Source organism: Acomys minous (assembly GCF_964271855.1).
Source record: "Acomys minous genome assembly, chromosome: 2".
Lineage (NCBI taxonomy): Eukaryota > Metazoa > Chordata > Mammalia > Rodentia > Muridae > Acomys > Acomys minous.
Genome location: NC_140484.1, coordinates 21191760 through 21310898, shown reverse-complemented (window position 1 = coordinate 21310898; position 119139 = coordinate 21191760). Strand labels below are relative to the sequence as shown.

Here is a 119139-nt window from a genome sequence, read left to right as displayed (position 1 = left end):
AGAATTTTATTGAGTATTTTTGTGTCAATGTTCATAAGAGAAATTGGTTTGAAGTTCTCTTTTTTTCGTTGGGTCTTTGTGGGGCTTAGGTATCAATGTGACTATGGCCTCATAGCATGATTTTGGTGAAGTTCCATCTAGTTTTATCTTTTGGAGTAGCTTGAAGAGCATTGGTATTAACTCTTCCTTGAAGGTCTGGTAGAATTCTGTGCTGAAACCATCTGGCTCTGGGCTTTTTTTGTTTGGCAGACTAACAATGATTGCTTCTATTTCTATAAGAGAAATAGGACTATTTAATTTGTTTATCTGATCTTGATTCAATTTTGTCAAATGGAATCGATCAAGAAAATTGTCCATTTCCCTTAAGTTTTCAATTTTGTGGCACATATGCCTTTAAAGTAGGATCATATGATTCTTTGTATTTCTTCAGGGTCTGCTGCTATGTTTCCCTTCTCATTTCTGATTTTGTTGATTTGCATAGTGTCTCTCTGCCTTTTAGTTAGTTTGGCTATTGGTTTGTCTATCTTGTTGATTTTCTCAAAGAACCAGCTCCTGGTTTTGTTGGTTCCTTGGATTGTTCTCCTTGTTTCTAATTTATTGATTTCAGCTTTGAGTTTGATTATTTCCAGATGTCTACTCCTCTTTGGTGTTTCTGCTTCTTCTTTTTCTAGGGCATCTAGTTGTGTTGTTAAGTTGCTTACATGGGATGTTTCCATTTTCTTTTTAAAGGCACTTTGTGCTATGAATTTTCCTCTTAGCACTGCCTTCAATGTGTCCCACAAATTTGGGTATGTTGTTCCTTCATTTTCATTGAATTGCAGGAAGTCTTCTATTTCTTTCTTTATTTCTTCTCTGACCCTGGTGCCATTAAGAGAGAGTTGTTTAGTTTCCATGTGTGTGTAGCCTTTTTGTTGTTTCTGTTGTTGTTCAAGTCCAGACTTAGACCATGGTGATCTGATAGGACACATGGTATTATTTCAATCTTCTTGTATCTGTTGAGGCTTGCTTTGTGACCTACTATGTGATCAGTTTTGGAGACAGTTCCATGGGGTGCTGAGCAGAAAGTATAATCCTTTGTGGTTGGATGAAAAGTTCTGTAGATATCTGCTAGATTCATTTGATTCATGACATTGGTTAATGTTGTTTTTCTCGGTTTAGTTTTTGTTTCAATGACCTATCCTTCAGTGAAAGTGGGGTGTTGAAGTCTCCCACTATTAATGTGTAGGGATCAATGTGTGGTTTAAACATTTTAAATAGTTCTTTTGAAATGTGAGTGCCCTTATATTTGGATCATAGATATTCAGAATTGTGACATCATATTGGTTGATTTTACCTTTGTTAAGTATGAAGTGTCCTTCCTTATCCCTTTTGATTAGTTTTGGTTGAAAGTCTATTTTATTAGATATTAAAATGGCTACACAAGATTTTTTCTTGTGGCCATTTGCTTGGAATATTTTTCCAGCCTTTTACCTTGAGGTAATATCTGTCTTTGTGGGTGAGATGTGTTTCTTGAATGCAGAAGAATGTTGGATCTTGTTTATGCATCCATTCAGTTAGTCTGTGTCTTTTTATTGGAAAGGTGAGACCATTGATGTTGAGAGATATTAATGACATGTGACTTTTAAGTCTCTTAAGTTTTGATGTTGGGTACAGTACAGAGCTTCTGTGGTTGTGTTTTTGTGATGGTGTAGTTATCTACTTCCTGTGTAGTTTTGATTGTTACTTGACCCTTTGGGATTGAGGTTTCCATTTAGTAACTTCTGTAAAGCCAGGTTTGCAGATAGGTATTGTTTGCATTTGTTTTAATCATAGAATATTTTGTTTTCTCCATCAATGGTTATTGATAGCTTCACTGTATATAGTAGTCTGGATTGGCATCTGTGGTCTTTTAGGGATTGCACGACCTCTGTCCAGGCCCTTCTGGCTTTTATGGTCTCTGCTGAGAAGTCAGATGTAATTCTGATAATTTTGCCATTGTATGTTATTTTGCCTTTTTCTCTTGCTGCTTTTAATATTTTTCTTTGTTCTGTATATTTTGTGCTTTTATTATTATGTGTTGAGAAGATTTTCTTTTCTGGTATATTCTATATGGTGTTCTGTAGGCCTCTTGTATGTTTATATGCGTCTCCTTCTTTAAATTGGGGAAATTTTTCTTCTATGATTTTGTTGAAGATATTTTCTGGGCCTCGGAGTCGGGTCTCTTTTCTTTCCTAGATGCCTGTTATTCTTAAGTTTCATCTTTTCATGGTGTCTTGATTTCTTGGATATTTTATGTCATGAATTTTTCAGATTTAGCATTTTCTTTGATGGTTGCTTTGAGTTCTACAATTGTATCTTCTAGTCCCTAGATTCGTTCCTCCATTTCTTGGATTCTGTTAGAGAAGCTCACTTCTGTGTTGCTTACTTTCTTCTCTAAGGTCTCTCATTCTCGTTTTTCTTCTGTCTGTGATTTTATCACTGTTTTCATTTTCATCTTCAGATCTTGAATTATTTTATTGATTTCCTTCATCTGGTTGTTTGTATTTTTCTGAAAAATTTCCAGAGCCTCTCTATAGGCCTTTTTAAATATCTTCCACCTGTTTGGCTGCATCTTCCTGCATTTGAGTATGGATTGTATTCATTTACTCCATTATCAGCTTCATTACTAAGGATTTGAGGTCATTTTCTTGTGTTTTGATTGTGTTTGAGTTCTCAGGGTTGCTTTCTTTGGGATAGCTGGGATTTGGGGATGCCGAGTTGTTTTGGTTTTTGTTGTTTGCATTCTTACTCTGTCCTTTAGTCATATTGCTATCTCTGATGTTGGGTGGTAAGTTCTGGTGTCCTTCACTGGTTGTTGAGAGTGAGTAGTTGGTAAGTGATTATAGGTCACATACCCTTGCCTTTAGGGATCAGGGAGTCTTCTCTGGAACTGGCAGGTGACCTGGCTTCTGCCCCAGGAGACTTTGCTCCACACCTTAAGCTCCTAACTGGGTCAGCAGAGGTAGGCTTTGGCCTGATGTCATCCACGTACTGAGGGGATTGAGACCAGCTGTGTTGGGGGCCACTGTTTAGTTTTCTGTCCTGACCCTTCAGAGCAGTCTAGCCCTTCTTAAGTCTGTAGGAGAACCACCTGGGCCATGGGGACTGTGGCTTTATCTGCCCAATTGTCCAGGCCTCGACCACTCTTCCTGCCCGGATCAGTCTAGAGAGTGGATCAGTCTAGATTGCACACCTTTGGCTGCTCAGTCCACCAAGGTGCAGCAGCAACTCAGACTTCCCTCCAGATACCCCGGGCAATCCAGCTTCTCCCACAAGCATGAGATTCCCTGCCACGCCATGTGGACCATGGCTTTATCTGCCCAACTGTCCAGGCCCGGACCACGTAGTCCATAGACAGGCTCCTGCCTGGATCATTCTAGATAGCAGAGCAGTCTAGATTGAGCACCTTTGGCAGCTCAGTCCCACTGAGCTGTGGCCACAATTCAGACCCTGCTCCAGATCCTCAGGTCAGTCCAGCTTCTCCCACAAGTGTGGGGGTCCCTGCTGGGCAATGGGGCCTGTCCTTACTGGGTTCTATCAGCCCAATTTTGCAGGCTTGGTCCACTGAGGCCTGCTGCCTGGCTCTGGCCGGACCTGCCCAGACCTTGCAGGCTGTTGCTGGGCACTGTGGGCTTCACTGCAGCCTCCAGGGCTCCCTGTGGACTGAGATGGGGCAGGTAGGGTGTCCGGGGACAGATTCACTTGTTTCCCTGAGACTTCCCCAGGCTCCAGTGTTCCACCATTGCACATACTGCACCTGGGCTATAGAGGGCAGCTGCAGTCCACTGGTGGGTTCTGTTCCAAAGCCTGGAGAGTGGGTTCAAGTCCTTCATGGGCTGTTGTTTGACCTGGGACCAAGGACGCCTGTGGTCTGCACTGTGCAGGACCCACTCACCTAGTGTCTTCCAGTTCTTGTAGTCTGTGGCTCCCAATCTGGTTCCTGGGCTACTCAGATCAGATACAGTGTGTGATAGGCACCACTATCTTGGAACTCCCACAATCAGGAATTATATAACTGTTGCATTCATAGTATTTTAGCTATCAGTATTTGCCAACTTTGAAGAAATTTTTTTTCTATCTTGGTGAGTCTAAACTTCTTAATGTAAGTCAATATCTATCATATCTATTCTCTATCAACTTAAAACACCTATTATACCTAAAGGCATTTTAACCCCTACACAACTAAGCTTAATTGTAAAACTAAACTATCTGGTCTTCCACCCCCATCAGAGACTTGGGAAGGAATAAAATTAATTACATGAATAGACAGAAAGTTCAGGTTGACAGCTCATAAAATGAAAATAAAAAATGACAGAGACAGTTTGCTGCCTAAACAGTCACCCAAAATTTTTTTTTATAACATTGGAGCATCATCTTGAGCCTTCTAGCCCAGTGTGTATGACAGAGATATTTGTGTGGAAGGAACTATTGAAGACTTGCTTACCCTGGCTTAGCAGAGTTTGGCTGTCAACTCTGCCTACATCAAAGCTTGACCATTTTTAGGCAAAATTCTGTTTGTGGTAGAAACATGGACATTTTTAATAGTGGCTTGTTGGCCACATTTGTAGCCACCTCCATGAGGAGATCATTTGATGCTCATTATCTTCTTTGAGGTAGGCTGGGTGTTGCCAGGAGTTAACCTGTCTTATTTTCAAAGAAATTTAAAAATAATAACCTCATCTTTAAATGCCATATTATGTATGTATTGAGGTTTTTGAAGTCCCTAGCTATCTATTTTTATTTTAGCTGACTATAGAAACATCTGTTAAACCTAGGATTTATATACTTGTGATAAAAATAGACTAGTAATTAACATGACCATGATTTGACCAACTAACAATTTACTTGTTTTACTTAATTATCCTAAATCTCCTTGCTATAGCACTTTCAAAGTATTGGAAGTAAAACTTGTATTATAGTTGAGTTGAATGAGTATAATACCACATATTAATGTAGAAATATACATGTATATATGCATGTATATATATAGTGTGTGAAAAATAATCTTAAATTTGAATTTTATATCAATGTTTCCAAATTAAACATATTTTGCCTCAATATAGAAAATTCTATACCAGCGAATTAAAAATAACCTTGTGAATAACAATTAAATCCATAAGTTTGAGGAGTAGATTCAATAATCTACATTTTTATTATCATCTCTATATATTCTATATTCCTCCATTCTTTCCTTTCAACTCCTATCTCCATACCTAAGAAAGAAAGGTAAAGCAAAAGAGAGACATCCCTGAAACCAGCCTTGATTTCACTCTGAAGAAGACCAATAATAACTTATAACGTACTCCTGATGCAAATAAACGTCTATAGCCCAAGACAGCCACCAAAACCTATCCAATCCTCCTTAAGGGAAATGGACATCATTATCTTAAGGTTCCTTCTAGCTGATTCAAGATGAATAATACTTTTATAGGGGTCCAAGTAAAATTGGGGAGAATGGTTAAACAAACCAGGAATAGCATTTGTGGTCCAGTTTCTAAATATTGAGAAATTCCAGACTTAATATAAGTCCTGTGTAGCACAATCTGAAATGATGAGCCAATTGAGCTTGGAAGCTTTCTTTGAAGCTGTCCTGGGAGCTGTCTTGTTATGATGAGGAACAGCAACTGAAGCACTTGTTGCTGGAACATGAAGGATGCAGGATGTCAGCATCCAGCATCCTGAAAGGAATGAATCCTGTCACTTCTGATCCAGCAGTGTCTGGTTCTTTTGTTCTGAAACCATATACTTTCTCAGAAGCATTATACAGTTCTAAAATCACAAATGTATGATGGCCAAGATAAAAAATTCAAGTGACACCACATGCTGGAGAAAGAGGAACACTCCTTCATTGCTGGTGGGAATGCAGTCTAGTGCAACCACTTTGCAATGCTATCTGGTGCTATCTCAGAAAACTGGAGATAGGGCTTCCTCAAGACCCAGCTATTTCACTCCTTGGAATATACCCAGAAGATGCTCCAGCATACAATAGGGACATATGCTCAGTCATGTTCATAGCAGCCTTATTCATAATAGCCAGAACATGGAAACAGCCTAAATGTCCCTCAGTAGAAGAATGGATAAAGAAACTGTGGTACATTTACACTATGGAATACTACTCAGCTATTAAAAACAAGGAATTCATGAAATTTGTGGACAAATGGATTGAACTAGAAATGATCATAATGAGTGAGCTAACCCAGAAGCAGAGAGACTCAAATAGTATATACTTACTTATATTTGGACACTAGGCCAAGGGGTATGTCTCATGAAAGTCTTCATTTACCAGGAAAATGAGATAGTGGTGAGGACATCCTAAGGTGGGAGAAATATAGGAGAAAGGAAATAGATGGATCCAGAGGGTCCTAGACACCTACAAGAAGAACACTATGATGGGCAGATCTGGGCCCAGGGGTTCTGCTCGATCTATGCCGCCAACCAAGGACAATATGTGCAGTCATCATCAAACCCTTACCCAGACCTAGCTAAGCGACAGAATATTCGCCACAGTTAAGTGGAGACTGGGGACTGACTTTCACATGAACTCTGGTGCCCCTTATTAGGCCATGTCCCCTTGATGGGGAGGCCTGATGGCACTCAGAAGAAGGATAGCAGACTACCAAGAAGAAACTTGATAACCTACCATCATATTCAAGGGGAGGAGGGCCCCCTCAGTCATAGTCATAGGGAAGGGGAATGGGGTGAAAGTGGGAGCGAGGGAGGAATGGGAGGATGCATGGGATGGGATAGCAATTGAGATGTAATATGAACGATTTTATTTTTCAATAAAAATTAATAAAATAAATAAATAAAAAAGAAAAAATAAATAAATTAAAAACAAAACAAAACAACAACAACAGCAGCAAAACCAAAGACACCATGAAGTTTGTAGGGAAATGGATGGAACTAGAAAAGATCCTCCTGAGTGAAGTAACTCAGACCTAGAAAGACACCCTTGCTATGTACTCACTTGTAAGTGGATATTAGCCTTTAAGTACAGGATAATCGTGCTACAACCCACAGACCCACAGCCAAGGAGGGCCCCTGGGAAGATATTTGAATCTCTCTTAGAAAGGGAACCAAAATGGATATGTGAATTTGATGGAGTGAGGAAACTGGGTGGGAGAAAAAAATGTGGGTAGGTTAACAGAATTGGGGACCAGTTGTGGGAAGAGCAATGGAGGAAAAAAGGACTGGGAGAGAGAATGGAAATCAGTGGCTGGGCATCTCAGGGACAGGGTAGGCTCTAGGGAGTCTTTGAATGTGACCCTAGCTGACACTTCTAGCAGCCAAGGATATGAATCCTGAAGTGACCACCTCCTGTAGCCAGGTGGGACTTCCAGTGGAGGGAAGGGGACACAAAACCACCTATAAAACCTTTGACTCAAAATGTCTTGCCTACAAGAAATGTAGGGATATAAATGGATCAGAGATTGAGAGAATGGCCAACCAATGACTGGTCCACTTGAGACCCACTCCTTAGGAGAGAGCCAAACCCTGACACTACCAATGATACTCTGTTATGCTTGCAGGCAGGAGTCTAGTATAACTGTCTTTTGACAGACTTCATCCAGAAGCTGATGGAAACAGATGAATAATAGGCAGAGCTCGGGGAGTCTTGTGGAAGAGTTGGAGGGAATCTTGAGGGAGCCAGAGGGGTCAAGAGCATCACAAGAACACCTACAGAGTCAACTAACCTGGGCTCTTGGAGGCTCAGAGAAACTGAACCACCAACCAAAGAGCATGCATGGGATGCTCAGCTTGACTGCAGGTGAGAATAAAAGCCTGTCATTTTTGAGCAATTATATATATTGTGGTCAATTAAAAAATCAGAATGACCATCCTACTTAAAGCTGGGTAGGATATGAGAGATGGAGGTATTGACATCAATACAAGGCCAGAATTGCTTTTAGCTGGCTATTGTTTTCAAAGTTCTTTTCAATAAACTGTTTTATTTAAAATATTAAAACAATAATAACCTGGAAATTATAACATCAACATTTTAAAAATACTTAAAATTTTGAGATTAGACTTGATACCCTATGAACATATACAGGGGGAGGTAATCCCCCTCAGGAACAGTCATAGGGGAGGGGAATAAGGGGAAAATGGGAGGGAGGGAAGAATGGGAGGATACAAGGGATGGGATAACCATTGAGATGTAACAAGAATAAATTAATAAAGTAAAAAAAATAAAATAATGTAATATTAAAAAATATATAATTACATCATTTTTCTTTACATTTCTCCTGTGTCAACCATCATGTGTATGTCCTGGCCTAAACACGTGCTCTTCTTCAAATTTAAATGACATATTCCACAGTAAAGTAGATGTAACACTTGGTTTTCATGCCTGCCTTCCTCCCTTCTGCTTAACTCTTTACACTTCCACTCACAGAACAAATGAGATTAAATTTGAATTCTAGCACAGCACTCTATCATATGCATGCAACATATTTCTTTCATCTATCAGTTGTAGAGGCACACCAGTCTCTTCCATTCCTGGTCTATAGTGAATGAGGCACAGTACATACAGGTGTGCACAGTCTCATCCATGCACTGATGCTGTTGTCTGTGGGTACAACATTGGAATTCCTTACCAACTAGTTGTTCTGGTTTTAATTTTTGAGGAATTTACAGTCTGCTTTCTATTTGATTGTGCTAATTAACATTGATCTAATAGTGTATCCTTATTCTCCATATCCTCACTGGCATTTATCTGCTGTCATCTTTTAAATAATAGACAACAGTACTATGAGGAGGTAACAGATCATCATGGTTTGGTTATCTCTTCCTGAAGAGAAGTTCACCATCTACTCCCTCAGAATGACATGATATGCATCTTCTAGATTCATCTTCTAGATATGCATGTCTAGATTTTCTGACAGTCCTTTATTTTGTGTCTTTGCTATCTTACTAGTAGAGAGTAACTTAAGCCCAGGTATGTCTGAGTCCATAGCCAGTGTGTGATTAAATGTGACCTGGGAGAGAACGTGTAGAGGAGGGTTTATCTGCTATGGTGTGGTATCCACACACATATTTTCTACATCTACCAGCTTGTGGTCAGGCACTGCAGGTAGTGCCTGATTATTTGTGACTCGTGGCATAATAACTACAAAGCGATCAGTGCCTGACTTTTATAATAAAACTTGTCATCTTCTATTTCTTTCTCCACAAAGGACAGTAGTTGTGATAAATTGTGCTTCCTGGCTTTGGAGGCTGAATGGTGTGGGAAGTCCTGTGAGGAGTCTGTTCTACACACAGACACAGTTCAGGCATTTTTGTGGTTTTATAGCCACAAGTACTACCGAAGCAGTTAATGATGCAAGGGGTGTCTATTCTATGAATGTACAGGTTCCCACCTGACCTTGTGCCAGTTCTAAAAGCTTCATTTAAAAAGCACAGGCCACATCATTTCCTGGCTATTGTGCCTCACTGAATTGTAGCAAACACTGAGATAAAGGCAAGATTCTATGCTAGTTCCACCCAACAGGTGCAGTCTAACCTTCTCCCTTCATGTCACAGGGGACAGGAGATATTTCATGTTTGGCAGGCTTACATCATTGCAGAGGTCTACATGCAGGCACTCCAAGGGAATGGGGCGATGGAGCAGTGCCACTGCTGACTCTGTGCTGGCTTAGAGTATGATGAATTGGCTTCCCTCATCTTTTGAATGTATCCCCTACTCCTGGCCAACTATAGACAAGCAGACGTGATAGAGACAGCCTTGATTCTTACATTCTTGAATTGACTCTCATGTTTGGTGACAGAATAATTATTTCTTTTCATTTCATTGAGCCTTTTATTTACTAAATAGTGTGTGTTATGATATGGAAGAGGGACGGACTATTTCAGAAGGAGAAGATAATAGTAGTCATAATGTAGAGGAACCAGCATTGTATAGAATGGGTGATTATAATGTGAGAGTCTTGACATACTTAAATAAAATGACACTATACAATCTATTCAAGTGTGCAGTGAATATGCATTAGTAATTTTTTTCAGAAAAATATCAAAATATTTTTAATTATTATGTCATGATGAGAGAAGATACAAGCTAATAAAGGAAATAAAATAAAGTGTCAAGAAAAAGTTTTCACAAGCATCAGTTCATGTTTGATAGATTTACCGTGATTTGGTGATGTTTCATGTACCACCAACAGCTTGTTCCTTAAACAGCAAAGCAAAGTGTAGATTGCTTGAGCTCAGAGGCCTGTCTTTCTTTAAGTGTTCTATAATTCTTATATCCTAGAAAGGAAAAATTGATGCAAAGCACACACTGACTTATAAATCATTGAAATTATACATAAGCAAATATCTCTCCAGGCATAGAAAGAAATTTACTGAGACCATTTTATCCAAATCTGTTCTTTGAAATTTCAGTAGAATATGGTCTTAAAGCAACAAATTACTGCTTACTTTGCTATAAATAAGAATAATCATGGCACTGGGTCACTGAATTTCTAAAGAACACAAAACAAGCAAACTTTTCCTAATTCTTTGTTAAAATGATAATTATTAACCAGATCCATGTTAGTGATTAAGATCAATATAGTGCATAATACAGAGAAAAAATTCTGCTGGATGTAATGGTACTGAATGCTTCCATGCAGAGAAAGGGGCAAGATGCAAGAGGTGTGGGCTAAGTTAGAAATATTATTGATATTGTTTGTTTCTGTCCACAATTGGGCTTGGCCAGTTTTACATCTGCACTGATGGAGAGAGGAGAATTCTAAGATTTTTTTTGAGAATCTACAGCAAAGCCAGTGTTGTAAGTGTGCCCATTATATAGTCACAGTGAGTTCTATATTCTTCCAGCCATGCGCTATGATACACTGACAGTTCTTTTTGACCCACCAACTATAGAAAAAATATTAACAGCCTTCATAGTTGCACTACATAATAGTGAAAGATAAAAAGTTTTCTTTAGTAAGAACTACTATGTAGTTTCTTATTCAATGTGTGACTGATAGGCATGTTCTATTATTTTAGTTTTATAGTAGCTAAATATAGGCTTACATTATTGAACAAAATATGTTCAAATGTTTAATATGGCATAGAAATACTTTAAGTGCACATCACAATAAATATACTTTTAGGCACTGGTTCAATGTAGTAGAAGAGTTGTCAGTTTGAGGGCAACCTAAGTTACATAGTAAGTCTTTGTTGAAAAAATTTATAAAAATATACAAAGAGTCTCATGTCATAAATTCCTACCTGGTCACTAAGCTAAGAATATAAATGTTGAGAGCAGTTTTCTTGCATCTCAAAATTACTTTATTACTTCTCAGGATAACTGAACATTAGAAGTATGTTTGTTTACTTTTTCTAACAATATTTGGACACCAATCAGTCCTGTTACACCAGAAATTCAATTAGGCACTCTGTAATGAAGGACAATAGTAAAGACCATTTTATTTATATCTCTATCAAAGAGACAAAGTCTATGAGAGAGATAGATAGAGATAGATAGGCAGATAGATAGATAGATAGATAGATAGATACAGAGAGAGAGAGAGAGAGAGAGAGAGAGAGAGAGAGAGAGAGAGAGAGAATGAGAGAGAATAAAGCTTGTTTGATTGATTAATCAATGATGCTCAAAATGGAATATGTTTATTCAGCAGGCAGTGTTATAAAAGCTCCATTCTTCCCAGCTGCAGCTGTGTCACTCAGAAGGGTCTCCATGGATCCAGTCTTGGTCCTGGTGCTCACTCTGTCCTGTTTGCTTCTCATCTCACTCTGGAAACAGAGCTCAGGGAGAAAGAAGCTCCCTCCTTGCCCCACTCCTCTCCCAATTATTGGCAATTTCCTCCAGATAGATGTGAAGAACATCAGCCAATCCTTAACCAGGGTAAGTGTTCTTTGTGCTCCTCCAACACCTTGGTAAAAGAGATAAGTAGAAAATTGCTTTAAATGAAAACCTAGTACCAGAGACAATATTGCTATAAATAATATAATGTCAAAACTCCCGCAAAGCATGGTGTGCCTTCTGCCTTTTACAGCTGGCACTCATCAGGAATTCAGTAATGAGCAAGGTTTCAGATGGAAGAATATTTAGGTCTTCACATTAAAAGAAAGAAAGGAAAAATTCCAGAAAACTGCAACATTTGTGAATATTTCTTATTTTAAGCAAAACAGCTTTCTAGCTATTTTTGGTTTCAGGTCAAGGGTGATAATATTTTATTCAATAAGTCAGGTAGAATTTTAGAAAAACATGTTTACTGAGGTTAGCTATTAGATGCTGGACTGTACAGAACTAACAGATGCCTAATTTAACCAAGTACCAATGGGGACGGACTAACATAAGAAATACAAAAAAGAAGCAAAGCTTTCAGCAAATTTGGTGATATCCATATCCATTTTAATTTATGCAAAAACTAAGTCTGGGGATTAGAATGCTGCCATATAAGGAACTGTTTTGCCAGGAAATACTGTTTACCATTGGTTCGGTTTCTGCGGTGCCCACTCTGTGTTTGAGGTAGCAATATGCCAAGTCTGGACTGTCCAATATAATTATTTCAAGTCTTCAGTGTGTCTACTCTTCCTGTTTTATTTATGCATCATTTCTCATACTCCATTGGTTTACTTGATAATTTACTTGAGTCCCATACTGCTTATAGTACTATATTACTATATACAACTTTATAGTATAATTTGAGGTCAGGTATTGTTATAGCACCAAAGGTTTTTTTACTCTGTAGAAAGTTTTTTGTTGTGTTTTGTTTTTACTCTATTTTGTCCTTTAGATCCCACATGAAGTTTTCTGTTGTTTTTCTAAACCTGTTAATATGGTATCAATAGTTTGATGTATGACATTTTAATTCAGTAAATTAAATTTAGTAATAAAAGTGTTTTGTACCTTGGTTTCTATTTCTTCTTTGGCCTTCTGGCCTGAGTGGCCTGAGGTTGAGTGGAGTTCTCCCCCTGAGTAGTGCGTTGGACTTCCGTAGGTGGGTGGCCTGTGGTGGAGCAGGGCCTTTCTGCCCAAGTTAGGGGCAGGGCCAGGCAGAGTGGATGAGAGGAGTCACTGTGAGGCAGGTTCGTAGGCACTGAGAGAATGGGCACAGTTTACTCTGTGTGTGTGTGTGTGTGTGTGTGTGTGTGTGTGTGTGTGTGTGTGTGTGTGCATGTCTGCGTGTGTGTGTGTGTGTGTGTGTGCGTGTCTGCGTGTGTGTGCGTGTGTGTGCGTGCGTGTTTGTGTGTGTGTGTGCGTGTGCTTGTGTGTGTGTGCATGTGTGCATGTGTGTGTGTGTCCTACTGAATGTTTTGATGTGAAAATTTATTGTAATCTTTGTGTAATAACTGTCTGAGCCCTGATCTAGTACATTGTTCACTGAGGTGATTAATAACTGATAATCACCATAATGTGATATAAATGGTCTTCAGAACCATTTGAAGTTGAGTTTGCCTGAAGAAAACATGTTAGGACACAGTGATAATATTGGTTTGAATGAGGTTTACACTATGGAGATTGAGTTGACATTTTTTTGCTAGTATTTGCATTTTTCCCTATTTCCAGTTTCAAAATCCTATGGCCCTGTGTTCACTCTGTATTTGAGTAGGCAGCCCACTGTGGTGTTGTATGGGTATGAAGCAGTTAAGGAAGCTCTGCTTGACTACGGAGGGGGCAGTTTTCTGGAAAGAGAAGTTACCCAGTGGTTGAAAGAGTTGTTAAAGGCTGTGGAGAGTAAGTTTGTATGCCCATGCCCGTGATTCACAGTTTTTACAGTGAGATAGAGGATTGAAAGGAGGAGCCTAACATCCTCTTTAGTACAGTGGGATTTCTCTATGGTTTCCACCCATCAGATCTCTCATCTGTACCTAGCATCCATTTCTAGTATCTTTCCATTTTTATAGGAATTGTTTTTAGCCATGGAACCAGATGGAAACAGATACGGCACTTCTCACTCATGACCCTGCAGAATTTGTGCATGGGGAAAAGGAACACTGAGGTACATGTTCAGGAGGAAGCACAGTGCCTTGTGGAGGAACTGAGGGAAACAAATGGTAAAGTGTGTATTTATATATTTACATCTTAGTCTGAGTATGCTTATATATATATTATCTAGATCAGATACTACCAAAAATTTTCTTTTGTTTAGGTTTTATGTTAATTTTCTGCTAAGATTCAGAACTATGCATTCCTATTAGCACAAATGTCATTTCCCTACTGTGGATCATTTCACCAGAGAATAAATTCTTCTAGGCCCATATTTACAGTTCTGTGTATCAATTATATAATCAATTCTTGTGTTTGTTATAGCATGATATCAAAATTGCATTGTTGTTTATTTTAAAGAATCGTTACAACTTTGAGAATCTTGTACAATGTGTTTTGATTATGATCACCTCCATTTTCTTATCTACCAAAGTTTATGTTCTCTATTTAGTATCCATGAAATCCAATTTGTGCTTGACATATATAATTTCTTAGCAAAATTTTAGTAGTGCTTTCAGAATTTTGTATGTGTTTTAAAAGAAAAAATTACATAATTCATCATTTTTCCTCCCTTTATTTCTTCCCAGATGACCTTTTTTCCTTGTCCCTTTCACACACATCTTCTACTCTTATGTTGAAAGCCTCTTATTCTTTGATTATTATTGCATACATGTTTGTGTATACATGCACAGACAAAACACAAACAAAACTTCTTGAGCATGTCTTATTTATTTATTTATTATTTATACAGTATTCTTCCTGAATGTGTGTCTGCACACCAGAGGAGGACTCCTTTTGCCAACAATTCAATTAGATGTACCCTAACCCTGGTAGCGAAAATTTCATTCAATAACAAGAGATGTTTTTCAGTTGGGTCTCACTTTCTTAAATGTTTCATGTATATTAAGAAAGTTTCTACTGTATTAAGATTCCATAATATCCCTCAAATGGCTGTTAACTTTAACTGTCTTGTCTGTCTCTGTATTCCCTTTCCACTTGGGTTCTCAGTTCCAACCCCCTTTACCCATCTATAAGTATATATTCTATCTCCTTTTTCTAACTATATCTATCTGCATCCTTCAGTTCCTTACTTTTTACCTAATCTCTGTGGTTCTACAGATTGTAGCTTAGTTAACATTGATTTAATATGTGATATTCATATATAACCAAAACATACCATATTTGTCTTTCTGGCTCTGGATTAAATGGTTATTCTTTCCTAGTTCCATATATTTACCTGAGAATTTTATTATTATTATTATTTTTTAAATTAATTTATTCATATTACATCTTGATTGTTAGCCCTTCCCCTGTTTCCTCCCATTCCTCTCTCCCTCCCACTTCCCCCCTTCTCCCCTCCCCTATGTCTGTGATTGAGGGAGACTTCTTCCCCCTATGTATGCTCTAAGATTATTGAGTCTCTTCTTGGTAACTTGCTATCCTTCTTCTGAGTGCCACCAGGCCTCCCCATCCAGGGGACATGGTCAGAAAAAAAGGCACCAGAGTTCACGTGAGAATCAGATCTCACTCTCCACTCAACAGTGGAGAATATCGTGTTCGTCGGCTAGGTCTTGGTAGGGGTTCGAAGTTTACTGCCTATTTCTCCTTGGCTGGTGCCTTAGTTTGAGGAGGACCCCAGGACCCAGATCTGCCTGTCATAAAGTTCTTCTTGTAGGTTTCCAGGACCCTGTGGGTCCTGTTATTTCCCCATTCTTCCATGCTACTCTCGCCTAAAGTCTCAATAGGATGTCCTCTCCTCTGACCCACTTTCTTGGTAAGTAAGGTTTTTCATGGGACGTATCCCTTGGACTAGTGTTTTGATATAAGTGAGTATATACCATTTGTCTCTTTTTGCTTCTGGGTGAACTCACTCATTATGATAATTTCTAGGTCAATCCATTTGTCCACAAATTTCGGGAATTCCTCGTTTTTAATAGCTGAGTAATACTCCATAGTGTAAATGTACCATAGTTTCTTAGTCCATTCTTCTACTGAGGGACACTTAGGCTGTTTCCATGTTCTGGCTATTGTGTATAAAGCAGCTATGAACATGGTTGAGCATATGTCCCTGTTGTGTGTTCGAGCATTTTCTGGGTATATTCCAAGGAGTGGGATAGCTGGGTCTTGAGGAAGCCCTATTCCCATTTTTCTGAGAAAACGCCAGATAGCTTTCCAGAGTGGTTGTACTAGTTTGCATTCCCACCAGCAGTGAAGGAGTGTTCCTCTCTCTCCACATCCTCGCCAACATGTGGTGTCATTTGAGTTTTTGATCTTAGCCATTCTGATGGGTGTAAGATGGAATCTCAGTGTCGTTTTGATTTGCATTTCTCTGATGCCTAACGAGGATGAGCATTTCTTTAAGTGTTTCTCAGCCATTTGATATTCCTCTGTTGAGAATTCTCTGTTTAGTTCTAAGCCCCATTTTGCAATTGGGTTGTTTGGTTTTGTGGTGTTTAATTTCTTGAGTTCTTTATATATTTTGGATATTAAACCTTTGTCAGATGAAGGGTTGGTGAAGATCTTTTCCCAGTCAGTAGGCTGTCGCTTTGTTCTCTTGACAGTGTCTGCTGCCTTACAGAAGCTTCTCAGCCTCATAAGGTCCCATTTATTAATTGTTGACATTAAGGCCTGGGCTGTGGGTGTACTGTTCAGGAAGTTGTTTCCTGCGCCTATGTGTCCCAGGCTCTTCCCCACTTTTTCCTCTAACTGAGTTAATGTCTCTGGTTTTAAGTTGAGGTCTTTAATCCACTTGGACTTGAGTTTTGTGCATGGTGACAAATAAGGGTCTAATTGCATTTTTCTACATGTAGACATCCAGTTAGACCAGCACCATTTGTTGAAGATGCTATCATTTTTCCATTGAATAGATTTGGCTTCTTTGTCAAAAATCAAGTGAGCAAATGTGTGTGGGTTCATCTCCGGGTCTTCAATTCGATTCCATTGATCCACCAGCCTATTACTTTGCCAGTACCATGCTGTTTTAATTACTGTTGCTCTGTAGTACAGCTTGAGATCAGGTATGGAGATTCCTCCGGAGGATCTTTTATTGTATAGGATTGTTTTTGCTATTCTGGGTTTTTTATTTCTCCATATGAATTTGAGAATTAATCTTTCAATATCTTCAAAATATTTTGTAGGTATTTTGATAGGGATTGCATTGAATTTGTAAATTGCTTTTGGTAAGATGGCCATTTTTACTATGTTAATTCTCCCGATCCATGAACAAGGTAAATCCCTCCATCTTCTGATGTCATTTTCAATCTCTTTCTTCAAAGGTTTGAAGTTTTTTTCAAATAAGTCCTTCACTTGCTTGGTTAAAGTTATTCCTAGATATTTTATATTGTTTGTGGCTATCGTGAAGGGAGTAGTTTTCCTAATTTCTTCCTCTGCCTGTTTGTCATTTGTATACAGAAAGGCTACTGACTTTTTCGAGTTTATTTTGTATCCTGCCAATTTGCTGAAGGTGTTTATCAGCTGCAGGAGTTCTCTGGTGGAATTTTGGGGATCGCTTATGTACACTATCATATCATCTGCAAATAGGGATAATTTGACTTCTTCCTTTCCCATTTGGATCCCCATGATCTCCTTTTGATGTCTTATTGCTCTGGCTAGAACTTCAAGAACTATATTGAAGAGATATGGGGACAGAGGGCAGCCTTGTCTGGTTCCCGATTTTAGAGGGATTTCCTTGAGTATCTCTCCATTTAATTTAATGTTGGCTGTTGGTTTGCTGTAAATAGCCTTTATTATGTTTAGATAAGTGCCTTGTACTCCCGATCTCTCCAGAACTTTAAACATAAATGGGTGTTGGATTTTGTCAAATGCTTTTTCTGCATCAAGAGAGATGATCATGTGGTTTTTCTCTTTCAGTTTGTTTATATGATGGATTACATTGATGGATTTCCGTATGTTAAACCATCCCTGCATGCCTGGAATGAATCCTACCTGGTCATGGTGGATAATGTCTTTGATATGCTGTTGTAATCGCTTTGCGAGTATTTTGTTGAGTAATTTTGCATCAATGTTCATAAGAGAAATTGGTCTGAAATTCTCTTTTTTTGTTGGGTCTTTGTGAGGTTTAGGTATCAATGTAATTGTGGCCTCATAGAAGGAATTTGGTAATGTTCCGTCCATTTCTATCTTTCGGAATAGCTTGACTAGTATCGGTATTAACTCCTCTTTGAAGGACTGGTAGAATTCTGCGCTGAAGCCATCTGGCCCTGGGCTTTTTTTGGTTGGAAGACTATCAATGGTTGCTTCTATTTCTATAGGCGAAATAGGGCTATTTAATTTGTTTATCTGGTCTTGGTTCAATTTTGGCAAATGGAATCGGTCGAGAAATTTGTCCATTTCCCTTAAATTTTCGAATTTTGTGGCATAAATGCCTTTAAAGTAGGTTCTTACGATTCTTTGTATTTCTTCAGTATCTGTTGTTATGTCTCCCTTTTCATTTCTGATTTTGTTAATTTGGATAGTGTTTCTCTGTCTTTTCGTTAGGTTGGCTAACGGTTTGTCTATCTTGTTAATTTTCTCAAAGAACCAGCTCTTGGTTTTGTTGATTCTTTGGATTGTTCTCTTTGTTTCTAATTTATTGATTTCAGCCCTGAGTTTGATTATTTCTAGGCGTCTACTCCTCTTGGGTGTTTCTGCTTCTTTTTTTTCGAGAGCTTCCAGATGTGTTGTTAAGTTGTTTATGTGGGATGATTCCATTTTCTTTTTAAAGGCACTTAGTGCTATGAATTTTCCTCTTAGCACTGCTTTCAGTGTGTCCCACAAATTTGAATATGTTGTTCCATCATTTTCATTGAGTTTCAGGAAGTCTTTAATTTCTTCCCTTATTTCTTCCATGACCCATGTGTCATTAAGTAGAAAGTTGTTTAGTTTCCACGTGTTAGTATGCTTTTTGTTATTTCTGTTGTTGTTGAAGTCCAGCCTTAGACCATGGTGATCTGATAAGATACAAGGTATTATTTCAATCTTCTTGTATCTGTTGAGGTTTGCTTCGTGACCAACTATGTGATCAATTTTAGAGAATGTTCCATGGGGTGCTGAGAAAAAGGTATACTCCTTTGCGTTTGGGTGGAAAGTTCTGTAGATATCTGTTAGATCCATTTGATTCATGACATTGGTTAATGAGGTTATTTCCTGGCTTAGTTTTTGAATCAAAGACCTATCCTTGAGTGAAAGTGGGGTATTGAAGTCGCCCACTATTAATGTGTGGGTATCAATAAGTGGGGCAAGCTTTGTTAATAACTCTTTTACAAATGTGGGAGCCCTTGTATTTGGAGCATAGATGCTCAAAATCGTGATGTCTTCTTGGTTGACTTTACCTTTGACGAGTACGAAGTGTCCATCCTCATCCCTTTTGATTAATTTTGGTTGAAAGTCTATTTTATTAGATATTAGAATGGCTACCCCAGCTTGTTTCTTGTGACCATTTGCTTGGAATATTTTCCCCCAACCCTTTACTCTGAGGCATTGTCTGTCCTTGTGGTTGAGATGTGTTTCTTGAATGCAGAAGAATGTTGGGTCGTGTTTATGCAACCACTCCATTAGTCTGTGTCTTTTTATTGGAGAATTGAGACCATTGACATTGAGAGATATTAATGACCAGTGATTGGTAAGTCCCTTCATTTTTGGTATTTGTAAGAGTCAAGATTTTGTGAGGTTGTGATTTTGCAATGGTATAGTTACCCATTTCCTATGTAGTTTTGGTTGTAGACCAGTTGGGGTAGAGTTTTCCTTCTAGTAACTTCTGTAAAGTCGGATTTGTGGCTAGGTACTGTTTGAATTTGTTTTTGTCATGGAATATCTTGTTTTCACCATCAATGGTTATTGATAATTTTGCTGGATATAGTAGTCTTGCCTGGTATCTGTGTTCTCTTAGGGTTTGCAGAACCCCTGTCCAGGCCCTTCTGGCTTTCATGGTCTCTGCTGAGAAGTCAGGAGTAATTCTGATAGGTTTGCCTTCATACGTTACTCGGCCTTTTTCTCTTGCCGCTTTTAATATTTTTTCCTTGTTCTGTATATTTTGCGTTGTTATTATTATGTGACGGGAAGATTTTCTTTTCAAGTCTATTCTGTTTGGTGTTCTGTAGGCCTCTTGTATGCTCGTATGCATCTCCTTCTTCAAATTGGGGAAATTTTCTTCTATTATTCGATTAAAGATATTTTCTGGACTGTGGAGTCGGTTGCCTTCTCTTTCCTCTATCCCTATTATTCTCAAGTTTCGTCTTTTCATGTTATCTTTTATTTCATGAATGCTTTGTGTCAGGAGCTTTTCAGATTTAGCATTTTCCTGGATGGTTGATTCCAGTTCTGCGATTGTATCTTCAAGTCCCGATATTCGTTCTTCCATCTCTTGCAATCTGTTAGATAATGCCACCTCTGAGATCTTTGTTTTCTTCTTTGATGCCTCTTGATCACGTTTTTCTTCTGTGTGTTGAGAATTTTATTATTTTTAAAAGATGAGTAATACTCCATTGTGTAAATTTACCACTTTAAAAAGATCTGTTCTTTGTTCAGTGACATCTACTTTGTTCCCAATTTCTTGTTATTATGACTAAAGCATCAATGAACATTCTCCACCATTGAGTGGAGAGGGAGGTCTGACTTTTATACAAACTCTGATGCCCCATTTCTGACCATGTCCCCTGGATGGGGAGATCTGGTGTCTCCTGGGTGGGGAAGCCTGGAGCCACTCAGAGGAAGGCTAGCAGGCTACCAAGAAGAGACTTGATACCCTATGAACATATTCAGGGGGAAGAAGTCCCCCTCAGTCACAATCATAGGGGAAGGGAGTAAGAGGAAAATGGGAGGGAGGGAGGAATGGGAGGATACAAGGGATGGAATAACAATTGAGATGTAATATGAATAAATTAATAAAATATATTTAAAAAATAAAATATATAAAAAAATATATATATATTTATATATATAAAATATAAAAAAAATAAAATAAAAGTTAACTCAAGTATTTGTGTCTTTAGGAATATGTATGTGCATGCAAATATGTATATAATACTCATGAGACAGAAAAGAGGTCATGGATTAGAAAAAACAGGAAGTTACAAATATGGGAGATTTCAGATAAGGCACACCAGAGTTTGTGTGAATCTTACCAACAATCTACTTCTCCTAATTATAAGGATGGTGGTCATAAGAAAGATGTGAAGACTGAAAGGAAAACAAGCAGAGCGATGCTCCATAACAGCATGAAGTCCTCAGGACGTGTATTCCTTGGGTGCTCTGCCCTTCTCTGAGCCATATCCATAATGGTTCTGAGCCCCATTCCATGAGTTCTAAAGCTGCTTTGCTGTTTCCACTGCATGTGTAGTTGGTAAAAATATTTTCCCATTCTGTAGCTTGCTGTTTTGTCCTAATGATGGTGTCTTTTGGCATGAATAAGCTTTGCAGTTTCATGAGTTTTCAAAATGCTATTGTTAATGAAGTGAGGGGAAGGGGGAAGTGTTTGTGTGTGTGTATGTGTTTAGTATATATTTGTTCATATATGTTCATATAGATGATATATATGTAATGAAATTTTCATTGCACATATCTGAAAGTCATAAATATTGTTCATATATGAGCATATAAGAAGCAGTCATTTTACAAATATGAATATATTCTCAGAAAAAGATGAAGAGGTTGAACTTGCAACACACACATACTCATGAGTACAAATACCTTGGAATGTGACTGTAAAAGAATATTATATTTTGATACAGACTTAGTATCTGACTTTCAATGACCATTACCAAAGATTAAAAAATGTTGACTAATAATATTCTATTTTATTTGATACTTTCAGTTACTTATACATTATTTGTTGTAATAGCTACTAAATAATAAGTATATGCTGATCTAACTTCCTTATCTATGTAGAATAGTGATTTAACCCATAACACATCATTTATTTATAAATAAATGTATATATACTTTTATCTCTGAATATTAAAATTGCATTTATAATTGTTTTGCAACACTTACATTGTGCTGTGTATGGTCTGACATTGTGATAAACATGTCACTTTTCCCATATCCTTTCTCCCTTTTCTCACTGTGACCAACCAGCTAAAGTCCAGGAAGAGACTGACCTTGTGGTTGGCAGACACTGCAGCAGCGCCTGCATGCAGGACAGGAGCCACATGCCCTACACGGATGCCATGATTCATGAGGTTCAGAGAGTCAATGACCTCCTTCCCACCAGCTTGCCCCGTGCAGTGACCTGTGACATTAAATTCAGGAACTACCTCATCCCTAAGGTAAGCTTGTTCCTTTTCTGTACTTCTGTGCTCTTGATGATCCCAGGTTCACAGGGTGGCTCCAGTGCTCCGAGTCATACTGAGCTACAGGCAGTTTATGCTGCCTCATGATGTGCAGGGACATCCTACTGCAGGCAGAAATATATCTGCTGATAACAACTCCACATTTGTTCAGCCTTCAAAATACCAAGAATGCTTAGGTATTTCTATTTTATCAATATTCAAAAGTCTTTTTTGGAATTTTTAACATTGTGAGAAAAAAAATCTCCATATTGGAAGGAATTGATATCCTGAAATTTTCAATTCATTAATAAGGTTATGCCATTCATTCATTTATTGGTGATTTTTACTTTCTCTTTGTCATGTTTCTTTTAAATGATGCAGCTTATAAATATCCTAGAGATTTTTCTGAATGGTGCCTATCGTTATGTTATTATTTCTCTAGTGTCTCTGCCATTTTTATATCTGCTTAATGAAAACAATTTATGTAATCATTCTGTTGATCTTATTTTTTCTTCTTTATTAATTAAACATTTTTCATTTTACATATACATTTATATTATTACACATATATACAACAAACTACCTATAACAAGAAGAACTACGATACAATCAAGAATTATATAAATGTTACATCCTAGGTGTTTGGGATAATATGTATTTGACAGCCTTGAAGAAAGCTTCTATCTTGCTGGATCTAAAATTCAGAATGCAAATCAATCTCCCTCACATCTTGTATTTATCTAAATGTGAGTTCTATTGCTTCTACTGACATGTACGTAAATGTATGTGGAATTTGAAGTTGTTGTGTGGGCTAATACTTTTCTATGTACTTTTTGTATTCCTATGTTCTTATTTTCTTTTCAGTGTGATGAATTGCAGGGCAGTGATGAGCAGACTTGTTTGCAATGGCCATGAATTGTCTCATTTCTGATTAGGATGAAGGATAATAACTTTAATGTCTCCCTATCAAATCTGATGTTTTAGAAATACACAGCCATGCTGATCAGATGAAAAAAAAACTGGGTGTGATTTATTTAAGGATATAAGAGACACTTTACTCTGAAGCCAGTTATTCATGAGTATGAACCTGGAATGCAGATTTTTACTTTTGGTTCAGAAAAAATTTGTATATTATTTTCAGTGTTGTTCTCTGCACTCATTTTTATGGTTCTATGTACTGTTTACCCTTTTATCACTGACTGTGTATGTTATAAACACATATGTAACTGGATCTTTTCTGCCACACATATCTTATGACTTCTGTGTTAAGATGTTTCTAACCATATTTGTTCTTCCTCAATCTTGTTAGAATTTTTATTACTAAAACTAAACTGTATGCTTAAACCTGTTGAAAATGTTCCATGATGTAGTTTGTTTTTATTTATTCATTTTTTTGTGACCATTTAGTGTTACTCTCAAGACAGTGAAAAACTTTTGACTGAGTACCAGATAGTACAGATGAAAAATGCCAAAATTTTATAGTGACAGCTTCATTCAGGAAGGGTTTATATTACTCTTTCCTGTGCAATCTAGTAGTTTTCAGAACTGGGTGCAAAAATTTGTTGGTAGAGTTCCAGTTACTAACACCATATGCGGATGATGGAACTAACTCTGCCAGGTGCAACGAGTCATGCTCTGTAATAACAGGCTTGGTATAAGGAGTGAGATACCAATCTGCTCTGTTTAGCCAAAGGATACCATGGAGATGACCTTTTAAGGAACCAGTGTTCTTTACCATAATTGCCTTAATATGTTTCAGACTTTCTAGGCCATGAGAATTGTGTCTCCCCTTCAGACACTCTGTCGTGTGTAGCAGAGAAGCAGTCACAGGCAGCACACAAGCAAATGATTCTGCATGCAATAAGTCCAACTCTCACAGAGACTAGAGCTTAATTTTCACATAATACGCATGTCAGTAATATTCTTTTCAGTTGGGAGGGAGGGAAGAATGGGAGGATACAAGGGATGGGATAACCATTGAGATGTAACAAGAATAAATTAATAAAGTAAAAAAAATTTTAAAACATATTTAGTTAAGCTGCATTCTAATACATGTGACATGCTTCTTAAAGCTTTGATGAGAACAATTTTACAAAGTTTAAATGATATGAGGTTAGTATATGTACTAGTTAAGACAATTTCCCAGTACCAGCTAGCTTCCAATGATTCTGCCTATCTTCAGAAGTTGTATGCATTTAGCTGTCACCAGATCATGACACCACAACTTACCTTTCATTATATTTTGTTTCCTCCATATCCTGCTCTTTTCATTCCTTTCTTTTCTCCTCCCAAATAGTTCTCATCCTGACTTTTTGACACATACACACGTGTGCATTTCTCTGTGTGTTTCTACACTTGTATAGATATATAGATTACATGTACAACAGCATAGCTCTACTCTGGCATATAGCTCTGCATTTACTTTCTTAGCGTATAAATAGAGATATTTGCATAAAAGTATATACAGATGCACACACACACACACATACACACATTCTAAAAAAGAAAAATAGTAAGTGTATTTGTCTTTCCAAAACTTTCCTATAGTCTCCTCTTCTATTCAAATTGCTCAATGGATTATTCCATTTGGGACCTGATTCATGAGAGAACGATAAAGTCAGATTTGGTGACTAGAGCAGCTGGACATAAAAGAAACATGAGTCCAATCTTAAAAAGAGGAAGAAGAGATTCAGAAATTTTAGTTGAAGTACTCATGTGAAGTGCCACTAGATGGCATTTTCGTCACATCACTGGGACTGTCTTTAACTTCCTTCCTGCCCCACACATATTTTGTGCATTCTAATGCCACTGCTTTTCTTTGTACACAGCTCCTTCTATGGAGCAGAAGGAGAACTAGTTTATTTTCCTAATGTTCTTTAACTCTCTGATCTGTTTGTAACTTGGTTTCTCTCTTTGTTTTGTTCCAGGGAACAACAGTAGTAACATCTCTCTCATCAGTGCTGCAAGACAACAAGGAATTTCCAAATCCAGAGACATTTGACCCTGGACACTTTCTAGCCGGGAATGGAAACTTTAAGAGAAGTGGCTACTTCATGCCTTTCTCAATAGGTAATAGAAGCTCAATTCCATGGCTCCAGTGGCAGGAGGATCTGTTGGAACTTACAGAGTGGCTCTGAAATGGCTAGTAGACTTGCAGTTTGTGCATACTGAGGAGCGTGTTTCAGTGTCCATGCATTGTCCTTGATTTAAAAAAGGCTTCTTTCCTGTCAGGCTATTAAAGTGAGTCTTCTGATTGCTCATCCATTGTTTAAAACAGAAAAAGCAAGGGTACAGGGCATTTGTGTTCTTCCTTTACATACATCACAGGGACACCAAAGATACCTTCCTGGGAAGCAAACATCATTTATACTTTCCGATGGAAAAGAGGACACCATAAATCAAATTCATGTGTTTTTTTTCCTGTGATTTTGATAATGAACACAGACTCCTTTTTCCTCAGTCTTCCAGATTGTCAGATTCTAGGTGCAAACAACCATACCTGGCTAAAAAGTACTTTTGAACAATGTATTTCTTAGGATTCTATGCTAGTTGGAAAATAAATTTATTCTTTCTTTGTCTGTTTGCTCAGTCACTGAGCCATTCACGGAACTACCTACCCAGTAATTCTTCATTCATTCATAATCTCTTGCGTCAGTTACAAGAACAGCGACCCTCACATGCATGAATAAAACATACTAATTTGTTTTGAATTTTCTCCCCAGGAAAACGCATGTGTCTAGGAGAGGAGGCCTGGCCCACATGGAGCTGTTTCTAGTCCATTTTACAGAACTTTAAACTGAAATCTCTGTTTCCCCTAAAGGACATTGATATAACCCCAGTGGCAAATGGATTTGTCTCTCTGCCACCTCCTTACAAGCTCTGCTTCATTCCTCTCTAAAGTGATCAGATTTTCTGGCCCCAGCTGTGTTGTCTTCTGTGATCCCATTCAAGTCTTCATTCACCTCCTTCTCTGTTAGGAACAATGTGTGCTTCCTTCTTTCTCACATAACCCCATTCTCTCAAGACCTAGAATACACCCTTCAACCACTTTGTGATTTCTAAAGTCACTGCACAAATGCACTGGTGTTTTCTATATAACAATTTGGCTATCCCTTATGCTTATGTGTATCCATTCCTGAGTAGAAATAAAGCTTCATTGTAAAATAGTACTTACTGTATGATATCTCAAGGTCATTTTTCTTCTGCATGCTTTAAGTAATAAATATATTTTTTGTGTACTTTTTCTCAGACTCGTTTACAATTTAGGTAAGAAATGAACAGAAATAGTGTCCCATCACATCATTCTGGTCCACAAAATGAGAAGCATAGACAATGCATGTGGGGGTGCTAGGGACAGTCAGTAAAGTGCTTACCATACAAACAGTCTCTAACATTTATCTAAAAGACCAGGCAATGTGATTTGTGCTTGTTATACAAACATTGATGAGAAAGAAACAGAAGATCCCTGGAGCTTGCTTAACACCCAGCTTACCACTTGCTTGACTTCTACATATGTGTATAATACATGTACATGAATTCTTTCACACACATGCCCCTGACTATGCACACACATCTACAAACCCAAATATATACATGTAAAACATAATGTGAAGAAGAAGGTGGCATCAAAGCTCTCTGGCTTAGCAACTCTTACAGTCACTGGAAGTACTTGTATTTGAAATAAATAGTGTCTAGAAACAGCTCCACTCTGTAGAGAACACATTGCAGGGAGGAATACATATGAAGACTAGAGGTCAAGTCCTGCTTTGCTGTTATTGCCAGCAAAAGGTAAATTATTAAATGTTCTTTTGACGCAATTTTCACAGCTTTGTACTGAGTATGCAGTTTGCTTTTCTACTGATGACCTTATGCTCTCTGAGCCTATGTTCTTTCCCAACAAGTGCAGTGGTCACAGGAACAGTCATATTTCTATTATTTATAGTTGATACATTTCCTTATCACTGCATTAAAATTATAGAATGAGCATTGACATCTGTATTGGAAGTTTCGGTTTCTTTAAAAAACTCAGGTATGTTATATAAACAGGTTTTTCTTTAATCCCAAGTGTGGATTTGCTTTTAGTTTGTCCACAGATGATAACTGGTTTGTGCAGGGTGTGGCCGATGGGACAGGTGTGTGGTCTTTGTCATTTCAAGTTAAAGTAATTCTGAGGACTTGGGGAGAGTATAAATATCAGAGCCAGAGAGAGGAAGAGGCTTCAAGGAGATGGATGGAGGAGGAAGTAGGCTTCTTGTTCATCCTGCCATTTGCTGTTCCTGGACTACTGGGATAGCCTGCTGACTGGTAATGATATTTTCCAAAGAACCCTATAACCTTAACCAGCTAGAACTAAGTCTAAGACTAAACTACAGTTCTCTTTCTCTTCTAACATTCTTTCTTTCCTACCTAGGCTTGGGAGCTTGGAAGGGAGGTAGAGGCTTAAGGAGCCCCAAATAAAATAGAGTTTAAAAACTATTGCCTACAGGTGGTGCCTAGACCTGGCTAGGAATAATGGGAAACTTCTTTTCTAATGCCACAGAGGACACAGCAGGTTAGGAAGGAATGAATATACTGTTTCCAGATGTCAGTAAAAAAAAAAATTATAGCAGCTGCTGCTTCTGGCTTCTGTCCCATTTTAATCCCAGAGTGGATTTTCTATTTCTTTTTTTATCTTCTTCCTTCATTCTGTTTTTAAGAGAGTTGGGAAGATAGCTGAAAAAAATAAGAAGGTTTACTCAATTCTCTCATTTTGGAAAGGATTGCAGAGTTGGCTGTGCATCAAGAGAGTTTTTTGGGTAAAAGTTGAAACACTTGGGAAGCAAATAGTTCCTCTGGTAAAGGGAGAAGAAAAGTGTTCACACCTGGTAACTGAGAGCCAGAATTCCCACCTCTTGCCACCCAACCCTGCTCCACACACTGTTGCTGCCAGGTGTCTGGTACTTCCGTGTGAGACAAAGGGACAGGAAGACCAGAAGGCCTTACAGAGCAAGAGGGTTAATCTTGAGCAAACTGATTTGCCAGAGCAGCAGCCTTAGATTTACAAGATCACTACCATTAGCTTTCCCAGTAGCCCTAGAAAAGCTTTAGATATCAAAATGCTCCCAGCTTCAATTGTGGTAAATTTGGTCAAGTGAAAATAAATTGTGACCAAGCTGCTAGAAGCCCAAGAGTTCAAACTGGACAGTGTGTTAACTCTGAGTAACGTGGCTTTAGATCTGGCCAGAGATAAACTTCTTACTCTATCCCCAAAAGTTGACCTGGTGGCACTCAGAGGAAGGACAGCAGGTTACCAAGAAGAGACTTGATACCCTATGAACATATACAGGGGGAGGTAATCCCCCTCAGGAACAGTCATAGGGGAGGGGAATAAGGGGAAAATGGGAGGGAGGGAAGAATGAGAGGATACAAGGGATGGGATAACCATTGAGATGTAACAAGAATAAATTAATAAAGGAGAAAAAAAAAACCAAAATGACCACAGATGTTTGTGGTTATCTGTCTTAAGGAACAGTAGGGATGTCTGGGGAAGAAGTTAACTAACTTCTCAAGGATTTATTGTGCATCCAGGTATGATAGATGGGGAATATAAGGAAGAAATTAAAGTCATGGCATATGTGAAAAAAAAGGAGATACAAATTAATTTCATGTATAGAATTGCTGACCTGTATTGCTTCCCTACCTCAAGGGCAAAGCCACTACATTAGAAAGAACAGGGACATTTGGGAGTACTTAAAAATGTGTGTTCTGGCAAACAGTGGTTAGAGACTAGTATTACAGATGAATGGTATTTAAATGTTTCATTAATATAGAATCTGACATCAATATCCTTTCTTAAAAGTCTTGGAATCCACATATATTTTCATGTATTTCTGGTGAGAAGATAAATTGCAACACCTGCTCATATATTCTAAAGCTCAACTATGCTTACTCCAGGACCCAGTTACTTTAATCACAGGTATATGTCCTACAGAACTATGCCAATGTAAGCAAAGGTCAAAGTATAGGCAAAAGGAAAAAAGATATTCACAACAACTCTTTTTTTCTCTTTTTAATGCACCCAAACAAAAACTATTTAATTTCCATTCATTTTTACATAGAGTATATACATTTGCTGGGACAAGTTACCTAATAAAAGCACCTTAAAAAGAGAAAAACAGTTTATGGTGGTGTGAATGAAAATGGCCCTACATAAGCCCACAAGGAGTAGCACTATTAGGACATATGGCCTTCTTGGGATAGGTGTGGTTTTGTATAAATAAGTATGTCACAGTTGGGGGTGGCTTTGAGGTCCAAGATGCCCAAGCCAGGCCCAGTGTATCACTCTTTTTTTTTCTGCCTGCCCATATGGATGTAGAACTCTCCATACCTAACCTAACCTATCACCGTATCAGTCTATGTACCAAAATGCTTCCTGACATGGCAATAATGAACTAAACATCTGACCTGTAAGCCAGCTCCAACTATGCTTTTAAAATAAGTGTTACCATGGTCATGGTGCCTCTTTACAGCAAGAGAAATCCTAACTAAGGGGCTGGAGAGATGACATGGTGGTTAGGAGCACTGTCTGCTTTTCGAGAGGTCCTGAGTTCAACTTCTAACAACCACATGGTGGCTCAAACCATCTATCTTGAGATCTGATGCCTGCTTCTGGTATGCAGCTGTACATGCAGATAGAGCACTCATATACATAAAATAAATAAATAAGTAAATAAATAAATAAATAGATAAATCTGCTAAAAAAGAAATCCTAACTAAGTCACAGTCACAGTTGACATAGACTATTGACAAGGAAGGATGGTGGTAAGATCAGAAAGTCCCTTTACCCACTGGGTCCACAGTCAGGAAGCAGAGCATGAAGAATGACAGTGCTTAGTTTGCTTTCTTCCAGTACTACACATGTTTAGAGAAGGCCTTTTTATATTAGTTACTTTATCAAGACAACCTCCCAGGGATGTCTATACAGATTTATTTTTATGGTGACTCTAAATCTCATCAAACTATCAGTTGAGACTGAGTCACATGGAGAATGAACCTACCATGTCATGTTCATGCAATGAATATTACTGTGAGTAGAAAGAATCCTTTTAAGATCATTTGCAAGAGGCTGAATATTTTAAACAAATGGATTGTGTAAGATTGTTTCCATAGACTGACAGAGCATGCAAAAGAAGTATTACTCAGAAGGTCAGGATAAAGGCTTATTCTTAAAAGAGGGTGGGATCCGGTGTGGGAAAGTAGGGCTGGGAGACAGATGGGATTCCAATGTGGGGACTCTTTGGGACAAGCTGGAGACCTGAATCAGGATAGGCTCCTGGGAAATATGGGGTGACTCTAGCTGAGATTTCTAGCAGTGGGGGATATGTGTGACAGAAGTAGTCACCCCCAATAGCCAGGCAGGAGTTCCAGTGGAGGGAGGGGGCACAACAACCAGCCCACAAATCTTTTTAAAAATATATTTTAATAATTTATTCTTATTACATCTCAATTGTTATCCCATCCCTTGTATCCTCCCATTCCTCCCTCCCTCCCATTTTCCCTTACTCCCTTCCCTTATGACTGTGACTGAGGGGGACTTCCTCCCTTTGTATATGCTCATAGGGTATCAAGTCTTTCCTTGGTAGCCTGCTATCCTTCCTCTGAGTGCCACCAGGTCTCCTCATCCAGGGGACGTGGTCAAATATGGGGCACCAGAGTTTGTGTGAAAGTTAGTGAGTTAAGCCAGAAACAGAAAGAGTCAAATGGTATATACTCACTTATATCTGCACACTAGCCCAAGGGGCATGTCCCATGAAAGTCTTCACTTACCAGGAAAGTGGGACAGAAGGGAGGACATCCTGTTGGGACTCTAGGTGAGAGAAGCATGAGAGAAGGATCCAGAGGGTCCTAGAAACCTACAAGAAGAACATTATGATAGACAGATTTGGGCCCAGGGGTCCTGCTCAAACTATGGCACCAGCCAAGGACAATACATGTAGTACACTTCAAACCCCTACCCAGATCTAGCCACAAATCTTTTTACCCAAAATTTAATCTTCCTAGAAGATGGGTAGGGATAAAGGTGTAGCAGAATTTGAGAAAATGGTCAATGAGCACCTGGCTCAACTTGAGACCAACAGAGAGAGAGAGAGAGAGAGAGAGAGAGAGAGAGAGAGAGAGAGAGAGAGAGAGAGAGAGAGAGCGCACCAATCCCTGTTACTATTAATGATACTCTGCTATACTTGCAAACATTAATCTAGCTAACTGTCCTCAGTAAGGCTCTACCTAGAAGCTAAGACCAGTAGCCAAACAGGAGTTGAAGATATGGGAATTTTGTGGAAGAGTTAGGAGAAGGATATAGGGACCTTAAGGGAACAAAAACTCCAAAGGTCAACTACCCTGGGCCTGTGGGGGCTCACAGAGTCAGAACTACAAACCTAAGTGCATGCACGGACTAGATCTAGGAACACTACACTTATGTAGCTGATAGATAGCCCCATCTTCATGTGCATCCCTTAGCCACTGAAGTTGAGGTTGTCCTTGACATGGACTCTGTTGCCTACCTTGTCTTGACTCAGTTTATGAGAATGGGCTTAGTCCTGATGCAACATGAAATGCCTGCATGGCATGGCATGGGGATGAACTCCATTTGAAAAGAAGGGGAAGAAGAATGGGAGAAAATGGTGGAACAGTAGTCCTGGGGGTAGAGGAGGGAGGGGCTGTGATTGGGATGTAAAGTGAATAAATATATAATTTAAAGAGAAAAAAAAAGGCTTATTCTTAGGTGAGTAGACTGGCACAGAGCATGAGAGATGTACCAGGGTGGAAGAAATATTCTCCCTTAGGAGGTTGTGTATGTGTGTAAAATTTCTTTTCTTTTTTTTCTTGTTTGCTTATTTTTCATTTATTTGATATTTTATTTTATTTATTTTTTTAAATACATTTTTATTAATTTATACATATTACATCTCAGTTGTTAGCCCATCCCATGTATCCTCCCATTCCTCCCTTCCTCCCACTTCCCCCCTACTCCCCTCCCCTCCCCTAAGTCTGTGTCTGAGGGGGACCTCCTCCCCCTGAATATGCTCATACGGTATCAAGTCTCTCCTTGGTGACCTATTATCTTTCCTCTGAGTGCCACCAGGCATCTCCATCCAAGGGACATGTTCAAATATTGGGCACCAGAGTTTGTGTGAAAGTTAGATCTCCTTCTCCACTCAACAGTGGAGAATGTCCATCGGCTAGTCCGGGTAGGGGTTCAAGGTTTTTACTGCCTATTTTTTCCTTGGCTGTTGCCACAGTTTGTGGAGGACCCCAGGGCCCAGACTCGCCTGTAGTTTTCCAGGACCCGCTGGATCCTTCCATTTCCTCTTTCTCCCAGGCTTCTCACACCTAAAGTTTCAATAGGATGTCCTCCCCTCTTACCCACTATTCTGGTAGGTACAGTTTTTCATGGGGACGTACACCTTGGACTAGTGTCTCGATATAAGTGAGTATATACCATTTAGCTCTTTTTGCTTCTGTGTGAACTCACTCATTATGACAATTTCTAGTTCAATCCATTTGTCCACAAATTTTGGAAATTCCTTGTTTTTAATAGCTGAGTAGTATTCCATAGTGTAAATGTACCACAGTTTCTTTATCCATTCTTCTATAGAGGGACACGTAGGTTGTTTCCAAGTTCTGGCTATTATGAATAAGGCAGCTATGAACATGGTTGAGCATATGTCCCTGTTGCGTAGTAGTACATCCTCTGGGTATATTCCAAGGAGTGGAATAGCTGGGTCTTGAGGAAGCCCTATTCCCATTTTTCTGAGAAAGCACCAGATAGCTTTCCAAAGTGGTTGTACTAGTTTGCATTCCCACCAGCAATGCAGGAGTGTTCCTCTTTCTCCACACCCTCGCCAGCATGAGGTGTCAGTTGAGTTATTGATCTTAGCCATTCTGATGGGTGTAAGATGGAATCTCAGTGTCGTTTTGATTTGCATTTCTCTGATGACTAAGGAGGTCGAGCATTTCTTTAAGTGTTTCTCAGCCATTTGATATTCCTCTGTTGAGAATTCTCTGTTTAGCTCTGCGCCCCGTTTCTCTATTGGGTTATTTGGTTTGGTGGTGTTTAATTTCTTAAGTTCTTTATATATTTTGGATATTAGACCTTTGTCAGATGAAGAGTCGGTGAAGATCTTTTCCCAGTCTGTAGGCTGTCGCTTTGTTCTCTTGACAGTGTCACCTGCCTTACAGAAGCTGAGAAATGACTCAGAGGTTAAGAGCACTGACTGTTATTCCAAAGGTCCTGAGTTCAATCCCCAGCAACCACATGGTGGCTCACAACTATCTGTAGTGTGTAAAATTTCATTTGTTTATATACTTGATATTAATGTCCATAGAGCACTGTTTACATGTTATCAGAACAAACAACAACAACAACAACAAGACCCAAAGAACTAGACATGAAAACTAAGACACATACAAATGTATTTGCATAAAAGTGGACATTAGAAAAAAAAGGACATGAGTCTCAAATTTGGGGTTCTTCCAGAGAAGCTAAGGTCACATTGGGGTAAGGCACTTCATCTGGCAACTAGGACTGTACAAACAGTCCACAACATGGTGTCTGTTTCTGAGCTCACCTGCATCATTCTTCACAATGATGAGGTAACAGTCATGAAGGATAAAATCAATGTCCTCGTTAAAGTAGCCAGTGTCAATGTTGAACATTTCTGGCATGGCTTGTTTGCAAAGACCTTGGCCAAGGTCAACATGGGAGCCTCATCTGCAATGTGGAGACTGGTAAGCCACCTCCAGCAGCTGGAGCTGTGCCAAGAGGAGGTTCTGCCACAGCCACCACACCACTGCCCAAGCTGAAGAGAAGAAAGTAAAAGCAAAAAAAGAAGAATCCAAGGAATCTGATGATGACAGGAGCTTTGGTCTTTTTGACTAAACCTCTTTTGGTAGCATGTTCAATAAAAAGCTCAACCTGTTTTTATTTTTTAAAGAATTATCTGGAAATCATTTATAAAAACTGATAAAAATCATATAGAAATATAAAATGTTAATAATACATATGTATAATGCACATATTTAAAATATTTAATTGCTGCTTTGGAACTAAAAAAAATCATGTAAGCAGTGCAAAATTTGGGTGGACTACAGAAGCTGCATCCTAAGTATAACCTAGGGAGGCCTAGTGAAGAGTCTCCAGTTCTGTGAGGCAGTAACTGACCCAGCATGACAGATTAGGTATGGAGTCCCTTTTTTTCCTTTTTAAAAAAATTAATTTATTCATATTACATCTCAATGGTTATCCCATCCCTTGTATCCTCCCATTCCTCCCTCCCTCCCATTTTCCCCTTACTCCCTTCCTCTTTGTCTGTGACTGAGGGGGACTTCCTCTCCTTTTATATGCTCATAGGGTGTCAAGTCTCTTTTTGGTAGCCTGCTATCCTTCCCCTGAGTGCCACCAGGTCTCCCCATCCATGGGACGTGGTCAAATATGAGGAACAGAGTACGTGTAAAAGTCGGACCCCACTCTCCACTCAACTGTGGAGAATGTCCTGTCCATTGGCTAGATCAGGGTAGGGGTGGAGTCACTTTTGTAATTCCCATGACCCAGTGAGTCTTGGACACTGAAAACCTATCGTTTGAGATGAACTGACCTATAAGTCTTATGTCAAGGGAGCCGTCTTTGTTATCGCTTCTGTTTCACTCTGGGTTATAGGTCTGTTTAAATGTTCATTTGAAACTTGATTAAACTTTGGTATCCTTTAAAAAAGATTTTCCAATTTATTTAAGTACAGATTTTTATAGTATGCCCTTATGAGTCTCTGGATTTCCTCAGTGTCTGTGGTTATATTCTGTTTTAATCTCTAATTTTATTAATTTAGATTTTTCTCTTCATTTTTTAGTTAATTTGGATTAGAGTTTCTCAATCTTATTGTTTTTCTTAAAGAACCCAGTCTTCATTTCATTTTTGTCGTGTTTATTTTGTTGATTTGGCCCTGAGTTTGATTATTTATGGTCATATACTACTTTTGATTGTTATTTAATCTTTTTTTTTGTTGTAAAGAGCTATCAATTTCTTCCCAGTAGGGACTTAGTGCTGTGACTTTGCTTCCTAAGAGTGACAACATTGTGTCCCATAGTTCTGGATATTCTGTGTTTTTCTTTTCATTCAATTCTAAAATGGTTTAATTTCTGCCTTGACTCATTTTTTTTATTTGCTTCTCAATGAGAATGTCTCATTCTCTGAGACCATTCTCTGAGACCATTCACTGAATCAGAACAAATTTGGTTCATTTACACACATGGAAACATGCCACTTAAGTTAATGATTAAAAGAATTGGTCCTTAAACTTTCAACCTTGACAGCTCTATTATGCCTAAGCCAGGCCTCAGTATGGGACAATGTTATTTGGGTACCAGAAAATCTTGAATTATTATGTCCTTAAGTCATTAGAATCTATCTAAGGGTCTTGTTCCTTTTTAGGGCTCTTGCTCCCTCTTTTAAAAAGTAGCTATTTTATTTTTTATATAAATTTATATTATTATACATATATACAATAGGTTACCTATAGCAAGAAGAACCATGACACAATCAGGAATTATATAAATGTTACATTCTTAGTGTTTTGGCTATTTGTATTTGACAGCCTTGAAGAAGACACTTTTCCTATCTTGGTGCATCTAAATTTCTGAATGTAAATCAATCTCCATCACATATTGTCATTATCAATGTAGAAAACCTATCTAGACCTAAAAACATCTTAACCCCTAAGCAATTAAGCTTCATTGTAAAACTAAGCTACCTGGTCTTCAACTCCCTCAGAGACTTGAGAAGGAATAAACTTGATTACCTGAGTATGCCAAGAGTGTAGGCTAGTAGCTTTCCAAATGAAAAGATGACAGAGACAATTTTCTACCTGAATAGTCTAGTAGATTAAATCACAGTCATGTCAATTGCTAGTCTATTTTTATCACAAGAATATACATCTTAGGTGCAGCAAATAGATATGACTATATAGAAAGAAAAAGGTCTTCAAAAATCCCAGACATGCAGAATATGGCATTTAAAAATGGTTTTATTGCCTTAAAGATTCCTTGAGAATGAGACAAGTTAATTCCTGGCAACACCAGCCTACCTCAAAGAGGATGATGAACATCAAAAACCTCCTTATGTAGATGGCTTCAAATGTGGCAAACCAGCCACTGGGCAAAGGCCCTCATTTCTAGCAAGACAGACTTCTGCCTGAAAAAAAAGGCAAGCTTGGATGCATGCAGAGTCCATTGCCAAACTCTGACAAAACAGAGTAAGCAATCCTCAGTAGTTCCTGCCTCACAAATATGTCTGTCAGATATATTGGGCCAGAAGGCTAAAGAAGATGATCCTGTTGAATCTTGATTTAGGACAATCTTGAGGCCTCTCATTGGAGAGGACACATGTCCTATTTGTTTTGCCCTTCCATCCTCTCTATTAAGACAATATATAAGGACAAATTAATACAGCCCATCCAGGGACACATTAGGCTTTATCAGGGAAACAGATTACACTCCAAAGTCCTTATAAGGTCAAAGAATTTACTCTCATAACAAGGGGAATATAGATCTGAATCTGAAGATACTGAAGTAAAGAGAAGAAAATAAAAAGGTTAGGCCAACATGATAACATAGACATATTGAGTTAGTGTGACTCTTGGGATAGTGGAAAGGAGAATAGAGCAGATTGCATGAGACAGGATAATGTCAGATTTGACATGGCAGAAATAGAAGCAGAGATTACACCTTTGACAGAGTAGGCATGCTGAATTGTTTGGGTTAGATAAGACTGGAAAACTCACCAATAAATGTTCTGTGGATGGTCCTGATGTGTCACTTACCAATATGGCATACTGTTCCAATATCATATCAGGGCATGTGTTTTAGTTAGGTTTTTCATTATTTTCCTGACATCCAAATATACTTGGCATAGAATTCTTGGTCATTGACACACAGTAACTACTTAGTTCTTTGCCCTAATGTGGAATGTGGCTGACTACTTTGAGAGAAAGATGCATAAGATGCTCAGATTTGACCTTCCTCTGATGGTCTGGGTTGATGGTTTAAGCTGCAAATACAGAAGCAGGGGCACCCATGTGAAACAAGATATGTGCTGGGAAATGGCAGAGAACTCCCAAGAGCTCCACCATCCGCTTCACCGGGTGTTGTGTTCCTGAAGACACCTGATAAAGGTGATCTCAAGTCCATAATTATGTGAGCACTTGCTTTAAGATATGAAGAGAGTCGACAAAGGGTAAATAATTGCATATTATTGCATCTTATCACAGGGAAGGACTCACTGGGCTATCGGCATGATATATTCCATTCGCAGAACACTCTCTCAAAATCCGTACTCTGAGATGACACAAAAACTGCCCCCTTGGATGTGGCCCAATGTGGGAAAGTATGCGGAGGAAAGTTCAATCTGTGCTGCAATTGCCTTTCTGCTTATGCAACATGCCCACAAGTACTCTCTGACCTCAGAGCTTTCAGGACAGTGTACCAATGGTAAAATCAAAATGTAGCTTTTTTTGGGTTTCTGACCAGAGACATTAAAAGAATTCCATACTTTTCGTGAGATAGTTTCTGGCATACCTCTACATAGTGGCTGAAGACACAGACCCTGACTGAGATACAAGTAGCAGAAGGGTCAATTATGACCAGGATTCTCTTATCTTATTAATGACTTCAGGATTCTGGTCTATCAATCATCTATGGGGTTGAAAGGCTGAGGGTATGTGTGAGCTGCTTTAGCCTGAGCTCTTCTGTCACCTACTTCTGCTGAATCTGTGCCTCTTCCTTGGCTCTCTCCTGACTGATGATCACCCCTTGTGACTGTATGGAGGTGGAGGAATCAGCCCAAAGTTGATTCATGATTGAGTTACTTTGGCATTTGGAATTGTGTTCTAGTTTTTGATGCTTACAGTATAGTTACTTTGGTCATGTAAGAGCAAATAATCCCACTGTTTATACCTAATCTGAATGCTGTACCTTGTTTGGGGTGAGGAACAAGTTTATGTATGCCTAGAGTTGTAGACACAGGCAAATACATTGTCTATTAAAGGTCTGAAAATTAAAAATATTAAAAGGAATATGGAATTGAGGCGTTTAAGAAGACATGTGGCACTACTCATTTGTGAGGGAATAAATGAACAAGCAAATTGAATGACCAGAATGACCAAATGACCCCAAGACCAACTTTATACACAGTGACAAATAACCTGCAATGTTGAAATTCTGATAGATAAAAGTTTCTGGGATCCAAAATCATGGACAGCACAATGTTAGTTCTCAAGTGTTGAAATACTAAAAGTCCAAATCCTCAAAGCTAGAACTTGCAAGTGGATCAAAGGCCATTTGAAAGGGACAGGCAGCTGAGTTTTAAAGAATAGATTAGCCAATGACAGCAATTAAAATTTTAGTTTCATAGGGCTGGAGAGAAGGCTCAGTGGTGGAGAACTCTTGTTCTTTAGAGAATTTTGGTTAAGTTCTTGACAACCATATCCTGGCACCCATATGAAGGCTAATAACCATTTAACTGCAGTTCCAAAGCACCTTTTGACTTTCATCAGCACTGGATGCATGTGGTACAGAGCCATGCATGCAGACAAAAGCCATACACATAAAAAAATAATAGTCTTTTAAAGAAGAAGAAGAACAACAAAAAAACATGATTTCTGTTTCAAAATATTTAATTTGCCTTAACATTTCATCTAACTGATGAAACTCCAAGAAGCTTCTAATAAGTTAAATATATGTGTTTGTGAGAAGAGGCCAGCAAGGTTATTGACTGCTTTGAAACTAGTATGAAATAGACATTGTATGATGAGCAAGGAAGTGATAGTGTTGCTGTGAAATCATCACTTATGCCTGTCCTGTCTACTGTAAATTTAGAATGAATACATGTATAATGGGTTACCATGTGTCCCAATCCCCTATTTGCTTTCTTTTTCATTTTACAGTATTTTTTTGCAATTTTTTAGTGTGTATTTAATTTTCACAAATTTCTAGCCATACTTGCAGCACTAATGGTCTAGCTGTTATTTGCCTGGGCAAGGACCAAGATTCACACAATGCTCTGGATGTTGTCTTTTTCTGTCAACTTTCTTTTCACCTTATTTTATGTTTTCTTTTTAATACAAAAAGGGATGAGAAAAAAGGCTGAAAAATTGATTGTCAACTTTACCTTTATACACCTAATGTATAGAGGCACCTACTTCAAAAAACCCTTGTTATTCTTTATTTTTTCATTTGTAAAATACAAGGATCAAGTTACATTATGGTCAGACTTGACATGTAGGTGAGGCCATTGCTCTGGGTTAGCAATGTACTTACATTCCACCAGATGCTTTGTGTTTCCTATTACACGGAGTTTGAGGGTGAATGTCTGTGGCTTCTTAGAAAGCAGATCTGCTTTGTGCTTCACTGAATCAAGAAAACAAGACCAATTCCCCTGTGTTTTTTACCCACGTGTGTAATTCATAATATGTTGGGGGACATGAAAGAGGAATGAAAAATAGCTTTAGATTTCACTGATCATGTCCTACAGGTGAGAACTACCATGTTGAGTGTGCCCTGGAATGTCAGAGCTTCATGTCCTGGAGACTTCATGGTGTTGTGGATTTTCTCCTTCCTTGTTTCCTTCATGGTCACCACATCATTTATAATCTGCGAGTTGCTTGAAAACTATAAAGGGTCATTGGCACTTAAAATTGGCACTTGATCTTTTTCAAGTACTGTTACTGGAAGAGATTAATGATTCAACCACTAGCCTCAGAAACAACTTAGAGATGCAGGTTGTTAGGAAAGTTAGGTTATGATGGTTAGTGGTTTTGATACAAAAATCTTGGGGGAATGATTTGAAGTTCAGAAAGGCAGACTTTCAATAATTGAGTCAGGAAACAAGAACAGTGGCAGCCTGGCTAGGACTAGCTGATGTGCCTTCCTTGCTAAAGCTGGACTGGTGATCAAGGTGATGATTAATTTCTTGTATCCATTTTTATCCTTGGCTTCCAGATATAATTTAATGAAAAAAATTGTTAATGGGAGATGCTCACCTTGAAAATTTAAAGAAGAAATGACTGATTCTCTTATATATGTAATAGTTTCGATTTGTGATTCCTTTAAAAAATTTGTTTATTCAATTTACATCTTGGCGGTGGCCTCATACCTCATCTCCTCCCAGTCCCACAGTCCCCTACTCCCTTTCCCACTCTCATATTACCTCAGAAAAAGGGAGCCCTGCCATCCCATCCACCCCGGCTCATCAAGTCTCATCAGGACTGACCATGTAGTGAGTTGGTGTTACCGTCCTCTCCTAGTAGTCTTCTGTAGTTGGGGCAAGTTCTCTTCAGTTTCTATGGACCCCACTTGTAGGAGTCGCTGCTAGATTCCCCCTCATATCCTACCAAGAGCCTACCCTGACTTAGATCTCCATCTTGTCACAGACGTGCGCCTGCCCAGTTTTTCTTTTCTCTATAGGCCTTTTGTCTTCCTATCCTCATTCTCTCAAGATCTGATCTCCACCCTCATATCTCTCCATGCTCTCTCCCCTATCTTGTTCCCTCTTTTCAACAACTACCTGCATCTATTATATTTTTCCCTTTCAGTGAGATTTAAGTGTCTTCCCTTGGATCCTCCTTGTTACTTATCTTCTTTGGGTCCATGCATTGTGGTATGTTAATCCTGTACTATTTAGCTAAAATTGACTTAGAAGTGAGTACATACCATGTATGTCTTTCTAAGCCTGGGTCACCTCACTCAGGATGATCTTTTCTAGTCCTATACATTTGCTGCAAATTTCATGATTTCTTTGTTTTTAATAGCTCAGTCATATTCCATTGCGTGGATGTACCACAGATTCTTTATCTATTCTTTGGTTGAAGGATATCTAGGTTGTTTCCAGGTCATGGCTATTATGAATAAAGCTGTATAAACATAGAGAAGCAAGTATCCTTCTTGTATGGTGAGGTATATTTTGGATATATACCCAGCAGTGGTACATCTGGGTCTAGAGGTAGAGCTATGATAAATTTTTGAGAAAACATGAGATTTATTTCCAAAGTGGCTGTGAAAGTTTTCTATCCTAGAAGCAATATATGTGTCACACTTTTTTCACATCCTCACCAGCATGTGCTATAACTTAAGTTTTTGATCTTAGGTATTCTGACAGATGTAACATGGAATCTCAGAGTCTTTTTAGTTTGCATTTCCCTAATGACTAAGGACTTTGATCATTTCTTTAAGTGCTTCTCACCATTCAATATTCTTTTATTGAAAATTCTCTGTTTAGGTGTACTTCCCCAAGAAAAACTGTACTTGCCAGGATAGTGGGTAAGAGGGGAGGACATCCTATTGAAACTTTAGGTGTGAGAAGCCTGGGAGAAAGAGGAAATAGAAGGATCCAGCGGGTCCTGGAAAACTACAGGCGAGTCTGGGCCCTGGGGTCCTCCGCAAACTGTGGCAACAGCCAAGGAAAAAATAGGCAGGAAACCTTGAACCCCTACCCGGACTAGCCGATGGACATTCTCCACTGTTGAGTGGAGAAGGAGATCTAACTTTCACACAAACTCTGGTGCCCCATATTTGAACATGTCCCTTGGATAGAGATGCCTGGTGGCACTCAGAGGAAAGATAATAGGTCACCAAGGAGAGACTTGATACCGTATGAGCATATTCAGGGGGAGGAGGTCCCCCTCAGACACAGACTTAGGGGAGGGGAAGGGAGTAGGGGGGAAGTGGGAGGAAGGGAGGAATGGGAGGATACATGGGATGGGCTAACAACTGAGATGTAATATGAATAAATTAATAAAAATGTATAAAATAAAAAATAAATAAATAAATATTTGAAAGACTAAAAAATAAAAAGAAAATTCTCTGTTTAGCTCTGTGCTCCATTTTTAATTGAGTTATTTTGTTTGTTAATGTTTAATTTTTAAGTTCTTTATATATACTGGTTATTAGTCATTTGTCAAATGTAGGGTTGGTGAAGATATTTTCACAATATGTAGACTGCTGTTTTGTTATATTGACAGTGTCCTTTGTCATACAGAAGATTTTCAGCCCCAAGAGGTCCCATTTATTAATTATTAATCTTAGGGCCTGAGCTATTGGTGTTCTGTTCAAGAAGTTATTTCCTGTGACAATGAGTTCAAGGGTCTTCTCTGCTTTCTCTTCTAACAGATTCAGTGTATTTGGTCTGATGTTGATGTTGAGGTCTTTGATCCATTTGGACTTGAATTTTGTGCAAGGTGATAAATATGGGTCTATTTGCATCTTCCAAATTTAGACATCCAGTTAGAACAGCACCATTAGAACAGCAACTTTTTTCTCCATCATATGGTTTTGGATTCTTTGTCAAAAATCAAGTGTCCATAGGTATGTAGGTTTATTTCTGGGCCTTTGATTCAATTTCATTGATTCATCAGTTGATTTCTATGCCAGTACCATGCAGTTTTTAATACTATTTTTGTGTAGTATAGCTTGAAGTCAGAGAATGATCACCTGATACTTTTTCTTTCAGTTTGTTTAAATGGTTGATTACATTGATGTAATTTCATATGTTGAACCATCCCTGAATGCCTGGGATGAAGTGTACTTGGTCATGGTGGGTGATGAATTTGATGTGTTCTTGGATTTTTTGCATCAATGTTAATGAGTGGAATTTGTCTGAAATTATCTTTCTTGTTGAGTCTTTGTGTGTTTTGGGTATCAGCATGACTATGGCCTCACAGAAAGAGTTTGGCAATGTTGTTTCTTCTTCTATTTTGTGGAATAGTTTGAGGAGTGTTGGAACTAGGTCTTCTTCAAAAGTCTGGTGAAATTTTGAGCTAGGACAATATAGCCCTGAGCCTTTCTTTGTTGGGAGACTTTTGATGACTGCTTCAATTTCCTTAGGAGGCTTATAGGACTGTTTAGGCTGTTTACTTGGTCTTGATTTAACTTTCGTAGGCAAAATATATCAAGAAAATTGTCCATTGTCTTTATATTTTTCAATATTGTGGAATAAAGGCTTTGAGTAAGACTTAATGATTCTTTGGATTTCCTCAATGTCTGTTGTTATGTCATCCTTTTCCTTTCTGATTAACTTAGTTTGGCTATTCTCCCTCTGCTTTTTAGTAAGTTTGGCAAGGAGTTTGTAAATCTTATTGATTTTATCCAAGAACCACCGTGTGTGTGTGTGTGTGTGTGTGTGTGTGTGTGTGTGTTTTATTCTTGGACTGTTCTATTTGTTTGTAATTTATTGATTTCAGCCCTAAGTTTGATTATTTCCTGCAGTCTAATGCTCTTGGGTATGCTTGATTCTTTTTTTCCCCTAAAGCTTTCAGGTGAGCTATTAAGTTACTAGCAGGAGATTTCTCAATTTCTTTATGAAGTAACTTAGTGCTATGAATTTTATTTTTAACACTGCTTTCATGGTGTCCCATAAGTTTGGGTATTCTATGCTTCATTTCTGTTGAATGTTAGAAAGTCTTTAATTTCTTTCTTATTTCTTCCCTGACTCAGTGGTCATTGAATAGGGAGTTGTTCAGGTCCAATATGTGTAGGTTTTTGGTTCTTTCTGTTATTGTTGATATATAGCCTTAATTCTTGGTGATCTGTTAAATAACAATGGGTTAATTCAATTTTTTGTATCAGTTGAGACCAATTATATGGTTGATTTTGGAGAATGTTCCATGTGGTGCTGAGAAGAAGGTGTATTCTTTTATGTTTGGGTGAAAATTTCTGTAGACATTGATTAGGTCCATTTGATTCATGACCTCTGTTAGTTTCATTATTACTCTATTTAGTTTCTGTTTTGATGATTAGTTCATTTATGAGAGTGGGGTGTTGGAGTCTTCCCCTATTAATGTGTGGGGACCTATGTGTGATTTAATCTTTAATAATGTTTCTTTTATAGATGTGGGTACCCTTGTATTTAGAGCATAGATATTCAGGATTGAGATGTCTTCTTGGGGGAATTTTCCTTTGATGAGAATGAAGTGTCCTTCCTCATCTCTTTTGATTAGTTTTGATTGAAAGCCTATTTTATTAGATGTTAGGATGGTAACTCCAGCTTGCTTTTTGGGTCCATGTTAGAGGTTGGTCTGATGTATTTTGATACTAATTACTGCTTGCTGTCTCTGTGCCCCACCTATACCTTGCATAAGAGCCTAACCTATTTGACCAATAAAAGAGAAAATTGGATAGGCATGGATTAGGTTCTGTGGCTAGGGGAGACAGAGGGAATCTTGGGAAGAAGGGAGACTGGAGGAGAATGGAGAAGAAGGAGGCCATCATGGGTTAGATGGGGAAGAAGCACGTTGCCAGCATGAATGTAGACTTGGCCCAGATAAAGAACATTAGCAAGTATATGGGATTATGGATGGGAGGTAGCTTGATGGAAATTATTAGAACCAGATGGCATAGGATTGGGACAGGTATTCTGTACCTTCCCCACTATGGGAAGTAGTTTAGGGGATTAATATCTGCCCTGCCCCAGGTTAACTAAGGATATTTTAAAATATAACAGGTGTCTGTGTCTTGATTGATTGCTAGTGGGTTAGAAATTACTGATGTAATAATAATTATAGGCCTGATAATAAACATTATTGAGCCTAGCTAGTCATTTAACTGCAACAAATTGGCACCCATTAATATTGATAGATATTAATGACCAATGGTTGTTAGTTCCATTTATTGCGGTGTTGATGATAATGTGTTTGTGTGATTTTTTTTCTGTTATGAAGTTATCTATATCCTGTGTTTTCTTGTGTGTAGTTGACCTCGTTGGGTTTGGAGTTTTTTTTTTCTAGAAACTTTTGAAAGGCCGAGATGGTGCATAGATATTATATAAATTTGGTTTTGTCTTACAACACCTTGTTTTCTCCCTCTATGTTGACTGAAATATTTCCTGGGTATAATAGTCTGGGCACCTGTGGTCTCTCAGTGTCTGCATGACCTCTGCCCAGGCCCTTCTGGCTTTCATAATCTCTGCTGAGAACTCAAGTGTGATTATGATAGGTCTGCCATTGTAAGTTACTTGGACTTTTCCCCTTGCTGATTTTAATATTTTTCTTTGTTCTGTAGATGTAGTGTTTTGATTATTATGTGGCATGAGGGATTTCTTTTCTAGTCCAGTCTATTCAGTGTTCTGTAGCTCTCTCATATATTTAAATACATCTTTTTCTTTAAGTTGAGGAAACTTTCTTTGTTTTGGTTGAAAATATTTTCTGGTCCTCAGAGCCTGGAATCTTCTTTTTCTTCTATTCCCACTATTCTTAGATTTTGTTTTTTTTTGTTTTTTTCTTGATTTCTTGGATTGGCAGGATTTTTCTGTTTTTATATTTTCTTTGACAGATGTGTCAATCGTGTCAATTTCTTCTATTGTATCTTCTGTGCCTGAGATTCTCTCCCCTATCTCTTGTCCTCTGTTAGTGATGGTTATTAATATGATTCTTCTTTAAGTTTTCCATCTCTAGGATTTTCTTGGTTTGTGTTTTCTGTATTGATTTTATTTCCATTTTCAAGTCTTGACCCATTTATTCATTTCCTTCACCTGTTTGATTGTATTTTCCTGTTTGTCATTGATGGCCTCTGGATTGTATTTTCCTGCATTTCTTTAAAAAGTTTTGTTTCCTCTTTAAAGGCCTCTACTTGCTTAATTGTATTTTCCTGCATTACTTTGAGGGATTTATTTGTTTCCTCTTTAAATGCCTCAAATATCTTCATAAGCAGTGATTTAATGTCATTTTCCTATATTTCCATTGCATTGGAATATCAGTGGTTTTTGGTTTCTGGTGGAGCCATATTGCCCTGGTTTTTGTTGATTGTGTTCATATGCTAGCCTTTAGCCATCTGTTTGTCGCCAATGCTTCCTCCTTGTTCTTGGAAACCTACTGGGTTTCTCAGTCTTTGTGATCCAATGAGGTTCTGCTGATCTCCTCAAAGCAGCTAGTAGATCTGTGCTGAAGCCTGGATTTGCATGTCTCTGGAGTCCAGAATTAGGAGTCTTCTTTAGGGTGGCAGCAAAAGATCAAAGGAACATGAACAGAGGCATTTTAGAGCCAGGTGTTTCTAGCATAGCAAACACTGTGCTCCTGAGAGAAAGATTCAGTTGGTCTCTGCCCTTAGGCCAGCAGGAGGAATCCGATGTCTGATTACTGGAGATGAGGACCCCTGGATCTCTGGACCCATGTTCAAGTGAGCTGAAAGTGCTGCACAGGCAGGAGGCACCAGGCAGACATCCACAGGGAGTGCTATGCAAACTGGAGGTCTCTGGCAGGCTGGAGGTGACAGCTAGGCAGGAAGTACAAGGCGAGTGCTGCCAACTGTACAGACTCTTGGACCCAGGATATGGTGGCCAGAGGGCCTGAGTGGTGTTTCCCTAGCTCCAGGGATGTCCCCTCCTGTCTGGGAAACACTAAAGTTGGTGTTTTAGAGTCAGCTGTCAGATAACTCCCTGGATAGGTAGTCTCTGATTTTTTACTACTGAGCCACGGTTTGCCCTTGCTGCCATCATTTTGGAAGCTTCAGTTTTGTGATTATTTAAAGTTTTTTTTATAAGATCACTTTTTAAGATAACAAAATGAAGCCAGGCATGGTGGCACATACCTTTAATCCCAGCACTCGAGAGGCAGAGGCAGGCAGTTCACTGTGAGTTCCAGGCCAGCCTGGTCTACAAAGTGAGGCCAGAACAGCCAAGGCTGCACAGAGAAACTCTGTCTTGAAAAAAAATTAGTGATCCTTTCTTCATAACTGCAAAGTGCAGCCTACTAGTATGATAAAATGGCTGAGAAAAATATCTTGTTTTTTTATTAATCTATAACAAGTTACTTATACACAAGTGTACATGGGTTCTTGGGATTAATTTGTTTTTTCACTTGTAATATATAAAATATTTATTCATGTAAGGATATTGGGGAACTCATTGTAACCATTTACATAATTAATCCTAGCCATTTGGGAAACAAAGCCAGGCAGATAGCTGTGAGTTTGAGGCCAGCCTGGTCTACAAAGCAAGTCAAAGACAGCCAATGCTACACAGAGATACCTTGTCTTGAGAACAAACAAACAAACAAACGAACAAACTAAAATGGAATGCAACCACACTGGAATTTCCATATTACTTGAAAGATTTTTCTGGAATATATAAGCTGTGGGAAAAGAAATAAAACTGTTGAATCCTTGCTTCATCCACCAAAAGTGTGTGTGTGTGTGTGTGTGTGTGTGTGTGTGTGTGTGTGTGTGTGTGAGCATGTGTTCACCTCCCCCCCCCAAATAAAGAACCTGTTTAACCGAATAGGAAGACTTCTATGTCTTCATGCTCTGCCAGTTCCATACCTCCTCCTTCAAACACTGACTTGTTGAAGCTAAAGGTACAAAATTTTATTTTACTTTTTTCTCATGCAAAGAAGTGAAACAAAGAAAGAAAGAAAGAAAGAAAGAAACATAAACCCCTTACTTTTAATAAATTCTATTACTTTAACATCAGGATGGGCAAGTTTGGACCCAGGGGGTCTGTTCAAATTACCTCACCAACCAAGACAATACATGCAGTAAATATTGAACTACTCCTTAGATCTATCCAAGGGACAGGACATTATCCAGTTGTGAGGAGAGTGGGGACTGACTCTGACATGAACTCTCGTGGCCCATATTTGACCACTTCCCCTTGGTACAGAGGCCTGATGCCACTCAGAGAAAGAATAGACAGGCTACCAAGATGAGACTTGACAGGCTGAGAACATATGGTGGGGGAGGAGATCCTTTTATGTCACAGACCTAGGGGAATGGAATAAAGTGAAAGAGCGAAGGAGGGAAGAATGGGAGGAGATAAGCCGTGGATAACAACTGAGATGTAATCTGAACAAGTTAAAAAAAATAAAAGCAAAAAAAAAAATTAAAAAGACTTTTTCTTTCTTTTTATTTTATTTTATTAATTCATTCAGATTACAACTCAATTGTTTTTTTAAAATTTTTTTATTGAAAAATAAAATCATTCATATTACATCTCAATTGCTATCCCATCCCATGCATCCTCCCACTCCTCCCTCCCTCCTGTTTTCATCCCATTCCCCTTCCCTATGACTGTGACTAATGGGGACCTCTTCCCCTTGAATATGTTGCTAGGTATCAAGTTTCTTCTTGGTAGTCTTCTATCCTTTCTCCGAGTGCCATTGGGCCTCCCCATCCAGGGGACATGGCCAAATAAGGGGCACCAGAGCTCATGTGAAAGCCAGTCCCCAGTCTCCACTTAACTGTGGAGAATATTCTGTCACTTGGCTAGGTCTGGGTAGGGGTTTGATGATGACTGCACATATTGTCCTTGGTTGGTGCCATAGATCGAGCATAAGCCCTGGGCTCAGAACTGCTCATGATAGTGTTCTTCTTGTAGGTTTCTAGGTCCCTCTGGATCCATCTATTTCCCTATATCCTATATTTCTCCCACCTTAAGATGTCCTCACCACTATCCCATTTTCCTGGTAAGAGAAGACTTTCATGAGACATACTCTTTGGCCTAGTGTCCAGATGTAAGTAAGCATATACTGTTTGAGTCTCTCTACTTCTGGGTTAGCTCACTCATTACAATCATTTCTAGTTCAATCCATTTGTCCACAAATTTCGGAAATTCCTTGTTTTTAATAGCTGAGTAGTATTCCATAGTGGTACCACAGTTTCTTTATCCATTCTTCTACTGAGGGATACTTAGGCTGTTTCCATGTTCTGGCTATTATGAACAAGGCTGCTATGAACCTGGTTGAGCATATGTCCTTGTTGTATGTTGGAGCATCTTCTGGGTATATTCCAAGGAGTGGAATAGCTGGGTCTTGAGGAAGCCCTATTCCCAGTTTTCTGAGATAGCACCAGATAGATTTCCAAAGTGGCTGCATTAGACTGCATTCCCACCAGCAATGAAGGAGTGTTCCTCTTTCTCCACATCCTCACCAGCATGTGGTGTCACTTGAATTTTTGATCTTGGCCATTCTGATGGGAGTAGGATGGAATCTCAGAGTTGTTTTGATTTGCATTTTTCTGATGACTAAAGACTTTGAGCATTTCTTTAAGTGTTTCTCAGCCACTTGATATTCCTCTGTTAAGAATTCTCTGTTTAATTCTGAGCCCCATTTCTCAATTGGGTTATTTGGTTTGGTGGTGCTTAATTTCTTGACTTCTTTATAAAGTTTGGATATTAGACCTTTGTCAGATGTAGGGTTGGTGAAGATCTTTTCCCAGTCTGTAGGCTGTCACTTTGTTCTCTTGACAGTGTCTCCTCCCTTACAGAAGCTTCTCAGCCTCATGAGGTCCCATTTATTAATTGTTGAGCTTAAGGCCTGGGCTGTTGGTGTTCTGTTCAGGAAGTTGTCTCCTGTGCCAATGTTTTCCAGGTTCTTCCACACATTTTCTTCTGACTGATTTAGTGTTTCTGGTTTTATGTTGAGGTCTTTAATCCACTTGGACTTGAGTTTTGTACATGGTGACAAACATGGGTCCAATTGCATTTTTCTACATGTAGACATCCAGCTGGACCAGCACCATTTGTTGAAGATGCTATCCTTTTTCCATTGAATAGATTTGGTGTCTTTGTCAAAAATCAAGTGACCATATGTATGTGGATTCTTTTCTGGGTCTTTGATTCAACTCCATTGATCCACCTGCCTATTGTTTTGCAAGTATATTATGCCATTTTAATTACTTTTGCTCTATAGTACAGCTTGAGATCAGGAATGGAGATTCATCCAGAGGATCTTTTATTGTATAGGGTTGTTTTTGCTATTCTGGGTTTCTTGTTTTTCCATATGAAGTGAGAATTGATCTTTCAATGTCTTTAAAATATTGTGTAGTGTAGACATTTTTATAGGGAGTGCATTGAATCTGAAAATTGCTTTTGGTAAGATGAACATTTTTACTATGTTAATTCTCCCGATTCACAAACAAGGGACATCCTTCCATCTTCTGATGTCATTTTCAATCTCTTTCTTCAGAGATTAAAAGTTATTTTCAAACAAGTCCTTCACTTACTTCGTTAGAGTTACTCCTAGATATTTTATATTGCTTGTGGCTATCGTGAAGGGTGTAGCTTTCTTAATTTCTTCCTCTGCATGTTTGTCATTTGTATATAAGAAGGCTACTGACTTTTTTGAGTTAATTTTGTATCCAGCCAATTTTCTGAATGTGTTTATCAGCTGTAGAAGTTCTCTGGTGGAATTTTGGGGGTCACTTATGTACATTATCATATCGTCAGCAAATAGGGATAGTTTGACTTCCTCCTTTCCCACTTGGATCCCATTGATGTCCTTTTGTTGTCTTATTGCTCTGGCTAGAACTTCAAGAGCTGTGTTGAAGAGATATCGAGAAAGTGGGAAGCCTTGTCTGGTCCTCGATTTTAGAGGGATTTCCTTGAGTTTCTCTCCATTTCATTTGATGTTGGCTATTGGCTTGCTGTATATAGCCTTTATTATGTTTAGATAAGTGCCTTGTATTCCCAATCTCTCCAAAACTTTAAACATTAAAAGGTGTTGAATTTTGTCAAATGCTTTTTCTGCATCTAAGGAAATGATCATGTGGTTTTTGTTCTTTCAGTTTGTTTATATAGTGGATTACATTGAGGGATTTCTAAATATTAAACCAATCTTGCATGCCAGGAATGAAGCCTACCTGGTTATAGTGAATGATATCTTTGATATGTTGTTGTATTCATTTTGCAAGTATTTTATTGAGTATTTTTGCATCAATGTTCATAAGAGAAATTGGTCTGACGTTTTGTTTTTTGTTGAGTCTTTGTTGGGCTTAGGTATCAACATGACTGTGGCCTCATAGAATGAATTTGGTAGAGTTCCATCCATTTCTATCTTTTGGGTAACCTCTATTACTCATCTAGCCTAATTTTCTTCTGGTACACCAAGGATATATCTAATTTTTTAAACAATTAACTTACAAAATTAAAATTTATGTTTCATTTTTATTGTTTTTGTAATCAATATAATCTATCAAATATCACATTACCATTTGGACCAATATTTAGTTACTTAATTTTTTTTAGCATATAAGAGCATTTTGTGAGTTTAAAATCCCTTATAATATAATGTGTATTATCTATTTTGTTTTATTGAAACAGGGTTTCTCTCTGTAATCTAGTTGTTGGAGGCAGAAGGATGGATAGTTCAAGGCCAAATTCAAAATTCCCCAAAACAAACAAGGAAAAAAATTAAGCAAGTAAACCATTAGGATGATAACTGTTGTTCATTAACTGACAATGCTCCAGATAATCATAACATAAAATACAAATAGGGTGGATAGATATGTGCTACAACTTTGTCTGCAAAACATTTTCATTTAGATTATATATAAAAATATCTGTTTAATTAAGGGACCATCATGTTGCTGTTAATATAAAGGTAGGTTCTAATAAATTTTATTATTAGTCCTATAATAATTATTATGGTATTTTGTAACCCATTATCAATCAATAAAAACACAGGCCTCTGTCATATTTTAAAACAGCCTCGCTTTAGCTGGGACAGGGAAGATATTAATTCCCTAAGTTACCTTCTTTATCTTCCTGTTCCTAACCCATGCCATCTGCTTCTAATAGTTTCTATCAATCTACCTCCCATCCATAATTCAAAATACTTTCTAATGTTCTTATTCTGGGCCAAATTTTCTATCCATGTTGGCCGTAAAATTCTTTCTCTACCCAACCCATAAGGGTTGCCTCCTGCCTTCTCTTCTTCCTCTCTTGTCTCTTCCTAAGATCCACCAAGTCCTCAAAACCTGAGAACATTAGTCACATCTATCCCATTTGCCTTGCTCAGGTATGCTGGCTTTTTATTTGTCAAATAGGAATAAGTTTTTAGGCAAGGTTATAAACATCATTTTGGGTTTGTGAGTCTGCTTATTTGGGCAGCAATCAGACCAACCCCCCAATACCCTTATCTATTTTAAATGGGGATGAGTTAGAGCATGTGCATTACAGAAGATATCCAGGTGATAAACACTTAAACACATATGGAATTATCATTCCGTATCCTTCATAATGGGGAACAAAAGAAAAAACCCAAAGTCTGAAATGGGGTTTCATGAAAATGATCCACATATAATTTCATGTATTTCTGGTGAGAAGATAAATTTCAACATTGGCTAATATTTTTTAAAATTCAACTTATGCTTCTGCAGGTGCTCATGTACTTTAATCAGAGATACATATCCTAAAAAACTATGCCAATTTAAGAAAAATTTAAATAGGCAAAAGAAAAAACAAATATTCACAACTTTCTTCACAAGACACCTAAACAAAAACTATTTAATATCCATTCATTTTTACATTAGAACATTATTATTTTTTGTTGCTGAGGCAAATAATCTAATAAAAGTGACTTATAGAATTGGCATTGTTTGAGTATTGAGTTTTCCTGGTATTAGAGCTTGGGCAATCCATGAAAGTGTGGGGGTTGCTGAGTGTGGCATAGCATGGGTGTAAAGCATCAGATCAACCAGAATATGCAGAGCTATTGGGTTGACATGGGCAAGGCTTCTAGAATTGTGAGTTTTACCATTTACTATCAGAACCTGTTGTAAGGCCTTGGGAGGAGCCTCTGGCCAAAGCTGAGGAAGGACTAGAAAGGACCCTCCTGTCATTAATGGAGTCCCGTTCTCTTTCCTTCCTACAGTGGTGTGTTTGTGAAGCTGAGGGACCATCACAGCCACCTTGAATGTTATGTGTGCACTGACTGTGGCACCAACCTGAAATGGAAGGGTCATTTCATTGTAGAGGATCAGATTTACTGTGAAAAGCAAGCCCAGGAGCATGTCACACTACCTTAGGGCTATGATTTAGTCACTGTGGTCCCCAAGTGATTGAGAGCACTTGTGCTGCCTGCTTCCTTCCAGCCAGCCTTCTTTCTGTACCTGGTTTACCAAGCACTCTTGACCTCTATTCCCTGAAATCACTGTGGTTTAAGCTGCAAATACAGAAGCAGAGGCACCCACGTGAAATAAGCACATGCTGGGAAATGACAGAGAATGCCCAAGAACTCAACCATCTGTATCACTAGGTGTATCTCTGCAGACACGTGATCAAGGTGATCTCAAGTCCATAATTATGTGAGCACTTTGTTTAAGAAATGAAGAGACTCAGTAAAGGGTACATGATTGCATCTTGTAATTATCACATCTTATCACAGGAAAGGGCTCACTGGGCTGTTGGTGTGGAATATTCAATTCATAGAACACTCTGTTAAAATCTGTACTCTGGGATGACACAAAGACTGCCAGCTTGGATGTGGCCCAATGTGGAAAAGTATGTGGAGGAAGGTTCAATCTGTGCTGCAACTGCCTTTCTGCTTATGCAACATGCCCTTGCATACCCTGTGACCTCAGAGCTTTCAGGATAGGGCACCAGTGCAAGAATGAAAAGGCAATTTACTTCAATTCCTGACCAGAACTATTCAAAAAATTCTACTTTCCACAAGACAGTTTCTGGCATGTTTCTATATATGCTTCTATAAAAAACCTGACTGTTATACATGTTGATTATTTTGATTTAACCATAGAGCACAGCCAGTAAATGTTGGTGGATTAAATTGAATGGAATGTTTCAATGCAAGGAGAAAGGAAATAAGCTGCTTTCTGGTGCCAAGCTCAAATCTATCACCTCAAGTCTCTGGTTCCTGTCAAGGTTCTGAATCTCCAAGGGCCATCTTCTTATCCCCAAATGAGAATAATTTCACTCTGACAAAGAAAGTGGAAAAATGGTTAAACAAGCCAAATACAAATAGCAAAAACATGACAAGGAGGTCCAAGATGACAATGGTAGTGACACACTGATCTACAGGAAGGAAACTAAGGACCCTACTAGGAGCCACATACTGGAAGACCTGGACAATACTAGGTGAGTGGGATCTGCACAGTGAAGACCACAGATGGATCTGGCCTCGAGGCATCCAAAGGCCCAAGGATCTGGATTATAGAATCTGCCTACAAACTGGGAACTGCAGCCATATTCTAAGAACTTGGTATATGGGACTGAACTCTGGGCAGTGAAACACTAGAGCTCTGGGACTGGGGAAATTCCAGGGAAACTGGTGGATTGGTCCTAAGCCCTCCAACCTGCACCACCCCAGTACACAGCTTGCCTCCCCTGCACTCTCTGTCTCCCTTAACTGATCTGTGGGCCCACTAGCCCAGAGGTACTGAAGAGGAAGGATAGGGCCCTGCCAGTCCAAAGAGGGACCCACACAGGTGCCCACCCAGCTGTGGACATGCCCTCCAGCCACAACTCTAAAACTGCACACTCGGGTTGACTGATCTAAAAACACAGAGGAAGGGTGCATGCTTCCCAGCAGCTAGACAGGTTTCTGCCAGTGATACTGGGAGCTTGGTATCTGAGACTGAACTGTGGGTAGTTTAACTCCAGCATGGAGCTGTTGGCCCAGGAAAATTCAGGAAAATGGGAGGTTCTGACCTCAGACCTACTGGCAAATCCTGAGAAAGCCCCAGGGGCTGGTGACCAGCAAACACAAACCAAAACCCAGAGCCAAGCAAGTGTGTTTGCCTCACCTGCACCCCTCATGTTCCTCTCTGACTATCTGTGTGCCCACAAGCCCAGGGGAAACAGAAAGCATGGATCTGGCCTGCCAGTCCACAGAGAGACCCAGGGTCAACACAAGGGCCCAGGCAGCTTTGGACAAACCCTCTAGCCACGGTGCTAAAGCTGCTAACTTGGGTTTACTGATCTAAGAACTTGGAGGAAGAGTGCACACTTCCGAGGGGCTGGACAGATTCCTGCCAGTGATAATCGGGATCATAGTATCTGAGACTGAACTCTAGGTAGTGTAACACCAGGCTGGAGCTTCTGGCCCAGGAAAAACACAGAAAAATGGGTGGTTCTGACTTTAGACTGACCCACAAGTCCTGAGAAAGCCCGAGGGGCCAGTGACAATGTGAGCATGAGCATAAAACCAAACCCTAGAGCGGAGGGTGTTTGCCTCAACTGTGCCTTCTGTCCCCTTCTCTGACCATTTGTGAGCCTGCTGGTAAAGGGGGAACATAGAGTGTGGATTGGGCCCATCATTCCACAGATAGACAAAGGGCCCACACAGGGACCAAGGCAGCTATTGACACACCCTCCAGCCACAGCTTTAAAGCTTCACACCACCAACCATGCATATATGCATGTCTGCCACAACTGGCCACCCCTCTCTCTCTCTCTCTCTCTCTCTCTCTCTCTCTCTCTCTCTCTGACCAATCTTTGGGACTGCTGGCCCAGGGGGAATGGGGAGGGTGGTTCGGGGTCCCAATATCAGAGACAGCAAGATGACTAGAGGTCAGTGTAAAACCATGAACAACAAAACCCAAAACAATATGGCATCTCCAAATCCCAACTGTCCCGAAGAAAGAAACCCTGGAAACTGAAATACAATTGAAACAAAAGAAAATGACCTCAAATCCATAGTACTAAAAATGATAATGGAGGAAACGAATAAAGTCTGAAAACAAATGCAGGAAGATGCAGCCAAACAGGTAGTAGACATGAAAGAAGCCTATAGAAAAGCACTGGAAGAAATCCAGGAAAAAACAAACAGTCAGATAAAGGAACTCAATAAAATAGTTGAAGATCATAAAGCCCATAGAAAGACACTGGAATAAATTCAGGAAAATACAAACACTCAGATGAAGGAAATCAATAAAACAGTTTAATATCTGAAGATGAAAATGGAAACAATGATAAAAGCACAGACAGAAGAGAGCCAGGAACAATAGAGCTCAGAGAAGCAAGCAGGTAACGCAGATCTAAGCTTCTTTAACAGAATTCAGGACATAGAGGAACAAATCTTGGCAGTAAAGATACTATGGTAGAACTTGAAACAATCTTTAAAGAAAATGTTAAATCTGAAAATTTCCTGACACAAAACATCTAAGAAATCAAGGACACCATGAAAAGATCAAATCTGAGGATAATAGGAAGTGAGGAAAGAGACGATGCCCAGCCCAAGGCCCAGAAAATATCTTCAATGAAATCATAGAAGAAAAGTTCCCCAATTTAAGGAAGGAGATGCATATAAACATACAAGAGGCCTACAGAACACCAAATAAAATAGACCAGAAAAGAAAATATTTCTATCATATGATAATCAAAACACAAAATATACAGAATAAAGAAAAATTATTAAAAGAGGCAAGGGAAAAATCCATGTAACATATTATTATAGTAAACCTATCAGAATTACACCCAACTTCTCAGCAGAGACCATAAAAGCCAGAAGGGCCTGAACAGAGATCCTGCAAGCCCTAAGAGACCAGAGTTGTCAGGTAAGACTACTCTATCCAGCAAAACTTTCAGTAACAATTGATGGAGAAAACAAGCTATTCCATGATAAAAACAAATTCAAACAGTACCTAACCACTAATCTGGCCTTACAGAAGTTAATAGAAGGAAAACTCCAACCCAAAGTGACAAACTACAACTGTAACTACATGGGAAACAGAAAACTACATCATTGCAAAAACATAACCACACAAGCACTCTACTACAACTAACATAAAAATCAAGGGATGTAACAGTCACTGTTCACCAATATCTCTCAATATCAATGGTCTCAATTCTCCAATAAAAAGACACAGACTAACCGAATGGATGCATAAACAAGATCCAACATTCTTCTACATCCAAGAAACACATCTCAGCCACAAGGACAGACATTATGTCAGGTTAAAAGGCTGGGAAAAAGTATTCCAAGCAAATGAACCCAGGAAGCAAGCTGGTGCAGCCATTTTAATATCTAATAAAACAGACTTTACACCAAAACTAATAAAAAGAGATGAGGAAGGACACTTTATACTCAACAAAGCTAAAGTCAAGGAAGGTGACATCACAATTCTGAACATCTATGCTCCCAATACAAGGGCACCCACATTTGTCAAAGAAATATTAACAAAGCTTACTCCACATATGGACCCCCTCAAATTGATAGCGGGAGGTTTCAATACCCCACTTTCACCAAACGATAGGTCAATGAAACAGAAACTAAATTGAGAAACAATGATGTGAATCATGAATCAAATGGATCTAACAGATATCTATAGAACTTTTCACCCAAATACAAAAGATTATATGTTCTTCTCAGCATCTCATGGAACCTACTCCAAAATTGATCATATAGTAGGTAAAAAACAAGCCTCAACAGATACAAGAAGATTGAAATAATACTTTGTATTCTATCAAATCACTATGGACTAAAGCTGGACTTCAACAACAACAAAAACAACAAAAGCCTACATGCACATGGGAACAAGTCTCTACTTAATGACAACTGAGTCAGGGAAGAAATAAAGAAATTAAGGACTTCCTAAAATTCAATGAAAATGAAGGAACAACATACCCAAATTTATCGGACTTAATAATACATCTGGAAGCCCTAGGGAAAAAAAAAAGAAGCAGAAACACCCAAAAGGAGCAGACAGCTGGAAATAACTAAACTCAGGCTTGAAATCAATAAATTAGAAACAAACCGAACAATTCAAACAATCAACAAAACCAGGAGCTGGTTCTTTGAGAAAATAAAAAAGATCCATAAACCATTAGCAAACTAACTAAAAGGCAGAGAGACACTATGTGAATCAACAAAATCAGAAATAAAAAGGGAGACTTAACAACTGACACTAAAGATATACAAAGAATCATAAAGTCCTACTTCAAAGCCTTGTATGCCACATTTGAATATCTAAGAAAAATGGACAACTTTATTAATCATTTCCACTTGCCAAAGTTGAATCAAGATCAGATAAACATTTTAAATAGTCCTATTTCTCCTATAGAAATAGAAATGGTAATAAATAGTCTTTCAACCAAAAGAAAAAAGCCGAGGGCCAGATGGTTTCAGTGCAGAATTCTATCATACCTTCAATGAAGAGCTAATACTGATACTCTTCAAGCTACTCCACAAAATAGAAAAGGATGGAACATTACCAACCCCCTTCTATAAGGCCACAGGCACCTTGATACCTAAACCTCACAAAAACCAATAAAGAAAGAGAATTTCAGATCAATTTCTTTTTTGAACATAGAGGCAAAAATACTCAACAGAATACTCACAAACCGAATGCAAGAACACATCAAAGACATCACTCATCATGACCAGGTAGGCTTCATTCCAGGTATGCTGGGATGGTTCAATATATAGAAATCCATTTATGTAATCCACCATACAAACAAACCAAAATAAAAAAATCACATGATCATTTTTGTAGATGCCAAAAAAGCATTTGACAAAAATCCAGCACCCATTCTTGTTTAAAGTTTTGTAAAGATCAGGAATACAAGGCACATATCTAAACATAATAAAGGCTGTATACAGCAAGCCAATAGCTAACATCAAATTAAATGGAGAGAAACTCAAGGAAATTCCTCTAAAATGAGGGAGAAGACAAGGCTGACCACTTTCCCCATATCTCTTCAATATAGTTCTTGAAGTTCTAGCCAGAGCAATAAGACAACAAAAGGAGATCAAAGGGATACAAATGGGAAAGGAGGAAGTCAAATTATCCTTATTTGCAGATGATATGATAGTGTACATAAGTGACCCCTAAAATTCCACTAGAGAACTCCTACAGCTGATAAGCAGTTTCAGCAAAGTGGCTAGATATAAAATTAAGTTAAATATCATAGTATCCTTCCTGTATACAAATGACAAATGTGCTGAGAAAGAAATTAAGGAAACTACACCCTTCATGATACTCACAAGCAATATAAGGTATCTAGGAATAACTTTAACCAAGGAAGTGAAAGAGTTGTTTGAAAAAAAAACTTCAAATCTCTGAAGAAGGAGATTAAAGAAGACATCAGGGCCCAATAAGTGAAGGCTTTCGTGGGACATGCCCCTTGGGTTAATATGCAGATATAAGTGAGTATATACCATTTGAGTCTTTCTGCTTCTGGGTTAACTCACTCATTATGATCATTTCCAGCTCAATCCATTTATCCACAAATTTCGAGAATTCCTTGTTTTTAATAGCTTAATAGTATTCCATAGTGTATATGTACCACAGTTTCTTTACCCATTCTTCTATTGAGGGACACTTAGGCTGTTTCCATGTTCTGGCTATTATGAATAAGGCTGCTATGAACATGGTTGAGCAAATTTTCTTGTTGTGTGCTGGAGCATCTTCTGGGTATATTCCAAGGAGTGGAATAGCTGGGTTTTGAGGAAGCCCTATTCTCATTTTTCTGAGATAGCACCAGATAGATTTCCAAAGTGGTTGTACTAGTTTGCATTCCCACCAGCAATGAAGGAGTGTTCCTCTCTCCCCACATCCTCGCCAGCATGTGGTGTCGCTTGAATTTTTGATCTTAGCCATTCTGATGGGTGTAAGATGGAATCTCAGAGTTGTTTTGATTTGCATTTCCCTGATGATTAAGGAGGTTGAGCATTTCTTTAAGTGTTTCTCAGCCCTTTGATATTCCTGTGTTGAGAATTCTCTGTTTAGTTCCAAGCCCCATTTCTCAATTGGGTTATTTGGTTTGGTGGTGTTTAATTTCTTGAGTTCTTTATATATTTTGGATATTAGACCTTTGTCAGATGAAGGGTTGGTGAAGATCTTTTTCCAGTCTGTAGGCTGTCACTTTGTTCTCTTGACAGTGTCTCCTGCCTTACAGAAGCTTTGAGATTCCATCTTACACCCATCAGAATGGCTAAGACCAAAAACTCAATGACACCATATTCTGGCAAGAATGTGACAAGGAAGGGGAACACTCCGTCATTGCTGATGGGAATGCAAACTTGGTCAACTACTTTGGAAATCAATCTGGTGCTTTCTCAGAAAATTGGGAACAGGGCTACCTCAAGATCCAGCTATTCCACTCCTTGGAATATACCCAGAAGATGCTTCACCATGCAACAAGGACATATGCTCAACCATACTCATAGCAGCCCTATTTGTAATAGCCAGAACCTGGAAATAACCTAAATGTCCTTCAGTCAAAGATTGGATAAAGAAACTGTGGTACATTTATACTATAGAATACTACACAGCTTAAAAAAAATCCTGAAATTTGCAGACAAATGGATGGTACTAGAAATGACCATACTTAATGAGTTAACCCAGACCCAGAAAGACTCACATGGTATATACTCACTTGTAATTGGACACTAGCCCAAAATGTATGTCCTATGAATGACTTCACTTACCAGGTGAGTGGGGACTGACTGACTCTGACATGAGCTCTGGTGCCCCATATTTGACCATTTCACCTTGGTGGGGAGGCATGATGGCACTCTGAGAAAGGATAAGCAGGCTACCAAGATGTGACCATATGATGGGAGAGGATGCCCCTTTCTTTCACAGACCTAGGGGAGGGAAATAGGGTGAAAGAGGGAGGGAGGGAGAGAGGAATGTGAGGATAAAAGGTAAGGGATAACAATTGAGATGTAATCTGAATAAATTAGTAAAAAAAAAAAACCCAAATAGCCAAAACACTATGAATGTAACATTTATATAATTCCTGGTTGTTTCATGTTTTTTCTTACTAATATGTAGTTTATTGTATATATGTGTAATAATATAAATGTATATGTAAAAAAGAAAAATAATGAAAACATTTAAAAAAGAAAGTAGAAATAAATACATGATACAGTGTAAACTAACAGAAGCCCTTTGTCTTAGTTAGGGTTATTATTGCTGTGATAAAACACCATGACCAAAACAAGTTGGAGAAGAAGAGACTTAATTGGTTTACACTTCCATATCACACATCCTCATTGAAGGAAGTCAGGACATGAACCTGAACAGTGCAGGAATCTGCAGACAGTAGCTGATGCAGAGGCCCTGGAGGGATTCTGATTACTTGCTGGCTCATCCTGGCTTTCTGAGCCTTTTTATTTTTACATAACCCAGAATTACCAACCCTAGGGTACTTCCACCCACAATTCACTGTGTATTCCTCCTTGATCACTAATTAAGAAAATGGTATATGAGCTTTTCTGATTATAACCCAGTCTGCTAGTAAGATTTTCTCAATTGAGATTTTCTAGTCTCAGAATACTACAGTTTGTGCCAAGTTCACATAAAAGTACCCAACAGCCTTTTGAACAAGAAAAATAAAATGTAATGTAATCTAGTATTAAGAAGACAGTTTTCTATCTGGGTGGTGGCATCACATGACTTTAATTACAGCATTTGAAAAGAAGAAGGAACACGTAGATTTGTTTGAGATCAATATGAAGACAGCCTGGTCTACAGAATGAATTCTAGAACACCTAAGGCTACACAGAAAAACCCTGTTTTGAAAAACCAAAGAGAAATAAATAAAGGAAGGATGGAAGGATAGAAGGAAATAAAGAAGAGGGAAGGAAGGAAGAAGGAAGACAGTTTCAAATACTGTCGAGAAATATAAGAGTAACTTATTAGTTGAATCAGAGCAAATCTGATGGCAGTTTTACAGAAGGAATCTTTACCTAATCAATGTCATTAGCACTCAAATAATAAATGTCTTTCTTTTTGGATTCAAGTTCCTTTGATAACTGTCTCCATCCATTCAGCTTTGCACAGTCTGGTCATTTCATAGTAATATTTTAATATTCATAGCACCCATGCTCTATTATAGTAATAGCAACTGTTCTGACAGTAATTAATTATTCCTATTGAACACCAGCTTTTATGATTAACAATTAGAGAATAAAAGGATAAAGGCAATGCCACAGTTCCTTAGTGCTATTTGATACTGTCCATGTGTTCGGTAATACTGAGCTAGGTTCATTTCTTTTCTTTCCTTTTTTAATTTGTTCAGTTTATATACTGATTGTAACACCCTCCCTTGTCACCTCTGGGTCCCACTATCCCTCACTCATACCCATCACTCCTTCCCCTAGTCCTCAGAAGAGGAGCCCTCCATCTCTAACATCTGACAGCCTATCAAATCCTATCTGGGCAGCCTGTATCCTCTTCTTCTGTGATCTTTCAAGGCTGCTCCACTAGGGGTAAGTCATTAATGTGTGGGGACCAGAGTCCATGTCAGAAGTAGTCCTTACTTTCCATATTATGGGACCTACAAGGAGAGTTTGTTGCCTATACACTACATCTGAGCAGAGTGTCTAGGTCCTGACCATGCATGGTCCTTGGTTGGTGCATCATTCTCTCAGCACCCCCTTCTCCACCCAGATTTGTTGGCTTGATTGGTCTCCCTGTGGAGCTCTTGACCCCTCCAGTTCTCTCTACTCCCCAATTCTTCCATAAGACTCCCTATGCTCCACTCAAAATTTGGCTTTGTGTCTCAGCATTTACTTGGATTCTTTGCTGGGTGGAGTCTTTCAGAGGATCTCTATGGTAGGCTCCTTTCCTGTTTCTTCTCTCCAAGTGCTTCTAGTGTCTGTTCTATTTGTCCTTCTGAATGATAATTAAGCATTCTTCCTAGGGTTTTCCTTGTTATTTAGTTTCTTTAAGTCTGTTTATTGTAATTATCAAGCTAATGTCCGCTTGATAAATATACCAAGTGTGTCTTTCTAGGTCTCGGTTACGTCACTCAGGATGATCATTTCTAGTTCCATCCATTTGCCTGAAAATTTCAAGATTTCCTGGTTTTTAATAGCTGAGTAGTATTCCATTGTGTAAATGTACCACAGTTTCTTTATCCATTCTTTGGTTGAGGGACACCTAGGTTGTTTCTAGATTCTGGCTATGATGAATAAAGCTGTTTTATATATATAGTTGAGCAAATATCCTTTTTGTCTAGTGGAGAATCTTTCAGGTATATGCCCAGGAGTGGTGTGGTTGAGTCTTGAGTTAGAAGTGTTCCCAATTGTCTGAGAAAGCACAAGATTTATTTCAAAAGTGGTTGTACAAGTTTGCACTCCCACCAGCAATGGAAGAGTGCTCCCCTTTCCCCACATCCTTGCCAGCAGGTGCTGTCACTTGAGTTTTTGATCTTAGCCATTCTGAGAGGTTTAAGATGGAATCTCAGAGTTGCTTTGAGTTGCATTTCCCTGATTACTAGGGATGTTGAACATTTCTTTAAGTGTTTTCAGCCATTCGATATTCCTCTGTTAAGAATTCTCTGTTTAGTTCTGTACCCTGTTTTTTAAATGGATCATGTGGTTTGGTGGTACAATTCCCCTCAAAATGCCACACAATTCTTTACAGAACTTGAACGAACAATTCTTAACTTCCTTTGGAAAAAAATCCCTGAATAGCTAACACAATCCTATACAATAAAAGATTTTTGGGAAGTATCTCCATCCCTGATCTCTAGCTTTACTATAGAACAATAGTAATAAAAATGGCATGGTACTATCACAGAAACAGACAGATGGACTAGTGGAATCAAATTAAATCCACACTCTTATGGAAACTTGATTTTTGACAAAGAAACCAAAGCCATACAATGGGAAAAAGAATTTTCATCAAATGGTGCTGGTCTCACTGGATGCCTACTTGAGGAAAAAGGCAAATAGATACTTATCACCCTGCACAAAACTAAAGTCCAAGTACATTAATATCTTATCATGAAACTAGACACACTAAATCTGTTAGGAAGAGCCTTGAACTCATTGGCACAGGAGACAACTTTCTGAATAGAACAGGCTGTAAGACCAACAATTAATAAATGAGACCGTGTGAAACTGAAAAGATTCTGTAAGCAACAGCCACTGTCAACACAACAAAATGACAGCCTACAGACTGGGAGAAGATCTTCACCCATCTGACCAAGGGATAAAATCCAAAATACATAAAGAACTCTAGAAATTAAGCACCAGGCTCCTTTCTAAATGAAGAAATGGGGATCCCAATACATTGAAAAGCTGTGATTAAAGGTAGAAGAAGTAACTGTAACTAGGAGATAATCACATTGATTCTGCTTGTCCAGCTATGAACTGTGAGATGCTGGCAATTCTATCACACTGTTGCTAGTAGAAAAAAGAAGACAAAACCAAAACCAATAGCCTGGATCTTCTACATTTTAGTACCACAATGCTAAAAGCTATGTGTCTTTCTCTAAGTAACAAGTCAATGTGTTCTGATTCAATATGTGTGACTGACATTAGGTGTTTTGTCCTTAGTGGTATATATCAAAACATGGAGTTGTAAGGCTTTCATCATTAAAAACATATATCTAAAATTTTGTATAGTGTAGAAACATTTTAAATACACAATTAAACATGGGTATGGTGCTGTGTGCTGATATTTTCTAGCTCAATGGACAAAATAGAAGAAGAGTTGTTAATTAAAGGCCAGACTGAGTTACATGATGACACTTTATTAAAAAGAAATGTACTTAATAGGACACACAAAATATTCATAAAACAAATTTCTGCATGGATAATTAACTGAGAATTGAGAATTTTGAGGAAAATTCATTCATAACAAACAAGGAAACAAATAACTTAAGTGAATGTGTCTCCTAGCAATGTCATCAGCTCCACCCATAAAATAGCACTTGACTACCTAAATTGGTGTAACATTTTGTCAATATTAATAGAAAAACTCACATCAGAGCAGAAAAGCTCAAGAGGTCTGAAATTTACACAAAGGCCTACATGCTGGGAAAAATGCTGACAGAGGAAAAAATAGTTATCTTGCAGAGTGTACACCAATTTATTATACAATACTTAATGGTCAGCCCTGAATCAACATTATACAGATTTAGCAAGCTGCATTTATGTCTTTAGGAATATATGCATATTCAAGTATGTATATAATAACAATTAGTGAAAAATGAGGCCATAAATTTGAGACATCAAGAATATATATTCTTATATTTGATATATATTTGTACACACATGTACACTCATATGGAGAGTTGGACAAGGAAAAGAAAGAGGAAAATGCTGTGGTTATAATGTAATCTCAGAAACTTAAATGATTTTAAAATATTAATTGATATATTTTTAAAGAGTAGCTGGATATTCAAAATATGTCTCTTATTCTTATCAGAAATATTTGGTCACTATCTAATAAAAATTGAGCTAAAATACCTAATGGGAACCTGACAAAGAATTTGTTTTGTCACATCACTAGGACAAAGTCTACCTGGATCATAAACAGTGTCTACTGAATTAGTCAACAGTGTCCCAAAGACCAACATGTTGATTCTGCAGCTTCATTATAAAAGCTCCTTGATGCTTGATCACAGCTCTGTGAGTAAGAAGGGTCTTCATGGATCCAGCCCTGGTCCTGGTGCTCAGTCTCTTCTGTTTGCTTCTCTTCTCACTCTGGAGACAGAGCTCTGGGATAGGGAAGCTCCCTCCTGGACCTACTCCTCTCCCAATTATTGGCAACATCCTCCAGATAGATGTGAAGGACCTCTGCCAATCCTTAACCAATGTAAGTATGCTTTATGCTGCTCTAGCACTTTTCAAAGTGGGGTATAAGTAATGTTTTCAATGAAATTCTGGAGACAATATTTTAAAAAATGATCACAAAGTCTGAACCTCCTGTAAAGTTTTGTGTCTCTTCTGTCTGCTGTTTCTTGTCCTGGTCAGGAACTACACAAGGAGCAACAATTCAGACTGAAGAAAATTTAAGTTGTAGCCCTTTAGAATACAATTATAGAATTCCAAATTTCTGTGTGCTTCTCTACATCTTCCTTTGACAATTATTTTCAATTATATTTGGTTGCTAAAATTGAGGAATAGTTTGTCAATAAGTTAGAATTTTTTCATTTTATTTATTTATTTATTTATTTATTTTATTAATTTATTCTTGTTACATCTCAATGGTTATCCCCTCCCTTGTATCCTCCCATTCTTCCCTCCCTCCCATTTTCCCCTTACTCCCTTCCCCTATGACTGTTCCTGAGGGGGACAGCAGGTTACCAAGTTAGAATTTTAGACATGCATCTTTATCGACCTTAGTCATTGAGCTGGACTCTGAAGATCTACCTGGTCCCAGATTCGAAGTAAACACCTAAGGGTATGGGCTCACACAGGAAATTAAAGACATAAACAGTGTGTCTGAGCATATTTGGTGGTTTCCAAATTACTTCCAATCCATACAAAGCCTGTGACTGGAGCTTGCATTGAAGGAATCTATTTCTCCCTCAGAAACTACGTGCTGTGGTACAGGTTCTATTAGGCCCACTTTGTGTTTTTTTTTTATAACAGTTTATGAAAACTGGATAGGAACAGTGTTGTGACCTAAGAGGTTAGATGTCTGTTGTTCATCATAGGGCTAGCCAGTTTCCCACAGTGAGAGTTTCACAGTTGATCCTACAGCAGTCATTTGACTATAGATGTTTATTTCAGTGCAGAGTGAGCATGAGAATGGTGACAACTTGCTCAAGCATCAAACAATGAGTAAGAGGAGTGTTGGTTTTGAGTCTCCATTCATTTGCAATAGGATCCTTGAAATGAGTGTGGGGTTCTCTTATTGTAGTTAGTGAATTCATAAGACCAACAGACCTGCTGACTGTCTTAGTGTCATTCACTCTCACCCGTGTGTCAACTGCTTGGGCAGTTGCTTGACACACCATAAGTAGGATCTTAGGTTATCCATAAGTGATGATCACAGTTAATGTTAGGTATATACAGACCTCAAGCTGGGTTTTCCTGCAAAAAATTAAAATCAACAATAAAAGCAATAACAAAAACAATAACAACAATAATACTTGTCTAGATAAAGTTGGCTTTATGAAAACTAAGGGACATATTTTAGTAATATTAGTGTTTTCTATTTTATTTCTAGCTCTCTAAAGCCTATGGCCCTGTGTTCACTCTGTATTTGGGCAGGCAGCCCACTGTGGTGTTACATGGCTATGATGCAGTGAAGGAAGCTCTGGTTGATCATGCAGAGGAGTTTTCTGGAAGAGGAAGTTACCCAGTTGTTGATAAAGTTGTTAAAGGCCTAGGTAAGTGTGCACATGCTTATGTGTGTGCTGGGCAGTCAGTGTGCATACTGAACTGGAGGATGCAGCAGCCATGCCTTATCCTCAGGCACAGGTTGGGACACTATGGCTCTCACCAGTCAGCTCCTTCTTCTTCCTCTAGGACCTACTTTTCAATGTCTGTTCCCATTTTCTTTTAGGCATTGTATTTAGCAATGGAGATGTATGGAAAGACACAAGGCGCTTCTCACTCATGACCCTGCGGAAATTGGGCATGGGAAAAAGGAGCATTGAGGGCTGTGTTCAAGAGGAAGCACAGTGTCTTGTGAAGGAACTGAAGAAAACCAATGGTAAATGCAGATTTATAATCTGACTTTTACACCTTGGTCTGTGCATGAATGTATGAGTCATTGCTCTTGTTCTGTTCAAAGATCTTTTTTCTCCATCAGATGCCATAAGTATAGGTCTTATTTTAATTTTACTGTTTTATGGAACCATTACTTCTATTGCACATCACCTTACCAGGTAATAATGGTCAATGATAATGGTGACAATGGCACTGTGTACATTGAAAGAGTCTAAACCAGAGGATATAGTTATTTGGAGGAAGAGGCACCATTGATCTGCCCTGCTTCACTCATGTGTCTCAGAGTGTTTCCTGAATCATGCTCTAGTTGTTTTTGAACAGCAATGTGATATATGGCTTTTATTTCTCAACTGGGTGTACATTTTACTAAGACACATGTTTCAACACAATTTGCAAAATTTAGGCACACAGAGAAACTAATGAAGTGTTCTATTTAGTTAAACTATAAATGTTTTCATTGCCTCACTAACATTTCCAGACACATCTTGGTTTTGCATATCATGCTCACATTTACTGATCCTTTTTAAAAAAATATTTTTATTATGTTTCTTTTTTAACATATACATTTATATCATTATGCATGAGTAAAATAAACTACAAACAGCAGGAAGAACCATGAGTCCATCAGAAATTCTATAAATGTTACATTCATAGTGATTTGGCCATTTGTATTTGGCAAACTTAAACAGCTTTCCTATCTTGTTGGGTCTAAATTTCTGAATGGAGATACATATCTATCATATCTCATCTCTATTAACTTAAAACATATATCTTGATCTAAAAACATCTTAATCCCTAACCTACAAAGCTTAATTGAAAGACTAAACTATTTGGTCTTCAAAACTATCAGAGACTTGAGAAAGGATAAAAATTAAATACCTGGGTGAACCTGGAGTGTGGGTTAGCAGCTTCCAAAATGAAAAAAATTGACTGAGACAGTTTACTGTGTGAACAGTCACCCAACACTCTATGATGTTGGAGCCTCATCTTCAGCCTTCTGTCCCAATATATCTGACAGACATATTTGCGAGGCAGGAACTACTGAGGACATGCTTACCCTGTCTTGGCAGAGTTTGGCTGTTGACTCTGCCTGCATCTAAACTTGCTCATTTTTAGGCAGAATTCTGTCTGTGGCAGAAATGAGGTCATTTTTTCCAGGGGATCTTTTGTCACATTTGAAACCAACTCCAAAAGGAGGTTCTTTGATGCTCATCTTCTTCTTTGAGGCAGGCTGTGTGTTACCTGAAGTTAACTTGTCTTGTCAGAGAATGTCTAGAGTAATAAAAATATCTTTAAATGTAATTCTTGTGTTAGAAAGTTGATGTGTGTTGCTTTGTTAACAACACAAATGCTACTCACCTAATAAGTGTTTATAATAAAAAAATTTATTATTTCCTTCAGTTTAAATGGCTTTGTCTTTAAATTTTTTTCCAAATACAATAAAAGACTGATTTTACATGTCAATGGCATGTACACATAGAGTAACAATCTCAAAGACTCACCCTTCATTTTCATACTAAAACAGTACATTTTGTGATAGTTGAATATTTTAATATGTTACATTTGGTCTATAGCATAGGCAGCTCAAGAAGGTCCTTCTGTTCACATGTCTAACATTGTTAACTCACGTAACTTGGTATAGCAGCAGAAAACTCAGGAGTTCCTTTTGTTCACTCATATAACATTGTTATTTATTGTGGTCCTTATGTGTGTCTACAAACATAAAATTAACATCATCTGGCACATAAACAATATTGATTTCTAGATCATAGTAATAAACAATGTTGATTCATTGATCATAGCAATTTTACTATGAGACGAAAAGAAAAAGAAAGAAACATTTTCTCCTAGATTACTTTCTGTTTTAGTCATAAAACACTGACTACAACGTTTGATATTGAGTTCATTTGGCTTATAGGTTATAGCTCATTTTTGAATGAAGGCAGTGCAGGGAGTCAAGGCAGAAACCTGGAGGAAGGAACTGGAGCTGAAACCATGGAGGAGTGCAGCTCAGTGACCTGCTCCACCTGCATTTCTCAGCTTCTTTTCTTCTGCAGCTCAGGTCCGCTTGCCCAGGAGTGGCATTGTCCATAGAAGGCTGAGCCTTCCCATATCAATCTGCAATGAAGAAATAATCACAGAGACATGTTCACAGAATAGTTTAATAGAGGCACTTATTCAATGGAGTTTTAATTTGAGCTAACTGTATTTGTGTCAACTTGACAAAATCAAACCTACATAGAAGCCAATTACTTTTTTTTCTTCCTTGTAAAATCAATTAATGTGATCAATGTAATATACAGATTGTGAATATTTTTTGCCATATAAGAGCTCAGTAATGACAATGTAGAAAATAGCCACAAAAGTCAGATTTGTTCAAATACATTAAATGTGATTTGGGCCATAATGAGTATTCACTACTTGTAAGTAAATGTTATTTTTGAAACTTCATCAGGTATAGTATGAGATCATAAAGAAGTTTTTTATAATAGTATGTCATCTACACTTCCCTTTCTCACTCTCGTGTCCTTTTTCACCTACTGTCTCCTATTGTTTCCAATTACTATGCAGGCTGGCTTTTACTCACTATCCATATTCACATGAAATGTTTATTTCTAAAGGAACAAAATTCATTGTTTTAAATATGAATATGAAAGAAAGCCCTTATTTATTCTTTATTCATTTTCACCATCTATGATATTTATTTTAATGAGGACTCTCTTATGTAGTTATGGAAGCAGTACATGTACTGACCACTGTTAATATTACCTTTCTTCCCATATAACCGTGATATATCCTGCTTTTCATTTTATTCCTTCTTGAGCTTAACTATAATATTGACTTTTATCTCTACTTCATGGAAAAATACATGAAAATTTCAATTATTCATTATGAAGCAAAATTCCAGGACTCCAATATTATATGCCTTCTCAGTTCTATACAGCCATTAGATTTGAAGACAGATGTTGGCTTTGTTCTATATATTGCATGCAATGGTGAAAAAAGTGTGTTAGTCAGTAGAACAGATGTGATCTGCTTTAACCTACCTAATGAGAATGAAGGCCAAAACAGGTCAATGTGATTTCTGATTCTTTAACACATGAATATTTGGATGTTAAAAAGTTCATAATTAAGATACTACTTAATAAGTCTAAAGTACCTTTATCCATTAACTAGGGCAAATTTTCTTCTTTATATATGTTAATTGAATTTTACAATTAATTCCAACTCTTTAGGCTCACCCTGTGATCCCACCTTCATCCTGGGCTGTGCTCCTTGCAATGTCATCTGCTCCATTATTTTCCAGAATCGTTTTGATTATAAAGAGCAGGATTTTCTTAACTTGATGGAAAAACTGAATGAGAACACGAAGATCCTGAGCTCCCCCTGGTTGCAGGTGAAGCCAAGATTCTTTCCCTCTGAGAACACATGTGGGTCAAGTAGTGAGGTGGTCAGATATAGTTCTGACTAACATATTATGGAAAGACTACCTGGATTGGAGGTCCAAACCATTTCCTATAGCATGGCGTGGTGGCACACACATATAATCTAAGCACTCAGGGAGGCAGAGGCAGATGGATCCCTGTGAACTCAAGGCCAGCCTGGTCTACAAAGTGAGTCCAGGATAGCCAAAGATACATAGAGAAACCCTGTCTCAAAAAAAAAAAAAAAAAAAACCAACCACACACACACAAACAAGCAAACCCAAACCAAACATAATGAACCAAAAAATCAAAACTTTTGCTATTCAAAGACCAAAACACAAGGGTGAGTGGCTCAAGCCTGATGGCTCACTATACACTAATTTCACCACTGACATCTGTGGAGCCCTTTTCAAAATATACTATATTTATTTCTAGAAATTGGCCAATCAATTGTAGGATATTCTTTTAACTATTCAAATTTCATACCTACATTTCAGCAATTAACTCATTTTCATCAAATTATTAGCCAGGTATATCTTAATATAGAAAGAATATTCTCTTATAGGAGAAAGGATATGTGTTGCAATAAGACTCCAAAAAAAAAATCATTGAGTAGATCCAGCAGTTTGATGCATGAGCTCAGATCCTAGTTGAAAGAATATTAAAAAGAAATGACAAGGTGAAACTCCTTATGGCATTCCCTGTGTTGAACTGGCATCTCCTCCATGCTGCTTAAAGAATAATTGTCTCATCATATAGGACCCCTAAGGGGTGATGTGCGATTGGCTTCAAGGCCTTTTTGAGCCTCACCCACTTCTAAATGCTCTTTTTTGTGTCAGAAAGAAAAACTTCAGACACTAGATTACACCTGTAAATCTGTTAACCCAACTATCTTAACTTCTGTTGTTACCTAAAAGTGCGAGTGTGCATAGATTAGTGCCTTAGTCATCATCAGAGAGACTTCCTCCGGCAGCAGATGTGAACAGATGCATAGGCCCACAGCCAAACACTATGTTAATGAGAAAGAGAGAGTCCATATTGGAGGCCTCACCAAATCCCTCCCCCCTCAGAGCTCAGGGAATCCCACAGAAGAGCAGGAAGAATGGTTGTAAGAACCAGATGGAATGGAGGACACCAGAAGAATAAAGCCTTCTGGGTCAACTAAACAAGGTGCATATGGGCTCCCAGGCACCGAAACAGCCAGCACAGGGCTACATAGGTCTGCACCAGTCCAGCTGTATATGTATTATAGATAATTAGTTAAGTATTTTTATGGGACTCTTAACTGAGAAGGATTGTGACTCTTACTTTTTTTTTGCCTGCTATTGGGACTCTTTCTCCCCCCCCCCATGGCTTGCCATGTCCAACTTTGATATGACAGTTTTTGCTTCACCTTATTATATTTCATTTTGTCATGTTTGGTTTTTTATCTCTTATAATCTTTTTCTTTTCTAATTAGGGCCAGAAAAGAAATGGATCTGGATGGGAGGAGGGATGAAACTGGGAGAAGTAAAGGGAGGAAATGCTATAATTAGGATATATTATATAAGAAGAGAATCTATTTTCATTAAAAGAAAAAAGTGTGAGTGCGAGTAATTAATATTACATGGGATTTCGAATTTGAAGAACTGAGTTTATATGAACAATCAATGAGATGACATGCCTTACCTAAAAAGATTCATGAATGTAGAAATTATACTATGGTCTTTGATCGACTGAGCAGGAAATACTCTCTCAAACCTCTGTATTGGAATAGAGATTTACTATACATGTATATAAATCACCCCTTAAGATGAATTTAACTCACGTCTAGTTAAATGCAAATCCATCTTTGATATATTATAAACGTACCTTAATTACTTCATTGCAGCATATTCATTTAGCAAATTATTGTATTTCCTTTAGGTTTGCAATACATTTCCATCTCTGCTTGATTATTGTCCAGGAAGTCATAATACATTTTTTAAAAACTATGCTTGTATTACAAATTACCTTTTGGAGAAAATAAAACAACATGAAGAATCATTGGATGTTTCGAATCCTCAGGACTTCATTGATTATTACCTAATTAAAGGAAGGCAGGTAAAATGCTCATAGAAATGTATACACTTACTAACTTGGTTAAGCATTGTATAGTTTATTTTGTACTTACATTTTGCCAGTGATGTTTAAAGACCAGGCCAGTCTCATTTTCAAAATGATGTAATGTCTATTATGTGAGTATGCATGAAAGAAAAAAATGAATTTGGTAATTAGACCACATCATCCTTGTTATTTAAATTAAAACAACAACAACAACAACAACAACAACAACAACAACAACAAAGGAAAGATGAAACTAGCAGAGGAGAAAGACAGCACAAAGGAGAGATAACAAGAAACAAATTCTGCTGCAGTCATAAATCATAACCTTTCTTGGTTTAATATGAACATTATTATCATCAGCAGCTGGTGTGAGGATCACTTACATGTACTATAGATAAAACAGAACTGGACATATTCTGTTGACAGATACCACAAGTGGTTTCAAAAGGACCTCTGATGTAGGGTGAGACATATCCTGGGAAACAGCAGGTGGACAGAAGTGTAAAGACTTAATTGAGTATATAAAATTGAATCCGTCAGCTTTACAAGTTTTTGTCTTTTATCAGACTTCATTATCACTCTGGATCATTTAATTTTACTTATAACTTTTAGAATATGCTCGTCAATTTCTGCACGAGGTCAATGGTGATTCATGCGGAGATTACACTTAATTACACAAATCATTTTAGGTTGTTGTGCCATTTGAAAATTAGGGATAAAATTTGCATATGATACCAGCCATCATATTCCGTGCACACTGTGGTGATACATAGTGCATTCATAAATACTGAACCTACTGTCTCTCTAATTTGTAAATGCTCCATCAGCCAAGACGTCCCAGAGCTTCTAAACAACCACCACCTGGACTCCATGGTATTATTAGTAACTGTCAGTGTGATATCTGACTTTATACACTGTTCTGTGTCTTTCTGTTAGAGTGCACTGACATCTAAACCAGCTCATAGTACTCATGGCTTTATTTTCTATCTTCTTTCACTTGCAAAAAATCTTGGATGTTCTAGTACTGCCTCTTGTTTTAAAAAAAAAGTCTGCCTTTACATGCATAGAGTCACAACGCACTTACTCATTATCCATGCATCTTCATGTTACTTTTAGTTCTACCTATTCTGAGGCCTTTATTTATGAACGTCTGTGCACGTGTTTCTTCATCGCATGTGTTCATTTACTGTGTGTATATCCCCTACCTGGTGTTTCTGATTCAAACTGTAATTTCATTTTTACCTTTGTAGAAAACAGCTAAAAATTTCAACTGGAGCTACACAATTTCACAGCAAAAAGTCCTTACTTTTTAATGTGAAGGTTTTATTTTATGTGTAAGGATGTTTTGCCTGCGTATGCATCTATACACAATGGAGCATCAATACTCTTCAGGTCTCGGTGCTGGTCTGTGGCCAACACTATGCTGCTTGCATTGTTGTAGTCTGCAGTAGGTGTCTAAGTTTGTGGATTCAGATCTTTCTCCACAGTTTCACTTGAGCTGAGGATTTTCTTCCCCATGTGAGTTTTATAGTACAGATGGAAATGACTCACTAGACTACTTTGAGAAGTACTGTAACCATTTTAGCACTATTGCATTTTCCATTGCTTGTGCATGAGGCAATTTTGAACTTTTTTGTCTATTTTTGGTTACTTAGTTCCAGAAATGGTTTTAAGTGTGTACAGCTATCATGTCTTTTATTATGCAGTTTTATGACTTTCCCAACTATTATAAATGTGATTATTTCTTTTATTACATTTAGATCACCAATTTCTATATTTTTTTACATTGGAATTGTGCTCAGATAATTTATTAGATTTGGATATTTTTATTTTGCCTTACATGTGATTTTTATTTACTCCTTATATGAACTTAATGCAGTTTTTTGTGATTAGACAAAGGTAACATTTATTGTTAATGAAGAATCACTATCCCTTTGTTGAAATGGATGTTCTGTACATGTTTCTTAGGTTAGATAATTTTTACTGATCTCAAAGTACTTATTTCCTTACTGACTCTATCTAGACAGTCTATATATCATTAGGTATTTATTATTTGGATTTTCATACTGCTATTTTAGAAATTTATTAATTTGTAATTAGATTAAATTAAAATTGTCATTGTTCAGGTTTTGTTTCCACTCCCATATTGTTGAATTTTATTGGTGTAGTTTCCCTGTCATATCTAGAAGACACAATATTAAGAAGACTTCCTGTTCATCTGGTTCTTACAATATTTCTTCCAGGATGTACCCTGAGCTTTATAAATTGGTGATAGGCACCCAACAGTCAGTCATTCTCTGCAATTTGATTAGTTAATGCTTTCTATAAAGATCTCCATTTTCTATGCAAATAAGCATCATTAAAGAGAGGTGAGACTACATTATTTTGCTGGTACTAGAATAAATATTTATAATAGAATTAACAATTTACTGTTTGAGGAAATTGCAAGGAAGGAGGTTCTCCTCAGAATTATTACTGCAATAGAGCAGTTGGCTAGGTTTTCAATATCAGGCATGATTTTCCTATTATTGAACAGTCATTAAATCTGATTAGATAGTGGTTGGTCACTGACAGGATATAACTGCCACAATTGCACCACTGCCTATCCAAAATCATTTCAACACTTGGTAGTTTAATTATTCATTTTAATATACTACCTTAGAGTAATTTGAGGTTAATTTAAGACACAAACAATGTAACATTTGTGGAGATAAGATGTCAAAAAGCTGAATTACAATGGGAGATAAGTATCTTTGTCCAGAAGGTATAAGTACAGAGAAGGTTAGCTACTTTAATCATATTAAATATATGATATTACATATACTAGAGGTCACATAGAGATTATGAAAGTACTATCAATTTGCTACTTAGGGAATAATGTATTTTATCTATCATCTCTTGGTAAAACCTTTAAAGACGTAATTACAATCCTATAACACACCATGTTCTCAACTTTGTGAATGGCATTGTTCCTAGTCTCTGTTATCCTATGAGGTCCATAAAAACGTTGAAATTTATGAAGCAGCCACAACAATATTGAGACCATAAAAATTAGACAAAATAGTTATTAGCAAATTCTTTCTTCCTTAATTTTTAAAATTTCAATAGGGCCTATTGGTCTATTTAAATACTTTATCTGATCTTGACTTAAATGTGGTATGTGATACCTGTGGAGAAATTTATGCATTTCTTATATATATTCCAATTTGGTGGGATAGAAGTTTTCTTAAAGGCTTTCATTATGATTTTCTTGATTTCCTTGACAAAGTGTCTGTTGTTATATGCTCATTTTCATTTCTGATTTATTAATTTGAATATTCTCTATCTGCTTTTCAGTTAGTTTCTGTTTAGCATCTATCTATTAGTGAGAATGGGATATGAAGTCTACCACTATCAATATGTGAGGGCCAATATCTGTCTTAAACTATTGTAGTGTTTCTTTTGTAAACTTGGTTGCTCTTGTGTTTGGGGCAAAGATGTTAAGAATTGAATTGTCATCATGGTGGATTTTCCTCTGATGAGTATATAGTGTCTTTCTATATTTCATTTTTTCAGTTCTGGTTGTAAGTCTATTTTGTTATATATTAAAATGGCAACACCAACTTGCCTTTTAGATCCATTTACTTGAAATATCTTTTCTTAACCCTTTACCCTGAGGTATTGTCTACTCTTGATGTTGAAGTGTGTTTCTTGGATGGAACAGAAGGCTGGATCTTGTTTTTGCATCTATTCTTTTAGTCTCTTTTTGTTGGGGGAATTGAGACCATTGATACTGAGAGTATTACTAATCATTGATTATTGACTTCTGTTATTTTGTTGTAGTTTGGTGTTGGTTGTGTGTGTGTGTGTGTGTGTGTGTGTGTGTGTGTGTGTGTGTTCATTCTTTTGATTGTGGTATTCCTAGGTTATTTATTCCTTATGTTTTCATAGGTAGTGTAGTTAACTTCTTTAAGTTGGAATTTTCCTTCTAGCACTTTCTGTAATGATGGATAAATTTTACTACATCATGGATATTTTATTTCTCCACCTATGGTAACTAAAATACTTTACTGGGTTTAGTACTCCTTCCTGGCATCAGTGGTCTCATATGCTCTGCATAGTGTCTCCATTGAGAAGCCAGTTGTAATTCTAATAGCTCGGCCTTTTTATGTTACTTGATCTGGAATTTCCCCTTGCTACTTTTAATATTCTTTTAAAAAATTCCTTACATTTAGTTTTGATTATTATGTGCCAAAGGAACTTTCTTTTCTGGGTCAATATATTTGGTTTTTTGTTACTTCTTTTACCTTTATAGCCACCTTCTTCTTTGGGTTACAAAAATTTTTCTTCTATGAAATGCTTATTTTTTAAAAAAAATTTGAGCTGCTATTCTTTTTCTATTCTTATTATTTTCAGGTTTGGTATTTTCATACTGTCATAGATTTTGTGCATATTTCTGTTAGGAATTTTTAGATTTCACAATTTCTTTGATAAGGTATGCATTTCGTCAACACTCAAGAGTCTATCTTCCATCTCTTGTATGTTGTTGGTGAATGTTGCCTCTGTAGTTTCTGTTGGATTTCCTAAATTTTTCCCTTTCATGGTTTCCACATTTTGTGCTTCAATTGATTTTATATTTATTTTCAGGTCTTGAATTTGTTCCTGTTGTTATATGACCATTTCATTTCTGATTTTTTAATTTGAATATTCTCTATCTGATTTTCAGTTAGTTTCTGTTTAGTGTCTGTCTATTAGTGAGAATGGGATATGAAGTCTACCACTATTCACTTCCTCACAGTATTTTGTCTGAGTTTTCTGGATTTCTTTAAGGGTTCTTCTTTAAAAACTAGCATGATGATCATGTCATAACTGACTTTTTAAATTTATTCTTTCTTAAAAATATTTTACATATACATTTATATTATTACACATACAACAAACTACGTACAGCAAGAAGAACCATGAAACAATCAGGACTTATATAAATGTAACATTCTTAGTGTTTTGGCTATTTGTATTTGGCAACCTTGAAGAAAACATCTTTCCTATCTTGGTGTGTCTGAAACTCTGAATGTAAATCAATTTCTATCGTACCTTATTATTATCAACTTAAATCATCTATCTAGACCTAAAAACATCTTAACCCCTAAATAACTAAGTTTAATTGTAACACTAAATTATCTGGTCTTCAATCCCATCAGAGACTTGAGAAGTAGTAAAATTGATTACCTGAGTATACCAGGAGTGCAGGTTAGTAGCTTTCCAAATGAGATGATGATAGATACACTTTGCTATACCTCAGCAATAAAGACAGACATTTCCTCAGATTAAGTGTATTCTTTTTCATATATTAAATCATAACTTCAGTTTCCCCTCCATTCTCACCTCCCAGACATTTCCCCCACATCTCCTCCTTATCCACTTCCTTTTAGAAAAGAGGAGGGCTTTCAGGGATACTTACTAAACACGTCATATCAAGTTTCAATAAGACTAGACACCTCCCTTCATGGACAAGGTGACACATTGGGAGGAAAAGGGCCCCAAAAGCAGGCAAAAGAGTCAGTGAATGCTCCTGCTTTTACTGTTAGGAGTCTCTCAATAAGACCAACATATACAACCATAACAACATAGCATATATGCAGAGGGTTTAAATAAGACTCACACCGGCTCCCTGATTGTTGGACCAGTCTCTATGAGTCCCTACCAGGCCAGGTTAGTTGATTCTGTGAATTTTCTTCTGGTGTCCATGACTCCTCTGGCTCTTAAAATCATTCCTCTTACTCTTTGGCAGGATCCCCTGGACTCTGACTAATGTTTTGCTCTGGGACTCTACATTTTTCCCATCATTTGCTGGATGAAGCCTCTCTGTTGGCTTCAATTGTGTGAGGTTCCTGTCTTCAAGTATAGCTTGCATCACTAGGGACCATTTAATTGACTTTTTCCCCAGTCGTGTTTGGTTCTATTCTAGGTCTCTCAAGAATCCAGCTTCTGGTTGCTGGCTCTCCAGGCATTATCAGGGTGGGCTCTCTCTTGTGGCATGGGTCTCAAGATGGGTCATTTATTGGTTGGATACCCCCACAATTTCTGTGCCAACTTCATGGGATCACAATACATCCCATAGTCAGGGAAAATTGTAGCTCAAAGGATTTGGGGCAGGGTTAGTGTCCCAAGCCCTCTACTGGAAGTCATAAGCAGTTACAGAGATGGCCAATTCAGGCTCTATATCATCCTTTACTAGGAGTCTTAGCTAGGTCACCCTTGTAGATTCCTGGGAGTTTCCACTGTATTAGGTTTCTATCTACCCCCAAATGCCTCCCAATTCCAGTTGTGTCTCCCAATACTCTTTCCCTCCATCTTCTCACCTGATCACTTCTGTTTCTTTCCTACCTTCAACTTATCCACCTCCAATATATGTTCTATTTCCCCTTCCAGGGAGATCCCTGTGTACCCCCCAAACCCTCCTTGTTACTAAGCATCTCTGGGCCTGCCATTTTATCTTGTTGACAGTGTCTTTTGCCTTACAGAAACATTTCAGGTTCATGACATGCCATTTATTAATTGTTAATCTTAGTTCCTGAGATGGTGTTGCTCTGTTTAGGAAGTTTGCTCCTGTACTAATGAGTTTAAGGCTCTTCCCAACTTTCTCTTCAATTAGATTTAGTATATCTGGTTTTAAGTTAATGTTTTTAATCCACTTGGAGTTGAGTTTTGTGCATGATGATATATATGGCTCTATTTTTATTCTTCTACATGCAGATATACAGTTATGCCAGCACTATCTGTTGAAGATACTTTCTCTTTTCCATTGTATAATTCTAGCCTTTTCATTAAAAAAAAAATCAGATGTCCATAGTTATGTGGACTTATATCTGGATCTTCAGTTTGATTCCACTGATTAACATTTCTCTTGTTATGCAAAAACTATGCAGTTTTTATTTCTATAGCTTTCTAGTATAGAACTCAAGGATGGTGATACCTCTGAAAAGTTTTTTTATTGTACATGACTGTTTTAGATGTTTGGGGGTTTTTGTTTTTCCATATAGCTTTAGTAATTATTCTTCTAATTCCTGTAAATAATTGAATTTAAATTCTGGTGAGGATTTCATTGAATCTGTATATTTATTTTGGTATGATGGCCATTTTTACACTTTTACTATGTTAATACTACTGATCCATGAATATGGGAGATCTTTCCATCTTCTAATGTATTTTTCAATTTCTTTCTACAAAGACTTGAAGTTTTCCACACACAAGTCTTTCACTTGTTTCATTGGGGTTATCACCACAATATTTTATGTTGTTTATGGATATTTTGAATGCTTTTGTTTGCATAATTTCTTTCTCAGCCCATCTATCATTAGTACATTGGAGGGCTACTGTTATTTTTGAATTAATCTCGTATCCAGTCACATTACTACTTCACTAATGGTGTGTGCCAGTTGTAGGAGTTCCCTCATAGATTTTTGGGGGTTGCCTATATTCTCTCATATTATCTGCAAATAATGATACTTTGACATCTTCTATTCCAATTTGTATTCCCTTGATTTACTTTAGTTATTTTATTGCTCTAGCTAGAAATTGAAGTAATATATTGAAAAGATATGGAAAAAGTGGACAACTTTCCCTTATTCTTGATTGCTTTAGGGTCTGTCAACTTAATTTTATTTTGGCTATAGGTTTTCTGGAAATTGCTTCTTTTAGGTCTAGGTTTGTTCCGTTTATACCTACTTTCTCCAAGACTTTTATTGTGAACAGGTGTTGGGTTTTGTCAAAGGCTTTTCAGCATCTAATGAGGTGATCACATGGTTTTATTTTTTCAGTTTGTTGATATGGTGATTTCTTTGACTTATTTTCATATATTGAATCATCTCTGCATTTCTGGGATGAATCTGTTGATTGTGGTGGATAATATTTTCAATGTGCTCTTGGATTTGGTTTGCAAGTATTTTGTTGGGTATTTTTGCATCTATGTTCATAAAGAAAATTGGTCTATAATTCTCTTTCTTTGTTGAATTTTTGTGAGGTTTGGGTGACAGGGTGATTTTGGCCTCATAAAATGAATTTGGAAATGTTCCTTCTGTTTATATTTTATGGGACAATTTGGAGAGTATAAGCACTAGCTCTTCTTTGGAAGTCTGGTGGAATTCTGCACTAAAATAATCTGGCCTGAGTTTTTATTTTGGTTAGGAGATTTTTAATGATTGCTTATATTTCACTAGAGGTCATAGGTCTATTTAACCTCTTTATCTGATCTTGCTTTAACTTTGGGAAGTGGTATTTATCTAGCATATCAGTGTTTTTCAAGTTTTGCAATGAGGTTTTTATTGTTTCTGTTGTTTTTGAAATTCAGCTTTAATCTGTGGTGGTCTGATAGAATACAAAGGTTTATTTCAACTTTTTTTTTTGTGTGTGTGTGTATGTCTGCTGAGACTTGCTTTGTGGTTGAGTATGTGGTCAAGTTTTGGAGGTGCTGAGAAGATATATTCTTTTGTGTTTGGGTGAAATGGTCTATAGATATCTGTTAGGTTCATTTGAGTCAATGGCAACTGTGAGCTCCATTATTTCTTTGTTTAGTTTTTGTCTGAACTTTCTGTCCTTTGTGAATATGGGATATTGAAATGTCCCACTATTAATGCATGGGGTTTGATGCATGGTTTAAATGTTTCCTTTACAAATGTGGCTGCCCTTGCAATTTTGAGCATGTATGTTCATAATTGAAATGTTATCTTGGTGGATTTCTCCTTTGATTAATGTGAACTGACCTTTCTCATCTTTTGATTAAATTTGATTTAAGTCTATTTTGTTAGATACTGAAATGACTGTACCAACTTGCTTGTCGGGTACATTTGCTTGAAATATCATTTTCCAACCCTTTACCCTGAGGCAATATCTGTCCTTGATGTTGAGATGTGTCTTTTATGAAGCATAAGAATGGTTTCTGTTTTCTTATTTATTATGTTAAATTAAGTCTTTTTTCTTTTTGTTTTTAATTCTTACACACACATATAATAAACTAGATACAGCAAGAAGAACCACAAAACAATCTGGAATTATAGAAATTCCATAGCATTTTGGCTATTTGTATTCGGCAACCTTGAAAAAAATCTTTCCTATCTTAGTGCATCTAAAATTCTGAATGTAAATCAATATCTATCATATCTCATTATTATCAACTTAAAACGTCTATCTAGACCTAAAAACATCTTAACCCTTGAACAACTAAGCTTAATTGTAAAACTAAACTATCTGGTCTTCAACACCATTAGAGACTTGAGAAGGGATAAAGTTAATTGCCTGAGTATACACGAAGTTCAGGTTAGCAGCTTTCAAAATGAGAGGATGATAGAGACAATTTGCTGCCTGAAGAGTCACTCCAAACTCTATCACATTAGAACATCATATTCAGCCTTCTGGCCCAGTATATCTGACAGACATAATTGTGAGGCAGGAATTATTGAGAACTTGTTTACCCTGTCTTGGCAGAGTTTGGCCATCAACCCTGCCTGCAACCAAGCTTGCCTATTTTTAGGCAGAATTCTGTCTGTGCTAGAAATGAGGACATTTTCCCCAGTGGCTTGTTTGCCACATTTGAAGTCATCTTTATACTAAGTCCTTTTACTGGGGAATTGAGTTGACTGATATTGAGAGATATAAAAAAACAACTATTAATATCTGTTATTTTTTGTCTGTGATGGTGGTGGTGGTTTTGTTTGTGTGTGTGTCCTTTCTTTTTATTTTGCTGGTGTGAGATTATTTATTTCCTTGTTTTCATGAGTGTAGTTAAGCCCTTTGGGTTGGAGTTTTCTATTTAGTACCTTCTGCATGACTATTTTTGTGGATAATATTATTTCAATTTGGATTTGTCATAGAGTATGTAGTTTTCTTCTTTTATGGTGAATGAAAGTTTTGCTGAATTTTGTAGTCCTCACTGGCATCTGTGGTCTTGTAGAGTTGCAGCATATCTGTCCAGGCCCTTCCAGTTTTAGAATCTCCCTTGAGAAGTCCGGTGTAATTCTAATAGGTATGTCTTTTTACATAAATTGGTCTTTGCCTTTGCATCTTTTAATATTCCTTCTTTATTCTGAATATTTAGTTTTCATTATCATGTGCTAATGGAACTTTATTTTCTAGGCCAATATCTTTGGTCTTCTGAATGCTTCTTTTACCCTTATAGGCATCTCTTTCTTTAGGTTAAATTTTTTTTTCATCTAAGAAATTGTTGAATGTTTTCTGAGATTTTGAGCTGATATTTGCCTTCTATTCTTATTATTTTCAGGTTTGGTCTTTTCATAGTGTTTCAGATTTCCTGGATGTTTTGTGCATTTCAGTTTTTAGATTACAGAATTTCTTTGACTGATGCATTTATTGCTTCTATTATTTACTTTTATCATGCATCCACTACCTGAGATTCTCTCTTCCATCTTTTGTATTGTGTTGGTGAACCTTGCCTCTGTAATTTCTGATGGATTTCCTAAATTTTTAATATCCATATTTCCCACATTTGGGGTTATTTTTATTGATTTTATTTCCAATTTCAGGTCTTGTACAATTTTATTAATTTTCCCAACTTTGTATTTCTTGAATTTCTTTAATAGATTTACTAATTTCTTCTTTAAAGACCTCTATCATCTTTATTCAGGTGGTTTTAAGGTCTCTTTCTTATGCTACAGCTATGTTAGAACATACAGGGCCTGTTGTGGTAGGATAGTGAGGCTCTAGTGGAGATTTGTTGCCTTGTCAGTTATTGTTTGTGTTTTTAAGTTGATGAAAGTATCTGGGACTGGGATGGTTATAGGTTTAGGTGTTGGTTTTTGTATTTTTGTTGTTGATGCATAGATGTTTTGTTCCTTTGTTTCTGTTTTCTTTGTGCTTTCAGGAAATATAATGCCTGTATGTTCCCTGGTAGGACTTTTTGACATAATAGTTGTGTCCTCTTTGGTTTTCAGATAAAATGTGTTTCTGGCCATTGGAAGCTTACATAGGAAGGAGGATAGTCTAAGAATCTGAAGGTATTCCCAGGAGGGAGGAGAACAGAGTGTTCAACCAAGATCTGCTTATTTTTTCTTCTTTACTGGGAAAGACAGTGTAGAGGTCACCACAGCGCATCTGTTATATTCCCAGACATGAGCCTAAGTGGGGGGGGATCCAGAGGAAGAAAAGGAGAGGGGAAGATCTGCAGATAAACTGTTTGGTTCCCTGTCAAGAATCCTCTGAGGGTTAACTCTGCAGGTTAGCATACAGTTGCCTCTGGAGTTGGGGGCTGGGATAAATCAACAGGTGGGGACAAGCACTTTAGGAGGGGACTGTATGTGTGAGCCACAAAAGTTTTGGGCAGGAAACTGCATCAGATATTCTGTTGTAGAGATAGGGATGAGATTGAAAAATTGGATTTAGAGGGGAAAAGGTAGTGATGAAGGCCTTCAGTTGGCTTACCTGTTTCTTTGGCTTGCTCAGCTAGTGTGCTTTAAGAGATGCTTGCTGGTGTTGGAGGTTAGGTATTTAGATTAGTTAGTAGGAGAAAGGTGGGAAGAGATCTTTGTGGGAATATGCTGGGAATGAAATCAGAAAGGAAGACAGCAGCAATAGGTTTTCTGCTATAGAGCTATGGATGTGACTGGGTGGTGGATATGGAGAAGCAAAAGGAGAGGTGTGGATTAGACTGCAGCCTACTTGTTGCCTAGCAAGAGCAGCCTTCATAGCAGGGGCTTCCTGCTGCAATTATAGGCTGAGACAAAGAATGCGTGAGGTTAAGGAGGTTAAAAAGGGAAGATCTGTGGGATCTATGAAATATGGGAACAGCATGGGGACAAGATTGGCAGCCAGGAGTATCTTTCTATAGAGCTGAGGATGATACTGTAGGATTGGATGGATGAACAAAGGGAGAAAAACAGATCCCAGGCAGTCTTCCTGGTTTTTTTTTTTACCTGCCTTTTTTCTTTTCTCTTCTTTTTTCCTTTTTTCCCCAGTGGTGTGCCTGTTGAAGTTTGGGGCTGGTATGTAGGAAAAGTAGGGACAGGGATGGTCTATGGTATCTACAGCAGATATTCACAAGGGGAAAGAAAGACTGCAGCTAGTGTTCTATTACTAGGGATGAAATTGGGGGATTGGATTTTGGCTTGCTTGTTTCCCTGGCCTCCTTAGCAAGTTCCTTGTGGATGTCTGCTTGTGTTAGAGGATGGGATCCTGGGATGGGTTAGAGGAAGGAAGATTGGGGGAGAATATACTTTGGAGAATGGAGTCCATTGAAATGGGAGATTTCAGTAACAGTTTTTTTCCTGTAACATAGCTGGGGATAAAGCTTGTGAGATTGGATCCGGGGAAGCAGAAAGAGAGGTGTGAGTCTGCCTTTGTCCTACTTTTCCTATAGGAACATTTCCAAACTTAGTTTAAAACAGCTAACATTATGGCCACATTTTGTTTTATTTCTACTAATTCAAATTGTGTTCTTCACAGTTAAGAGGAATTCTATTTATAAATGCCATTAGACATCAAGGATCCACTGCATACATATACAAGCAGACTCATCACAAAGAAGTTGGTATAGCAGAGTAGATATAAAGCATCAGAGTCCAGTCCTGCCAATATTTTTAATATATATAGCATGCAGGCTTTTTACTTATTTATTAAGCTACAAATCTCAAGGTAAGATGTACCTTACATCCTACTTAAGTATGTTTTGATAGAAGAACATACTAATAAAAAATACGTTTCTCTCTGTATACATACTCAAACATATATACACACACCTAAACATTCACACATATACTCAAACACACATACACACAAACACACATACACACAAACACATACACACACATACATGTGCACTCACACTTATCGGAAAATAATCTCAAGAATGTAATTTTATAGTAACAAGAAATACAAATGTAGAAAATGAAATTTAGACCAACTACAGAGCTGTCTCTGAAATGCTATATTGTTTTTTTGCCACCCCTGCATATTATATATTTTATATTATCAGCTATATAGAATTGTGCCATGTTGTATATTCATTACAGTTTGATATGCCAGTAAAAATTATCAGATAATTTTATCAAAGCATTCTTAGGAAAACTGCAATCAAAAGTTGGACAATACACTTGAACACCTGGCAATAACAGCTACTGACCTATTTATTGCTGGGACAGAGACAACAAGTACAACACTGAGATATGCTCTCCTGTTCCTGCTGAAGCACCCACATGTCACAGGTGAGGACACACCACAGCAGTTCCTTAAGATGCTGGGAAAATGCCGCCAGTATTCCATTGTGTTGTTTTTCAACATCCCATCTTTCTGTTCTACTGGATATAATAAGGGGGATGACTGAGAGAAGGAGGAGAGAATGACAGCATGAAAAGCCACCAAAGCTGGCCTAATTGTCTGAGTGATGTAGACAGAGAACCTACATTGGCCTGTAATTGTTATTATATTCCCCAAATTCAAATCTTTAGAGCTGCTAAATTCTTATAGATGTGTTCATTCAGATAAATTTAATTCTTGTGTAGAGAAAATAAAGCTCACCTCAATAAAGCATATGAAGTGATCTTAGCACTTAGTGTATTTTCCTTGGAAATGTTCCATTCTGTGAAGTATACTAATGTTTGGTGCATTAGACTTGCATTTTCATTGATGTGAAAGTTATGGTTTCAAACTTATACATAATGCAATTTTATCATTTTCCTTAAAAAATCTGCCGGATGACACTTTTCCCCAATATGTACAAAGTATTTCCTTTTTACAAATATGATTATTTTAGAAACTTATTTTTAAATAGAACCAGGTGTTCTGCATAGATGAAACATATCATCCAGCCTGAGTCAGTATGCACTGAAATGAAAATAGCATATTTGTGAAAGAGAATTAGATCATTTAGGATAGGACAAGAAGAAAACAATAAGCAACTAAGTAGCCTTCACAACATTAATATAGCACAATAGTAATGAGCAGTGGGCGATGAGGGATCCTGGAAGATGATTACATAGAGAATATGCTTAAAGAATTACTATGAAAAAGAAAAACAAACAGTGACCACAAATCTCCACAAGGTATCCTGCTTGGACTTAAGGAGTCCAAGGAGAAAACCAGTGTATGAACCATAGGCTGGTCTGTCCACTGTACCCTTAATGTCCATATCATGAAAAGGACTGTTTCCTACATAGAGAACAGAATTGCTCTACAGAAGTAACAGGAAGCCATGTGAATAGGAACAATGGGTGGATGCCAGGGAAAGAAAAATGTAGAGTGATTTAAGGAGAAAACTGAAAATGTTTTCATTACGTAGAGAGTCTCAAAGAGCATTTCTTGATCCTGTTTCAGGAATATCTACAGCTGTATCTATCTTCGAGACAGTGATGCACTGTAAAGATCTCTGTATTATACCATCTTCATAGATCCTTCTTTCTTTTTTTTATTTCCTAATCTTAATTTTATTTTATTATTTTTTCCTTTATTAATTTATTCTTGTTACATCTCAATGTTTATCCCATCCCTTGTATCCTCCCATTTTCCCTCCCTCCCATTTTCCCCTTATTCCTCTCCCCTATGACTGTTCCTGAGGGGGGTTACCTCCCCCTGTATATGTTCATAGGGTATCAAGTCTCTTCTTGGTAACCTGCTGTCCTTCCTCTGAGTGCCACCAGGTCTCCCCCTCCAGGGGACATGGCTAAAGGTGAGGCACTAGAGTATGTGAGAAAGTAATATTCCACTCTCCACTCAACTGTGGAGAATGTTCTGTCCATTGGCTAGATGAAGGATCCAGAGGGTCCTAGAAACCTACAAATAGATGCTTCTTTCTCAATATCTATCAGAGAGAGTAGAATAGAATCATGAATACAAAACAATGTTTCCCAGAATTTTAGACACCACCATGGAATAGAAAAGCAAAAAAAAAAAAAAAAATCTTTGCCAGCGATCCTTGATTCACATGTAAAATATTAGCATTGATAGTGCACCAGAATTCTCAAGATCACGTTGTGGTGTCTTCAGTGTTGATAAACAAAAATGCAAAGGTAGATCTCTATGCCTATCATCAATTTTATACACTACATTGTTTCTTCATGAAATCCTGGAGTTTGTTTCCTATCCCATTCTCTAAAGCAATATCCTAGGAAGCCATGAAATTCAGATATCTGCATAGTGCAGGAGGGAGGGAGACAGTTTAAGAGAGGTGTATGGAACCAGACTTAGAAAGCTCCTGATATTGTATCTACCCTGTGAATGCCGATGGCAAGAACAGAGAATGAGGGGACAATGGAGAAGTAGTTTGTCCTCTGATGCTTTCATCAACTGACCTTTTATTCCAGGAACAAAAGTATCCATTTGAATACTTAGAAACAATTCTAACTCATGAAATTGAAAATTACAAACTAAAGTGAAAAGGGATTTACCAGCCAAAAATTGCATCAATAATAAAAACTATAATATTTGTTTTGGGGAACAGTATTAATGCATCTGCAATTTTTCACAATGAGAATCGTGTAATTAAGTACAGTTTTCCACAATCCATTATTAAAGATATGATGGCATACATGTGTGTGCATGTATTCTTATATGTGTGCATGCTTATGTGCGTGTTAATTATCTATTTGTAGATAGGTATTTATAAATAGGATGTAGGTACAACTGATATTTCCTCTTTCAAAAACTCAATAAATTTTAGGTATACTTGAGTACATAAGAAGCAATCATTATTTAAAATACAATTATATTTCAAAAGTAGTTGTTGGTGTAGAACCTGGCCACTAGAGGTTAATAATATAACTGGAATACTACTTCAAATTGTATGCACAAAGGCACACACCTAAATGCCCACACATAGTCTGAAAATCAATACTGAATTTTAACAAAAATTTAATAAATTTTGTCTGATATCTTTAATTAATGCTTATAATGTTGAATTAGTTGTACTTTGGCTTTTGTTGGCAATATTAAATTTTTATAATATTTTCTATTATGGCTGTAACTATTAATGTATACAACTAAATCATATTAGCTATACATATATATATTCATGATACGGAGGCAAGTTCTTCATGCTCTCCATAGCCATGAATTAACAGGACAAACATACTGCTTTTTCCCTATTCCAACATTTGTCATTGCTTATTACCAGCTAAATTCCAGGAAGAGATTGACCGTGTGGTGGGCAGGCACCGTAGCCCCTGCATGCAGGACAGGAACTGCATGCCCTACACAGATGCTGTGATTCATGAGGTCCAGAGATTCATTGACCTTTTCCCTACCAGCCTGCCCCATACAGTGACCTGTGACATTAAATTTAGGAACTACGTCATCCCCAAGGTGAGCTTGTCTCTTCGTTGTTGCATCTCTCTGCTCTTGACACTTCCATATTCACAGTGTGGTCCCAGTTCTGTTAGACACACTGTGCTGCAGGTAGCATATGCTGATTCATGATCAGGAAGGTAGCTGTAAGCATGCAGGGACATGGTAGTGACTCTCCTACATTTGCTCCACCTTCCACATTTTGCTTCGGTTAAAAATTGGGTGTTTATATTTCCATATATATTTTCTAAATGTCTGTTGCAGCCCATTAGACTTTTTGGAATTTTTGTTATTGAGAGAAAAATCTCCAAATAATCTGGGTGAGGTTATATCTTGAATTATTCAATTATGAAAAAAGTTATATCTTACTTTTACTTGTCCTTGGTTTATTTTCTCCATAATTATTTCTTTTCAGTGAAGTATCTTGCCAATAATTTCTTAGAGTTTTGCTGCATATTAGCCCAAAGGGCATGTCCCACGAAAGCCTTCACTTACCAGGAAACTGAGACAGAGGGGAGGACATTCTAGTGGGACTCTAGATGAGAGAATCATGGGAGAATGGCCAAGTAGGACCCAGAGGGTCCTAGAAGCCTACAAGTAGAATATTATGGTAGGCAGATTTGGACACAGGGGTCCCGCTCAAACTAAGGCACCAGCCAAGGACAATACAGGCGATAAACCTTATACCCCTACCCAGATCTAGACAATGGACAGAACACTCTCCACAGTAGAGTGGAGAGTAGGATATTACTTTCTCACATACTCTGGTGCCTCACCTTTGACCATGTCCCCTGGAGGGGGAGACCTGGTGGCACTCAGAGGAAGGACAGCAGGTTACCAAGAAGAGACTTGATACCCTATGAACATATACAGGGGGAGGTAATCCCCCTCAGGAACAGTCATAGGGGAGGGGAATAAGGGGAAAATGGGAGGGAGGGAAGAATGGGAGGATACAAGGGATGGGATAACCATTGAGATGTAACAAGAATAAATTAATAAAGGAGAAAAAAGAAAGTCTTCTAGTTTTTTCTAGTATGACTGCCACTATCTTAACGTGGTTCATAAAAACAATTAATTTAGTCATAATTCTGATCTTATTTTACCTAACTTATGTGTTTTACTAATTACAGTGAATGATTTATCTCTAAAGATATGTGTAATTTTAAGATGTTTTCTGGTCAATGTTTTTATCTATGCTTTTCTTATTTCTTTGTACTTCATTTCAGTTTATGTTATTATGAACCAGTTGATTAATTACAAATAGCATTAAACAGAACTGGTTTTTAATTTCAATGATTACCAAAATTGAATGTCTATAAAATTGTATCTGGACAAGAAGAATGTACAAACTGAGAATAGAAAGACAAAAACACTCAAATAAGGTAATTGCATTATTGATTCCTGATTCTCCCCAAGAATGTATAAAGGTGACATAAATATTATGATATACAGATGAATAAATGAATAAGTCCAACTGATATATAGGCATATTCATTTGATTTTTAATCTATTTAACTTCAACATTTGTATGTCAAGTCTCATGTCTTTATATAATTTGGAAAGTGTTCCTATCAAATTAAGTTTTCATCAAAGGGCTTTCCTAAAATATCATTTGTGTTTCTTAGTATTGGAGTCTATGTATAGTATTAAAACATTTAATATACATCCATAACTAAATGATAAAGAGACTGAATAATGAGACAGGAGTGACCCGTGTCCCATATCCCCTGGTAAAGATAAGAGTCTTGCTTTGGGTCAAGTATTGCATATACTGCCCTCACATCCCTTTATGCTCTACTGGTGGATTGTGATGTGACTCTTCAATTTGGGTCTTGTGAACTAGCATAGCATTCTTTCCCCTCCTGGAACTGCCTGGTACAGAAATAGTCATAACTTCATGGCTAACACTATACTCTTACAAATCAGATAAGAATCTCCTTTTCCAGATGAGACTGCTGGTTTCAGTACAGATAATAGGCAAAGACAAGATTCATTAATCTTTGCTTACAATGGGCTTGTTGGAAAATATTTCAGAGTTTTTAATCCACGAGAGTTGTGCTGCCACTTCTGATTCTGTCACTGTAGCAGAGAAACAGCCACAAGCAATGTGTATACTAATAAGAATATATATATATATATATATATATATATATATATATATATATATATATATATAAAGTATTGAGGCTAGAATTTGATTTTTAAACACTTACACTTGTCAAAACCATTTTAGTATTTAAAATTTAAACATCTTTTGTTTAGTTGATGTGTTAATACAATACAGCACTGTAAAGCTTTGTAGACCACATAACTTTTTATTTTTTTACTTTTATTTTTTATTAATTCATTCGTATTACTTCTCAATAGTTATTCCATCCCTTGTATCCTCCCATTTCTCCTTCCCTCATGCTTTCCCTCTATTCCCCTCCCCTATGACTGTGACTGAGGGGGACCTCTTCCCCCTGTATATGATCATAGGGTATCAAGCCTCTTCTTGGTAGCCTGATATCCATCCTCTGAGTGCCACCAGGCTTCCTCATCAAGGGGATGTGGTCAAATATGGGGCATCAGAGTTCGTGTGGAAGTCAGTCCCCACTCTTCACTCAACTGTGGAGAATGACCTGTCCATTGGCTAGATCTGGGTAGGGGTTCAATGTTAATGCATGTATTGTCCTTGGCTGGTGCCATAGTTTGAGCAGAACCTCTGGGCCCAGATCTGCCCATCATAATGTTTTTCTTGTAGATTTCAAGGACCCTTTGGACCCTTCTATTTCCCCATTCTCCCATACTTCTCACACCTAGAGTCCCAATAGGATGTCTGCACATCTATCTCATTTTCCTGATAAGTAAAGATTTTCATTGGACATGCCCCTTGGGCTAGTGTCCAGATATAAGTGAGTATATACCATTTGACTATTTCTGCTTCTGGGTTAACCTACTCATTGTGATCATTTCTGGTTCAATCCATTTGTCCACAAATTTTGGGAATGCCTTGTTTTTAATAGCTAGAACTATTAAACTATTAAACTATGGAACTATAGTATTCCATAGTGTTTATGCACCACAGTTTCTTTATTCATTTTTCTATGGAGGGACACTTAGGCAGTTTCCATGTTTGTGCTATTATGAATAAGGCCACTATGTCCCTGTTGTGTGCTGGAGTTTCTTCTGGGTATATTCCAAGGAGTGGAATAGCTGGGTTTTGAGGTAGACCTATTCCCAGTTTTCTGAGATAGTGCCAGATAGATTTCCAAAGTGGCTGTACTAGTTGGCATTCCCACCAGCAATGAAGAAGTGTTCCTCTTTCTCCACATCCTTGCTAGCATATGGTGTCACTTGAGTTTTTTATCTTAGCCATTCTGATGAGTGTAAGATGGCATCTCAGAGTCCTTTTGATTTGCATCTATGATGATTAAAGACGTTGAACATTTCTTTATGTGTTTCTCAGCCATTCGATATTCCCCTGTTGAGAATTCTCTGTTTAGTTCTGAGCCCCGTTTCTCAATTGGTGTATTTGTTTTGGTGGTGTTTAATTTCTTGAGTTCTTTATATATTTTGAATATAGACCTTTGTTAGATGAAGGGTTGGTGAAGATATCTTCCCATTCTGTAGGCTGTCGCTTTGTTCTCTTAACAGTGTCTCCTGCCTTACAGAAGTTTCTCATCTTCATGAGGTCCCATTTATTAATTGTTGACCTTAAGGCCTGGGCTGTTTATATTATGTTCAGGAAGTTGTCTCCTGTGCAAATGTGTTCCAGGCTCTTCCACACTTTTTCTTCTAACTGATTTAGTGTCTCTGGTTTTATGCTGAGGTCTTTAATCCACTTGGACTTGAGTTTTGTACATGGTGACAAATATGGGTCTAATTGCATTTTTCTACATGTAGACATCCAGTTGGACCAGCACCATTTGTTGAAGATGCTGTTTTTTCCATTGAATAGATTTGGTTTCCTTGTCAAAAATCAAGTGACCATATGTGTGTGGATTCATTTCTGGGTCTTCAATTCAATTCCATTGATCAACCAGCATATTGCTGTGCCAGTACCATGCTGTTTTAATTACCATTGCTTTTTAGTACAGCTTGAGATTGGGTACAGAGATCTCTCCTGAGGATCTTTTATTGTATAAGATAGTTTTAGCTATTCTGTTTTTTTTTGTCTTTGCATATGAAGTTGAGAATTGACCTTTCAATGTCTTTTTAAAAATTGTGTAGGCATTTTGATAGGGATTGCATTGAATCTGTAAATTGCCTTTAGTTAGATGGCCATTTTTACTATGAACAAGGCAGATCCCTTCATCTTCTCATGTCATCTTCAATCTCTTTCCTCAGGGACTTACAGTTTTTTTTTCAAATAAGTCATTCACTTAGTTGGTTACAGTAACTCTTACATATTTTATATTGCTTGTGGCTAATGTGAAGGGTACAGATTTCCTAATTTCTTCCTCTGTATGATTGTCATTTGTATATGAGGAGGCTACTGTTTTTTTGAGTTAATTTTACAGCCAGCCAATTTGCTGATGGTGTTTACCATCTGTAGGTGTTCTCTGGTGGAATTCTGGGGGTCTATCATGTCATCTGCAAATAGGGATAATTTTACTTCTTCCTTTCCTATTTGGATGCCCTTGATGTCTTTGTGTTGTCTTAGTGCTCTGGCTAGAACTTCAAAAACAATATTGAAGAGATATGGAGATATTGAGCAGCCTTGTCTGGTCCCTGATTTTAGAGGAATTTCCTTGAGTATCTCTCCATTTAATTTGATGTTGCCTATTGGCTTGCTGTATATAGCCTATATTATGTTTAGGTATGTGCCTAGTATCCCCGATCTTTCCAACACTTTAAACATGATTGGGTGTCAGATTTTGTGAAATACTCTTTCTGCTTCTAAGGAGATGATCTTGTGGTTTTTTCTTTTAGTTTGTTTACATGATGGATTACATTGATGGATTTCTGTATATTAAATCATCCCTGCATGCCTGGAATGAAGCCTACCTGGTCATGATGAATGATATCTTTGATATGTTCTTTTATTCATTTTGGGAGTACTTTATTGAGTATCTTTGTGTCTATGTTCATAAGAGAAATTGTTCTGAAGTTCTCCTTTTTTTGTTGGGTCTTTTTGAAGTTTAGGTATCAACATGTTATTTCTTGTCTTAATTTCTGTTTCAATGACCTATCCTTCAGTGAAAATGGTATGTTGAAATCTCCCACTATCAATGTGTGGGGATTGGTGAGTGGTTTAAGCTTTGTTAATAGTTCTTTTACAAATCTGGGTGCCCTTGTATTTGAAGCATAGATGTTCATAATTGTGATGTAATCTTGGTTGATTTTACCCTTGATGACTATGAAGTGTCTTTCCTCATCCCTTTTGATTAATTTTAGTTGAAAGCCTATTTAATTAGATATTAGAATGGCTACCCCAGCTTGCTTCTTGCAACCATTAGCTTGGAATATTTTTTCTAGCATTTTACCCTGAGGTAATGTCTGTTCTTGTGGGAGAGATGTATTTCTTGAATGCAAAAGAATGTTGGGTCTTGTTTATGCATCCACTCAATTAGTCTGTGTCTTTTTATTGGAGAACTGAGACCATTGATGTTGAGAGATATTAATGACCAGTGACTGTTAAGTCCCTTCATTTTGATGTTTGTTATACTCAAGATATTGTAAGGTTGTGATTTTGCAATGGTGTAGTTATCAATTTCCTGTTTAGTTTTGGTTGTAACTCATCCCTGTGAGGTGGAGTTTTCCTTCTAGTAATTTATGTAAAGCTGGATTTGTGAATAGGTTCTGTTTGAATTTGTTTCTGTCATGGAATAGTTTGTTTTCTCCATCAATGGTTATTGATAGTTTTGCTGGGTTTAGTAGTCTGGCCTGGCATCTGTGGTCTCTTAGGGTTTGAAGGACCTCTCTCCAGGCCCTTCTGGACTTCATGGTCTCTGCTGAAAAGGCTGGTGTAATTCTGATAGGTTTGCCATTGTATGTTACTCTGCCTTTTTCTCTTGCTGCTTTTAATATTTTTCTTTGTTCTGTCTATTTTGTGTTTTTATTATGGATGGGAAATTTTTCTTTTCTGGTCTATTCTATTTGGTGTTCTGTAGGCCTCTTGCATGTTCATATGCATCTTCTTCTTCATACTGGGAAATTTTTCTTCTATGATTTTGCTGAAGATATTTTCTGGGCTATGGAGTCAGGCGTCTTCTCTTTCCTCAATGTCTCTTATTCTCAGGTTTCATCTTTTCATGGTGTCCTTGATTTCTTGGATGTTCTGTGTCAGGGACTTTTTGGATTTAGCATTTTCTTCGATGGTTTTTTCGTGTTCTATGATTTTTATCCTCAAGTCCTGAAATTCATTCCTCCATTTCTTTGATTCTGTTAGAGAAGGTCATCTTTTTGTTGGTTGCTTCCTTCTCTAAGGTCTCTCAGTTATGTTTTTCTTCTGTGTGTTCTGTTGCCATAGGTTCCAGTTTCAACTTGAGATCTTGAAATTTTTTTATTGATTTCCTTCATCTTCTTTCTGTATTTTCCTGAAATTCTTCCAGTGCCTCTCTAAATATCTCTTTTATGTCTTCAACCTGCTTGGTTGCATCTTCCTGCAGTTGTTTACAGACTTCATTCATTTCTTCCATTATCATCTTCCTTACTAAGGACTTGAGGTCATTTTCTTGTATTTCGATTGTTTTTTTGGGTTCTCAGGGTTGTTTTCTTTGGGAAAGTTGGGATCTGGAGATGCTGAGCTTTTTTGGTTTTTGTTGTTTGTATTCATATGCCTCCTTTAGTCATTTTTCTGTTTCTGTTGATGGGATGTGGCTTTTGGTGTCCTTTACTGGTTGTTGAGAGTGGATAATTGGTGAATGATAATAGGTCATGTGCTCCTGTGTGTGGGGATCAGGAGTTTTCCCCTGGTACAGGGTCCCCTGTATGCTGTTTTACCTGAGCTATGTGGATCCAAGCTGCTCAGTACCCTGCATTCAGCTCCCACTTGGGCATGTTCCACCCCACAGACTGCATGCACGTTCTCTGAGCTAGTTGGACCCAGTTGCCTGTTTAAACATGGCACAGGGTCCTTGGCAAATTTGTGTGGTGAAGGTGGATGGGCCCAAGAGCAACTTCCCCTGTTTCCCTGTGACTTCCATAGGCCAGGAGCTCCAGCACCGACCCACACACTGAATTCAGGCTTTATCTGCTAGTTGCAGCCCACAGGTGGGTCCTGTTCAAGCATCTGGAGAGTGGGTTCAGGACCTCCATGGTCTGTTGCTTGACCTGGGCCAGGCCCCTGGTGGTCTGCACTGTGCAGGACCCCACTCACCTCAAGTTCTCTAGATTTAGCAGCCTGTGGCTCCATTTAAGTCCCTGGTCTCTGTGCAGTAGATCAGACACAGTGCTTGCTGGGCACTGCTATCTTGGAACTCCCACCTGTTGTTTTTAAACAAAATCTCAAATGTTCTATTTTACCAATAAAGACTAAGGAGCCAGATGCTGGGATGAAAGTGTACTAGCTCAGAGAGGCAGAGAAAGCACCCAGACAACTCTCCTTCTTAGCTTACATCCTAGAAGAAAAAGTCCATTTGTCCTTCTCCATGCTGTCTTAAAACCCCTTCAAACTGAATAGCCCTCATTTTCTACTTCCTGTGCATCTCTCTATCCTCTCATTCTCTATTGTCTTTGTACCATCTTCACATCCTGTCAACATGTTGCTTGCTCAGCCTCTTAACTTATGGTTGACTTTGTTTAATCCTCTTTACAGAACTATCTTGGATTAAAGGACCAAGCCACACTACAACTACTTATTTACAATATATAGAAAGTCCTTGGACTACAGGTGTGTGATAGGACTGAGACACACCACAACTACCTGTTTATAATAATCAGAAAAATTTTTGATTAACGCTGTAAACCAAAGCTGAGCTATATCACAAGTAGAAACAGGCTTTTCCAGTAAACAATCTTGGGGCACAGAGTGTGATCAAATATCTTGCAAGATTTCCCCTTTTGTGAAAAGAAAAGATTCCTTCTCTAACATCAAAAGACTGTATAATATCTGGACAGAATTACACTCACAATGCCCACTTCATTAGCATTTCTCTACTTTGCAGAAAGTAGTCTATTATCTATGCTATCTTGGTGAACCCAAAGTTCTGTACCTAAATCACTTTCTCGTGTAACTTGCATGTATCAACCTAGAAACATCTTTTTAGGCCTTGAAACAGAAACAATTTGAACTTACCTGCAGACCTGCTTCTGGAACAAGTGGAGAGGAGAGAAAAGAAAGTCTTGGTAGATCTGCAGTAGGGTGAATTGAGCAGATGGTGAACAGCTGGTTAAGGGAAAGGAACCTTTGGTGAACAACTACCTGTTGAAGAGAGGTTGAAAACGAGAAGGAAAAAAATAAATACTAGCCCAGTCATATGTGGTACAGATTGAAAGGTCTTATAGCCCAAGAGACCTTTACTTTTCTTCTGCTTTCCTTCCGTTACTTACTTTTTTGGTTCTGTTACTTGTTTACTCTTTAGGCCAACTCCAGTACTTTATTTAAAGTGAAGCTCATATTTCTTCATTACAGATTACACCATGATTGTCTCATCTTTTACAATCAATAGTGTATTTAAAAATCCACAAAGCAAAAGAACAGCGTAACAAAGAAATACAAACAATTCTGTATAATCTACAATAAAACATACAGCAAAAATCAATAATTTCCAACCAGTGGTCAGCATGACCAGATTATTATTTTTAAATGATACCTAGGAAAGTTTAATTATAAATTTCTCTGTGCTAAAGCCATTGTGTTTACATGATTGTCATAGCAACATGGCTTGAGCTAAATGTTCTTTAATAAAGAAAAAAACTTGCCTTACTCCCAGTCTCAAACCAACAGGTATGCTGTCTTAGCCTAGGCTAACTGCCAAGGTGTCCTCTATTGTATAGTATCCATAAAGCAGGATGTTCCAAGCCCACATTCTATTGCTCTCAAAGCAGATTCTAAAAAAAATTTTCTACAGATGACAGTATCTATCCAAGTACAATTAAGTCAAGGTCTTAACTTTCTTTCTAGAAGTTTCGTCTTGGTTTCTTGCAGTCAGAGCAAAAACTCTATTATTGTCTCAAGTATTGGGCCAGGGCTTTTTCAACTTTCTCTGTGAGAAAGAGTTTTTCCAGTGTAAATTTCATTAGGGCTGAGAAATAAATAGAGAAAAACAGTTTTAGGAGAAAAGTAGATTTCAAAGTAAATTTAAGGCAAAATTACACCTGAACCATACATAATATTTAAGGGCAGTGGTGATCAGCTGGATATCTTTGGAACTTTGTCCAGCAAAGCTTCAACAGCTGTTATGGATGTCTAAAGATCATGCTAGACAGTCAGAGGTCTCTTATACTTTGTCAACCGTATCCTATATGACTTGTCCTTATGTCTCTGACAGAGCGTATTTGTGAGACAATAATTATCTAGTTTTCAACTCCGTCAGAGACTTGAGAAAAATAAGTATTACCCAAGTAAACAGGAAATGCAGAGTAAGGAGCTTCAAAACTTTGGAAATTCCAGACACTGTTGACTGGCTAGACAGTCACCTCACCTACATTTTCTCAGCAATGTTGGAACATCCAGTTTTTCATAATACTGGCCCAGAGTATCTGACAGACATTTATATGAAGCACGAATTTGAAGGACTTATCTACCCTTTCCTGGTATAATTTAACAGTCGACTTTGTGTCCTGCTTGTCCACAGATTAGATAGCAAACCGTCAGCAGCTGAGGGAAGAGCATATTTTTCCTCTGTGGCTAGCTTTGCCATATTTGAAGAAAATCCCATAAAAAGGTTATTTGATGCCCATAATCTTCTTTAAAGAAGTACTGGGGTGCTTCCAGGAGCTGACATGTTTTATTGTCAATAAAAAAATAACCTTGAAGACCACCTATCTCTCTTTAATATATCTGAATTACTTTTTTTCTAGCTATTTACTAGCTATTCAATCTCTATTTCTGTAATTAACTAAACTAGTTCCTCACAAGATCACAAGTTGATTGACTATTAACTTGCATTTTTTGTTTTTTTTCCAACGCAGGTTTTCTCTATGTAGCCTTGACTGTCTTGGATTCACTTTGTAGACCAGGCTAGCGCCAAACTCACAGCAATCCATTTGCCTCTGCCTCTCTGAGAACTAGGATTAAAGGCATGCACCAGCATGCCCTGCTCTGTGTAATAGTAGATTTCAAACGGACTAGAACTTCACATTGCATTTTTAAAAATTAAATAAGTACAATACCAAAATATAGTCTCAAGTTTGTATCAATATGCAGAGATCTATGTCAATGTAAGCAAATATAACCTTACTTGGTATCAATATACAAAGATCTATACTAGTGTAATATTTTTGGCTAGTAGTAGCTTTATAGTTTAAGAGTAGATTCAATAATCTACCTTTCCCCCTATCACTCCACAATCCAGGTGAGTTAGTCATTGTGGGGCCCCATCATCTTCCTGGAGACCTAAAAGGTGACTGTTAAGAATGGTAAGAAACGTAAACATTTTAAAATCGATATTCAGCAGATCTCCAAAAAATTTGAGGCCCATAATCTATTAAGCACATCTGAAGTATGCAAAACTGAAAAACATCCATTTGCCAAATTTCATTTCTTTGTGTACCTTTTGGGTTACTTTCTGTAGGTAAGGGAGTTTGTTTATACAAAGAACAAGTAGTACATTGCCTTGGAATTTCCTTGGCTTATTGCCAAGTGGTAGAAAAATCTTTCTTCAAACCTTTACTGTTAAAATGATGTTTCTTTTGAAATACTGAAGCTTCTAGCACATATCCTATTAATAGCTGATTAATTTCATCATTATCTTGTGCTGGAGGGCTTGGTACACCCCCAATTAAAGCTGGTAAATTACAGAACACCAAGATGTGATTATCAAATTCAAGCTGCCATTGTAACTCAGCATATTGACCTTCACCTAGCAACTGATCTTGGAAATATTGATACCTATACCCTTATGTCATTCTTCTGCGGTCATAGGTTTCTCTTCCTACTGTGTTTGTCTTGCAACTGAGTACCAGCTTCTAATATTGCTGATGCCAAATCTTTCCATTCTTGGGGGATAATTCTATTATGAATTGCCCATAAATATAATAGTTGCTTGACATAGAGTGAATGCATACTATATGAAATAATCCCATCCTTAAACAATCTCAAATCTAATGTGCCTATAGGATTGCATTTACCTTCTTTACAATCGTGTGGGTGCCTCTAATCTGCTGGTAGCATTTGTGTGGTGGCTGGATAAATTAAAGTTGGTTTTCTAAGAAAGTTGGGCTGGCCCCTTCTGTTTCATCAGGAGGTGATGCAATAGCTTCTTGTCTAAATTCCTCTGTCTGTGTCTAAGCATTTTTCTCGTATTATTTATATGTCTTTCTAAGACTTTTATTTTACCAATCCACTTTTAATATTTTTATTTTTACTTGTATCTCTAAATCATTTTTAACCCATCAGGCATAAAAAGCCACTATGGCTCATTAGGATAAAATATAAAATACTTAAATGATAATTGTTCTGTTGTTTTAAAATTATGGCCTAATAATGCTTATTATTAAGCTTATAGTTATTATAGCAGTATTATCTAACTCACTGTTAAAAATCAGTAAAGACACAGACACCAGATAAATTTTAGAATAGCTTTGTTTTACCTAGACTATGGAAGATACCACCTCTTAACCTATTTTTACCTACCAAGCCCTCCATACCACTGCATCTGCTCCAATAATTTATATCTAGGATATCTCCCATCCATAATTCCAAAATACTTGCTAATGTTCTTTTTCATCTGGGCTGCATTCTTCTATCCATGCCAATCCAGACATGTGGCTCTCTCCATGCTAACTCATTATGGCAGCTCCACTTCCTTTTTCCTCCAATACCTCTCTGCTTCTTTCCAAAAGCCTATGAACCTTCCTCTGGCCCAGCCCAGGTACCAGCTTTTTATTGGTCAAACAGAAATAATTTCTTAGGCAAGGCTTGCACAAGGATAGGTATATGTGAGGATGTGCAACTAGATCTTGGGAGCCAGTAATTATCATGAGAATATATATTATCAGACCAACTCCCAACAGATAATAATCATAATTGATATTGAGCCAATTTCAGTTAAATAATTTGGCCCTTCATTTTCTGTTTCCAGTTAAAGCCATCTAAAGTAACACCACACATGGTCCTAGAAACTTGTATTAGTGTATTTTCCACTCTTACCTCTTTCCTTGAGGACTTCCCAGGTGACTTACCAAATGTAATAACTTTTCAGTTTGTCTGAAGCTAGTGTTATTTCTCTTGTCTGTGTGGTCATGCCATGCATTGGCATGCAAAATTGTGTTTTTAAACAAAATCCACAATGTTTGATTTTTACTAATAAGAACTCAGGAACCAGAGGCTGGAGTAAAAGCCTACTGGCTCAGAGAGGCAGATAAATCACCAAGCTGCACTTCGTACTAAGCTGATGTCCCAGAAGGGAAAAGTCCCTTTTCTATACTGTTGTTAAAAAGCCCTGCAAACTGAATATCCCCACTTCTTACTTACTTACTTCTTTCTCTCTCTGTCCTCTGTACTTCCTCTCATTCTCTATGTTTTCCTATGTTCACTCTATTTCAACTGATTGTTTGCTTCACCTCTCGATCTATGGTGACTTTATTTAAGCCTGTTTACAGAAGGTTCTTAGATTAAAGGTGTATTCTAGGGCTGAGCCACACCACAACTACCTGTTTACAATAAGCAGAAAGTTCTTGGATTAAATGTGTGTGCTAGGGCTGAGACACACACAATGAGAAATAGTTTTTTTCCAGTACACATTCTCAGGCTTCACAGGGTAATCAAATATCCTGAAACACATACCAGTCCATTAAAAATTTTAGAATGATACAGGATATGTTTGTGTATTATTTGAAAGAACCATGGAAGAACCAGCACCAGCCATAACCATGCATCCTTAAGCATTATGTATCTCTCTATCATCTATCTATCTATCTACCTATCTATTATCTATTTATTTATCTATCAATCATCTATCATAGAACATGTGTATTATGACATAGCCACCCTTAAGTAAAATACTCAAATTGTGAGCTGTATGGTTTCCTATCCCATCCCATTAGTTCCCTTCCCTCTCCACATGATCTCTTTCCTGCTTGTATGTGTTTACATAAATAGATTCTATATATGAAAGTAGATTCTGTTTTATGACAAGTAATATCTACATCTATATCTGAATTATGTCCATGAGAGAAAACAAGTGATATTTGTCATTTTAAACTTTTTTTTTTTACCTTCATGAATGATTTCTTGTTTCTTCCACATACACCACAGCTCTCCATTTACAGCTATGATCTATGTGACTATTGAAAACAATGCAATGAACTAGAGCAGCAGATGGTGAGATATGCATGTTCAAAGCACAGCAAAAGAAGAACAAATACCCAAGTACTGACTTCACATGTTCCTGGAGACTATTTAGCTTCATCACTATGACTGGTCTCATACTTCTCTCTTATATCCCTGTTCTTTTTTTGTACTTTAACTTTTTTTATGGAGCAGAAGGTGCATAAGGTTATTTCTCTTTTTTACGTTTTCTTTTCATATTATCTTTGTACCTTGGTGTTGCTGTTTGTGTTGTTTGCAGGGAACAAATATATTAACTTCATTGTCATCAGTACTGCATGACAGCAAGGAATTCCCCCATCCAGAGATGTTTGACCCTGGACACTTTTTAGATGGGAAAGGAAACTTTAAGAAAAGTGACCACTTTATGCCTTTCTCAACAGGTAATAGAAACTCATTTTCATGGCTTTAGTGATATAAGGATCCATGGGAACTTTACAGTAAATAAAAAAAAGCCTGTAGTCTTGTAATTTGTGCATCATCTGTAGCATGACTCCCAATGCCCATATATTGTCCTTTATAGCAGCACCTTTTCCCTATTAGAAACAAATATTGAAGTTCAACTTGTTCACACATTTCACTCAAGTAAAGAAAGCTAGCATTTGCACTAATTGCATTCTTTATTTATGTATATTTTGTAGACACTAAAGACATTATCCTAGAGAGTAAAGGTCATATAGCCTTTGATAACTAACCATTAGGTAAAGACTCTACCATAATTTAATTTTATGCCTTTTCTGCATCACCATTCTCCAGGCTCAGCTACACATAAGTTTCACAAATACTCCAATAGGCATAAAACCACTCAAGGAAACAAATGGATGAATATGTTGACATAGTTGGACATATAGTTAGAGATCATCACACATGTCTGTGGAAGAGGGCTGTTGGGGAGAAAGTCACTCATATTTGCTCTCAGATAACTCAATTGCTAAACATAAAAATAAGTCAGCATTCTAGTTGATGACTTTAATCTGTCTCAAAAGACATAAGTAATAGAGAACAGGGAGAAGACAAATGCAATTTTAAACTCCATTTTGAATTGTTTGGGTTTAAAATATGTATACAATGCCTTTTGATAAAAACTACCACTGTATTTCAACCCAGTCATCACATATCCCCAACCCTACCCTCAACCATTCCTTCTCTCAACTTGTTACACTTTTTAGTTTTTGGTCTCATGGAATGCATGATGTGCTGCTATTGTATGAGTTAAGTGACTCCTTTGGAGCATGCCAATGGAACTGCATCCATGATGAGAATAGTTTTCTCTGTATGAGTAGCTGTCAGCTGACAGTAGCTCCTCAGGAAGGGGTAAGACCTTGTGAGAATATTCCTAGTCCTTACTACAATTTTGGCAGATGTTTGTCATGTTTGCAAAGATAATAAGGAGCCAGAGAGATGGTTTACAAATTAAAAGAACTTGTTGCTTTTGCCATGAACCTGAGCACAATGCCCAGCATCCACCTTAGGCAGCTCACAACCACCTATTGTTCCAGCTCCAGGTGACCTGGAGCAGTCTTCCAGACTGTGTAGACAAATAACTTTTGCATACTTATTCTACCCATTCACACACTATACACACATTTAATTATTAATTTCTTTAGTAGTACATTGTTGTACTTCCATGAATTTGTAAACCTTTTGTTGTTTTTGCTGTTACTGATATCCAGCTTTAATCTGAGGCAGTGAGGTAGGCTGCTTACTAGATATAGGTGTTGCTTTAATTTTTTTTATATCTCTTAATAGTGCTTTGTATCCAAGTATGTGGTCAATATTGAAAAAGTTCCAAGAGATGCTGAGAAAGCATACATTTTAGTAATTGCGGATGCAATTACTTATGAGCATAGCATGGTTAACATCTTTGACTCTTTTCTCCCCCAGGAAAACGGATGTGTGCAGGAGAGGGACTGGCCCGCATGGAGTTGTTTCTATTTCTGACTACCATTTTACAGAACTTCAAACTGAAATCTCTGGTTCACCCGAAGGACATTGATACAACCCCAGTGCTTTGTGGATTGGCTTCAGTTCCTCCTCCTTTCCAGCTCTGTTTCATTCCTATCTAATAACCATCATGTGCGTGGCTCTTGCTGTATTGTTTTCTAAAATTATACACAAAGTCTACATTTACCACTTTCTCAGCAGGGTCACTGAGTCCTTCCCTCTTCTCACAACTTTCATTCTGTCATTGGCCAGGGATATCTACAGTTCTACATTTTGAAGTCTCTGAAGTCATTGCCTGAATATATTTGCCAGTCTACTTTCTGTAACCTTGTTAACATTTCTTGTACTCACATGCATCTAAACCTAAATAGGTAATGTGGCTTCTATGTAAAATAAAGTACTGCCATATAATAATATACAATCATATAGGTGTCTTTTATGTGTTGTGAATAATATTTCATTTTTAGTTTGTATTCTTGTTCACATAGACTTTCTTTTAACTCACATAAAAAAGAAAAAAAAACAGATCCTGAAGGTCCTGTTGGTCCACATAATAAGAAACATAGAGAATGTAATGAGTGAGAGCTATTGAGATTTTCAGGAAGTAGGGTTTTTACTATGCATTCCTAAGTACATAAGTCTGTATCCAATGCACATTTAAAGGTCAGAAGTGGCAGTAAATATTACTCTTACCAGAATGGGAGGCTGAGCCAGAAGCATCCCTGGATCTAGACAAAATCAATAGAGATTTCTTAAGAAACAGCAGCAACAATTGACCTTTGACATAAACATACTCATGCACATGTACTCATAACATACACAGGCTACTGTGCATATACATGTGTTGTCATGCTCATAAGCATAGGCCTGTAGTTTTACTTGGAAAGAGAAGGTACAGAAAAGATTGTGTAAGAAAGTCAATTGGCTGGAAATCACCTAGAGTTACTGAAAGTATTTACATTTGAAACAGATAAACAGTGTCTGGGAACAGCTGCTCACTGTAGATAAACACAGGTGGAATGCACATGCAGGGTAGAGGCCATTTCCTGCCTTGCTGTTACCCAGAACAAAATATAAACATTTAAAATATGTTTTTGACTTGTTTCTTCCAGCTTAAACTTGAGCATGTTTCACTATTGTTTACCATTTCTCTAAGTGCCTCTCTTCTTTCTAGCAAGGATAACAGTAATAGGACATCAGTTCTCTATTATTTCTGGTTACCATATTCCTTTTCCACACCATTGAAAATTATTAAATGAGAAGTTACATCACTCACAAGCCCTTTCTGTCACTTTCAAAGGGAGCCACTTTGCTTGTCCTCATTTAGCCATTATAGTAGTGACAAATACAGACATACATCATCACACATGTGTCAGTGCACAGGCATATATTTACAAAAACTGTGCAATCTATGCACAAATGAAAATGGTATAAAATATGTTTCTTTGTAAAATTGGATTGAAGTACTTACATTTTGTACAATTAGATTTTTTCTACTAAAGGATCTAAAACTAAAGCCTTCAAAATACTTAAAACATAGGATAGGATAATATATTTGATTTAGTATTAAAATGTATAAAAACTTCAGATGAGAGGAATAAGAAAGCAGTTAAGAGGGCTTACTGCTTTTGGAGAGAGGTGGAGTAAAAAGAATTTAATTAAAATGAATTTAAATGAATACAAAGCATACCCAAACTTATGGGGAACAATGAAAGCAGTCCTAAGAGGTAATATCAAAGCACCAAGTATCTACATTTAAAAAGGGAGAGATCAACTTAATAGCATACCTGAAAGCTCTATAATAAAAGAAGTAATCATACCCAAGAAGAATAGAAGGTAAGAAATAATTAAACTCAGGGCTAAAAATCAATAAAATAGAAACAAAGAGAACAATAAAAGAATGAATGAAACAAAATGTGGGTTCTTTAAGGAGATAAACAAAATACATAAACCTTTATGCAAAGTAACTGAAAGGCAGAATCCAAACCAACAAAATAAAAAAAGGGGAAATATAACAACATACATGAAGGAAATACAGAGAATCCTGAGGACATACATTAAAAATTGATACTCTACCAAATTGGAAAACATAAAAGAAATATATACTTTTTTGATGGGTATCATTTAACAAACATAAATCAATATCAGATGAACAATGTAAGTAGATACAAACCCTCATGAAATAGAAGCAGTCAATGAAAGTCTCCTAAGCAAAACAAGTTTAGGGTCATATAGTTTTATTGCAGATTCCTACAAGACTTTCAAAGAAGAATTAACACCAATATTCCTCAAATTATTTCACAAAGCAGAAACAAAAAATATGGTCCCATTCATTTTATGAGGCTACAGTTTCCCTGATAACCAAACCACATGAGATCTCAACAAAGAAAGTGAACAGCAGACCATTTTCACTTATGAATAGAGATGCAAAAATTCTGCATGAAATATAGGTAAACAAAATGCAAGAGCACATCAAAATGATCATCCTCCATTTATGTGTTCAACTAGATCTCATTTCAGATTTACAGATGACTCAATATACAACAATCAATAATTATCCAAGCTAAAAGAAAAAATCACTAGATCTCAATAGATGCAGAAACGCCTTTCACAAAATTCCACACTGCTTCATGAAAAAAGTCTCATACAGATCATACCGATTAGTATAAGGAGTTATTAGGGATACTTAAGCATAATTAATGTAATTTATAGCAAGAATATAGCCAGGCAATATCAACCTAAATGGAGAGACCCTCAAAGCAATTTCACTAAACTCAGGAACAAGACAATGTTTTCTATATATATCTTTTCAATATAGTATTTGAAGTCTTAGAATAATACAGCTGAAGGAGATCAAATCAATACAAATACAAAAGGAAGAAGTAAAAATATCTTTCTTTGAAAATGATAAGGTCATATACATATGTGACTCAAAAAATTTAACCTAAGAACTATTACAGTTGATAAATACTTTGAGCTAATTAACTGAGTATAAAGTTAACTCACAAAAAATCAGTTGCCCTTATGTATACTACTGAAAAACAGAATGATATAGAAACCAGGGAAGTATATCCTTTCAAAATAACTTCAAATTATATAAAATATCTTGGGGTAAACTCTAACCAAGCAGGTGAAAGACTTCTATTATAACACAACAGGAAAAACAACAATAACAAAACTTCAAGTATTTGAAGAAAGATATTGAAGAAGATATCAGAAAATGGAAAGATGTTTCATGCCCATAAATTTGTAGAATTAACAGAAAAACATCCAGTCCACTAAAAGAAATCTCCAGATTCAATGTAATCCCCATAAAAAATTCAACACAAATTTCCATCTTGAAAAGACAATTATCAACTTCATATGGAAAAACAAAAATATTTCAGGATACATAAAAAATCCTGAACAGTGAAAGAACTGCTCAAGGTCTCACTATTCCCTATTTCAGTTTATATTGCAAAACTATGGTAATAAAATCTGCATGGTACTAGCATAAAACAGATATGATAAGCCTTGGAATTAAATTGAAGATACAGACATAAATCCCAACACTTATAAGCATGCAAACTTTGATAAAGAAGCCAGAAATACACACCAGAAAAAAAGACAGCATCTCAATAAGTGGTGCTCATCAAACTGGATGTCTCTGTTTTAGAAGAATGCACAAATCCCCACACTTATCACCCTGCATAGATCTAAAGTCCAAATGGATAAAATGCTTCAGTGTGAAACCAGAGTCCATTAACCTGAGATAAGATAGTGAGGGACAGCCTTGAGCTTACTGGCACAGGAAAAGACTTCATAAACAGAACACTGATGATGTAGGCACTAAGATCAACAATCAATAAGTGGAACTCATGAAACTAAAAAACATCTGAAAAGCAAAGGGCAATAACATTTAGACAAATTAGCAGCCTATAGAATGGAAAACAGATTTTTACCAATTCTATGCCAGAAAGAGGACTAATATCTAAAATATATAAAGAACTCAACAAATTAGATACCCTAAACCCAACCCATTCAAGTAAACTGAGGTACAGATATAAACAAAGATTTCTAGAGAGAGGAAACTGTAATAGCAGAGAAACACTTCAAAGTATTCAAACTCTTTAGCCACTCTGAAAATGTAAAAATGCTTTGAAATTTCATCTTACATCTGCCATAATAGCTAAGAGTAATAACAAGGACAGATGATCCTGGCAAAGAATGGAATAAGCAGAACACTTCTTATTTGCTGGTGTGCATGCAAACTTGTATAGACACTATGGATCCATATAGGCTTCTACCAGAAAAATTAGAATTGATCTATCTCAAGATTGATTATACCACTATTTGATATATTCTTAAAGGACACCTGATTCTATCACATGGATACATGCTCAACCATGTTCATTGCTGATTTATTCACAATAGCCAGGAAATGGAAACCACCTATATATCCCTCAACGAAAGAGTAGAAAAAGAATATGTGGTATATTTATACAATAGGGTATTACTGAGATACTAAAATAATAACATGAAAAATTTGCAGGCAAATAAATGAAACTCAAAAGAATAATAGTAAATGAGTTAACCCAGAACATGATAAATATTATATGTATTGATGTAAATGTGATTACTAGCCCTTAAGTAAATAAAGAACAATCTATAGACCCAGAAATGTTAGGTATAGATGAAAGTATTAAAGGGGACAAAGGGATCACTCAGGGAGGGGAAATATACCTTTAAATCTCAATCAACACCCATGGATGAATGGATTAGGATTACTATTAGAACAGAAACAGTTATCAAGCCAATAAACGTAATAGTCTGAATGTCCTTATAAAGATCCATTGGTGCAATGATTCTTTACAACTGGAATCCTGATCATCTGTTCATCAGCAAATGTCCATTTCAGCATCAAGGTTTCCAGTCAGCCAGTCTAATGAATTATTTGTCCTTATTCAGGCAGTTTGTTGAGCTGTCACCATGCAAGGGGGATCAGTTTTCTGCATCATCTGTGTTGCTGTCTTTCTGCACCTCCATCTTTCTTGAGTAGTGCCTTTCATGTTAAAGCTTCTCCTACTTAGATCAGATATTTATCAATTTTGACAGAATCTATAGTATATAAATGCCTGTGGAAATTTAGGCAAAATCTCTTCCCCAGTGTAACACATTACATGACTTCAATTCTATTGGTAAGCCATCTTTAAAGGATAAAGGTCACTCTAATTTAGTAAATTCTTTTCTACAATCTAATATGTTTCAGCTAATCAGTCAACTTGGAGAGGGGTTTGAGCCAGAACAGCTGAGTTGAACCAGCCAGCCAGAGTTCAGAAAGTACTAGAAACAGTGAGCTTATTCAACAGTAAGTCTTGGAGACTGAGAACATTCTAGGCTTATGTTAGAAGACAGAGGCTGGGAACTGAAGGTTTCAAGGTCTAGGTTTGCAGAAGATTAGATTGTATGGAGGTTATAAGCTTCCATGCCTAGGCCTAGGGATAGTTACATAAAAATACTCTGAGCTCAACCCAAGCCATGTATTAGTAAAGATTGGTTATGGGTCATTTTATCCCATCATTTGAAGAAATAAAAACAACAGTTGCATATATGTATATGAAAGTAAATATTTTATAACCACTAATGTAGAAAGGACACAAATTTGAATGGCAGCAGTACATTCACATTGGGATATTATATGTAATCATAATGAAGACTGGAATTATATGTAATCATAATGAAGATTGGAATCATGAAATTTATGAAGAGCATATGGAACTGAAAACTCTGAAACAAACATGAAATCTTCCAGATTTAGAAAGACAAATATTATATTTTCTCTCATTAAGAAATTTAAAACACAAATATACATATGTTCCATTCATAATTTGTATATTAAATGTGTGAAATAGAAGGGGTGTGGTAGCTTTTCTTGGTTGTAAATGTAACTACTTCTGGAATTAATCAAAAATGGTGGGCACAACAGTGAGGGATTTTGCCTAATGTGAAGTAGGGAGATTCATTTCTTATCCATATCTTGATTCAGAAAAAAAATCTACATCTTAAGGCTGGTAGACACACTTTTACTTCCTGCTAAATCTTCTGTTGCAAGCCTATCTAAGCACATAGGAGCAGGAAACTTATGCTCTTGGCCTACTTCTAATCTTCGTAGAGAGTAAATTCCTTTAGTGGCATTAGAGCCTACTTACTCTGGATTTCAGTATACACTGAAGAATATCTGATATGTCCAAACTCATGGACTGAGGAGCTACTGGATTCTTAGACTTTTCTTTCACAGCCAGCATTGTTATATTAGCTAGAATGGAGCCTGTAAGTTATTCTAATAAGCCCACTTTATATATAAATATATAGAAAGATAGTAATTCTATGAATTCTGTTATGCTAGAGAACCATAATTAATACAGGTAATAACTCAATTATTCTATAAAAGAAGTGGTGTCCTTACCTCAGCAGAGTAATACACATTCTGGTACATGACATGCAGATATTTATCTAGAAAATGCTTTTCTTGGTATCTGTCTATAAGTACCACCACAAATAATTTGCTTTCAGTTGGCAAGATCAACAATATACTTTATGCTTTTACCTGGAAACATGTATAGGAAACTAGATGAAGCTTTTTTCATAGAAGAGAGGTCATGATTCCTTCTAACTAAATTATGACACAGGTCTGGAAATTTATTGTGTCTTTAAGGTAAAAGCATGATATCAATACTTGGCATACCCTCTCCATACCCCAGAAAGCTGGGACCTTAATTTTGAATTATCTCTAGAAAAATCACTGTTTCCAGAAAATATTTGCCTATAATCTCTTTTTAAGTGCCCTTGCTTACCACGATTAAGGCACATGCCATTTTTATTTTTCTTGAGTCTTTTAGAAATCACCTTTTCTATCAGATTAGCATCATAAACGTGAGATCCAACATCAGATGTATGTCTATTCAATTTCTATATTGGTGCTGACCTTGCCTTTAAAGGTCTAATTACTCTTTTGCATTCTGAATTTACATTTTCAAAAGCCAAATTTTTAATTAGTACATTTTTACTACTGAAGCTAATATTACTCCATTTATAGCCAAAATCAATTTTGCAAAAATTCAGGAAAGGCTTTTTTAGAGCTTTGTATAATTTTTGTAAATGAATCAGACCTATTTCCAAGTTCTTCAACCTTATCCCAAGCACTTAAAGCAGCTTGACTACAGTGCCAATGTATAATAATCAAATACCAACTACCTTTATAAAGCAGTATACTGACATTCACCTAGCAACTAATCCTGTGAAATATCAATACCTCTGGCCTGACTTCATTGTTCTATGGCCTTTTCTTCATCTTTTTACCATAATTGCCATGGTGACTGAGGACCAGGTTCTAATAATGCTGTTGTCAACTCTTTCCAGTCTTGGGGAATAATCCTGTTCTGAGTTGACCAGAAATTTAACATCTGCATAACATAGGATGAATATGTACCAAAGTAAAGGACCACTTCTTTACATCTCCTCAAATCTAATATGTTTATAGGATGCCATTCAATCTTATTATAACCTTGGGAGTTCCTATCATCTCCTGGTATGTCTTGTATAGTAACTAGATATACCAAGGTTGGTTTTCTAACAACCTCAGAACACCTTTCAATTTCATTATGTGGTGGCATGACACCACATAACGTATAAGATCTTCTGTGTATGATAAGCTTTGTTATTCTAATTTATCTTTTTAAAGTTTGTCTAAATCACTCTCTCAGTGTCTGAGTATCTTTATTATCATTTAACTGTTTTTTTATTTCCCCTCTAGGGCCTGTAGCCACTTTTCATATTTTCCTATTTCCTTTATCTCTAAAGGGTTTTTTCTTGGAGAAGATACAAAAGACCATTATGGCTATTAAGAATAAAGTATAGCAGGGGTTCCAAGATGGTGATGCAGATCTTACACTGTGTCTGAAAACCAGGAGAGAAGTGACTGAACAGTGATTTAAGGAACAATCTGAGAAATAAAATATACCCGTGTTGGTGTTTCCCAGCAGCCAGACCCTCATGAGTCAGAAACAATGAGCAAGGAAAAACTGAACCCAGCCGAGGTGACTTGTGTGCAGACCAAAACCCCATTACTCATACCCCTAAACTCACAGACCATCAGTGAACACCAAACCTGTGAACATCACAATGGGAAGAGATCTGTGTAGGAACACAAGCAACAATTTCCAGGGCCATTTGACAGAACCAGAAACTAGCAATTCTGCCACAGCAAGCCCAGGAGATACTATCACACATGACACACAAGAGAAAGGTTTCAAATCTGGGCTTATGAAAATGATAAAAGCCTTAAATGAGGAAAATAAACCCCTGAAACTAGAACAGGAATACACAAAGAAAGAGATGAAATAATTGAGTAAAACACTTAAAGAAATTAGTGAAAGACCAGAAACTATAATCAAGTAGGAGAAAGAAATGAATAAAAGGTTTCAAGACCTAAAAATGGAGATAGAAGCAATGAAGAAAACACAATCTAATATAATCCAGGAAATGGAAAACCTAGAGAAGAGGACAGGATTTACAGACACAAGGATCACTAACAGAGTTCAAGAGATAGAAGAAGGAATATCAGGGGTAGAACATATTATTCAAGAAATTGATACAACAATCGAAGAATATGTTAAACCTAAAAAGCTTTTGACACAGAACATCCAGCAAATCTGGGACACTATGAAAAGACCAAACCTAAGAATCACAGGGCTAGAAGAAAAAGAACACTCCAGCTGCAAGGCCCAGAAAATATATTCAACAAACCATAGAAGAAAACTTCCCTAACCTAAAGGAAGAAATGCCCATCAATATACAAGTACTGTACAGAATTCCAAATAGATTTGACCAGAAAAGAAAAATCATCTTTCCACATAATAACCAAAACACTAAACATACAGAACAAAAAAGAATATTAAAAGCTGCAAGAGAAAAAAAGCCAAGTCACATATAAAGGCAAACTGATCAGAACTACACTTGACTTCTCAATGCAGGCTATGAAAGCCAGAAGGGCCTGAACAAATATCATGCAGACTCTAAGAGACCACAGATGCCAACCCAGACTACTATATCCAGCAAAACTTTCAATCACCAAGATAGAGAAAATAAGATATTCCATGACAAATCCAAGTTCAAACAGCACCTAACTACAAATCCAGCTTCACAGAAGATACTAGAAGGAAAATTCCAACCCAAGGAGGATAACTTTACACAGAAAAACCAAAGAAAATAAATAACCCTACATCCACACAAACAAAAGAAAGGAAGCTTTCTCACACATACACTGTCTACCACTATCAATATAAAAATATTAGGAAGCAATAACCACTGGTCATTAATATCTCTCAACATCAGTGACCTCAACTCCCCAATGAAGAGACACAGGCTAACAAAATGGATGCATAAACTGGACCCATTATTCTGCTGGATACAAGAAACACACTTCAGCAATAAAGATAAACATTACGTTAGAGTAAAAGTCTAGAAAATGAAATTCCAAGCAAACAGATCCAATAAACAAGCTGGAGTAACCATTCTAGCCTCTAATAAAACAGACTTTCAACTAAAACTAATGAAAAGAGATGGAGAAGACACTTCATCCTCTTTGAAGGAAAAATACACCAAGAGGATGTCTCAATTTTGAACATCTATGTCCCAAATATAGGAGAACCTACACTCATAAAAGAAACATTACTAAAGCTTGAATCATACACCAACCTCTGTACATTAAAAGTGGGAGATTTTAAAACCCCACTCTCCTCAGTAGACAGATTGACACAGAAAATAAAAGGAGAAATAATGATACTAATAGATATCATGAATGAAATGGACCTAACGAATATTTACAGAACATTCTATCCAAACACATACAAAAAATACACCTTCTTTTCAGCACCTCAGAGAACATTCTCTAAAATTGACTTTACACTCAGTCATAAAGCAAACCTCAACAGATACAAGAAGACTGAAATAATCACTTACATCTTAACAGACCACCATGTATTAAAGCTGGAACTTAACAACAGAAAGCCTACAAGCTCATGGAAATTGGGGAATACCCTACTCAATGGCCAATAGGTAAGGGATAAAATAAAAAAAATTAAAAATTTGAACTTGAACTAATTAGAACAGGAGACAACTTCCTGAACACATCACCAACAGCTCAGGCTCTAAGATCAACAATTAGTAAATGGGACCTCAGGAAGCTGAAAAGCTTCCTTAAGGCAAAACATACCGTCAGTGGAACAAAACGATAGACTACAGACTTGGAAAAGAGATTCACCAACTCTATATCCAACATAGGACTAATATCTAAAATATATAAAGAACTCAAGAAATTAAACACTAACAAACCAAATAATCCAATTAATATGGGGTACAGAGATAAACAGAGAATTCTCAACAGAGGAATATCCAATGGCTGAGAAACACTTAAAGAAATACTCAACATCCCTAGTCATCCAGGAAATGCAAATAAAAACGACTTTGACATTCCATCTTACACCTGTAAGAATGGCGAAGATAAAAACCTCAAGTGATAGCATATGATGGCAAGGATGTGGAGGAAGGGGAAATGCTCCTCCATTGCTGATGGGAGCACAACCACTTTGGAAATCAATCTGGTGCTTTCTCAGAAAATTGGGAATAGTGCAACATAAATACCCTGCTATTCCACTTCTGGGCATATACCCAAAAGATACTCCACCATATAGCAAGGACATTTTCTCAACTATGTTTGTAGCAGCTTTATTAGTAACAACCAGAATCTGTAAATAACCTAGATGTTCCTCAACCAAAGAATGGATAAAGAAAGTCTGATACATTTACACAATGGAATACTGTTCAGCTATCAAAAACACAGAAATCTTGCAAATTGCAGGCAAATGGACAGAATTAGAAATGATCATACTAAGTGATGTAACCCAGACCCAGAAATATATCCATGGTATATACTTGCTTATAAGTGTATATGAGCCAAAATAGATGTCCTCTGAGATATTCCACCCATTGGAGGACTGGGACAGATGCTGCGACTTGCAGCAGAACTATGGGAGAAAAGCTGCAAATTGTATCCAAGAAATGGGGTCCAGAAGGGCACAGGAGCCCCAGAGGGAGACCATCAGGATGTATGAATATGGACAAGGGGGGGTATGTGGCTGAATGTACTGATGCACCAAACAAGGACAGTGCATGCAGAGAACCAAGACGCCTTCTCAGATGTAACTGGTAGACTGCTGACTCTCCATAGGAAGGGAGATACTGCTGCTGAACCTCTGACATACATGATGGCACCCACAATTTGGTCCCTGCCCCTAGACAAGACTGCCTAGCAGGAATACAGAAGAGGACAATGCAGGTTATCCTGATGAGACCTAATAGATGATCATCAGACAGTTGTGGATAAAGGGTCCCTTAGTGGAGGGCTGGAGGAGGGGCATGGGTGGAGGAGGGAGGGAATGGGAGAATAGGAAGGAAGGGATGGCAGTCAGGATGTAGTGTGAATAGGCTATAATAAATAAAACATAGATTTAAAACTAAAAAGCTCAAAATAAAACAAACTTAGTTGAAAGAGAGACTCCTAACTCAAGTCAGTCTATACTTACATGAATTCAAACTGCAGAACAAGCAGGTTACTTATATTGCTAACCCCACTACATGAGAATATAACTAATACTGGCTGAGACATAAATGTCTATGCATTGACAATGCTTCTTGTTTGTTACTGAATCTATCTGACTTAATTTTAGATGCCTTTTTTTGCATGGCATGAATGAAGATTTATAGATGTCTTTCTTCTGCTGTTACAAAGAGCAGAGAACCAGACTTAATTGTTCTGTGCATCACAAGCACCTCATACTTTTATAATCTTAGGACTGTATAATGCTTGTGAGAAAGTATATGTTTTCAGAAAAAAAAGAGCCAGACACTGATGCTGGATCACACCTGACAGGATCCATTCCTCTCAGCATGCTGGATGCTGACATCTTGCATCCTTCATGGTCCATCCCTAAGCTCTTTGGTTGCTATTCCTCATCAGAACAAGACAGATCCCAGGACAACTTTGAAGAAAGTTTCTAATCCCAGTTGGCCCAACATTTCAGACTGTCCCACAGAGGACTTCTATTAAGCCTGGAATTTCACAACATTTAGAAACTGGACCACAAATACTATTCCTAGCTTACTTAACTATTTTCCATCTATTGTATTTGGGCCTCTACAAAGGTATTTTCCATCTCAAATCAGCTAGAGGAAGCCTTAAAGGAGAATTATGCCCCATTTCCCTTAAAAGGTGTTGGGTAGGGTTTTCATTGTTTTCTTGGGATATGTATGTTTATTTTCATTGGTAGTTGGTTATATATTATTATTGAAATTATTCAGAGAGAAAAAGAGGCTGGTATCAAGGATTTATCTCTTTTTCTTTATCTTTCTTTTCCTAGGTATGGAGATAATGGTTAAAGAATGAAGGGGGATATAGAAATATATAGAGATGACAGGATAAAAGTCGATTGTTGTATCTACTCTTCAATTTAAGGCATTAACTGTTACTCACAAACAAGATTATTTTTAATTTATTGGTATAGAATTTTGTATATTGATACAAAGTAAATTCAATTTCATACATTGGTATAAATTCAAATTCAAGATTATTTTCACATTCATTAAATATATTTCTACTCTAATGGGAGGTAGTGTATCCATACAACTCATTTATAATACAGGCTTACTTCTAATATTTTGAAGGTGCTATTGTAATTTGTTTAGGATAATTAAATAATACAAGTTAATTATTAGTCAATCAACTCATGGCCATTTCAATTACTAGTCTATTTTCACCACAAGAATATACACCCTCGGTTTACCAGATAGATATGGTTCTATAGATAAATAATGTAAAATAGATAGTCTTAAAAAACCTCAGAAACCCACAGAATATGGCATTTGAAGATGTATTTCTGATTTTAAGGATCCCTTGACAATAAGGCAGGTTAACTCCTGGCAACACTCAGCATACTTCAGAGACGATGAGCATCAAAGAACCTCATTTTGGTGATGGATTCAGATGTGGCAAACAAGCCACTGGGCAAAAAGTCCTAATTTCTGCTACAGACAGAATTCTGCCTAAAAGTGGGCAAACTTGGGCACAGGCAGAGTTAATGGAGAAATTCTGCCAAGACAGGGTAAGCAAGTCCTCAATAGTTCCTGCCTCACAAATATGTCTGCCAAATGTAATGAGACAGAAGGCTGACTATGACGGTCCAATGTTATAGAGACTTTTGTGTAACTGCTCAGGTAGCAAACTGTTTCTGTCATCTTCTCATTTGGGAAGCTGCTAACCTGCACTCCCCGTATACTCAGGTAATTGATTTTATTCCTTCTCAAGTCTCTGATGGGGTTGAAGACCAGATGGTTTAGTTTTACAATTAAGCATAGTTGTTTAAGGGTTAAGATGTTTTTAGGTCTAGATAGAAGGTTTTTGATTGATAGAGATGAGATATGGTAGATATTGATCTACCTTCAGAGTTGTAGACTCACCAAGATAAGAAAGATGTTTTCTTCAAGGTTGCCAAATACAAATAGGCAAAATATTATGAATATAACATTTATATAACTCCTAATTGTTTCATGGTCCTTCTTGATGTAGGTAGTTTATTATATATATATATATATATATATATATATATATATATATATATATATATATATATATAAAATTGTGTGTGTGTGTGTGTGTGTGTATGTGTGTGTGTGTGTGTGTGTAATAATATAAATGTATATGTAACCGTAAAAAAGTTAAAAAATTTTAAAAAGCAAAGGGAAAAAGAATAAAATATAAATAAGGAAATGATAATAATAATCAAAATTGGTATTGATCCAATTTCATTTAAATTATTTAGCTTTTAATTTAACACTTTTATTTTTGGAGGAATTGGCATAGCACTAAACAGCATTCTATTAAGTGACATCTACTTCCCATCATTAACTCTTTACTTGAGGAGTTCCCAGATGACTTACCAAATCTGACGGCTTCTCAGTTTGTCCTCACCTGGAGTGATATCTCTGTCTGTTGGGTCATGTCACTCATTGAAGTGCCAAAATCTAGTTTTAATTGAAAATACAAGATCATTCTATTTTACCAATAAAGACTCAGTAGCCAGATGTTCTGATGAAAAACCTGCTAGGTAGGAGTCAGAGAAAGCATACAGGTGACCTTACTACTCAGATCATGTCTTGATGGAAATGGCCAAAAACGACCATTAACTCATCTGACTGCCAATGAAGAAAAGGCAAAAAACCCCAAGGCCAAAGGCTTGCCTTCTCAAAGCCCAAAAAGCCAAGAGTCGAGGATCTGAGGAGCTCAAGAGCTAGAGAGATAAGAGCCAAAGAACTAAAGGCTAAAGAGCTAAAGATTTTTCTACTTCTACAAGCTGTCTTACATACCTGTTAACTCAAAGACTCTCCTACTCTTTAATTCCTGTCGGCTGTATTCTTGTTCCTCTTCCTCTTGACCTAGGGTTAACTCTATTCAATCCTGTGTACAAATATCTCTTGGATTAAAGGTATCAGGACTCAATCACACCAAACAAAAAACAGGTTTTTACAA

The 119139-nt window shown here is 37.3% G+C and overlaps 1 protein-coding gene across 4 annotated transcripts; it reads left to right on the top strand.

Moving 5' to 3' along the window:
* Positions 1 to 11676: 11676 nt before the first annotated feature.
* LOC311582242 (cytochrome P450 2C37-like) lies at positions 11677 to 104894 on the top strand (the record flags this gene model as incomplete). 4 transcript variants are annotated; one of them, XM_084755186.1, is made up of 9 exons in its annotated part: positions 11677 to 11866; positions 66880 to 67042; positions 67219 to 67368; positions 70622 to 70782; positions 72716 to 72892; positions 85944 to 86085; positions 88989 to 89176; positions 102817 to 102958; positions 104460 to 104894. In XM_084755186.1, 9 exons carry the CDS (start codon positions 11699 to 11701, stop codon positions 104639 to 104641), a joined length of 1473 nt encoding a protein of 490 aa, XP_084611312.1. In that variant the 3' UTR covers positions 104642 to 104894. The 4 variants fall into 4 exon arrangements, 3 of the variants coding, with proteins under 3 accessions (XP_084611312.1, XP_084611313.1, XP_084611311.1); XM_084755185.1 differs by lacking the exon at positions 11677 to 11866 and adding an exon at positions 65353 to 65520; XM_084755187.1 differs by lacking the exons at positions 66880 to 67042; positions 67219 to 67368 and adding an exon at positions 13854 to 14022.
* Between the last annotated feature and the right edge of the window lie 14245 nt (positions 104895 to 119139).